This window comes from Rana temporaria, chromosome 3, assembly GCF_905171775.1.
Source record: "Rana temporaria chromosome 3, aRanTem1.1, whole genome shotgun sequence".
Classification (NCBI taxonomy): domain Eukaryota; kingdom Metazoa; phylum Chordata; class Amphibia; order Anura; family Ranidae; genus Rana; species Rana temporaria.
Window position 1 is genome coordinate 147,430,027 of NC_053491.1, and position 144,179 is coordinate 147,574,205.

Sequence of the window (144,179 nt, forward strand, 5' to 3'; positions counted from 1 at the left end):
CCTGAGTGTCAGAGGACAGGGGGGCTGGGGTCCTCTACAATAACACCTGCCTCCCTGGACTGTGTTCCCTTGGACCCCTCACCAGCTGCACTTGCGGCCTATCACCCCCCCGCTGCCTTCTGGACACTGCTCTGGGCAAGAGTTGCTCCAGCGTTGGGGACCCCCATTAGAGTCCCGCCAGATGTCCCCCCTTCCAAAAAGGGGAAGAAGAAGAACTCCGGGGCCACAGGGACCGGCTCTTCGCCCCAGGGGCCGCACCTCTCGCCCTCGCAGCCAGACCCCCTGCTGGTCGAACAGTTCCGGGCCCTGTTGACAAATTTGGAGATGGACCGGGGGGGGGGGTTCCAGTGGCGGAGGGGCCGACCCAGCCCTCACAAGATAATACGGCCACGATCCTTGCCGCGATCGAGCAGAGTAAGACCTCACTGCTGGTGCGCATCGATCATCTTGCGGAGGAGTGCAATCTCATCAGGAACGACCTTGACAAAATACGGGGGAGAATGACAGAGACTGAGACCAGAATATCTGCTACCGAAGATCTTACAGCCACCCATGACTCCTCCATTGCCGAGCTGCAGCGCACGGTGCAGTCCCTCATTGCAAAATCCGATGATGCTGAGAACCGACTCAGGCGCAACAATGTTAGAGTCCTGGGGTTGCCTGAGAGGGAGGAGGGGGAGCACCCAGCTGAATTTGCGGAGGAATTCTTCAAAAATCTCCTAGACCTCACGGATGTCCTTCCTACATACGTGGTTGAGAGGGCTCATCGGGTGCCCACCGGCCGCGCCATCCCGGGGAATCCCCCTAGGCCCTTCCTAGTCCGCTTCCTCAATTATCGGGACAGGGACAAGATTCTCTCCGAAGCCCGCAAAAATCCCGCTCTTAATTACGGCAATGCCTCCATTCATCTTTTCCCTGATTTCTCGGCCGATTTGCAGCGGAAAAGGAAGACCTTCAATGATGTTCGCAGATGACTCAGGGACAAGAACATAAAATATAGCATGCTGTACCCCAGCCGCCTGAGAGTCCAACACAATGGAGCGGTTCGATTCTTTGACAACCCAGCGGCTGCTGATGATTGGCTGACCACCTTGCATTCAGGACCCATCTGTCATGGTCTTACCTCTCTCCTGTCTCCTTCGTTTGACATGTGCTGGCGGCCATCTTGGTTTCTGGGACTCTTGTAGCCTCCCACCCTGCGGCTCCTCCTTCCCACTGGGAGGAGCTGGATGCCTGGCTCATATATATAGGAGGTCTGTGGCTTCAGTTCCTTGCTTGGTCCTCCTGTGTTCACATGCTTCTAAGACTGCTGCTGCTTCTGGTTCCGATCCTGGCTTCGTCTGACTTCCCTGCTGGTTCCTGATCCTGGCTTCGTCTGACTTCCCTGCTGGTTCCTGATCCTGGCTTCGTCCGACTACCCTTCTGGTTCCTGACCTCTGGCTTCGCAAGACTCTGTTTCACCATCCGTTTGGACTTTTGCTTTACAGCTTGATTTTCAATAAAGCCTTCTTATTTTCACTTATCTCTTGTTGTACGTCTGGTTCATGGTTCCGTAACATTAGGACCAAGCCATGAATTTTGACGGTACAGGGCCATCCTCGCTACCCACGCTGGTTGCCAGACTTGATTTGCAGGATTACCTGTTGGGTCAGTTCGCCGTGGCGTTGCAAACCCTGCTTGAACGCACGGCTCATTTCGCTCCCGTTGCCGATGGGTCGGTTGTCGCTCCTGGGCCCGCTCCTACTGCCGCTCCGGTTGTTGCGCCAGAGTCTACCCCGACACCTGTTGTTGCGCCTGCGGTGTTTCGGGGTATGACCGGTTCTGCCCCCCTTCCACAGCGATTTGGGGGAGAGCCAACTCAGTGCCGAGGTTTCCTTAACCAAGTGGGCATTTATTTCGAGTTGCTGCCACATGCCTTTCCCACTGAGAGATCAAAGGTGGGCTTCTTGATCTCGCTGCTCTCGGACAAGGCCTTGGCCTGGGCCAGCCCTTTATGGGAGAACAACAATCCGGTGGTTGCCGAGTTTTCCGGTTTTGTTGCTTCTCTTCGGAAGGTATTCGATGTGCCGGCTCGCGCCGCCTCTGCTGCGAAGCTCCTTATGTCCGTCAGACAGGGTTCACAATCCGTAGCCAAATACGCCATTGAGTTTCGTACCCTGGCAGCAGAGGTGGGCTGGAACAATGAGGCTCTGGTCGCTGCTTTCTCTCATGGTCTCTCGGATACCTTGAAGGATGAGGTTGCAGCTAAGGACCTACCAGTGGAGCTCGAGGCTCTTATTTCTTTCCTGATTTTGATTGACACCAGACTCAGGGAGAGACCTTCCTTTAAGGAGAGCCTGCGGAGGCCTCCTAACAGTTTGGCGCCTACGTTTGCTGTCCCACCCGTGCCTCCCTCTCCTCCCACGCCTCCTGGGGTTGACTTGTCTGGGGGTGAACCCATGCAGCTGGGGTTTGCTCGCCTGTCCGAGGGGGAGAGGGTACTCCGGAGACGCGAGGGCCGATGCACGTACTGTGGTCTCGGTGGGCATTTTCGGTTGGCATGTCCGAACCGTCCGGGAAACGCTCGCACCTGAGATCCTGTCGGGGGCAGATCTTGGGTGGAGTCTCCTCGTCCCCGGTTTCCCGTGTTGATAAACCACTGATCACTGTTGTCCTCTCCTGGGTCGGGGGCTCGGTGACGACCCAGGCGTTGGTGGACTCTGGTGCTGGTGGTTTTTTCATTGATAGTGAGTTCGCTGCCGCCAATTCCATTCCTCTGCAGGCTCGAGGTTCCCCGCTGACTCTAGAGGCGATAGACGGCAGACCCCTCCAGCCGTCACACGTGACTCATGAGACCCTTCCAGTGGGGATAGCCATTGGTGCCGTTCACAGAGAGTCGGTCTGCTTCCAGGTTATTTCGTCTCCACACTACTCGGTGGTCTTGGGGTACCCCTGGCTCCAGAAGCATAATCCGACTTTTGACTGGAGATCGTCCGAGATCCTCTCATGGTCACCACAGTGTGGGGCTAGTTGCATCCATGGGCCTGTCAAGTTGCTGTGTACTTCCTCGGACTCTCTGTTGCCTCCTGAATACGAGGAGTACCGGGATGTATTCGATAAGGTGCGCGCAGTTGCCCTACCTCCGCACCGCCCATACGATTGTGCCATAGAGTTACAACCTGGTGCCGTTCCTCCTCGCGGCAGGGTCTATCCACTGTCGGTTGCGGAGAATGAGGCCATGGAGGAGTACGTGATGGAGGCGCTGTCCCGTGGTCACATTCGCAAATCCTCGTCCCCGGCAGGGGCTGGATTTTTCTTTGTGAAAAAGAAGGGCGGTGAGTTGAGGCCTTGCATCGATTACAGGGGCCTTAATCGCATCACGATCAAGAACGCTTACCCGATACCCTTGATTTCCGAGCTGTTCGATCGCCTTAAGGGGGCCACGGTCTTTACCAAACTCGACTTGAGGGCGGCATATAACCTGGTAAGGATCAAGGCGGGCGATGAGTGGAAGACCGCGTTTAACACCAGGACCGGTCATTATGAATCCTTGGTTATGCCCTTTGGGTTGTGCAATGCGCCCGCAGTCTTTCAGGAATTCATCAACGATGTTTTCCGTGACCTGTTGCAGCAGTGTGTGGTGGTCTATTTGGATGACATCTTGGTATACTCTGAATCCATGGAGGCCCACATTCTGGATGTCAAGCGAGTGTTGCAACGGTTACGAGAGAACAAGCTGTTCGGTAAGCTTGAGAAATGGGAATTTCACCAATTCCAGGTAACCTTCTTAGGTTACATCATTTCCGCTGAGGGGTTCTCCATGGACCCTGAGAAGGTTTCGGCTGTCTTACAGTGGCCTCAGCCCAGTGGTCTTCGTTCCTTGCAGCGCTTTTTGGGCTTCGCCAATTATTATCGGAAGTTCATCAGGGACTTCTCCATGCTGGCCAAGCCTCTCACGGATCTGACCAGGAAGGGCAGTAATTCCCAGGTCTGGCCGCTCGAGGCCATCCGGGCTTTTGAGGCCCTAAAATCCGCCTTTGTGTCGGCCCCGATTCTGTCTCATCCCAACCCTGGGTTGCCCTTTGTCCTCGAGGTGGACGCATCTGAGACGGGAGTAGGCGCCCTTCTGTCTCAGCGTAGAACACCAGAGGGTCCGCTGCTTCCTTGTGGGTTTTACTCCCGGAAACTGTCACCCGCGGAGTGCAACTATCAGATTGGTGACAGGGAGTTATTGGCCATAGTGCAGGCTCTCAAAGAGTGGAGGCACTTGCTCGAGGGCTCCGTGGTTCCGGTTCTCATCCTGACGGACCACAAGAATCTGACCTACCTTTCTGAGGCCAAGAGATTGACACCACGTCAGGCCAGATGGGCTCTGTTCTTGTCACGTTTTAATTACGTGGTCTCCTACCTACCCGGTTCCAAGAACATCAGGGCGAATGCCTTATCACGGCAGTACTCCGAGCTGTCCAGGGAGGAATCTATACCGACTTCGGTCATACCTCCGAATCAGATCCTGGCCGCCATTCGCACCAGCCTGACCTCTCCCCTTGGTGAGCAGATTTTGGCGGCTCAATCTGGTGCTCCCTCTGGGAGACCCAACGGCAGATGTTTTGTGCCTGAGGAGTTGCGCACTCGGTTGTTGCGAACCTACCATAACTCCAAGACCGCGGGGCATCCTGGTAAGAATCAGCTGTCCTGGGCTGTTTCACGTCTGTTCTGGTGGCCTTCCCTACGTTCCGACATCGCCGCATATGTAGCGGCATGCTCCGTTTGTGCCCAGAGTAAGTCCCCTCGGCACCTTCCGTTGGGCCTGCTGCAACCCATAGCCACCGGGGAGCGCCCATGGTCACACCTGGGGATGGATTTCATTGTGGACCTCCCTGCATCCCGAGGCCATACGGTCATTCTCATGATTGTGGATCGGTTTTCTAAAATGTGCCACTGTGTTCCTCTCAAGAAGTTACCCTCTGCACAAGAGTTGGCCACGATTTTTGCCTGGGAGGTCTTCCGGTTGCACGGTTTGCCCAAGGAGATAGTGTCGGATCGGGGGAGTCAGTTTGTGTCCAGGTTCTGGCGCGCCTTTTGCTCCCAGTTGGGGATTCATCTCTCCTTCTCCTCGGCCTACCACCCTCAGTCCAATGGGGCCGCAGAACGATCCAATCAGGCCTTGGAGCAATTCCTTCGTTGCTATGTCTCCGATCACCAGGACAATTGGGTTGACCTCCTGCCTTGGGCTGAGTTTGCCAGGAACACGGCGGTGAACTCTTCCTCTGGGACGTCTCCCTTCATGGCCAATTATGGGTTCCAACCTGCCGTGTTACCGGAGGCATTCTCTCCCCAGGATATCCCGGCTGTGGAGGATCACCTTTCCGTCCTACGCGCCTCTTGGGTACAGATCCAGAAGTCCCTTGAGGTCTCTGCGCAGCGCCAGAAACTCCAGGCTGATCGCAGACGAGCGCCTGCTCCTTCCTACCAGGTCGGAGACCGTGTATGGTTGTCCACTCGCAACCTCAACCTTCGAGTGCCCACTCCCAAGCTGGCTCCTCGCTTTGTTGGTCCCTTCCGAGTGCTTCGCAGGGTAAACCCGGTAGCCTATGCCCTTGCGCTTCCTCCTGGCATGCGGATCTCCAACGTGTTTCATGTCTCCCTGTTGAAGCCACTGGTGTGCAATCGCTTCACTTCCTCGGTTCCTCGGCCTCGTCCGGTCCAAGTGGGCAATCATGAGGAGTATGAGGTGAGCAATATCCTGGACTCACGCCTGGTCCGTGGTCGGGTGCAGTTTTTGGTCCACTGGCGTGGTTACGGTCCAGAGGAGCGTTCCTGGGTTCCCTCCGCAGATGTCCATGCTCCTGCCTTGCTCCGAGCCTTCCACGCACGTTTCCCTCAGAAACTGTTTTTTGCACCGCGGAGGAGGGGCCCTTGAGGGGGAGGTACTGTCATGGTCTTACCTCTCTCCTGTCTCCTTCGTTTGACATGTGCTGGCGGCCATCTTGGTTTCTGGGACTCTTGTAGCCTCCTACCCTGCGGCTCCTCCTTCCCACTGGGAGGAGCTGGATGCCTGGCTCATATATATAGGAGGTCTGTGGCTTCAGTTCCTTGCTTGGTCCTCCTGTGTTCACATGCTTCTAAGACTGCTGCTGCTTCTGGTTCCGATCCTGGCTTCGTCTGACTTCCCTGCTGGTTCCTGATCCTGGCTTCGTCTGACTTCCCTGCTGGTTCCTGATCCTGGCTTCGTCCGACTACCCTTCTGGTTCCTGACCTCTGGCTTCGCAAGACTCTGTTTCACCATCCGTTTGGACTTTTGCTTTACAGCTTGATTTTCAATAAAGCCTTCTTATTTTCACTTATCTCTTGTTGTACGTCTGGTTCATGGTTCCGTAACACCATCCCCATGCCACATCGGATGCATGAACTTCCTACATCCTTGCCTGTTGTATCCTGTTGACGCTTCTTGTAAGTACCGGAGCACCCTCACCTTGACCGATACGTTGTTAAGAGACTAGCGTTGAACCCCCACAGTTTAGTTGGTTTGCACGCCACGGGAGGCCTGGTGTTTTCTACGTATCTAGCAGACTGCACACCAGACCCCGCGTGCCGAGAGGGGTATCACACCCGCTACCGTTGCCTACGGTCTTCGACCACCTGAGCTGTGAGCCGCTCCGGGGTACTTGGTGCAGCACGACGAATCATCACCGGCTTGCACCAGCCTACCCCCCAGGAGAACTCCCACTTGCTCTCACGAGACTCCCACACCAGTTCGAAGATACCCTCTCGTGGGCTGAACCTGTCGATTGGTTTAGAACTGCTGAAGTCTGTATTGTGGCCTAATTTTCAGGGTTAGCTATACAGGCTCTGTGTTTTTGTTTTGTTTTGGGGTAAAGACCGCTTCCTGACCTCCATGATGTTCTGGGGGGTAGGGGGGATTGGTAGGATAAGCACCTGGTGCTTGGGAAGTTATGGTTTTGTTACTTTGACAGTTTATATGTGTGTTTTGTGTTGCACGTACAATGGCTCGTCACGTGATCAGGATTCCTTTTCCATGGTCTCCTGGAATGTGCGTGGCCTCAACTCTAAGTTTAAGAGGGCGCTTCTTTTTCAATATGTCAAACAATACAATCCAGCTATCCTGGTCCTGCAGGAAACACACCTGGTGGGCAGTAAGCTCATGGCTCTAAAAAGACCCTGGGTACAGAAGGCCTTTCATGCCTCCTACTCCACATATGCGAGGGGAGTTTCCATCTTGATAAACAAGTCTCTCCCATGTGTCGTTGAGGCGGTCCACACGGACCCGCAGGGTAAGTTTGTAATTTTGGTGCTCACGCTCTGGCAACAGAGGTATGTTCTTGCTGGTATATATGTGCCACCACCCTTTAAGCCTGCGGTTCTGTATACTATACTGGAGAGGATCACCCCCTACTGTCCTGCAAAACTTTTACTACTGGGTGACTTTAATGCCATCCTGTCCCCTGATTTGGATAGACCCGCGCCACCTAAGTCCTTCACCGGGGAGTTGTCTAGCTGGGCATTATCTGCGGGTGTGACGGAGGTCTGGAGGTGGAAATTCCCTTCCACTAAATCCTTTTCATGTTTTTCTACCTCCTACAAAACCGCCTCCAGAATCGATTATGCTTTTGCTAACCCCTCCCTGCTGTCGGACGTTTTAGACGCCTCTTATCTGTCCAGCGGCCTCTCTGACCACAGCCCCCTGCGGATTACCCTGCGTACCACCTCATCCCGTAGTAGCTCTATGTGGCGGCTTTGTGCGCAGTGGATTTCTCAACCTGATATAGCGGAACAGGCCCCCTCTGCCCTACGTGCTTACTGGGACTCTAATGCAGGGTCATCCTCTCCTGAGATAGTCTGCGATGCCTTCAAGGCATTTACTAGGGGCCATTTCATCTAGGCCATCAAGTCGGTGAGGGTGCAGCAAACAGCTGCCTCGGTGGCTTTGGAGGATGGGGTGGAGTTGGCTTCCGCCCGCTTTGGATCGGATCCCTCCACCTCAAACTTCGATGCGCTGCAGGCATCTAAGCGTAGCCTTCACCTTCATGTAACAGAGGTTACTAGACTGGAATTGTTTCGTACGAAGCAAACATTTTTTGAACAGGGGGACAGAAATGGCAGACTGTTGGCGATGATGTCCCATCATGACACCCCGAGTACAGTGATTCCTGAGCTCACCTCTCCCACGGGTGAGGCCATCTCTTCTCCTGAGGCCATTTTGGGGGCGTTCCGTGATTTTTACCAATCCTTATACAGCACCACTTTGCCCACCGGTTTAGACCCGGAGGGGATGAAACTCCTCCTAGATCCAATAGCCCTTGGTTGGCTCTCCGACTCGGAGAGATCGCATCTAGTTGCCCCAATAACTGCTGAGGAGGTTCTTGCTGTGATTAATTCCATGTCCACTGGCAAGGCTCCTGGTCCTGATGGTCTTCCGGTTGATTTTTATATAGCACATGCAGGCATGTTGGCCCCCCGACTGGCCGCCTTGTTTTCTCACTGCCTGGAGCAGGGTTCTCTCCCGCCCTCCATGGCACACGCGCATGTTATTCTCATTCCCAAGTCAGGTAAAGATCCGAAGTTGTGTGCCTCCTATAGACCCATAGCGCTTCTTAATAACGACCTTAAGATTCTAACTAAGCTCCTCACTGCTAGACTCAGCACTTTACTTCCCTCCCTCATAGACTCGGATCAGACCGGTTTCATGGCCCACAAATCCACTGATATCAACTTGCGTAGACTGTTCACTAATCTTCATGCATAGCATGACACTCAGGGTACCAGAGTAGTTGCCTCTCTCGATATTGAGAAGGCATTCGACTCCATAGAGTGGCCTTTCCTGTGGGAGACTCTACGGCGGATGGGTTTCCCCCTGGTGTTTATAAGATGGTTGCAGACTATTTATCGTTCGCCGACAGCTGCCATTCGTTTAGGGGGTCGGCTATCTCCTGTGTTTAAGCTTGCTAGGGGTACTCGGCAGGGCTGTCCTCTCTCTCCGGCCCTTTTTGCCATCGCCATGAAGCCAGTGGCTGAGGCACTGCGTGTTTCGCCACACATTAAGGGGCTTCGTCTGGCCTGGCTGGAGGAGAGGGTGGCCCTGTACGCAGATGACCTCCTCCTGTTTCTAAATGATGCCGGCCCTTCTCTACAAGGGGCATTTCAGGTCTTGGAACGCTTTTCAGAGGTGACAGGACTTAGAGTTAATTTGTCGAAGTCACAATTGCTGGCTGTTGATGAAAACGCTAGGGGGGGGCTTCAGCTTCTCTTCAGCTACAGTGGGTGGACGAATTTACATACCTAGGGGTACGGGTCTCGAGGAATGTGGCTGATTTCCTTCCGCTGAACTTGACCCCCGTAGTCGACTCAGTCCGGACCAAGCTGAAAGTATGGGAGAACCTTCCTCTATCCTTGTTGGGGCGTATCAATCTGATAAAAATGAAAATCCTTCCCAAGTTTACATATCTGTTCCGTAACTCCCCTCAATGGATCCCCAAGTCGTTTTTTCCCCACCTAAATCAACTTTTCTCCTCTTTTTTATGGGGCCCACGCCCTCCCCGCTTCAAGTTAACCACTCTCATGCGACCTTGTTCGCAGGGGGGATTAGCATTCCCGGACTGCCACAAATATTTTCTTGCGGCTCAATTAGTCACTGCATTCTGGTGGCTTGTCCCAGATAAATCCAACCCGGCCTGGGCCACTGAGGCGGCGGTGTTGGGGTCTGCGGAGGCCTTATCTAACCTCCTATTGCGGGGTCCGAGGCCTGACCCCATCTATGTGCACCACCCTTAGAGCCTGGAGGGAGGGCCTAGCCTGCGAGGCTTATCCCTCGACGGCAGTATCCCCGAACGCCCCACTCTGGAACAACCCCACCATGAATCATTTTCTTAACATCCCAGACCCGGTGGTGTGGACCAAGTATCATATTAAACTTCTCTCAGATATCACCTCTGACCTCTCGATTTTCTCATTTGATCATTTAATGGCTAAAAACAATGCTCTTCCCTCACATGGATTCAGATATCTTCAGTTGTCCCATGCTTTCAAGGCCCAGTTTCCACCAGGCGGGAAGCAGTTGGTGCAGTCTGACTTGGAGCGGATTTTACGCTTCGACTGTACTAACAAACCCGCCTCTGTGTTGTATGCTCATCTCCTACGGGTCTCTTCCCCTGAGTTGTCCAAGCTCCGTCAGCAGTGGAGCGGGGATGTCCCGGAGTTAGACTCTGAGGACTGGGTGGATATATGGGACTTCCCGTTTAAAATACTGGTCTCCCTGAGAGATCGCCTCATTCAATACAAGATCGTCCACAGAGCATACCTCACTCCCGCCCAGAGGTCTTCCCTCTCCCCGGAGTGCTGGCGGTGTGACCATGCTCAAGGGGACTACATTCATATTTTCTGGTCCTGCCCGGTCATAACAGTCTTTTGGTCACAAATCATTCTGGAGGTGAATGAATTGTTAGGCATCTCTATTTATTCATCCCCAAGAATATGCCTGCTGGGGCTGGTGGAGGACCTGGTTCCCAGGGTGGCTGAGAGAACCCTGTTGGGTCTCTTGCTGTTCTATGCCAGGAAGTCCATCGTCCTGTGCTGGAAGCGTAGGGCCCCTCCCTCATTGGGTCTATGGAAAACACTGGTTAATAATGTGATTCCTTTATACAGGGATACTTATACACACAGAGGCTGTCCGAAAAAATACGACAGAGTCTGGTCTAAATGGTTGGCCGAGCCCTCCACTGCGGCAGCAGATTAGGTGGCTCCTATGATTTCTGGTGGCGATGCCTGAGGCCTTGCTGAGCTGTCCCCTGTTGGCATAACGACTTAGGTGGACCTGTCCACTATCATCCTGCCCCTGGAGCATGAGCTGGACTGCCTTATTGATGTTGGTTTTTTTGTGGTAGTCGCTAATTCGCTGACATGTCTTGGTTCTGTACTGCTACCTTTTGACCCCTGCGCGGGTCCCTGCTGGGATTTATGCCAGATGTTGGCTGTGCTATTGTACGTTTGGTATGTCTATGTGTTGTTGCAAATAAAATAAAAAAATATAAAAAAAAAAACAAAAAAAAAAAAACATTGTATAGAGTGAGATTTACTAAAGCTGGTGCACACAGAATCTGGTTCAGTTGTGCATAGAAACCAATCAGCTGCTAGTTTCCATTGTCAAAGCGTAAGGCTGGGTTCACACTTGTACGAAAAATGCTCCGACATTGGGAGCTCATGTCTCATGACGTGTGAAAATCAATGTTTTCCCAAGAGAGCCATCTTAACTGGTCCGACACAAGTCGGTCCAACTTTGAAAATGCTCCCTGTACTCCTTTGGTCCGACTTTGATCCTACTTCAGCCCATCGAATATCACTGGGATCAAAGTTGGATCAAAGTCGGATAGCAGTCTTAACTGATCTGACTTTGATGATCTTGAAGGGGAACCCCACGCCAAAATAAAAAAGAAATGGCATGGGTTTCCCCTCCAATACCATACCAGACCCTTCGGTCTGGCATGGATTTTAAGGGGAACCCCCATGTAAAAAAAACAGCATGGGGCCCCCCAAAATCCATACCAGACCCTTATCCGAGCATGCAGCCCAGCAGCTCAGGAAAGGGGGTGGGGAAAAGAGAGCGCCCCCCCTCCTGAACCATACCAGGTTGCATGCCCTCAACATGGGGGGTGGGTTCTTGAGGGCAGGGGGCCCTGTGCCCCATCCCAGAGCACCTTGCCCCATGTTGATGGGGACAAGGGCCTCTTCCCAACATCCATGGCTGTTGGTTGTCGGGGTTCCGCGGGCGGGGGGCTTATTGGAATGTGGAAGCCCCCTTTAATAAAGGGGGCACCCATATCCAACGGCCAGGGTTGTCATGAAGAGGCCCTTGTCCTCATCAACATGAGGACAAGGTGCTTTGAGGTGAGGGGCACAGAGCCCCCCTGCTCCAAAGAACTTTTTTTTTTATCTTTCATATTCTTTATTGATTTTCTTCAGCATTTAAAAACAACAGATGGTTACAATCGTATATTTTCGTATATTCTTTTTACCATTTCTGTTTCACATATTTCATACATATCTTAAATATTCAACCTTTTGTTTTACCCTTTTCCCTCCCTCCCCTCCCCCCTCCCTCCCTGCACTGACTATCTGCTTTATTGGGTTTTCTTTCACACGGGGTATCCCATTTCTTCCAACCAAAGGTTCCCTATTTTACCAATGACCTTACCCCAAAATAACTTACCCCCCCATGTTGAGGGCATGTGGCCTGGTATGTTTCAGGAGGGGGGCGCTTGCTCGTCTCCACCTCCTTTCCCGACCTTTCCCCCAGTGTGTAGCTGCATTGTCTTAAACGTTAAGCCTGCTTTCACACTGAAGCGGTAAAGTGCCTCTATTTTTAGCAGTCGTTTTTGCAGCGCTTTTCAGCTGCTAGCGGGGTGCTTTTAACCCCCGCTAGTGGACGGAAAGGGGTCGGAAATGTGCCCGCAAATCGTCGCTGCGGCGACGCTTTGCCGGCGGTTCAGCTGCGCTGCCCATTGATTTCAATGGGCAGGGGCACTTTAGGAGCTGGCAGGACTTTTCTTGATGCCCTGCCAGCGCTGCGCCTCAGTGTGAAAGCACAAAGGGCTTTCACACTGGGTTTGCAGCTGAGGCTTTTTTCAGGCGCTTTACAGGCGTAAAGGGGTCTTAATAAAATGTGCACAACAATACTTTAAAATGACAACCCCACATAACCCAAATCCCCTCCCATCACTATCACCAATTATTCCCAAATATTCAAAATATTGACATGAGATATGTGTTTGGTTGAAATTGGCAAGCATCAAGACAGTATGCGAGCACTTGAATATGTATTCCTTAACCTATGGCAAACCCTACTAGGCTGGCCATTGGGAGAGGTACCGAGACATACTAGAAAAATGATTTTGTTTACAGTGATCAACACAAAATTATCTTGGATAATAGTAAATGAAAAATTATCATCTATTTTTAATTATACTGGACAGTGCCTTGAAATATTCGAAAGCACTGAGATTTGTAACGCTTAATCATCAGAGACATGTGATATAAAGTGTGTAATATGGATTGAAAGTTAGTATCAAACTCATATTTTTTTTAGCTCATGTGCCTCTGCTTTTTCCTTCACCTCCCCAAGGGCCCAGAGCAGCCACCTTTCTCTTCCTTCTTCTAATGTAATTGTTCTGCTGATGACCTCAGGGCCATTCCACAGAACTTTGCAGAAAAAAAAAATCCCCATGCCCAGCATCTTAATATCAGTTTTATGTGAGTTTGTGGACTGCTCTTTACCAGTGGTCATCAACCCTGTCCTCAGGGCCCACTAACAGGCCAGGTTTTATGTATTACCTTGGGGAGATGCAGGCTAGAATACTGCAATCACTGAGCAGCAAATGATATAAACTGTGATGTATTTCAGTTATCTTGCAAACCTGGCCTGTTAGTCAGGGTGACCAGACATTCCCGGGGACGGTCCCCAGATTGAGGACACTGTCCCCGGACCAAGTCTGTCCCCGTATTGGATTTGAACAGGGGCTGGGGCAAGTTCAAAGACAGTCAGGGTAGAATTACATTTTTTTTTGATTATCTGTGCCCCTTTCTGATGATCATGTGCTGGTCGGAGCGGAGGGAATATTTCTTCAGTTTCAGGCGTATGCCAATTCAGCTCTGCTCGCATGTTCTTCTGCCTTAACCCAATCCTGGCCAGCAGCATGTCTGCTTATCTCAATGCCTTCCCTGGTGGTGTTATCTTCCTCCGCTCCCCACCCAGTAGTAGCTGGGGCCCGGAGAGTAAGACTTGACAGGCTGTGAGGTGGGCGGCTACAGGCAGAGAGTCGCTGATTGCCGCTATTACTAGTAAAAATAAATAAAAAATATGTCCATGGATTTCATTTTAAAATCTGGTCACTTTACTGTTAGTGGGAGGAGAAGTGACTGCTCCAAATAGAAATGCTTGGCTGATATATCTCCTGCTAGAGACCATGGGTGCTAGCGATGCTTATAGCAGAAAGCAAAGAAGAATGTTTGGACAGCCGCACTCCAGGAAAAAAATCCTCAATGTCCTTTATTGGTAAAAATAGAAAACACAATCCAAAAATAAGGACACACAGCTGACGTTTTGCACTGATCCTCAGTGCTTACTCATAGCTCAGTAAGCACTGAGGATCAGTGCGAAACGTCAGCTGTGTTTCCTTATTTCCGCTTCTTCTTTGTTTTTTACTGTTGGTGGGCCCTGAGGACCGGGTTGATGACCACTGCCCTATACCACAGTGTCAGTTACTTAAAGATCAATATTTTGCTTAGAAGGTCATATGCCAGCTGTCATTATTTTGCACAGAAGGCAATCCCTGCCCTCCACCAGTGGAGGAGTGTAGGGGTGCTGGTGGTGAGGGGTAAGGAGGAGGGTTGTGGTGATAAAGATAAGGAGGAAGATGGTTGGGGGCCTGTAGTAAAGAGAAGGACTTTTAGGCTGGCTTCAAATGGGGACATTTCCTCCCTCCCCAATAGAAGGGGAAAATTGGGGATCCTACTGCCGTTAACCTAGCGGGAGCCTAAAATTTGACACTTTGATGATATCCCGCAACAACCACTTTTCTGCATTTCATGATGGTGGCAGGATTTCCTATATTGGAGGCATAGCTGCATGAAGAAAACCTACAGCTGTAGGATGTGGTGTGCCCACCCTTTCACAACTCATATGAAAGAGCAGGCAGCAGCACATGGAGGGGGAATCCTATGGGCAGGGTAAAGGGCAGGCAACTGCAAATCATAGAACATACCGTATTTTTCGCTCCATAAGACACACCTGACTATAAGACGCTCCTAGGTTTTAGAGGAGGGAAACAAGAAAAAAAATATTCTGAACTAAATGGTGTAATAAAATATTTTCCAAGAGCCCATGAAATGCAGACTGACCATTGCCATGAACGCAGACTGACCATTGCCAAAAACGTAGACTGACCAAGGCCATGAATACAGACTGGCCATTGCCATAAATGCAGACTGACCATTGACCCCCTGTCCATAACTCCCATCTGCACACCCACCCATCCATAACCCACCTCTTCATTCCCACCCATGCACAACCCACCTCTGCACCCCCCACCCTTCTCCAACTTACTTCTACACACCCACACTCTTTGGCAACACACATCTGCACCCCCTGTCTACTGTGCCCTCTTTCTGAGACTCACCTCTGAACCCTCTTTCTGCGACTCACACCTGCGCTATCTCTTTCTGCGACTCACCTCTGCGCCCTCTTTCTGCGACTCACATCTGCACCCTCTTTCTGCGACTCACCAATTCGCCCTCTTTCTGTGACTCACCCCTGTGCCCTCTTTCTGCAACTCACCTCTTCACCCCATGTCTGTTAATCCCTTTTGCAATTCACCTATGCACGCCTCCCCCTTCAATGACTGCAGCTCACTTTATCGCACTTCTCCCCTTTTACAGCTCACCATTGCACGCCTGGCCACAACTCGCCTTTGCACCTTTTTCAACAGCTTATCTCTGCAACCCCCCAACAGCTAAGCTTTGCATCTCTTTGACTCAGCTCCCTCTGAATCTCGTCAGCTTTGCATAAGCCATAAGCCATCCGGACTTCTTAAGCTCAGCATGTAATGCCTCGCCCCCACCTCCTGCCCATGATCACACAGCTCCGGGAAACTGTCTCTTTGTTGTTTCGGTGCAGCAGCTGGGATATTCTGTGAAAGACAGCGGGACAGATGCGCTCAGGGCTGTCACTAGTAAGCACAGAACTGAGTCTTCTGTGTTTACTAGTAGCAGTAGACAGCGCGGTGAACACACCTGCGCTGAGCCTAGATGTCACAGAGCAGGGTAGGCGGAGCCTCCGTCAGTTGTTTAGAGTGTGGCCAACCACTGGCCCCTAATGGGGCCAACCCTCTCTCCCTGGCCAGGTCACACCGCTGTTTCATCACTACAGTAAGCCGCCTGCCTGGGTGTATGTAGCTGGGGATGGTTTGTGTGGAGGAGCCGGGACTTGGCAGAGGGGGGCTTTTTTTGTGCAGGGATGCCAGCCCCCGCAAAGTGCACTGGGCGGGGGCGGTGCCAGTGGCAGCAGAGGGCGGTGCCTGACGTATATTCACACCATAAGACGCACAGAAATTTTCCCCCATACTTCTGGGGGAAAAAAGTGCGTCTTATGGTGCGGAAAATACGGTAATTATATGGACATAGGCTGCCCACCCTATTAAAAAAAATATTGTGTCGTGATGTAAGCTGTGTGCCTTGTAGTTAGTAACAAGCAGATAATGATCTTATACCAAAGGTGGGTACACTTGGTCAAGTCACTTGTTCTGTTGATTGTAAAAAATATTAACTTGATATCTTCATAGAACAAAAAATATAACTGACATGTGGTAACAAACATGGGAGCTTAAGATGTTTCCTGCAACTAATCTCTAGCTACCAGCCTTTCTGTTTTGAGTTTACTGGACTACCAAGTACGGTATTTTTCTGTACTTGCGTAATTTTTGGGAGATGTGTGCCTGTATTGCAGAGATGTACTGAGAGTTTTTTTTTTTCAGACGTTTTTACTGTACCTACAGTTATTAACTTAATCATCAAAAATTTTAATTTGACCAGGGATTTCCAGTCTCTTGCCTTTTTCATCTATCATGAATAAGTCTTCATTATAAAATATTGACAAGAAAACAGCCATCATAAGTCTGCCTCACTTCACTGGTTTATTTTGTAACCTTTAAACTTATAGAAATAGGTGAAGTTAAATAAAAAAAGTTTCTTGTGTAAAACTGCAGTCCAAAATTTTTTGTTATTTGATGTTTAATAAGTTTGGTAGGTTTCTCTGACTTGTTTTATTACAAAAAGATCATTAAGGCCTAAAGTGAGAGATAGAGTTGATGTATTTTTCAATTTTATCATTTTTTTATTTAATTACAGATTTGCTTTTTTTAATTATTATTTTTTACATTTTTAATTTTTAAAAATAAACATTGTTTTCCTTGTAAGGTCATCTCTGTCCTGGTCAACCAAACACAGACAAGGACTGCAATGCAAATTGAATACTACCTTCAGAAAAATGAAAGTCCTAGGTCTAAGCACCATCTCCTCCTCCCTATGCAAAAAAGAAAAGGCCGGCCACCCTTACAGAATGCAGAGAGAAGAAAGACAGCAACAAGAGGAGAGGGGAAATAATATAAACCTAGTGCTGTTAGCTCCATACAGCCTCTCCCTGAAGCCTCTGCACTGAAGGGAGAGGCTAATCACTATTAGAAGAGATCAGCTGCCACACAGCTGCCTGGGGGTCAGGATCTGGTCTCCACTGACCAGATTCAGACCCCCATGAAGAAAAAAAAATAAAGTGTAAATAAATAAATCTTGTGAAGCACCCATAGACCATTGGATGTCCAGATGGGACAATTGGCTGGAGCTTGCACAGTATGTGCTGGAACACCTGGCTTGTCCTGCACTCAGTGTGTTGTCTGAGAGGGCTATCAGCACAACAGGGGGTTTACGCCTAGGAAACCCAGCGCAGTTTTGGGAGCACTGGCTTTGTGAATTCAGTGCTTGCCTCTCTGCGCTGCGTCGGCGTAACGTACAGGATATACACTACGGCGGCATAAATGTGCGCCGCTGTCTGTGAATCCGGGCCATACAGTGCATCCAGAAAGTATTCACAGTGCTTCACTTTTTCCACATATAATAAAGCCATGGAAAAACATAAAATTAAAAAGGGTTACACAAGTATATATTATGTAATGCCAGCATGTGGTGTCACTGACACTGTGAGAATAGTTCTATTCTTTTACACCACATACATCTTAAAAACATCTTCCAAGGATGTAGTTGAAAGGATTGGAGTTTTCACATACAGTGGTTGTTCTTAAAGTTGCATAAAACATACCATGCTAAACCCTATGTTTTAAATTTCTATCCCTTGCCTAGAAGTAGGAAATATATTTGCATTTTCTGCAATGCAAGGTTTACAGCTATTCATGGTTTGTCCATCTGGTGAACTAAAGTGGCAAATTTGGCCGGTTGCACAAACCTGTGTCTGCTATTACAGCCGGAAGTCATTAATTTATTAGCTGTATTACTACTGCAACTAAATGCCATCTTCCCGCTGTGCAGGCCAGAAGAGTCCTAGGTTGCTAAGATGCAAGTAGCTGCACAGCATTGTTGGTTGCAACCATGGATGCTGTTCAGGTAAACCTCCTGCATTCTAGTAATCAATTACACCAATGGTTGCTAGGATGCCAGCAGACACACAGTCATTGGTTGTTATTGTGTACCCAACAACTAATGATGCTGTCCAAGAAAAAATACCTGGGTTCCTCCCTAAAATCCATACCAGACCTTTTACTGGTATAGATTTTAAGGGGGAACACCATGCAAAAACAAAGAAGCCCAAAAAAAAAAAAAAATCCATACCAGATATTTCAGGAGACTAAAAGTTTCTCTAAATTGCCGCAGTACCAAGCCATGGACGATGTTCAATGACTTGATTCTCCGTTGCTGCGATGCTGCATCCACCTAGGTAAGTATAAAACTGCAATCTCCTTCTCCTTTTTTTTTTTTGTTGTTGTCGTGTTTCGTTGTGTGTTTAGTGTTGGGAAGGAGGGACAGAGACAGATACAGTATTAAGAATACTGGACTAGACTGAGTCAATAAATGCAGGACCAAATGGAGATGAAAACTTGGAGAGATAAATAAGTGTTTTTTTTTTTGTGATCTTGAATAAAATTTATGTAAATTCTGAAATGTAACCACTATGTTGAGGAATATCTGGAGGAATAAGTTAATTATGTTACTATGCTACTATGTTATGTTGATGATGTACAGAAATGTCTTGAGACTCACCTTCCTTTCTTGTTTTGTTGAAATAAAGAAAAAATATAAATTAAAAACTTCAATAACCCCGATTCCCATACTTCTCCTTTAATTAGATCTGCCAGCACAGTACAGACAGTAAAGACAGGGTTAATTATGGTAAACATCAATTCCTTAGACCCCTCTGCATAGCTTTGGAGTTTTCAAAAAAGTAAAATATAAGCATCAATTTTTTGTTATGTTAATGAGAACATGTAGCAAATATAAAATAGATGTTTAACCAATTTTAGTAGACATCTATATTAAAACATCCCTCAAGCATATTATTTAAAAGAATTATTCATTTTTATTATGTTAAGCCTTATTAAAAGAGCTGCACCCCACTGAACTATATTTAAAAAAAAAAATGATTGATACATGTCCCTTCTAGCAGTGTCTTGTTCCTTATTATTATTATTATTATTATTATTATTATTATACAGGATTTATATAGTGCCAGCAGTTTAAGCAGTGCTTTGCAAACGTGAGGGCAGACAGTTCAGTTACAATACAATTCAATACAGAAGGAATTTGAGGGCCCTGCTTGTAGTTTACAATCTAAAAAGGAGGATCAAGTGGTAAAAAAGGTAATAACTGTGGGGGATGAGTTGAGGGAGTGGGTGGAAATACAATTTTTAGATGAAGGTGGGAAATGCTTCTCTGAGAAGAGAATTGATTTTAAAGACTTCAGTGGGGTTTGCAAATTGTTTGGTTTGCAGCAGAACTCCCAAACAGGGGAAAAGTTCTAACCCGAAACGTCAAACCCCATTAAAGTCTATGGGCGCAGAACAGGACAGGATGCAAGTAATTGGTCATAAAAAGGGTTTGGGGGTCTGGATACTGCCTTGGGGGACAATGCAATTTTTTTTAGTAGCAGTGATTTTAATGATGCTTAAAGTGCAAACAATAAAAAATATTTTAAATATAGTGCCTGGGGATTCCCCTTAGTCTGCCTGTAAAGTGGCACACCTGTAGCATATAAAGGGAACATGCTGCAGAAAAAATTACATTTCTAAAGAAAAAACAAGTCAAATCACATTTAAAATGACTCGCGTATGCAATTGCCGGTAACCGGCTATTCAAAAAATAAACAAAGAATGACTGGATTGGCTCTCCTAGTCTTGTCAAATCGTTCGATTCTCATCTTTGAATGAAATCTTTTTGCAAAGGTTATAGCATTCTACTGTTAATTACCCACCACCCTACCTATGTTCTCTTTACTTTCATTGTTTACCCACTATATTTATGCCGTTGACTTGGTAAATGTTGCCTTTGTATGTATCCAGGGACTGACCTAAATAGGGGGGGGGACGCCTCCACGCGGGCACAGTTTAGCACCCTGTGGGGGTGTTTGGGGGGAGGTGCCCTCCTCACTCCTCCTATGATGTGCATATGCTTCTCTGATCACCTATGAACACTATGCTGTGCTATGTTCTAAATTTGACATTCCAAATTATCTGTTGCATTCCCTGCTTAGCTGTGTGTGCCGTGCACCGCCTACTCCATAAATCGGCGGGATCTTGTTCTATCCTGTATTATTGTTTAACTTGTTGTCTTGAAAAAAAAAGGAAAAATGTTATGTACCTATGAATCTGTACCATGTAAATCCTTCAATAAAAATCTATTGCTTAAAAAAAATAAATAAACAAAGAAATAAACAGAAAAAGGCGTGGGGTCCCCCCAAAATCCACACCAGATTCTTATCCTGTGTTGCCAACACCTGACATGCAGCCAGGCAGGTCAGAAAAAAGCAAGAGTAAGCGTCCCCCCCCTCCTGAACCATACCTGGCCACATGCCCTCAACATAGGTTGGGTGGGTGCTGTTGATGGGGACAAGGGCCTCATCCCCACAACCGTAAAAATTGGGTCTGGTATGGACTGGGGGGACCATACGCTGTTTTTACTCAGCTGTGTGCGGGGAAACCCATTGACAGCCGATGACTTATCGGTTGTTAAGGACACCGTAGCTGGCTTCCCAGCAACATTCCTTAACAACCAGCTTATACTGTGCCCAATCAGGGCACACAATGCACTGTGCAACACACAGTGCATTGCAGGGCGTTCAGCGGGGCGAATACCCGCCTAACACCCTGCAAATTCGGTTGTTCCCCGTACAGAGTGAATAGCCAATGTTTGGCCCGAACTGATGCTCGGGTCAAACCATTCACCCAAACCTATTTATGATCATGTTTACCAAATGTGCACACAAATCCAATCCAAAAACATGAATTGATCATTGCCTTTAAAATAGCCATAACTGATTTTTAGGATTCACCTCCCTTTGACTTTAATATGGTTCAGATTAAAGATTCCAGTTTCTGGGCACTCCATGCCTCCTACAGTTCTCCACCTTGGGCATAAGCCCATTGATGTAGTTGTCAGGACCTGTCAGTTTAATTGCCAAGGTCCTAAACCGTGTGTGTCGGCAATTTTTTCAGCAATGTTTGCCAGAAACAGATACGGTATTTAGGCAAGAGAACTTGTTGAAATCTAAACAAACATCTAGCCATTATAGTTTGATGCTGCTTTGCTGAGTAGTTAAAGAGGAAGTAAACTTCCATCTTTAAATTTTACCTATAGGTAAACCTATAATAAGGCTTACCTATAGGTAGTGTAAATATCTCTTAAACATGCACCGTTTAGGAAATATTTACTGTACATGCAGCCAGTGAAATCACTGGTGCATGCGCTCTGAAGGAATGGCCACCCATGCCGTTTCTTCAGAGCCATGTGCGGTGACCAGCTGTTCCGTGTGCATGTGCAGGATTGACGTCATTGTGACTTCGGCCAGTCACAGAGCCGGAGTCCGCAAACCCAGAAGCAAGACTGGTGAAGATGGAAACTGTCTCCAGCGATGACATCGCATCTCTGGAAGGTTTCATTTTGAGGTAAGTTTCACATATGCCTTTGTTTTGCAGGCAAGAAAAAAATGTTCAGTGGTTTACAACCGCTTTAATCACAACGTATCTGTTATTATTTTTACATATTTTACATATGCGTTACCAAAGCATTGCGAAAGTTTTTGGACAAATATGGAAAATATGAATACTTCTTTCAAGTTTTTATAGCTTTCTGTGACACTTGAGGATTTTTTGCTTCCCTTCTTGTACCTGTGATGGCAGGACATGAAATGATAGGTGTGGATGTCACTGGTATAAGAAGACGCAAACAGCAATAATAACCCCACCAAGATTATAGCACTTCCACATTTATTTAACAAAAGTTGACACAATGCACTGGAGAAACCTCTGTGACCAACAGCGCTTGCTAATATGTATCCAAATAAACTAAATACAAAGTGACCAGTGCTAATCAACAGTGAATATTATCTCTAAATAAATAATTCTATAAACCAAAATTGTAATTGTTGTAAAATACTCATAATTATCCACTTTGTCCTGTGTAAGTGTGTGATAAATCTATTAATGAGTGGAATAAAAAAATCCCTTTTTCCAATAATCCAATGTATAATAATTGGGATAATAGGTTAATTAAATGTTCCAGTCCATGTAATAGGTATTTCAATCTGTGTTCCCAAATAAATGATATCTTCACTGTAGCCTTGAATGCATGTAACCACCAATAGCCAAGGTGAACAAATAGGAGTATAGGGCCAAATTCTCAAAAAACCTGCCTAACTTAACTTTCAGCAGTTAAGTTACACAGGCGTTAAATTTCTAACGAAGTGCCCGATCCACAAAGCACTTACCTAGAAATTACACGCCGTGTAACCTAAGTGCCTCCGTCGCAAGGCGGTCGTCTGATCGAGGGGGCGATTCCTATTCAAATGAGGCGCGCTCCCGCACCGGACGTTCGGCGCATGCGTGTGACATCATTTTTCCCGACGTGCATCGCGCGAACGTACTTTACGCCGGGCTTTGTGGATCGCGGCGGAGCAATAAAGTTGCTTCGGGTAAAAAAAAAAATACGCGCCAGGAAAAAAAATTAGAAATTAAAAAAAAAAACGCGGCGATCGAAAAAAAGGTTTGTTTTTACAAGGTCTAAACAGTTTAGGCCTTGTAAAAGCATCCCTAATTTTACGCATGCAAAACGTAACTTACGCAGAAAACACAAAGCTAAAAAGCTTTGTGGATCTGCCTAAGTACTCATTTGCATACGCAAAGCAGTATTTCGACTCGAAATGCCCCCAGCGGCGGATGCGGTACTGCATCCTAAGATCCGACAGTGTAAGTCTATTACAGATGTCGGATCTTCTGACTATCTTTGGAAAAATCCTTCTGAGGATCGTTTCCAAAGATAGCCACAGGGATACGCAGGCTGAACAGCAGTTCCGCCTGCGTATCGCCTTTGAAGATTTGGCCCATAGATCCCTACTGGAGTTTGAGGAAATCTCTTTTAATATTGCTATATGTGGTCTTTTGGACAATGATTTTTAATGATTGCATGGATGTCATACTGTTTGAAATTTTTTAAATAAATATTTTTACGCTGTGAGGAGTCTTTATTTCCTTTCCCGGGTTTACCCTGCTTATTGAGAGTCTTTGCCAGCGCTATCCTTAGCTGTCGGGTGGAGCGGACTGGAGTCTTATTGCTGATGTCTTGGATTCGGTCACGGTGACTATACAAGCTGTATTTGACACGATGACCACACAAGCCTGGAGCGGATGGGATTTCTTTGTTGATGCCTGCATCCGGTCACGGTGACCACACAAGCCAGATTTGACTTCTCTTGTCATAAGACAAAGATATTCAGCGACACCTGGTGAGTAGGGATCGCTACTCCCATTTGTTTCTGCTATACCTTTGGAAAGGCACGTCTGATATTGTTCACCTTGGCTATCGGTAGTTACATTCATTCAAGGCTACAGCTGTAGTAGTGAATATATCAGCCAATTAGAAACACGTATTGAAATGCCTATTACATGGACTGGGACATTTTATTAACCTATATTCACAATTATTATGCATTGGATTGTTGGAAATTTTTTTTTTTTTTTCACATAATAGATTCATCACACAAACACTTACACAGGGACAAGTGGAAAATGTATTTTACAACCATTTAAATTTTGGTTAATAAAATTATTTATTTATATATAATATTCACTGTTGATTAGCACTGGTCACTTTATATTTATAATTTATTTGGATACATTTACGGTAGTGACTTCACTATAATTTGAAGTCACAGAGTTTAAGGCACGGGTGATACTGTATATGCGGTAGAGCATATAAATATAATTACTAAACAAAAGTGTTTTGTTTATGTCCCCATTGGGAGAGTTCACCTAACATCCTGTCCAGATAGCAAGTGGCTGGATAAGGACTGGAAAACTTTGACCTGTAGGCAAACTCAACCAATTAGTCCCTTTGTGGTATTGACAGATTATTTATAGCTAAAGAAAGTGTACCAGGCAAAGTGTGCCATGGATCCATCTAAAGATGTAGTTTATTGTGACAAATGTTTTCACATTTTCCAGCATCACTTTCCTTCTTGGCTCTCAGTATTCAGTCCCATGACATGTCACAGCTGCAAAGAAAATTGGAGTTGGTAGACTTTGCTCTGCTAGATGCTTTGATCACAGGTCCTAACAGGTAGTAAATAGTTATTTAATGTACAGCTCGTATCACTGACTGCAAGTTTCACTGTGGTTGATGTCTTAGTGGTAACGTGTTTCTACTCAGAGCCATCAGCCAGTGCTGGGACAAGGCCATTTGGTGCCCAGGGCGAAGATGGCAAACTGCGCCCCCCCCCCCCCCCCCCGTTTATAAGAAAGAATCAACGTCGTTTCAGAACAAGAATATACTTAAAACAATACAAATTAAATTATCATCCCACACACACAGTATTGCCCCTTTACATATCCCCCACACAGAATTTCCATTTAGTGATGCCCGGCATAGGATAATGATACTCTTATGCCTGCTAACAACCCGCCCAGGGCTGTCTTTAATATTGTTTGGACCCTGGGCAACCATTTTCCTGGGGCCCCCATGCAATATTGCTCTTCACCCCAACATCCCAAAAAATGTACACACACTGTGTAACCCCCTGTCCACGTCCACCTCTGTACCCCCCGTCCACTGCCACCTCTGTATCCCCCCTGTCCACCTCTGTACCCCATGTCCACGTCCACCTCTGTACCCCCCGTCCACTGCCACCTCTGTATCCCCCCTGTCCACCTCTGTACCCCATGTCCACGTCCACCTCTGTACCCCATGTCCACCTCTGTACCCCCCGTCCACTGCCACCTCTGTATCCCCCCTGTCCACGTCCAACTCTGTACCCCCGTCCAATGCCACCTCTGTATCCCCCCTGTCCTCGCCCACCTCTGTACCTCCCGTCCACTGCCACCTCTGTATCCCCCCCTGTCCATGTCCACCTCTGTACCCCCTGTCCACCTCTGTACCCCATGTCCACGGCCACCTCTGTATCCCCCCCTGTCCACCTCTGTACCCCATGTCCACGTCCACCTCTGTACCCCATGTCCACCTCTGTACCCCCCGTCCACTGCCACCTCTGTACCCCATGTCCACGGCTACCTCTGTATCCCCCCTGTCCACGCCCAGCTCTGTACCTCCCATCCACTGCCACCTCTGTATCCCACCCTGTACCCCCTGTCCACGTCTGTAACCCATGTCCACGGCCACCTCTGTATCCCCCCCTGTCCACCTCTGTACCCCATGTCCACGGCCACCTCTGTATCCCCCCCTGTCCACCTCTGTACCCCCTGTCCACCTCTGTACCCCATGTCCACGGCCACCTCTGTATCCCCCCCTGTCCACCTCTGTATACCCCCCTTCCATAGCAACCTCTGTATACCCCCCTTCCATAGCAACCTCTGTATACCCCCCTTCCATAGCAACCTCTGTATACCCCCCTTCCATAGCCACCTCTGTATACCCCCCTTCCATAGCCACCTCTGTATCCAACCCCACCCCCCAATGTCTGTCCACAGCCACCATTGTAATCCTCCCTTTAAAGAGTTCTCACCACTTTTCACAAATTCCTCCCCCTCCTTCTCATGTTCACCGTGACACTGCCTGCACCTTTCTGGAATGTGTATGCGGCGCGCTCTCAGATCTGTAGCATACAGCCAGAACACTTCACTCTGTGCTGTGCTATAGAAGTCTGAGGGGGGGTGACGGGACGGGGGAAGCACAGACGACCGCTCTGCCTCTGCCTCACTCCCTGTCACAGGTCAGCGTCAGCCACTCCGATCCTGCAGCTCCTGACAGAGGGAGAAGCAGGACGAGTCGGCTCTCACTACACAGCCCACAGCTGTTTTCCTCCCCTGTCAGTGTGGCCGCTTGTGTTAACCCGGCCGGGAGAGCAAACGGGGGAGGACGGACAGCACAGCTGTGTTCGTGACCGGGACAGCAGAGGCGCACTCGTCAGCTAGTCGGCACACAGTTTGTACAGTCCCACTGCCGCTGCCCGCGCTGTCTATGACACACAGAAGTGTACTTGTATGGCGGCCGCTTGTGTGTCAGAACTGCGCCCCCCCTCCTGTGCAAAATGGTTGCGCCCAGGGCACTCGACCCTCCCGCCCCTGCCTTGTACCGGCCCTGCCATCAGCCCAACATTTTGTATTAGTACTTGCACAGATAACAAATGCTCCCTGTTCCAGTCCTCCCTGCGATATTAGCTTCTGACTGTTAGTCTCAAGAGATTTGGAGTGGAATTTGTCACTATAACTTTGAGTGTTTCTATGACAGTTACTGTTACTCTCAATGTTAAAAGACTGTGTCAGTTGTATTCTATGGGGAACTATTTAAGGGCCGTGCCAATCATATTAAACTTGAAATGGGAAAAACCATTGAAATTCGCCTCTAAAAGTACATCTGTGCCAGAACATGGACATTAAAGTATTTAAACATTTTTTACAAGTTGTAATTAGGCTTTTCAACAAGCCCTCGTGGACCTCCCTATGTACTGTGAAAAAGTTTATTCTCAAAGATTACAAGAAAGACTCTGAAGTTTGGTTTCAGTCAGTTTTTTTAAAACGTATAGAACCTGCAGTGTGATTACATTAGAAGGCTGGTGGATTGCCACGTTTTTGTTGCTATTGACAATAATGGGAGAGAAGTTTTGATTGCATTGCCTCTGTTATAAACTTTATAGATTATTTTCTCCATGTTACCTAGCTTAGCTACAGAGGTGAACAAGGGCAATTTTTAAAGTGCTTTCACTGCTTGTCCAGACCATGTCTTGAATGTATATGTAGTCTGGGCATAGGTTCACATTAACTTGCAGAATATTTTAAACACCATTTTTTTTAGTAAGGGTTTGTAATTTTTAATAATTTACACTGCAAAAGATTTCCATATGTCTTCTTACTTACTCAATATTACATAAGTGCAGATTTTTTACATCCTAGTAGAAAGTGAAAGTTTGTCTTTTAATTTGAGAGTAGTTTTCCCCTTATAATGTTTTAACATAATGCAAACAGGAAAAATAATCTATATGCAAAAACCATTAACATAATATTAAGATAAGAGCGAGTCGGGTTTGCAGAGACACAAACTAGAACTACATTACCATTATCGCGGTTTGTTAAAATTTTTGTATGACAGTATGCTTACACTTGGGTTAATACTTGAACCTCAAGAAGTAAATGCAAATGCCATTCATAGCCTCCAATGTTTTTTTTGAGATTTGGGAATTTATGTGAAAATTATATACTTTTTTCTTTTTAAATTGATTTATACTGTATCTTAATTGTATAGCATTGGTTTATCAGTTAGCCTATTTTTTCTGTTTTCATCTTATTAAATTATAATGCAGGCTCACAGAAACAGATCACGTAAAACAGTGATTTGTTGCATGCTGTTATCACGATCTCACTGAGCTATTGCTATTGGAAAAGGCAGGGTAGGGCTGGATAATGATGGCTGGAGCTCACAGGAAGTGCCAATGACATCACAAATGATGCATGAGAACTTCGTCTTTAAACACAATGCAGAAACACTGAGTTTCATAGTGTTACAGAGAACTTTTTTAAGTGATGATCTCTTCAGCTCCCAGGCATAGTGCTGGGCCACAGTAGTTTCAGATTTATCCCAAGAGTCATTGAGGCTGGGTGCCAATTCAAAACAATTCTAGGACACACACATTTATACACGGCACTGTTCTCCAATTGCATCTCAAGTGGTTATTAAAGCCTAATATTTCCTAATATTTTGGCTGCTCATACATGTTTTCCTGTCGTGTGTAAAGAAAATCAAAGTGCAACACTACCAATTTAGCAAACAAAAGAATAGATGTACTATTATTATATTGTTTTTGGTTTCAAAATAACAACAATTTTTCTTGATATTTTCTGTTGCCAGTCTCCAATTTCACCACCCTGTTAAAGCATTTTAAATGTCCATCTCTGCCACTATTGACATCTCCCCATACAATTTTCCACTCAACAGCATTTGAAAGGGTATGACACTTCACTGCAGATTTTATATATATATATATATTATCATCATTATTGGCCACCCTGTCAAGGCAAAATAATTTTTCGGCATGAAAAAAATTACGTTTTTAAAAAATTTCATTTAAAATGATTGTGTGTGGGCTTCACATCATTTTTCGGGTTCTGAAAAACGTCAAAAAAAAAAATTCGAACATGCTGCATTTTTTAACGACGTTTTAAACTATGTTGTTTTTCGGGTTGTAAAAAATGATCGTGTGTGGGCTAAAACGACGTTAAAAACCTGCGCATGCTCAGAAGCAAGTTATGAGACGGGAGTGCTCGTTCTGGTAAAACTACCATTCGTAATAGAGTAAGCACATTCATCACGCTGTAACAGACAGAAAAGCGTAAATCGTCTTTTACTAACACAAAATCAGCTAAAGCAGCCCAAAGGGTGGCGTTGTCCGCATTGGAACTTCCCCTTTATAGTGCCGTTGTAGGTGTTGTATGTCACCGCGCTTTGCTAGAGCATTTTTTAAAAACGATTGTGTGTGGGCAACGTCGTTTTAATGATGAAGTTGGAAAAAAAAATACTTTTTTTCTAGATGCTAAAAAACGCTGTTTTTTACATGCCGAAATAAGTGTGAGTGTATGTGGCATCACAGTATCTAACACACTGCATTCCTCAAAATGTGTTTTGAACATTTCTAGACCAGTATTTGAAAAAAAGCGTTGGATATATGTAGGAACACCATGTGATCAACTCTTGCACAATTTCTAATATAAAAGTTGATATGGGCGAACAGTTCAAGCCAAACTTCACCTGTTCACACGTCCGGCAAACATCCAAATTTGTGGGTAGCTCGGCGGATGTTCACAATGTTCACATTCTAGGGCCCTAAATGGATGATTAGGTCATTTGCAAGGCTTCTCCAATTAGCACTGTCAGAGCCCTGATTGGACAAATTGATAATTACTTTCTCCAATCACAGCTCAGTACTCATAGTCTTACCCCACACTATAAAAGCCAACTTCTCATAGCCAGCTCTTATAGTGTGTTGCAGCGGAGATAGATAAAGCAGGGCTCATTTTTCTACTAGCAGTTAGTGTGTTCACTGTTCACTTATTGTGACTGAGTGCAGAGTGTTAGTTTATTGTTAGTATAGTGTGTGGGAAAAGTGTGTCAGTGTAGCGTGTAGTTTTGCAGTGTTTAACCGTTTTTTTTGGTTGCTGCGTGTTTTGTTTTTTTGTCCCCTGCCTGCTCCCTTTTTTAAAAATTGTCAGCCACCGTTTTTCTAACTGGGACACCGTGTTCTCCCTATTTTATTTTATTTTTTATACTTTATATATATTAATTGAATTATATAATTAAATTATAATATTTTTACATTTCTGTCAGCGTCAGTCCTCAATTGAAAGTGCACCAAACACCACTTTTCAGTCAATAAAATGCATCCAATTACACATTTCCCAGTATCTATTGTAGTTTCTGTGCCTACAGGCAAAAGTGGACGTGGGCCGTACTCAGGCAGGACACCTTTGTCTCTCCTTTTAGTGATGTTGCCCATGCTATCTAGCCACAGCATGTAGGGAAAGTGGTGGACTTGCTTACTAAACATCCTCCTCATCCTCTATGACCCTTCAAGCTGGCACTAGTGCACTAATTTTGTCTCCTTGTCTGCAGATACTCCTGCCATAGTCCCAGCATCATGCATGGAGGAGTCAGTTGAATAATTTGAACACAGCATCAGCCACTTGTTGTTTGAGGTTGGACAGACATTACGTGATTTAGATGTTGGTTCTGAGGTAGTGGAAGGGACTAACATGAGCCAACAGAGAGAGAGAAGAATACGGACAAAAAACAAATTGGCAATCATGTTCCCCAAGCCGCATCATATTACCAAGTTGGCTCCAGTGATGATGATGATGAAGGGGATGCTGATGATGAAGTGTTGGATAGGGTAGAGGAGGGAAGTGAAGGGGAGAAACAACCCCAATGAGGCAGGATGTTCTCCAGAGGCAGGCATCATAGAAGAGTAGAGAGCAGTCACCATATGCCATCCAATTGTGGAACTGTTATCTCCTGGCCCACTTCTCAGAGCTCAGCAGTGTGGGCCTTTTTCAGCACATGTGCAAAAACACCAGCCATTTGGGTACCACATGCTTGACAAGGTATTTAACCTCCTACCACTCAGTCCCTTGGCAAGAGCACACTGAAAGCCACACACAAGGGACCAAATTATTCTCCTTCTCACTCCTTCTCACTCCTCACCTCTCATGAGTAACCCTGCTATATCTCATGACCTCTCAGCAGCCTCCACCGAAAGGGATGATGGTATAGCAAAGGGCGTCACAGGTTCTTGCAACATGTCTGCCAGCAGCACACCACCAGCTGTAGTGTATATATAGTATAGTAGGCAAATTTCACCCACATTCCAGCTTGTAAAAATTGCTGGCTTTACAACTCCTGCCTTTCCATCTAGTGGATTCTGCACCCTTCTGTGAATTTGCAGAATGCACTGTACCACAAGGGCAGGTTCCCAGTTTCTTTTAACGTAAGGCCATTCCAGATCTGTACCATCACATGGAAGGCAATGTTTTAGCATCATTGGGCAAGGCAGTCAGCCGCAAGGTCCACCTTACTGCTGACTCGTGGTCCAGCAAGAATGGTCAGGGACAATATATTTCCTTCACAGCACACTGGGTAACTCTGCTTGCAACTAGGAAGGATGCAGGACAGGGCTTAGTGCTGGAGCTTGTTTTGCCGCCACGTCTCCATACAGCTGGTGGTGATGATGTGAGATCTGTCAGCTCCACCTCCACCTCCTCCTTCATGCTCTCCTATGAACCTCCAGTACCCCCTAAGTGTTCAAGGAGTCATTCATCGAGTCAAGCTAAAATATGTCATGCAGTGATTAAGCTGGTCAGTCTTGGGAACAACAGCCATACCAGAGGAGAGATAACTTCAGCTCTGCAGGGTCAGGCCCAGAGGTGGTTCATGCCATGGAAGCTTGAGCCAGGAATGCTGGTATGTGATATTGGCACTAACCTTCGGTCTGCCCTTCGACAGGGAAAGTTGACACTTTGCTATGCCTGGCACATGTCCTCAATTTGGTGATGCAGCATTTCTTAAACATGTACCTAGGTTTGCAAGATCTTCTAAAGCAGACCAGAAGAGTCTAGCCATTTTAGGTGGTCATACACAGCCAGTTTGGTTGGCTGAAAATTAGCGGGAATAAACTGCCCATAAACTGCCTGATTTGTAACATGTCTACCAGGTGGAACTCAAGTTTGGCAATTCTGCAGCTGCTGCAGATGCAGCAGAGGCCCATCAACAAGTACCAGTGTGAGTATGGCACAAGGACAGGCTCTGGACACCTCAGCTTTTGTTCCCCATGCTAATGGCTGCTGATACAGAATGCATGCACTGCAAAAATAGGGAATTTTGATTGTTCCTGTTTTGGCCCCTTAGACTTCAATGGGATTAGTCGTTCATGTCCGAACTTTTGTGATGCTTGAGAGTTCTGGAGTGAATTGAACAAGGGGTCGTTCGGCCCATCTCTTTTAAAAAGCACTTCAAACTCTACCAGATTGGTTTGCAGCAGATTGTAACACTTCAACACAGGTATGGGGTTATATAGGAGAATCATCAGAGAAGATTTTAGGTTTTCACTCATTTCTTTTGTGATGCAACATTATAATTACCCCATGGAAAAATGCAAACCACCACAGATCTACAGTACTGCTGATTTCACACTGTCTACAACTCACGTGACCTTATTTTGTGAAAATAATCAAACTTTCCTACTTTAAAAAAATAAATAAAACATCAGTTGTTTTATCTCTCTCCCCATCAAAGCTGATTCTCTGTGTGTTGTCAACCCTTACCTTAAGATTGCTGGCTGGAAAAGATGCATACTGTGTTGCCTACACCCAGGTTCCAAGTCAGCATATAAACACTGAGATCAGAATTAATCACCATAAATATATAATACTCACAGTCAGCATGATCCAAGATACCTGCTGGACTGAAGCAAATATTTTCTCTACCACCCCAATTGTATAGCTGGTGGAGGGAGGAAATTTTAAGAAGTGCACATATAATGATTGCACTTGGATTGTCTGAAAAATAAACAAGATAAACTGAATTACAAACATATATTAAGGAGTGTGGAATGGAATGTGTATATATATATATATATATATATATATATATATATATATATATATATATATATATATATATATATATATATATATATAAAGCTATGGTATAATTTAAGTATTATGAACAAGTAAAACATTAAAAGATTGCATTATTATGATAAATGTATAATGCATAATTAGCTGAATGCAAAGTTAATTTACACAACTTGATTAATAACACATTGCCTCATTGTATACATGAAGCATCTAAGGCAAAAAAAGCCATCCATTTCTGCTGAGAAAGTGTTAGCTGGTAGCTGTCACAAAATACAAGAAATCTAAGCTGGAAAACTGTAGTGACATATTGTATATGTGACACTTCTTCATTAATTAGGCAGTGCAAAGTTTAATGGAGATCTCACTGGTTGTTTGTGAATCACCATTTGCATTAAATATACAAACTCAAATTGAGATTCTATCAGAATTCCTAAGCAATTGGGCAATAAAATCACAAAGACCGAACATGTTAATATTAATGATGTATTCTCAGACTACACTATACTTTCATTTTTAAATTCCATAACCTCATTTTTTTGGTCATGAATCAAACTTTTTAATTACAGTTTAGAGAACTGGTAGCAAACACTACTAGTAACTGGGATTCTACAAAAAAAAAAGTTCTAGTATATTGACATCTTCTTTATCTACTACCATCATTTTACCATCATCATATCAAACATTTACCACTTATTTATTTTGGTAATCAAATTATATTTTTCTTTATTATCAACCTTTGTTATTAACAAGAGTTACAGAGAACTCCAAAAAATAGCTTTTGTATCCAAATACAAAATAGCAGCTATAAGAAAGAAAATGAATACTAGAAAATGGTCTATTTAGCTGAAGTATATCTTCTGTAATATCCTAGACTCTGATATTAAGCTAAAATGTCTTTACACAAGCCACATTGCCACTTAATAAAGTTGCTAAAAAATATTCACATATAATGCACATCATTTACTAACACTTAATTTAGAATACAATTAATAATAAACCCTAAGTTGATTATAAGGGAAGCAATGATGAGGAAGCTTGTATAAAATAGTTGACTATAAACATAAAATGGAATATTATTTCTTGATTTTTAATACAGCTATATAATCGCTTGCAGCTGAAGTTCACTGCAAATTACTGCTCTCGTATATATTTCTCAAACAAATAACTGTACAGGAAGAAGCAGCCAAATTACAGCACTTTCCTCAAAACACTCAATTAAAAAGTGAGTGCCACTGGATGTCACTATAATTAAATGGAACAGTCTGTAAATGGGTGATCAGTCCAATGCTACAGAAATGAAACACGTTAGCAGATAGAAAAAAAGGTTTGCAGTAAAGCAGATTCCTAAATTGATATTTGGAAAAAAACGATTTCTGCAAATGAAGCAAAATATTTACTTCTTTATTTTTTTCCCACAGTCAGGTGCAAATGTGAGAACTGAATTTCTGGTAATATTATTAAATGTACTAAAACACTAAAACAGGGTCTCTGCTTCTTAAAGCATTTAAATTGTGACCATTAGATGGTGCTCTAATGCTTACTGTGAAGGTATTTGAGGCTGGCTTCACATAACTTTTTGATGATTCCCCAGAACACTGTATATAACAACAGCTGAAACCATAAAAAATAGAAAGTGAACTTTCAGCAAGTAAAAAATATACTATTTATCATCTGTTTGATTGCTTTTCGCAACAGTCACTGAGGCAGTGCATCTTTGTGATGGTTTAATTGTAAAGTCAGACAGGTATGAAACGTGTTTGCATTGCTATATTAGTCAGTCAGATGATTTCATTGTTTTTGAAAAGTCTTCAGAATACTAATAAATGTGCTCTCTGAAAAGCGGATAGCACCTTAGCCAACATCCTTAGGTTTACCTATCAATAGTAAGTTATTTAATAGTACTTCCGGGTTTTCTCTAAATACGCCATGTGTGACACTGTAAAAACAAAGGTGAGTATAGTTTTCATTGCAGATAGACAATATAGGAGCTCACACTACAGTAAATTTCTTTACAGTCCTAGAGAGAAAACGTTACATTTTAATGGTTCTGGTGACACCTAGTTTCCTACTTTTGCAAAGAAAGTGGATGGCTCTTTATTGGAGGATATAAGGTTTGGATTCAGAAAACATTATGGGCCAGATTCTTAAAGATTTACGATGGCGTATCAGTAGATACGCCGTCGTAAGTCCGAATTTGCGCCGGCGTATATTTAAGCGTATTCTGGAAACCAGATACGCTTAAATTTAACCAAGATACGAGCGGCGTAAGTCTCCTATGCCGTCGTATCTTGGGTGCATATTTACGCTGGCCGTTAGGTGGCGCTTCCGTTGATTTCTGCGTCAAATATGCAAATGAGCTAGATACGCCGATTCACAAACGTACGTGCGCCCGTCGCATTTAGTTACAACCGTATACGTAAGACATATGCAGGTGTAAAGATAAAGCAGGTCTCTAGGTGGCGCAGCCCATGCAAAGTATGGACATCGGAACAAGCATATCTTTTTACGTCGTTTGCGTAAGTCGAACGCGAATAGGGCTGTGCATAAGTTACGTTCACGTCGTAGGCAGTGTTCGACGTATCTTAGGCATTCTATCCGACGCATGCGCACTGGGATACGTCCACGGACGGCGCATGCGCCGTTCGTTCAAAACGTCAATGACATCGGGTCACGATTCATTAGCATAAAACATGCCCACTTCTTCACAGTTTGAATTAGGCGCGCTTACGCCGGCACATTTACGCAATGCCGCCGTAACTTAGGACGCAAGTGCTTTGTGAATACAGCACTTGCCTCTCTAAGTTGCGGCGGCGTAGCGTAAATACGATACGCTACGCCCGCCCACACTTGCGCCGCCCTACGTGAATCTAGGCCTATATTTTTGGTGGATTTCCAAGGACTAGATTAAAACAAATAACAAAAAAAAAAATCAAGGAAGCAGTTCCATCCTCTACTGCTCAAAAGAGCTCTGAAACAGGTTATATACTAGGGGACCTATGGTAACAGTTACTGGTATTCAGCATAAGAGCCACAGTAAAAGAGTTCCTACTTTCATAAATAAAGAATTCAGTAACTGATGTGCACTTATTATACATTTTGCATCTTGTGTGGCATAAATATATTTCTACCATCTTCATCTAGACTACAAAAATAAAAAAACAGCCTTGCTTCCTCATATCCAGGGCCTTGTTTTGCGTCTACAATTTAAAAGCCATGTCCTGAGACTTGTAGGTATGAACACATAAATCAAGTATGTAAGTGTCAAATGGATGCTGAAGCCATGAAAACTATTGATTAACTATCTCAGTAACAAGTTGCAAGGGATTACATCAGAGCCTTTTGACAGAAGGTAAATACCAATTGTCTCTCCCATTCTTTCCATTCATCTTCTCCAGTGTGATAAAAGAGGTCATTTTCAGATTGTAGAGCATTCTTGTATGAGGCAGGGGTCATTGGTAAATTTTTGTTTTCTTTGTTCTACCCAGAATCATTTTAATTTTGGAGCATAATCGGAGTCTTTTTTTGCAAAAGACATCTGTGGTTTTATTTAAAGAATAAGTCCTGCATGTACTGCCTCGAGTGCTGTATCTTTTTCAGACTCTACCGGTAACAGTACCGAATAATATCCTGCGACAAATTAAGCGTGAGTTTGTGCAATTTTTGTGGGCAGGTTATCCACCAATGATCCATAGACTTTACAAGAAGGCATGGAGAAGTCTATGGATTCTACCTATTGAGATGTCTATACAGCAATTTGTATCCATTATGGATTTTACCAATATATTTCACATCCGTACTTCCATGTCTATCCTATAGGGTATCTGTTGACCCTGTCAATTAGTAGGGTGTCTTTGTCTGTTGAATGTTATTTTAATCATTTTATAATAAAGACATTATATTTTATAAATTATTGCCTCGTATTATGTCCACAAAGTCCGCTTTGTTTTGATAGAGTTGTCATAACTCATTGAATCCTTTCCTAGGATTTGAATATAGGATTTTTAGTTGATCAAAGAGACTGGATCTATTATTTCATACATAAATCTTCTATCTCTTTGAAACTACAGGAAGCAGGGTACACGCTTTTGACTAGATGTTATAGATCTCCAGAGAAGCTGCACCAAATGTTCTCTAATAGGGATGAGCTCGATGTTCAGGTCAAACATAAGTTCGACTCAAACATCCGGTGTTCGCCCATTCGCAGAACAGCAAACATAATGGGGCATTTACGGGAAATTTTAGCGCAGTGGAACGCCCCATAATGCACTACGAGATCACAGTGCATTGCTGTATGATGAGCCCCCCATGCCGCCATGGTTTTAAAAATTGTGTTGCATGGTTCCCCTTTATATCTATACCAGACCTGAAGAGCCTGGTATGGATTCTGGGGGGGACATTGACGCCATTTATTTTGTATTTTTGGTATTTTTATCTATATTGCCAGGGTCTGACAATACATTACATCCACAAGCAGTTTTAAATTATTTTTTTTGCTTTAGAAATTTAATTTTTATGTGGTACTGTTATAAACATGGGAGAGATGCGCTACCTTACGGGCATGCTAAGGACACCTCCCAGGCACGATATATAAAGAAAAATTTCATTTTTATTGTTTCACTTTAAGCATTATTAGAATCATTGTTCCTGAAAAAACTGAAGTTTTTAAAACTTTTTTTGCATTGATACATCTCCCCTGGGGCAGAACCCGGGTCCCCAAACACTTTTTATGGCAATAACTTGCATATAAGCCTTTAAAATGAGAATTTTGCAGTGTTTGCACACATTTTTTGCCTGTTTGCATGTTCTGCTGCGAACCGAACCGGGGGGTGTTCGGATCATCCCTATTCTCTAATACTGACCATATTTGTTGATGATGCAGAGAAGAAAAGGGAATACTTTTCCATATTTTCTCACTGCATTCCATACTTCTCTTAATACAAAAAAATAACTTTGCTCGCTTTGGAAACCACAGCTTGGCATTGCATGCTATTATTGAGCTTATGGTCCTTCTCCACTATGGATTCCCCCAGGTGTACTCCCCCTCGTATGTATGATGCATGCATATTCTTAGCCCCCAAGTGCATAACTTTACAGTTATCAACATTAAACCTCATTTGCCAGTTAGTTGCCTAATTATTGTATTGAGGTTGGCTTGTAAATTGAGGACATTAATCCACTGCATAGATTAGTGTCATCTGCAAAGACCGAAATTATACTTTTAATCCCAGACCCTATATGGTTCTAGCGCTGTGGAACCCCAATTTAGTCAATACAATCTTTCACTGAAAATTGCAAAACAGTTTGAAAGCAATACTTTACTTGGAGTGAACATCATATTGTATGCTAGATTGGAATATATTATCAACATTTTACCTACTTTCCAGAGAACTTCACTAGACAACTGTTTATAAGGGGCTTGAAGTGATTGTAAGGGTGGATTTTTTTATGTTATTAAAATAAAAAACATGTCATACTTACCTGCTCTGTGCATTCCCTGCCGGCATTCTGGGCTCCACCCCCAAGTCGAGTGCCCCCATAGCAAGCCACTCATGCAAACTCGCTCCAGAGCCCTGCTCTGTGTGTTCATAAGGCCCGCACACAGAGTAGGGCTCGGCCCTGCTCCCCACTACCTTGTCACTGCTGCTGTATCTGAGCCATTAAGAGCCTTGGCTCTTGTGGACATCACTGGCTCCAGACTGGGCTAAGGTATGTATTTAGGAGTGTTTACGGATGGCGCTGCAAACAAAAGGTTTTTTGCCTTTACAACCACTTTAAAGCATAAGAAGTTATTTTACCTAAGCTACTGAGAACCTTGTGGCTGACTTGAAGGCTTCCTACTCTTTGTGTTCTGATGCTGAATGTAAATCTGGCAAATTATATGTTTTTATCCTACTCTGTTTTCTCTGCCTAGGTCAAGGGCATTTTACAAACCAGGAAAAGACACTATTAAAAAAGTTTCAAAGGATTGCATTTCTACAGCTAAAGGTTTATACAGTCAAAAGTGTAAAACGTTGTCATTGCTCAGTGATTAATATGAAGTTAATAATAATAATTTAGAGTATTGGCGACATGATACATATACAACCCGAGATTACTTTTTTGTGTTAATTCTTTACATAAGAAATCAATATTTTACATACACAGAGAAATAAATCAATACTGAATTAGCCACAGTGACAGCCTTATAAAAAATATTAATATAACATAACATTGAGATCAGACTGTCACATCTAGGATATCTTAAAAACAGCTCAATTAGGAAACATCAGGTAATGAGGAAAATCCTAGAACTAAGCTTAAATATTAAAGGGTCACTTCTGGAAAACATAGGAGGGAGAAGGGAAGAGGAGTCAACTAGAGCAAACAAAAGAAAAATCAGTGGGAGGCAGAGAGTAAACAAGTACAAAAAACAAGAGGAGGTTTTGCTTCATTTGTGAGGCAAAGAACAACAGCTGGTGTCATGGTATAATGAATGCTTTGCAAAGGTGAACAGGTTTTTCTGTTACCTGGACACTATAGCCTTGCACTAGTGTTATTTGTCAGATTTCAGCCAGAAGTATTAAGAGGTAATATGTTGTGGTAGTTCTTCACATCTAGTGAGGACCTGACACAACAAAATGAATCTTAACGAGGAAGGAGAAAGGAAGGGTCCTGCCCCAGGGGACATGTATCAATGCAAAAAAAAGTTTTAAAAACTACCTTTTTTTCGGGAACAGTGAATTTAATAATGCTTAAAGTGAAACAATAAAAGTGAAATATTCCTTTAAATTTCGTACCTAGGGGGGTTGTAAAGTATGCATGTGAAATAGCGCATGTTTCCCGTACTTAGAACTGTATCTGCACAAAGTGTCATTTCTGAAGGAAAAAAGTAATTAAAAAATTTGTTGGCTCCCGGCAATTGAGAGAGATATCATTCATAAAAAAAAAAAGCATGGGGTCCCCCCAAATTCAATTACCAGGCCCTTCAGGTCTGGTATGGATATTAAGGGGAATCCCGTCATCAATTAAAAAAAAATATGTTGTGGGGTCCCCCCCAAATATCCATTCCAGATCCTTCAGGTCTGGTGTGGATTTTAAGGGGAACTCCACCCCAAAAAATCCACACTAGACCCCGTATCTGAGCACGGCTGCAGAAAAGAGGGGGGATGAGAGAGCGCTCCCCCCTCCTGAACCGTACCAGGCCACATGCCCTCAACATGGGGAGGATGTCCCCATGTTGATGGGGACAAGGGCCTCATCCCCACAACCCTTTCCCGGTGGTTGCGGGGGTCTGCGGGTGGGGGGCTTATCAGAATCTGGAAGACCCCTTTAACAAAGGGGACCCCCAGATCCTGGCCCCCCTATGTGAATTGGTAATGGGGTACATTGTACCCCTACCATTTCACAAAGGAAGTGTAAATAATTGTAAAAAAACACACACATACACCGTGGAAAAAAGTCATTTATTAAAAAAATATATAATAATCCAGTGGTAGTAATCCACTCTCGATCCCAGGGGCTCCAACGTTGTCAGTATCCAGCGACGGGTGATCTCCTCTCCGGTCCAGCGATGAGAAGATCATCCGGGATCCAGAGCGCAGCATCGCCGGCCGCCTGTCTCCACCAGAGACAGCCCGGCGAATGACACGGCTGGAGCTAGTGACATTTCTTATATAGGTGAGGCGGGGCCACCCGTCATGTGACCCCGCCCCCCTCTAATGCAAGGGGGAAGCCTGGGCTTCCCAAGTGACGTAGCAGAGTGTGCGTCAGAGGGGGATGGGGTCACGTGATGGGTGGCCCCACCTCACCTATATAATAAATGTCACTAGCTCCAGCCGTGTCATTCGCCGGGCTGTCTCTGGTTTTAATAAAGGACTTTTTTCCATGGTGTGTGTGTTTTTTTACAATTATTTACACTTCCTTCGTGAAATGGTAGGGGTACAATGTACCCCATTACCAATTCACATAGGGGGGGCAGGATCTGGGGGTCCCCTTTGTTAAAGGGGTCTTCCAGATTCTGATAAGCCCCCCACCCGCAGACACCCACAACCACCCGGCAAGGGTTGTGTGGATGAGGCCCTTGTCCCCATCAACATGGGGACATCCTCCCCATGTTGAGGGCATGTGGCCTGGTACAGTTCAGGAGGGGGGGGGCGCTCTCTGTCCCCCCCTCTTTTCTGCGGCCGGCCAGCTTACATGCTCCGATAAGGGGTCTGGTGTGGATTTTTGGGGCAACTCCACGCCATTTTTTCCGAAAGTAGCCGAACGTGGGTGCGCAGGCGCCGTATAGAGCCGCACCGACGTTCGGCTTCTTTCAGGCTACTCGTGACACGATGTATGGGACCGTCGGAAGCCTGTCGGAAGACTGTCAATGAAATAGGAACGCCTAGTCCCGAAGACCATACCCGGAAGCGGCAGAGAAGATCGCTCTCTAAAACGGTAAGTACTGCTTTGTTTTTAAAAAACTACCCGATTCCCCTTGACAAAATGAGCATGAATCTAATGTTAAAACATTTTTTTTTCGGGTGAACTCCCGCTTTAAGCATTATTAAATTCACTGCTCCCGAAAAAACTGCGGTTTTTAAAACTTTTTTTTGCATTGATACATGTCCCCTGGGGCAGGACTCAGGTCCCCAAACACTTTTTAGGACAATAACTTGCATATTAGCCTTTAAAATTAGCACTTTAGATTTCTCCCATGGACTTTAACAGGGTGTTCCGCGGCTTTTCGAATTTGCCGCGAACACCCCAAATTGTTCGTTGTTCGCCGAACAGGCGAACAGGCAATGTTCGAGTCGAACATGAGTTTGACTCGAATTCGAAGCTCACCCCTAATCCAGAGCATCCCAAACATGCTCAATGGGTGACATATCCAGTGAGTATGCTGGCCATCCAAGAACTGGGATGTTTTCAGCTTCCAGGAATTGTGTACAGATCCTTGCAACATGGGGCCGTGCATTATCATGCTGCAACATAAGGTGAGTTGTGGATGAATGGCACAATAATGGGCCTCGGGGTCTCGTCACGGTATATCTGTGCATTCAAAATTCCATCAATAAAATGCACCTGTGTTCGTTGTCCATAGCATATGCCTGCCTATATCATTATGCCCTGTACACACGATCGGTTCATCCGATGAAATCGGTCTGATGGATTTTTTCATCAGATGTCCGATGAAGCTGACTTTCATCAGTCATGCCTACACACCATTAGTTAAAAAAAACAATTGTTTCAGAACGCGGTGACATAAAACACAACGACGTGCTGAGAAAATGAAGTTCAATGCTTTCGAGCATGCGTCGACTTGATTCTGAGCATGCGTGTATTTTTACCGTACGTAGGTATCCCACAGACGATCGTTTTTTTCTATCGGTTAGTTAACCATCAGATAATTTTAAAACAAGTTCCTAGTTTTTTAACCGATGGATAAATAACCGATGGATAAATAACCGATGGGGACCACACACAATTGGTTAGTCTGATGAAAACGGTCCATCAGACCATTTTCATCAGACAAACCGATCGTGTGTACGCGGCATAACTCCACCTTCGCCATGGGTAACTTGATCCACAATGTTGACATCAGCAAACAGCTCACCCACACAATGCCATATACGCTGTTTTGCCATCTGCCATCTGTGGCATTGTGCTGTGTGATAAAGCTGCACATTTTAGAGTGGCCTGTGCAATAATCATGCTGTCTTATCATCATCTTGATATGCCACACCTGTGAGATAGATGGATTATCTTGGCAAAGCAGAAGTGCTCACTAACACAGATTTAGACAGATTTGTGAACAATATTTGAGAGAAATAGGTCATTTGTGTACATAAAAAAAAGTTGTAGATCTTTGCGTTCAGCTCATGATAAAAAGGGGCAAACACAAAAAGTGTTGCGTTTATAATTTTGCTCAGTGTATATTTGGATAGAGCTGTGTCTGCTTAGCCATGTATTTGCCATGTTATTACATGGTGTGCTTATTTATGTATTGATTATATAGATCCTTTTTTATGGTAAAAAGCGCAGGCTAAGTCACATGCTTTTCTTCTAGATTCACACACACACACACTGTATAATATATATATATATATATATACAGCATGATGCAGCATAGTAAAACTAAAAGCCCTTCAGGGAAATGCATGCATTTCAAACAGACATCCCAACTAAGGGAATGTTATCTATATTGTATCTAGGCCATGCTGCTTGATGCATATTTAAGTATATTTTAGGACAGACTGCACTTATGTATGTTTATGTGTTAAAAATATCTATTTAAAGCGAATAATAAATGCACTAAAATACATTTATTTTTGTGCATTTCTAATGCACCTGCACTATGAAATATCACTTTGTTTGTCCTCACTTATTTCATCATTAAATGAACAAAAAGAAGGCCAATATAAAAATGTACAAAAATATGCGCATAAACATATAAAAGAGTGAGAATCAACCTATGCACTTAGGTGCATCAAAAGTGGATGCCACTTTTTATGTACAAGTGCATAAGTTATCATTCACAACAGTTCATTGTTTATTGACTTAAACAAGTAAATACAATTATTGGGCTGACACTTAAGCTGGCCATACATGGATTGAAATTCAGCCAGTTCAGCAAGGATTGGCCAAATTGTGATCCATGTATGGCCAATGGGGTTGAACAGAAATTGATGATCACTTTCTTTTTAGCCATCCTGTTGGATACTGTATATATATATATATATATATATATATATATATATATATATATATATATATATACAGTATATAAAGTCTGCAGCGCTGATCAGTGTACAGGTACTCCTCACTTAATGACCAGGTTCCGTTCCAACAACCAGGTCGTTAAACAAATTGATTGCTAAACGAGAAGTCACAAGACATCAATATTTTAAGCATTCTTTAACTACTGTACTGTATTGTGAAAAGTAGGTCTAAACACAAAACTCCAGCTCAATAACATTGTTTTAATTTGCATAAGTACAGAATACAAATGAAAATTCTGTACTGTACTGTACAATACAATGATGTATAGCGCGTCATTCAGGTGGGAAGAGCTGGTCGTAAGTCCGAGCAGTCGTTAAACAGGTAAGTCGTTAAATGGGGAGTATCTGTATTCTGATGGAAGGGAAGTCTCCCTGGTTTTTCGAATACGATAGTACAGCAGGGAGGACATTGGTGTGGATGGGGGGAACCAGGTCAGTTTTTTTCGTTCAACCCGTTGGTTGATGGAAATAAACAGACTCATCTGTTGCCAGCTTTAGGAAGAACAGCTGATTAAACAAATAGCTTGAGTTCCTAAAGTGACATCACATTTTGTGTACATTGGCTAGGCAGTAGACTTAACAAATAGGCTGTACTGTATCTTCATCTCTACTTCCTCCACGCTAAAGCCACAGTCTAGAGATTACAATGTATTTTTTTACAGCTCAAGCAGAGCACTATCTATTCTGCTTTCTTTACAGAGTGATTAATAGTAGAAACACCAAACTAATCATAAGGTTATCTCTCAGACACCAGCAATAACTCAGTATTTTTGCTCCATGAATAAACCTGAAAGATTTAGAAGCAATAGGTTAGTAAAGGGATAGGGTGAGGCACAAATTAAGGAAGATTCAGCTGACTCAAGATACGTTAAACACGTTTATTTTTTTCAATTTATGGGGCTCCACATCAAATAGTAAATAGATTTTAGACCTGTTTAGAATGCCACAAGAACATTTAGATGTATTTTTATGAAGATAAATTGTATTAATTTGTTGTATAAGCCACTTTGGAACTTATAAACAATATTAGTCAGAAATATTCTTGTTCTCGCACCTTTTGAAATTTTCTTTTCTTATCTCATCTGCACTGCAAATATTATTGAAATATTTAAACAATATTTTATGAAGGATCGCACCCTGTCTAGTAAAGTGAACAAACTAGCACATCCTATGCTGAGTAAAATAGTTTAAGGCTATGCAATCTATGAAAACAAGCTATGTAATGTACATTGCTTAAAACGAATTGACAGCCATACACAGAACACATATTCTCAGGTCCAGCAATAGGTGTTGTGAGAAACATGCAGAGAATGTAACATTTTCTATATTCTGTGAATTTAATTCACTTGACTGACAGCACTCCACAAATATATTGAATGAGATGTCTGAAAAGAAATCATGATTTCCTTAGTGAGAAACTAAACTGGATATGTGTGACACTTTTGTACTAAACTTTCTACACACTGTAGACAGCCAAGCCACTACTAAAAATATGGTACATATTTTGTTATATTGAACGTTATGACGAGTAATTTAGCTAATTAATATGTCCTTGATGAAGATAATATTTGTTACTATTTCCATGAGATCTACATTTTTCATAATATAATCTATTATACTTAAATTTTTCTTTGTTGAAGAAAACTATTTGGGATAAATATTTGTTGTGCCTTTTAATGTTAAAATATTAAAACTATATTTCATAACTTAGTATTTTCGAATCGGTATTTCATGTCTCAAAACTTGTTTAATAATTTCTACTGCACATTTATATATGAGTGTGGTTAAGATTAAGAAATGTAATGTTTTTTAAATGTGCATATGAAAATTTAGAAAAATTGTTTGTCAGAGTATTTTATCTTGCCATTTTTGAGTTAACTAATTTTGTTCCAAAGCCCTTCAAATTTCATCCAGGCCTGGTACTTGAATGGCATTCCAGAAATAGAAACAGCTTTCTGTGGCTATAACATGCACAATACAATGTGTATAGTATTTTTCCCAAACCAAAAACACTTTCATAGTGTTTCACTTAGAATTTCAATTGCTCAAGTAAAAATGTCCTTCTACTTCTTTCAAATTTTCTTGTCTCTACAGTCCACAATAGACCATTGCTCATTCATAAGTTCAGTTAAAGTGCTACTAAACCCAGAACATGCATTCACTATATCTGGTCTCCCACAGAACATAGAAATGCAATTATTTTAGTAAATATAAACTGATAAATACCTTTTCAAATCAACGGTATATAGCAGCCTTGTGACTTCTATCAGTTCCTAGTAAAGCTTGTAAGAGGAGTTTTTATTCTCCCCTGATCCTCTGTCTGGACATGTCTGGACAGTTCTGATTGGCCCTGTGCTGATCACACGCACTCTCCCAAGAAAAAAAAAACTATCTAGCAATACACACAAAACTGAGCATGTGCAGCTGTCCCCTGGCTCTGTAAATATCAGGTTAATTTTTGGAGACAGTTGATGAAAAGGAGGATCAGAGAGACAGGATCAAACAGCCTTTATACACAATGCAAAGGATTAAACTCTTATGCAGCGTACACACGATCATTTTTTGCCATGAAAAAAATGAAGTTTTAAAAAAATGTAATTTAAAATTATCAAGAATGATTGCTGCGCTGCTAATATGGTAGACGTGTGTACATCATTACTGACATGATATAGTGAACAATAATACACATCACAAGAAAAGTGCTTATGTGCTAATAAATACAAAAGTGAAATAGTGCACAGAAAAATATAAAGTCCATATAGCTATGATTTGCTAGATGTTGATTAAACGTGACAAATCTTCATATAAGCACCGAGTTGTGTTGAAAAGAAAATCCACACTGAGTGAAAAGCAGCTGATTGAAGCACCTCCACCTTAGGTAAAATTTCCTGCTTACCGAACACCAATTAATAAATCGCATGTAGTACTGATAGGTAACCTCCGTTCCCCAGCTAGGTTCTTCCACACCAGATGAAAACAATTGGTAGTCCTTAGCCAGAACGCACTCATGCGTTACACCCAGAGGTAAAAACAAGAAGGGCAAACATAGGGTAGTACTGCTAACACAGCGATTTATTGAAAAAATAAAATTTATGCACTCACATATCCAAAATAGTAAGTTGGCGTGTGTTTAAAATGTAAAGCCGGCCGGCTTGTATAATCCGCTCGTTCCTTCCGGATAGTCGCGGGCAAACAATGATGACGTCAGCACGCCGTTCCTCCCTACGCCGTTTCGTCAGTAGAATGACATCTTCCAGGGGCACGAGCGGCGTGCTGACTCGCCACTATTTATGTGCATTCAATGTCGATCGGACCGCCCAGACTTGACTTCCGGGGATCGTGGACACAGATCCGCCATTTTTGATGAGGGATCCTATACCTAATAGTATATATCCCAACTACAATTGGGTGATGATGCTGGCAATAATTCCCAAAGCTGAATTAGATCAAACTATGTGGCAGCTAATCACTTATGGCTAAAATATACAAAGAAGTAAAATGTCATACGGTCATTCACATTAATCAGATTAATCAGACATAAATTATGTGCCGCAGACATTTCAACATTAAAAAATACCTAAATTAAAGGTATAACTTAATATGAGGACACATTCAACTTGAACTTGATACAGGTGCACGCACTTATTAAGGTGCAGATCCCATATCTATTGTTGGTTGACAGTGTGACATCATGAATATAAAATATAAAATCAAATCATGAATCGAATCATGACTATCTATATATAAAATAAAAAGTCGAATCTGAGGAGGACCCATATTAATGAATCCACCTATGGTCCGATTATACACCCTTCAAAATTGTCCGATCATATATGGCAGAAAAACGATCGGAACTATGAAGGAAATTTTCCAAAATTTTAAAATTAGTTAAAAAAATTCGCAAATTAACAATATATCAAAATAGAGCCGTACTGGCACACATATGGTGTACTGCTAGGAACAGAAAAATGGTAAATTAGAAAAAGAAAAAGAAAAAAAAGTTAAAAAGAAAATACTACAAAAGGAGATGTATCCATAGGGAAGTCCTGATACCCCGGATGTCAAGTCAGGTTCACAGCATATATTTCAAAAGATGATATTATGCATTCCTATTCCGAAATGGTCTAACTATTGTCAATAAAAGCGTTGACATCAACGTCTATATTTAATCCATATGGGGTATATGTGCGGACACGGTGTATCCAGGCCATTTCTAGCCTAGAAAGTTCTCTTACTAGAGAACCACCTCTCCAATGGGCATCATATTTATCTATGCCCAGGAATAACGTTCCCTCAGGATTCCTATTGTGACACAAATCGTAATGATGCGATACTGAGTGATTTGGGAACCCTGATCGTATATTGGTTACATGTTCTCCCAATCTAACCTGCATGGACCTCTTGGTTCGGCCTATATACTGCAGCCCACAAGGGCACTGCAGCAAATAGACCACACCCGTTGAGCTGCAGGTGATGAATGGTTCGATGGTGTGCTCTCTCAACGTGCTAGTTGACACAAACTTCAGAGTTTTTTTAGATGCAACTTTATTTAATGTGCAGATTTGACATCTGCGACATTGATGGTATCCAGAGATACCCCTCTGAAAAAAAGAGACCTTTTTCGTGGGTGGATCAACAACATTAGGTGATATTTTGTCCCTTAGTGAGGGGACACCTCTGAATACAATCTGGGGGTTAGCAGGGAGAAAAGTGCTAATTAACCTGTCACTACCCAGCAAATGCCAATGCTTTTTAATAATCTTCTTGATAAGGTAATGCTGGGTAGAATAACTGGTAACAAATGGTATAATGGGGCCCTCCCTGCGTGACCTAATAGAGGAATCTAAAAGTTTAGAGCGGTCAATATCAGCAACCTCTTTCCTTACAGTATCTAAGTCACTAGGTTCATAACCCTTCTCAACTAGTCTAATTTTAAGGACTTCAGATTGAGTTTGGTAATCTTCAAGAGACGTGCAGTTCCTCCTCATTCTGATGAATTGGCTCTTGGGTACAGAATTGAGCCAGTTTTTATGGTGGCAACTCCCCACCGGAATGAAGGAGTTCCTGTCAGTCTTCTTGAAGTATGTTTTTGTTTGAAAACTACCTTCCTTCTTATTGATGGTAAGGTCAAGAAAGTTGATTGTTTCTTTATCCATCTCATGAACGAGATGGATCCCCCTATTGTTGTTATTTAGGGAACCTATAAACTCATCGAGTTGGGGCCCAGTGCCATTCCATAGGAGGAGGATGTCGTCGATATACCTCGCCCACAACAGAATGTGTGGGTTCCGGTCCTTGTAGACGACATCCTCCTCCCATTTAGCCATGAATAAGTTGGCAAGACTCGGCGCATATTTTGCGCCCATGGCGACACCTCTAATTTGCTGGTAGTAATTTTGATTGAACCAGAAATAATTGTGTCCGGCAGCGTATTCCAAAAGTTCAATCAAATAATCTCTCTGTACTTGAGGTACATCAGAGAGAGCATCTAGATAGTATTTGACAGCTGATATACCCAACTTATGTGGAATAATGGTATATAATGAACTTACATCAGCCGTCACCAGCCAGGTATCATCACTAGGCTGAATCTGAGACAGCATATTGATAACCTGCTTGGTGTCTTTCAAATATGATGGCATCTGTTGGACCAAGGGTTGTAGGAAATGGTCAATATACTTGCCCACCCTGGACGTAACCGAGTCTATGCCACTGACTATCGGGCGTCCAGGGGGGCAAGTAAGACTTTTATGGATCTTTGGCAAACAGTAGAGAATTGGAGTTCTAGGTGCCCTAGGAATAAGAAATTCCCGTTCTTTCTCACTTAGTATACCTAGATCAAAGCCTTTCTTAATTAACACCTCCAATTCATTTTGGTATAGATTCACTGGGTTACCCCTAAGGAGTGAATAGGTATTTCGATCATCAACCAATTTCATGGTGCCTTCGATATAGTTCGAACGGTCCATGACAACAATGCCTCCTCCCTTGTCCGCTGGGCGGATGACCAATTGGCTATTATTACATAGGGAGTCAAGACCCTTAATTAGTTCTTGGTCCATTTTATGATTGGTTACCTTGATGGTTTCCAAATCCCTGAGTACCACATCCCTAAAGACCCTAAGGGATGGTGCCAGCGTCCCTGGAGGGTTCCATGTGGATGCATTAGCCAACCCTGAATGGATAGAGGAATGTTGAGTTATAACTCTATCTTGATTAGGGAGGCCAGCGAAATATCGCTTGATGTTAATTTTCCGTATATAACGATGAACGTCCATATACGTGGAAAATTTATTCATTTTTTTCGGGGGGGCAAATTTGAGTCCTCTGTCCAACAATGACAGTTCCGGTTGTGTCAAAGTGTGGGAACTCAAATTATAAATGCCCAAATCCCCTACATCCTTTGTTTCTTTGGGTCTTGTTCGCCTCCCCCCTCTGCACCCTCTTTGTTTTCTACTGGTCTTTTCACACCGTGATTGACCCTGGGAAAACCCCATTGATCGTTGGTACGAGTGCCTAGTTGGTCTAAAGGGAAATCTCTTGAGGGGCCTAGCCTATAAAGTTCCTGAATCTGGTTAGCCCTTTCATAGTCTAATTGACTGGTATTGCGTGGTCCATCTCTATCTCTTAATGGATAAAATTGGTTTCTCACATCTGTGTCACTGTCATCATCATAGTCGTCTCCACCTCTACCTGTATGGTGACGAATACCATGGTGACTTGTAGGTCCCTGATTGGGGCCATAATAATGGCCTTCAGCACCATTTCTTGCATTGCCTCTTTCTCTCCTTGGGGAGTCACTATAATGGTGATGTTGGCCCTGGTAATAAGTACTTCCATTACGTTCTGTGTTACCCACATATTTACCATGAGATGGTTTGACCCAACCCGAGTTGTGTTCTTGATGGTAATTATTGGGAATTATTCGTCACCATACAGGTAGAGGTGGAGACGACTATGATGATGACAGTGACACAGATGTGAGAAACCAATTTTATCCATTAAGAGATAGAGATGGACCACGCAATACCAGTCAATTAGACTATGAAAGGGCTAACCAGATTCAGGAACTTTATAGGCTAGGCCCCTCAAGAGATTTCCCTTTAGACCAACTAGGCACTCGTACCAACGATCAATGGGGTTTTCCCAGGGTCAATCACGGTGTGAAAAGACCAGTAGAAAACAAAGAGGGTGCAGAGGGGGGAGGCGAACAAGACCCAAAGAAACAAAGGATGTAGGGGATTTGGGCATTTATAATTTGAGTTCCCACACTTTGACACAACCGGAACTGTCATTGTTGGACAGAGGACTCAAATTTGCCCCCCCGAAAAAAATGAATAAATTTTCCACGTATATGGACGTTCATCGTTATATACGGAAAATTAACATCAAGCGATATTTCGCTGGCCTCCCTAATCAAGATAGAGTTATAACTCAACATTCCTCTATCCATTCAGGGTTGGCTAATGCATCCACATGGAACCCTCCAGGGACGCTGGCACCATCCCTTAGGGTCTTTAGGGATGTGGTACTCAGGGATTTGGAAACCATCAAGGTAACCAATCATAAAATGGACCAAGAACTAATTAAGGGTCTTGACTCCCTATGTAATAATAGCCAATTGGTCATCCGCCCAGCGGACAAGGGAGGAGGCATTGTTGTCATGGACCGTTCGAACTATATCGAAGGCACCATGAAATTGGTTGATGATCGAAATACCTATTCACTCCTTAGGGGTAACCCAGTGAATCTATACCAAAATGAATTGGAGGTGTTAATTAAGAAAGGCTTTGATCTAGGTATACTAAGTGAGAAAGAACGGGAATTTCTTATTCCTAGGGCACCTAGAACTCCAATTCTCTACTGTTTGCCAAAGATCCATAAAAGTCTTACTTGCCCCCCTGGACGCCCGATAGTCAGTGGCATAGACTCGGTTACGTCCAGGGTGGGCAAGTATATTGACCATTTCCTACAACCCTTGGTCCAACAGATGCCATCATATTTGAAAGACACCAAGCAGGTTATCAATATGCTGTCTCAGATTCAGCCTAGTGATGATACCTGGCTGGTGACGGCTGATGTAAGTTCATTATATACCATTATTCCACATAAGTTGGGTATATCAGCTGTCAAATACTATCTAGATGCTCTCTCTGATGTACCTCAAGTACAGAGAGATTATTTGATTGAACTTTTGGAATACGCTGCCGGACACAATTATTTCTGGTTCAATCAAAATTACTACCAGCAAATTAGAGGTGTCGCCATGGGCGCAAAATATGCGCCGAGTCTTGCCAACTTATTCATGGCTAAATGGGAGGAGGATGTCGTCTACAAGGACCGGAACCCACACATTCTGTTGTGGGCGAGGTATATCGACGACATCCTCCTCCTATGGAATGGCACTGGGCCCCAACTCGATGAGTTTATAGGTTCCCTAAATAACAACAATAGGGGGATCCATCTCGTTCATGAGATGGATAAAGAAACAATCAACTTTCTTGACCTTACCATCAATAAGAAGGAAGGTAGTTTTCAAACAAAAACATACTTCAAGAAGACTGACAGGAACTCCTTCATTCCGGTGGGGAGTTGCCACCATAAAAACTGGCTCAATTCTGTACCCAAGAGCCAATTCATCAGAATGAGGAGGAACTGCACGTCTCTTGAAGATTACCAAACTCAATCTGAAGTCCTTAAAATTAGACTAGTTGAGAAGGGTTATGAACCTAGTGACTTAGATACTGTAAGGAAAGAGGTTGCTGATATTGACCGCTCTAAACTTTTAGATTCCTCTATTAGGTCACGCAGGGAGGGCCCCATTATACCATTTGTTACCAGTTATTCTACCCAGCATTACCTTATCAAGAAGATTATTAAAAAGCATTGGCATTTGCTGGGTAGTGACAGGTTAATTAGCACTTTTCTCCCTGCTAACCCCCAGATTGTATTCAGAGGTGTCCCCTCACTAAGGGACAAAATATCACCTAATGTTGTTGATCCACCCACGAAAAAGGTCTCTTTTTTTCAGAGGGGTATCTCTGGATACCATCAATGTCGCAGATGTCAAATCTGCACATTAAATAAAGTTGCATCTAAAAAAACTCTGAAGTTTGTGTCAACTAGCACGTTGAGAGAGCACACCATCGAACCATTCATCACCTGCAGCTCAACGGGTGTGGTCTATTTGCTGCAGTGCCCTTGTGGGCTGCAGTATATAGGCCGAACCAAGAGGTCCATGCAGGTTAGATTGGGAGAACATGTAACCAATATACGATCAGGGTTCCCAAATCACTCAGTATCGCATCATTACGATTTGTGTCACAATAGGAATCCTGAGGGAACGTTATTCCTGGGCATAGATAAATATGATGCCCATTGGAGAGGTGGTTCTCTAGTAAGAGAACTTTCTAGGCTAGAAATGGCCTGGATACACCGTGTCCGCACATATACCCCATATGGATTAAATATAGACGTTGATGTCAACGCTTTTATTGACAATAGTTAGACCATTTCGGAATAGGAATGCATAATATCATCTTTTGAAATATATGCTGTGAACCTGACTTGACATCCGGGGTATCAGGACTTCCCTATGGATACATCTCCTTTTGTAGTATTTTCTTTTTAACTTTTTTTTCTTTTTCTTTTTCTAATTTACCATTTTTCTGTTCCTAGCAGTACACCATATGTGTGCCAGTACGGCTCTATTTTGATATATTGTTAATTTGCGAATTTTTTTAACTAATTTTAAAATTTTGGAAAATTTCCTTCATAGTTCCGATCGTTTTTCTGCCATATATGATCGGACAATTTTGAAGGGTGTATAATCGGACCATAGGTGGATTCATTAATATGGGTCCTCCTCAGATTCGACTTTTTATTTTATATATAGATAGTCATGATTCGATTCATGATTTGATTTTATATTTTATATTCATGATGTCACACTGTCAACCAACAATAGATATGGGATCTGCACCTTAATAAGTGCGTGCACCTGTATCAAGTTCAAGTTGAATGTGTCCTCATATTAAGTTATACCTTTAATTTAGGTATTTTTTAATGTTGAAATGTCTGCGGCACATAATTTATGTCTGATTAATCTGATTAATGTGAATGACCGTATGACATTTTACTTCTTTGTATATTTTAGCCATAAGTGATTAGCTGCCACATAGTTTGATCTAATTCAGCTTTGGGAATTATTGCCAGCATCATCACCCAATTGTAGTTGGGATATATACTATTAGGTATAGGATCCCTCATCAAAAATGGCGGATCTGTGTCCACGATCCCCGGAAGTCAAGTCTGGGCGGTCCGATCGACATTGAATGCACATAAATAGTGGCGAGTCAGCACGCCGCTCGTGCCCCTGGAAGATGTCATTCTACTGACGAAACGGCGTAGGGAGGAACGGCGTGCTGACGTCATCATTGTTTGCCCGCGACTATCCGGAAGGAACGAGCGGATTATACAAGCCGGCCGGCTTTACATTTTAAACACACGCCAACTTACTATTTTGGATATGTGAGTGCATAAATTTTATTTTTTCAATAAATCGCTGTGTTAGCAGTACTACCCTATGTTTGCCCTTCTTGTTTTTACCTCTGGGTGTAACGCATGAGTGCGTTCTGGCTAAGGACTACCAATTGTTTTCATCTGGTGTGGAAGAACCTAGCTGGGGAACGGAGGTTACCTATCAGTACTACATGCGATTTATTAATTGGTGTTCGGTAAGCAGGAAATTTTACCTAAGGTGGAGGTGCTTCAATCAGCTGCTTTTCACTCAGTGTGGATTTTCTTTTCAACACAACTCGGTGCTTATATGAAGATTTGTCACGTTTAATCAACATCTAGCAAATCATAGCTATATGGACTTTATATTTTTCTGTGCACTATTTCACTTTTGTATTTATTAGCACATAAGCACTTTTCTTGTGATGTGTATTATTGTTCACTATATCATGTCAGTAATGATGTACACACGTCTACCATATTAGCAGCGCAGCAATCATTCTTTTTAATTTGTATCATTTGTTCATCTAACATTTTTTGCTGCAGCAGCTATACACTAATAGATTTTGACATCACGTCATTATTTATTATATCTATAGACCTGCGCTGAATTTTCACATACATTGCAAATTTAAAATTATCGTGTGTGGGTTTCACATCATTTTTACGGGTTCTGAAAAATGACACATTTTTTTTCTCGAACATGCTGCATTTTCTAAAGACGTTTTAAACTATGACGTTTTTCGGATTGTAAAAAATGATCGTGTGTGGGCTAAAACGACGTTAAAAACCTGCGCATGCTCAGAAGCAAGTTATGAGACGGGAACGCTCGTTCTGGTAAAACTACCATTTGTAATGGAGTAAGCACATTCATCACGCTGTAACAGACAGAAAAGCGTGAATCGTCTTTTACTAACAGGAAATCAGCTAAAGCAGCCCCAAGGGTGGCGTCACCCGCATGGAACTTCCCCTTTATAGTGGCGTTGTACGTGTTGTACGTCACCGCGCTTTGCTAGAGCATTTTTTTAAAACAATGGTGTGTGGGCCGAAAAATGATCCTGTGTACGCAGCATTAGGTTCTACGGTGAGTATAAGAAACATTTTTTACAACCCGACAAACGACATCATTTATAACATTGTGAAAAAATAGAGCATGTTCGAAAAAAAAATTGGACGTTTTTCAGAACCCGAAAAATGGTCTGAAGCCCACACACGATCATTTTGAATGAAATTTTTAAAAAACTTTGTTTTTTACAACCCGAAAAATGATCGTGTGTACGCGGCATTACACACTGTTCAAAATGTTACTGTTATAGAGTTTGGTAACACTTTAAATGAAAATTGAAAAGGATAAGTTAAACTCATTCTCAACAACCTCTGCAAAGTTGCAGGCTAGTATATATAGTTAAAAAGATACTAAATACATGTTTTTGGTAATAAAAATCCCAAAGAGCGTATATTGATTGTTTTGCGCAAAAGTAATAGTGTCTACGAAATAGGGGATAGATTTATAGCATTTTTATTATTTATCTATTTTTTCAAGTAATGGCGGCGATCTGTGATTTTTATCGGGATTGCGACATTATGGCGGACACATTGGAATCTTTTGACACATTTTTGGGACCATTGGCATTTAAACCGCGATCAGTGCTATAAAAATGCACTGATTACTGTAAAAATGTCATTGACAGGGAAAGGGTTAACACTAGGGGCGATCAAGGGGTTAATTGTGTTCCCTAGTGTGTTTCTAACTGTGGGTGGAGGGGACTGAACTAGAGGAAATGACAGATTGTGGAACTCACGATCTGTCTCTCCTCACAGAACAGAACAGGGATTTGTGTGTTTACACACACATGTCCCTGTTCTGCCTCTCATGCCCACAATCGCTCATGGCCAGAGGTCATTGCGACTGCCAATCACGAGCATCGGCACCCCCCGCGGTGCAGCGGGCACCTGCTATCCCGCTCAAAGACACGGTTAGTGGGAACTTGCCCACCTGCAGCAGTATAGTGATGGCAGCTGGGCAGCAAGTGGTTAATAAAATAGTTGTTATATTTACCTGCTCTGTGCAAGGACAGGACACAGAGCAAAGATTTACCTTCTCGTTTTCAGTCTTCTGCTGGCATTGTCTGTTCTTTCTCTTCTCTAAATGCCCCCTTATCAAGCTGTGTGCTAAGGGGCATGATCCCAAGCCACGACCATTGACCACGCCCCCTCACCACTCTCCCCTCACAAAATTTGACTGACAGTAGCAGGAGCCAATGGCTCTTGGTGCTATCAGTGTAGCTTATGAGAAGAGGAAGAGAGAGCATTGCCGCTGCACATAGACACATCACTGGATCAAGAGAGAACTCAGTGAGTACTTTGAAAGTGAGTGTTTAAGAAGGGAGGAGGAAGGAAGAATTAGTGGGGTGTATTTAACCTAAATGCAGGGCATGCATTAAGGTAAATAAACATTTTAACATATTTACTTTATGACCTCTGTTAGATCCCTTTCACACTTCAGCATTTTTCTGATACTTTTAGGTTAAACATAGCACCTGTAAAGCACCTGAAAAACGCCTCCCCTGCAACCCCAGTGTGAGAGCCCGAGTGCGTTTACACTGGAGCGGTGCGCTTGCAGGACGTTAAAAAAAGTCCTGCAAGCAGCATCTTTTGGGCAGTGCAAGAGCGATGTATCTCCACCGCCCCTGTCATTGGAATGGCATCCACTGTGCACCGCTGCTTCAGCAGCATCACTTTATGGGCACTTTTAAAGCTTTATTCGGCTGCTAGCGGGGTTTAACATCGCCCTACTAGCGACTGAAAAGTGCTGCTATAACAACAGTGAAAGTGCCGCTAAAATTAGCGGCGTCTTACCGCTAAAATTAGCGGCGCCTTACTGCTAATGCCCCCCCAGTGTGAAAGTAGCCTAAGAGTGTTGGCCTTAGAAATCCCTAGAAATGTAAAACGATGCTCCAATCATTCACTCAGCATTTACTCAAAATTGAAATGTCAGTTGTAAAGTAAATATATCTTTGGAAGCATTTTGTTATATCTGTTCATGAAGTCAAAAAATATTTGTTGATCTTTCCAAAAATCATAGTGAGCTGATACCTTCCTGTGATTCTCTCTGAACTTCTCCCCTAGTAACCCCAATAGCCCCAGTATTAAGTTTGTGTGCACGTTCCGTGTTTTCATCAAACTCCTTCAAGTCATTAGGCTTCATGCCAACAATTAACTTGTAGGTTGATTGATTTCTGCTTAGCCTGGCACCCATGCATGCATGTGAGAATTTACTTAAAGCGGTAGTAAACTGTGGCACGTAAGAAAAAAAAAGACAATGGCATAATGTGCAAGTATGCATCGCAAACTAGCACATTATGAAATACTACCTTGAAATTAAGCCCTCCAGTGATGTGCTGTCACCGCTGGCAGGGCTTCCATCTTCTCCCGGTCTTCTTTCTGGGTTCACAGGCTCTGGCTGTATGGGGCCACGATGATGTCACTCCCACGCAGGAGCCCTCGGCTCCAGCATGGAGCTCTGAAGGTCCAACACGGTATGCCCTCCCTTCGGAATACATGCGTTGGTGACGCTACTTAATGCATCCAGTGTGAATATCTCCTTAGCACTGCAAGTTTAGGAGATATATTTTCTGTACCTACAGGTGAGCTTTGTTATAGGCAAGTTCAAAAGATGATTTTTCTACGACTTTAAGTATTTTAACACTTGGGCATTGTAGTCCTTCTTTTTTACTGTTCTTTGTCAAGTGCTCACATGAATGAATTGAACATGGGTGTTTATACCATGGACAAACAGTAATTTAGGCCCAGATTCACAAAAGAGATACGACGGCGTATCTCCTGATACGCCGTCGTATCTCTGTTTTAGGGTCTTCCTAACTATGCGACTAATTCATAGAATCAGTTACGCATAGTTAGCCCTAAGATCCGACAGGTGTAATTGTTTTACACTGTCGGATCTTAGGATGCAATACCTCGGCCGCCGCTGGGGGGAGTTTTCGTCGTAAACCAGCGTCGGGTATGCAAATTAGTAGTTACGGCGATCCACAACGGTTTTTCGCGTTCGCTACGTCGCTGCTAGTCTAGTTTCCCGTTGCAAAGTTAGTAGTCGTTTTTGCTGCCCTAACTTTACACAGCCCACGTATGTGCTGTATAAAGTATGGCCATCGTTCCCGCGTCGAAATGTGAATTTTTTTTGTTCTTGCGCAAGACGTCTGGGAATACGAAAGTACGCTATGCACGTCGCCGTTCGAAAAAATTACGTCACTTCGCGCAAAGCACGGCGGGAATTTCAAAACGGAGCATGCGCAGTAGGTCCGGCGCGGGAGCGCGCCTAATTTAAATGGCACACGCCCCTTTGAATTACGCGGGCTTACGCCGGAGGCCGCCGGCGTGAGTTTTCATGCAAGTGCTTTGTGAATCAGGCACTTGCGATGAAAACTTGCGGCGGTGTAACGTATCTACGATACGTTACGCCGCAGCGATTCTACGTGAATCTGGGCCTTAGTGCCTATTATGCGGATTATTGATTTAAAAAGGGTAAAGTCAGCCATCTGCTTTGCCCTTCCTTACGTAATACCCTGTTTGGTTAAGCCAAACTTAAAATAACTACATCATTTTACAAACTTTTTAATTTCCCCTGTACTGATTTTAGCTTATCTTTGTAGAACAATTTCAGAAGCATTTAGAGATGTTAAATAGTTAGGAATATAACATTTTAAAATCCTAAAATGTAAGGTACAGGCTTTGGTGACTGATTGTCATGTCTGTAAAAACTCAGACAGTGAAAGTAAAGACCTCATTTAAAAAGTTAGACTCTAAACTCAGTTCATGATTTGCAATTATACCTGACAAGAGCTGAAGTAATGGTTTTGTATATAGACTCTCTGAGACTATTTAAATATTATTTAATCATTGTTCTGTGGGAGCTGAGGTAATAAGCCTTCATATGTGGGCTCAGTAGATCTAGAAGAAAATAGAAATTAGGGACCACAGTTTACTTTGTTTTTGATGAGTAGGGAAATATGATTCTGGACATCAGAGTATTAAAATGATTGAATCAAGTCAGCTGAATTTCAGAAATTGTTACATAAACATTCCCACTGAGTCTTCTATGCCCCCTTTAAGCTGATATTTGATCAGCTATTCAGATCACTATGACATGGAGATTACAAGAGTTTTCATGGCATACACCTCACGTTCTCCTCATTACGCTAATAAGGCGCTTGCATAAAAGCGTTCTTTAATTTGATTCTCTCCCTTGGGTGTGCTATTAATACGTATGAGATGAAATCCAAGCATTTATACATTTTCTTAGAAGTTAAACATAACCTTTGCACTAGCTGGAAGGAAGATCATGGTCCCTAATATAATCATTACATTTCAAATGCGACTAAAGTGCATAGCATTTTTAAGATAGGTGATTATATATATATATATAGACTGACAGACTGAAAGACCAGTCTATTTTTTTTTCCATCCTACCAGCATTAAAAAAAAAAAGCGATAATCTTCCCGAAGATGTAAGACAACATTTTCAACTTGTTCTTTTTTTTTATTTGGCTTTTTTTTTTATATACTGAGGACCTGTGGATCTGTATTCTTTCTACTAAAGTGTACAAAAGCAAGTATGGCTGAAGCAAGTATGGCTGTCTAATCAAGAATTGTGGCATAGCATCAACATTCGATACAGTTCCGCACACACAGCTCATGTGTAAGGTAAGGTCTACAGGATTGGATATATCAGTTTGTAAATGGATAGAAAACTGGCTGAAAGCCAGAATTCAGAGAGTCGTGGTTAATGATTCTTACTCTGAATGGTCCAATGTTATCAGTGGTGTACCCCAAGGTTCAGTGCTGGGACCCTTACTTTTCAATATATTTATAAATGATATTGGGTCTGAGATCAAAAGTAACATTTCTGTCTTTGCAGATGACACCAAGCTATGCAGTGGAATAACGTCCTTACAGGATGTCTCCAATTTACAAGCCGACCTCAATGCTCTGTCTGATTGGGCGACTAAGTGGCAGATGAGGTTTAATGTAGATAAATGTAAAGTTATGCACTTGGGGGCTAAGAATATGCATGCATCATACATACTAGGGGGAGTACAACTGGGGGGGTCTGTAGTGGAGAAAGATCTGGGGGTTTTAGTTGATCATAAGCTCAATAATGGCATGCAATGCCAAGCTGCGGTTTCCAAAGCGAGCAAAGTCCTTTCTTGTATTAAGAGAGGTATGGACTCCAGAGACAGAGATATAATTTTGCCCCTGTACAAATCATTAGTAAGACCTCATCTGGAATATGCAGTTCAGTTTTGGGCACCAGTTCTCAAAAAGGATATAGGAGAACTGGAGAAAGTGCAGAGAAGAGCAACCAAACTGATAAGAGGCATGGAGGAGCTCAGCTATGAGGAAAGATTAGAGGAACTCGATTTATTCACTCTTGAGAAGAGGAGAATAAGGGGGGATATGATCAACATGTACAAATATATAAGAGGTCCATACAGTGAACTTGGTGTTGAGTTATTCACTTTACGGTCATCACTGAGGACAAGGGGGCACTCTTTACGTCTAGAGGAAAAGAGATTTCACCTCCAAATACGGAAAGGTTTTTTCACAGTAAGAGCTGTGAAAATGTGGAACAGACTCCCTCCAGAGGTGGTTCTGGCCAGATCAGTAGATTGCTTTAAGAAAGGTCTGGATTCTTTCCTAAATGTACAGAATATAACTAAGATTTGTAGGTAAAGTTGATCCAGGGTAAATCCGATTGCCTCTCGGGGGATCAGGAAGGAATTTTTTCCCATGCTGTAGCAAATTGGATCATGCTCCGCTGGGGTTTTTTGCCTTCCTCTGGATCAACTGTGGGTATGAAGTTGGGTGTATAGGATTTTACTGTGTTTTTTTATTTTGTTTTTTGTGGTTGAACTGGATGGACTTGTGTCTTTTTTCAACCTGACTAACTATGTAACTATGTAACTATGTAACATCAGCACAATGTCATGGAAGCATGAATGTCATGGAAGCATGAATCAGACGTACAAAACAGATAAATGAATAAGAGGATCTTTATTGGAAACCAAACAGCAAGGTCAAAGTCCACGCTGACGATCGTAACCGCCAGAAGAGTCGTCCAACAGTGCCAGGGTCGATAGCCAGGGAAGAACGTCAGCCAAGCCGGAGTCTGTAGCCAGAGACGGGGTGAAACGAAGCCGGGGATCAGGAACCAGAAGGAACGTCCGTAGCCGGGTCGGTAACCAGGAACAAGCAGCACGATCACAGAAGGAGTAACAGACGAGAGGCCCAAGCGAGGAAATGCTGCAGCTGCCATCATATATATATATGCAGAGCAGCCAGCTCCTCCCAGTGGGAAGGAGGAGCCGCAGAGTGAGGCAGGTTACAAGAACCCCATAAAGCAAGATGGCCGCCAGCACATGTCAGTGAAGAGAAGCCTGCAAAGAGGTAAGACCATGACACACTGGAATTATTTTGAACAGTGTGTAATGCCGCGTACACACGATCATTTTTCGGGTTGTAAAAAACGAAGTACCGTATTTATCGGCATATACCGCACACTTTTTTGCCCTGAAAAAAATCGTGGGTGCGCGATATACGCCGATACCCGCACTGTGTTTGAACCACTGTGCCGGCATATACCGAGCGCAGTACACTCGGGTATAGTCGTGCAGGCTCGGCTCCTCTCGCAGTCACGTCCTGTGCGTCCTGTAGGTCCTTTACGCGAGAGGAGCCGAGCCTGCCTGACTATACCCGAGTGTACTGTGCTCGGTATATGTCGGCGCAGTGGTTAAAACACAGTGTGGGAAGCGGGGATCGAGCGGGGAGGACACCACGATGGCCGAAGAAGGACGCCGGAACGCACGAGGCCGCCGATGGATGCGATGGACGGTTGGCAGGACACGATGGACGATGGGCAAGACGCGATGGACAACGGGCAAGACACCGACAAGGGGCATCCAAACTGTAAGTATTTTTTTTTTTTAAGGAATTTTCCTTCAAGTTCAGGGGTGCGCACTATACGCCGGGGCGCGTTATAGCACGATAAATACGGTATTTTTAAAAATGTAATTTAAAATGATTGTGTGTGGGCTTCAGAGCATTTTTAGGGTTCTGAAAAACGTCCCAATTTTTTTTCGAACATGCTCTATTTTTTCACGACGTTATAAACGATGACGTTTTTCGGGTTGTAAAAAATGATCACGTGTGGGCTTTAACGACGTGAAAAATCCGCGCATGCTCAGAAGGAAGTTATGAGACGGGAGCGCTCGTTCTGGTAAAACTACCGTTCGTAATGGAGTAAGCACATTCATCACGCGAATCGTCTTTTACTAACACAAAATCAGCTAAAGCAGCCCAAAGGGTGGCATCATTTGAATGGAACTTCCCCTTTATAGTTCCGTCGTATGTGTTGTACGTCACAGCGCTTTGCTAGAACATTTTTTTTTAATGATCGTGTGTAGGCAAGGACTTTTTAATGATGAACTTGAAAAAAACGTTGTTTTTTCTAGAGGCTGAAAACGTTTTTTTTTTACAACCCGAAAAATGATCGTGTGTACGCGGCATAAGAATGGTAACAATCATCATCATAAACCATAGTAATTAGAGATGCACCAAAATTTCAGCCGCTGAAAATTATCACCTTAAAATAGAGTTATTGACATTTTGCCGATAAAGAAAAGGGTGTTGATAATGGCGCCGAAAACTATGGGATTGTACTGCAATTTTGTTGGGATTTTGTTGTGATTTTACTGTGATTTTTCAGCAATGTTTACCACAATTTTACCATGCTTAACTACTTGCCTACTGCCCACCACCAGGACAATGAGGCTTTCGTTCTGGGTAGACATTATATGACATCTTCTCCTTCCCAGGCCACTAGGGGGCACGATGTCTGCCGGGCACCCGCGATTTCCCAGTAACTGAGCAGGACAATGGATCTGTGTGTGTAAACGTCCTGTCAGAGAGAGGAGACCGATGGTGTGTCCCTTGTATATAGGGACACTGATCGGTCACCTCCCCCAGTCAGTCCCCTCTCCACACAGTTAGAATCACTCTCTAGGGGACACATTTAACCCCTTGATCGTCCCCTAGTGTTAACCCCTTCCCTGCCAGTCACATTTACACAGTAGTCAATGCATTTTTATAGCACTATTTGCTGTATAAATGTGAATGGACAAAAAATGTGTCAAAAGTGTCTGATATATCCGCCACAATATCGCAGTCACGAAAAAAATTGCAGATCGCCGTCATTACTAGTAAAAAAAAAATAATAAAAATGCTATAAATTTCCTATTTTGTAGACGCTATAACTTTTGCGCAAACCAATCAATATACGCTTATTGCGATTTTTTTTATGTAGAAGAATACATATCGGCCTAAACTGAGGTAAAAAAAGTTTTTGGATATTTATTACAAGTTTATAGCGCAAAAAATAAAAACCGCAGATGTGATCAAATACCACCAAAAGAAAGCTCTGTGGGGAAAAAAAGGACATCAATTTTGTTTGGGAGCCACGTCATTTAACCACTTAAGGACCGCCTCCTGCACATATACGTCGGCAGAATGGCGCACGGCTGGGCACAAGCACGTACAGGTACGTCCTCTTTAAGTGCCAACCCATGGGACCCGGTCCGAAGCTCCGTGACCGCGGGACCAGCGGACCCGATCGCTGCTGGAGTCCCGCGATCGGTCCCCGGAGCTGAAGAATGGGAGAGCCGTGTGTAAACACACCTTCCCCATTCTTCATTGTGGCGCCGTCATTGATCGTGTGTTCCCTTTTATAGGGAAACACAATCAATGATGTCACACCTACAGCCACACACCCTACAGTTAGAAACACAAATGAGGTCACACTTAACCCCTTTAGCGCCCCCTTGTGGTTAACTCCCAAACTGCAATTGTCATTTTCACAGTAAACAATGCATTTTTAATGCATTTTTTGCTGTGAAAATTACAATGGTCCCAAAAAGTGTCAAAATTGTCCAAAGTGTCCGCCATAATGTCGCAGTCACGAAAAAAATCGCTGATCGCTGCCATTAGTAGTAAAAAAAATAAAATAATAAAAATGCAATAAAACTATCCCCTATTTTGTAAACGCTATACATTTTGTGCAAACCAATCGATAAACGCTTATTGCAATTTTTTTACCAAAAATAGGTAGAAGAATACGTATCGGCCTAAACTGAGGAAAAAAAAGTTTTTTTATATTTTTGGGGGATATTTATTATAGCAAAAAGGAAAAAATATTTCATTTTTTTCAAAATTGTCGCTCTATTTTTGTTTATAGCGCAAAAAATAAAAACCGCAGAGGTGATCAAATACCACCAAAATAAAGCTCTATTTGTGGGGAAAAAAAAGACACCAATTTTGTTTGGGAGCCACGTCGCATGACCGCGCAATTGTCAGTTGAAACGACGCAGTGCTGAATCGCAAAAACTGGCCAGGTCCTTTAGCTTCCTAAAGGTCCGGGTCTTAAGTGGTTAAAGTGTGACAGCGCTGAAAATGAAAAATTGGTCTGGGCAGGAAGGGGGTGAAAATGTCCTGTATTGAAGTAGCTAAAGCGGGAGTTCACCCGGAATTTTTTTTTAACAGTAGATTGGGCCTAATTACAGGAAGCAGAATTGGGTGTTTTGATTAAAATCAATGCAGTACTTACCTTTTTTGAGATAGATGTTCTCCCGCCGCTTCCGGGTATGGTCTTCGGGACTGGGCACATACAGCGCGTCACCAGTTGCCGAACATCGGTGCGGCGCTACACGGCGCCTGCGCACTGACGTTCGGCTACTTTCGGAAACTGGTGACGAGCTGTATGCGACGGTCGGAAGGCTGTCAATCAAATAGGAATGCCCAGTCCCGCAGGGCATACCCGGAAGCGGCGGGAGAACATCTATCTCAAAAAAGGTAAGTACTGCATTGATTTTAATCAAAACACCCGATTCTGCTTCCCGTAATTAGGCCCAATCTACTGTTAAAAAATGATTTTTTGGGTGAACCTCCACTTTTAGGTGTGTTTTTCATAGGTCATGTCTCATGTTACTAAAACAAACACATCAAAAACAGAACACGGATGCGTTATTGATGCGTTCTTTTTGTGTTTTCAATGTATTTCAACGGAGAGGTGACTTTTTGGGGAGTTTTTTTTAACTGACCAAAAATGTAGCAAGCAAGATTTTGTAACAGAAGCGTAACAGACCAGTGTAAAGACAGACATAGAATTTAAAGGGATGATTTTTCTTGAGCTTTTCTTGCGCTAAAGGTGCAGACAATAGCCGACAATAAATTCATATTTATTGTAATTCATGATATTCATTTAAAAGTTGAATATGATACAATTATTTAAAAAAAAGATATATATTTAAAAAACTGTCATTTTTAGTTTTGGTTTCGGCCAAGTGCATCCTGAATTTACAGCACCAAATTTTTATTTTGATGCACCCTTTATAGTAATATTTTCTTTTCTCCCCTTTTACCTCTTCAACTTGTTTTATCTACAAATTCTATCTTCCTCCAAAAGCAGTGGTCAAATATTAACCACTTCAGCCACGGAGGATTTGGCTGCTCAATGACCGGGCCATTTTTTGCATTTCGGCACTGCGTCACTTTAACTGACAATTGTGCGGTCGTGCGACGTGGCTCCCAAACGAAATTCCTTTTTTCCCCACAAATAGACCTTTCTTTTGGTGGCATTTTATCACCTCTGTGGTTTTTATTTTTTGTGTTATAAACAAAAATAGAGCGACAATTTTGAAAAAAAAAGCAATATTTTTTACTTTTTGCTTTAATAAATATCCCCAAAAAATATATAAAAAAAAACAAATTAGGCCGATATGTGTTCTTCTACATATTTTTGGTAAAATTGTAATAAGCGTATATTGATTGGTTTGCGCAAAAGTTATATTGTCTACAAAATAGGGGATAGTTTTATGGCATTTTTATTATTATTATTTTTTTACTAGTTATGGTGGCGATCAGAAATTTTTATCGTGACTGCGATATTATGGCGGACACATCGGACACTTTTGATGCTGTTTTGGGACCATTGTCATTTATACAGCGATCAGTGTTATAAAAAATGCACTGATTACTGTGTAAATGACACTGGCATGGAAGGGGTTAACCACTAGGGGGTGAGGAAGGGGGTTAAAGTGGAGGTTCACCCAAAAAATCATTTTTTAACATTAGATTGAGGCTAATTTTACTAAGCAGAATCGAGTGTTTTTTTTTTTAAATGAATGCAGTACTTACCGTTTTAGAGATCGATGTTCTCCCGCCGCTTCTGGGTATGGGCCTGCGGGACTGGGCGTTCCTATTTGATTGACAGCCTTCCGACCGTCGCATACAGCGCGTCACAAGTTCCCGAAAGTAGCCGAACGTCGGTGCGCAGGCGCCATATAGAGCCGCACCGACGTTCGGCTTCTTTCGGCAACTGGTGACGCGCTGTATGCGACCGTCTGAAGGCTGTCAATCAAATAGGAATGCCCAGTCCCGAAGATCATACCCAGAAGCCACGGAGAACATCGATCTCTAAAACGGTAAGTACTGCATTCATTTAAAAAAAAAAACAATTCTGCTTAGTAAAATTAGCCTCAATCTAATGTTAAAAAATTTCTTTGGGTTGAACTCCCGCTTTAAGTGTGTTCTAGGGAGTGATTCTAACTGTGTGGGGGCTGGGCTTACTGTGACACAACACTGATTACTGCTCCTGATTACAGGGAGCAGAAGATCAGTGTCCTGTCACAAGGCAGAACAGGGAAATGCCTTGTTTACACGGACATCAAGTCCACGGGTCCCGCGGGCACGGTTACGCCCGCCGCACACATTTTTAAAGGGGACTAACAGGAAAGTCCATTTGCCTATCACTGCCATTTTGCCGACGTATATCGGCGTGCAGCGGTCGGCAAATGGTTAACAAAAAAAAAAAGATATTGTTACTGTATATGCTCTCACCTTTAAAGGAGTTGTAAAGGAAAATCTGTTTTTGCCTAAAATTAATGTCTCCAAGGTAGACAGACAGAATAGTGTAATGATTCTGTTAAAAAATGAGTAAATACCTATTAAATTCCTTCATCTATATCACCTCCGGCATTCTAGTTTCTGTTCTCTCATTCACTTCCTGGTTTGCATCGTTCGTTCATGTAAGAACTACATTTCCCAGTATGAATTGCGGCACGCCCAGTAATTCACACCTCCTTGAAGTCTCTAACACGTAGAGAGCATCCTGCCGCACGGATGTAGTTCCCAGGAGGGGATGAGTACGTTACTGACCACCGCAGTAAAGCCTCCCTTCATGGTGGTCAGTAACAATCAGACAAGCAGGAAGTGAACAGAACAGAGAAGAAATAGAGCAACTTCTGAGCAAAAACGACCAATGAGGAAGTGAAAAGAGGAATGTCTGCAGGTAAAGGATGCTTATTATGGAAAAAAAAATCCTTTACAACCCCTTTAAATATATAGAGGGCAGAAAAATTCATATAGTTAATTTTTTGTACAAATAAAAATGATTTTAATACCTAAACAATTTTTGCAACAACATCAGCACTGAATGGGCTTATCTCTGACCTTGCTGCCATTCATTGTCAGTCTGCTAGGAGGTTTAGTCTATATAACATATCCAAAAGAATTTTGTGATGAATATCAAAAAGAGTTTTATGATCATTTAAAAAAAAGTTTTCAATGGATACATTATCTGTGAATTTGCAGAGCAAGATAATAGGGCAAAATGCATCATCATAATATTAGGATTATATCTGCAAACAGAAAAGTCATCATTATCTTGACATACAAATGCTACTGATTTAACATCTGGAGGCTTGTATAGTGCCTTAAATGACTTTATATTTTCTCACAGATGAAACAATAGTGTAATTTAGACATTTCCGATTCAGTTTTTATGTATGCTTTCACAGTTATCTCAGACATCATTTAAAGAGGAAGTTTGCTGAAAAACATTTCTGCTGTTGTGCAACAACTTTTGTAAAAGTTTTAAAATGGTCTTTTTTTCATGTCAGAAGTCATTTTGGGAAAGGGACAGTATATATGTTTATAAAACTATTATATGCCATGTAATTGGGAGACTGATGAAACTCCCATGTTTATTTTATCTCTTGTTGCTCAATCTTCATGTGCCTATTGAAATGACTTCTTCTATAGACCTTTATGGACATCAAACACTAATGCCGCGTACATACGACCGTTATTCATGTCATAGAAAAAAAATCTGCCGGCGTAAGCGCGCCAAATTCAAATTCTGAAGAGGTGGGCGTGTTTTATGTAAATAAAACATGACCCCACGTATTTGCCGTTTTTTTACGAACTGCGCATGCGCCCTTTGTGAAAGAATCCCAGTGTGCATGCTCCAAATTTCGCCGCAAATCATCAATGCTTTAGACGTGAACGTATCTTACGTACAGCCCTATTCGCGAACGACTTACGCAAACGACGTAAAAATAAAAAAATTTGACGCGGGAACGACGTCCATACTTAACATTGCGTACGCCTCATATAGCAGGGGCAACCTTACGCCGGAAAAAGCCTAACGTAAACGACGTAATGCGCCGGGCGTACGTACGTTTGTGAATCGGTGTATCTACCTAATTAGCATATTCCTCACGGAAATCGACGGAAGCGCCACCTAGCGGCCAGCGTAAAATTGCAACTAAGATACGGCAGCTTAAGAGACTTACGCCGGTCGGATCTTAGTCAAATCTATGCGTAACCGATTCTAAGAATCAGGCGCATAGATACGACGCCGCAACTCAGAGATACGACGGCGTATCTGGAGATACGCCGTCGTATCTCGTACCTGAATCTAGCCCAAAGTTTTTCTCGACGTGATTCCTCTCAAGCCTGACTGGCATACACACGATCGTGATAAAAAATGCTCGAGCAAAGCACGGTGACGTACAACACGTACGACGGCACTATAAAGAGGAAGTTCCATTAGAATGGCGCCACCCTCGGGGCTGATTATGCAAATTTCCCTTCTCATAACTTGCTTCTGGGCATGCACGTTTTTTCCCCCGTTGTTAAAGCCTACACACAAGCGTTTTTCACGACGAGAAAAACGACGGTGTGAAAAACGACGGAGTGTCTGTACACTCGGGGCGGCAAGAGATTCTTGCCAAGAATCTTGTCAGGAAAAACAACCGTTTTTTCAGGACGAGATTCTGGCCCGTGTGTACGGTTTTGGTAGAGCTTGATGTTTTAGCTGAAAAGCACACATACGATTTTCTATCTCCCCAACACAGAAAAAAAACATTACAGTAGAAAGTTAGATTTGGCAGTTTCTGAAAATCATCTTTTGAAATGTTGAAATATCTTTGATTGTTGTTGCATACTGTATGGTGTCTTTTGTATACAGTATGTGAGAATCTGCCATGGAGAATCTTGGACTATAATGTGAAATTTAAAGTTCAGATATAGAGGATAGGTTAACTACTTGCCGACCGTGCACCGTCATTATACGGCTGCAGGTCGGCTCTCCTGGGGGAGAGCCCATAGCTATACGGCGGCTCTTTGAGCGGCCACCAGGGGCGCGTGCGCGCTGCAGGAGGCGCGCGCGCCCCCTGCTCGCCCCCGCTCGCCCCCGACTCCCATGCGTGTGCCCTGCGGGCTCGATCGCCGCCGGGCACCCGCGATTGCTCGTTACAGAGCGGGGACCGGGAGCTGTGTGTGTAAACACACAGCTCTCGGTCCTGTCAGGGGGGGAAATGCTGATATTCTGTTCATACAATGTATGAACAGAGGATCAGTGTTTCCCCTAGTGAGGCCACCCCCCCCACAGTTAGAACACACCCAGGGACATACTTAACCCCTTCCCCGCCCCCTAGTGTTAACCCCTTTACTGCCAGTGGCATTTTTATAGTAATCCAATGCATTTTTATAGTACTGATCGCTATAAAAATGCCAATGGTCCCAAAAATGTGTCAAACGTGTCCGAAGTGTCCGTCATAATGTCGCAGTACCGAAAAAAAATCGCTGATCGCCGCCATTACTAGTAAAACAAATATATTAATAAAAATGCCATAAAAATACCCCCTATTTTGTAAACGCTCTATTTTTTGCGCAAACCAATCAATAAACGCTTATTGCGATTTTTTTTTACGAAAAATATGTAGAAGAATACGTATCGGCCTAAACTGAGGAAAAAAAAAGTTTTTTTATATATTTTTGGGGGATATTTATTACAGCAAAAAGTAAAAAATATTATTTTTTTTCAAAATTGTCGCTCTATTTTTGTTTATAGCGCAAAAAATAAAAACCGCAGAGGTGATCAAATACCACCAAAAGAAAGCTCTATATGTGGGAAAAAAAGGACGCCAATTTTGTTTGGGAGCCACGTCGCACGACCGCGCAATTGTCAGTTAAAGCGGCACAGTCCCGAATCGCAAAAAGTGCTCTGGTCTTTGGGCAGCAATATGGTCCGGGGGTTAAGTGGTTAAATACCAGTAGCATTTGTATGTCAGCTTGTATTTTTCAAAAGTCAAATGCAGCTAAAAAACACTTTGTAACGTTGCAAATCTGCACAAATACATTTCTGGCATGTCACAATATACATTAACCACTTCCATACAGGGCACCTACGCACCTTCCTGCCCAAGCCAATTTTCAGCTTTCAGCACTGTCGCACTTTGAATGGCAATTGCGCGGTCGTGCTACACTGTACCCAAACAAAATTGGCGTCCTTTTTTTCCCACAAATAGAGCTTTCTTTTGGTGGTATTTGATCACCTCTGCGATTTTTTTTTTTGCGCAACAACTAAAAAAAGACTGAAAATTTTGAAAAAAAATTAAATTTTTATTTTTTTCTGTTAATTTTATTGTAAATAAGTAAGATTTCTCTTTCAATTACGGGCACTGATATGGCGGCACTGATGGGCACCGATGAGGTAGTACTGACGGGCACAGATGAGGTGGCACTGATTGGCGGCGCTGGTATGCGGCACTGATGGGCACACATAGGCGGCACTGATGGGCACACATAGGCGGCACTGATGGGCACACATAGGCGGCACTGATGGGCACACATGGGCGGCACTGATGGGCACACATGGGCGGCACTCATGGGCACACATGGGCGGCACTGATGGGCACACATGGGCGGCACTGGGCACTCGTAGGTGGCACAGATGGGCACTCATGGGCGGCACTGATGGATAATTATGGGTGGCACAGATGGGCACTGATAGGTGGGCACTGGGCATGGATGGGCACTGTGGGGTGGCACTGATGGACACTGTGGGGTGGCACTGATGGACACTGTGGTGTGGCACTGATGGACACTGTGGGGCGGCACTGATTCACACATGTTGCCAATCAGTGCCCATTTGTGGGCACTGATTGGCATCTTTTTTTATTGCTTTTTTTTTTCAGACTTTTTTTTTTTTTTTTTCAAGACTTTTTTTTTTTTTTTTTAAGACTTTTTTTTTTTTTGCCAGCTTCCCTGGTGGTCCAGGGTGGGCTTCCCTGGTGGTCCATGTGGCGATCCGAGGGGGGGCTGCGCTGATAAACAATCAGCGCGAACCCCCCCTGTCAGGAGAGCCGCCGATCTGCTCTCCTCTACTCGCGTCTGTCAGACGCGAGTGAGGAAGAGCCGTCGGCGGCTCTTCCTGTTTACATCGTGATCAGCCGTGGTTGGACACGGCTGATCACGTGGTAAAGAGTCTCCGTGAGAGACTCTTTACCGAGATCGGTTGTTGCGGGGTGTCAGACTGACACCCCGCAACAACGATCGCCGCGATGCGCGCCCCCGGGGGCGCGCAGCGGCTGAGAATCCTGAGGACGTCATATGACGTCCGGTCAGGATTCTACAACCACTTTGCCGACGTCAATTTGTCATTGGCGGGCGGCAAGTGGTTAACAGTATTATTTTTCAGAAAAGCTTTACCTTTTATCATTAAAAAACAGGCTTCAGGCCTATTTTGTTTTTGGTGGGAGGGCGGTCGGTCAGTCAGTCGGTGCACTTACCTCAACCACGTCGGCTTCCCCCTCGGCTCTCCTCCACAGGTATCACAAGCTGGCGTCTCCTTCCCCTAAGAGGTCACGAGCTGGCTTCCGTCTCCTCCCTCCTCCTCGGCGGCCAATCAGAACGCTTCTCCTTTCAGTCACATGTTTCCTGATTGGCGGAGAGGCGATTCCGTGTTAGTAAGGCGAATATTCATCTGCTGTTCTAACACACCTGGGTGGGCTCTAAACGCAATGCTCTGCTTCCGGAGCCCACCCTATTTTGAAGCCTATTAGAGCCTCTGGTTCTGATCAAGTGCTCAAAAAAACTAAAATCATTAAAAAGATAATCTACTCCTGACAAACTTGGAGACCACACATTTGTGCTTTATGTTAATACATTTTGGACTTAAACAGATTAGAAGATTTAAATAAAACAAAGTTTATAAATGAGGAAGTCTTAAGCCCCGTACACACGACCAGTTTCCTCGGCAGAATTCAGCTTCCGACCGAGTTTCTGGCTGAATTCTGCCGAGAAACCCGGCCGTGTGTACACTTTCGGCCGAGGAAGCCGACGAGGACCTCGGCGAGGAAATAGAGAACATGTTCTCTATTTCCTCGTTGTTCTATGGGAGCTCTCGGCCCGCCGAGGTCCTCGGCGGCTCCAGGACTGAACTGGCCGAGGAACTCGATGTGTTTGGCACGTCGCGTTCCTCGGCCGTGTGTACGGGGCCTTTGTCACATTGAAAAAAAAATGTCATGCAAAGCTGTTTAAAAATGTTTTTCATGGCATTTAGAAAAAGGATCTTGTCAGTACTTATGATTTACCATAAGTAATATACCATGATAATCCGTGTATAGAAGAGAGCAAAAATATAATGTAATCCACTTACTGCAGCCTGACTGATGCTTAGAAAACAAAAAATATATATTTAAAGCAACTTCAACTTCAATTTGCATAATCCAGGTATACAAAACACACATAATTTATTCAGCTATATCTCATATCCCCAAGGAAGCAGCATTCATTTTCTATTAAAGTAGATTATTTTGAAGTATGAATAGCTTTACAAGAGCATTAGAGCTTTGAGACAGAATTATTTCCTAATATTATCAACTAGTTGTTTTATATAGTGTGTTTCATGTTTTGAGTGGAAATCCTCAATTACAAATAATAGAAAGGATCAGTACAGTACTTAAAGGTTTAGTAAGTTACAAAATGTCTGCAACACAGAGTTAGCAGATATAGGTTATGAGACATAGGATTGATTTCTAATTCAGATGCGAAGGCTACAAACAGAAATAGAGACCCAACCTGCTGAGTTTATGAAACATTTGGACATTGCCTTGATTTTGAGGATTCTTGAATGTTGTTTCAAGTATATGTGCGCTACCTAAATACAAAAATAAGTGTAACAAAGAATGAAGTGAAGCAGCTACACAGAAATTTGACACAACTGTGACAAATGTGGATGGTAATGTAGTGCTACATGTGAGCCAAAAAGCAATGGCTGTATACACCTAATGGGGTGTGACCAGGGCTCAAGTCCTGCGGGAACGCGTGGGAACGGAGTTCCTGCACTTTTTTCACAGCAGGAACTCAGTTCCCTTTGCAGGACTACAGCAGCCAAGAGCAGCCGAGCCGCCCGAGCCAATCCTTCACTAAGCGGCGATGCCCAGCTCGAGTCACTGTCAGGGGCAGGCGAACCTTAGTAATCCTTTATGTTACTGGCCGTTTCCTGTATATGGATTCATCAGGTAGTGTGCAGGTATTCCGGCACTTCCTTGGTGCCGCAATGTCTCCTGGGAGCTTTTGTCATTGTTCCCAGGAGACATTGCGTAGGTCTGCGGTGAGTTATCTCGGGATTTAGAAAGAACTTGCTACCCGATGAATCCATATACAGGAAGCGGCCAGTAACATAAAGGATTACTAAGGTACAGTGTATCGAAAATAAAAAAAACATGTGGTTTAGTAATTATGCATATGAGCGTATCATTTTTTTTTTTTTGGTGGGGGAGTGGATCTTGGGTGGGAGTTCCCACACTTTTTTCCCCGGGACTTGACCCCTGGGTGTGACCATATATTGTGACACAAAGGATGTAATGGCAAAAATTGCACCACAACAAAATGTGAAATTCAAATCATTAAAGTGAACAATATCAACAAAAATGTAATGTAGTGCCCATAAACAATAAAACGATGAAGATGTCATGAGATGGTGAGGAACTTCACAACAGAAATCTTCAAATATGAGGTGGAATACATATGCGCTTACCGCAACCGTTGGACCCAAATGTTGTACGACAGTGGATCGATCGAGCTTGGAATGTCCCACAGAGATGTCACCGGAAGTCCAGAAGGAAATGGAGTCTACCTCCTAGGCAGTCAGATGTCGTCAATCCAGGAAAGGGCAGGAGACCAGGGGCCAGATCCACGTACCTCAGCGCATCTTTCCGTCCAGGGTAGCGTATCTCTGATACACTACGCGGCCGTAACTTACAGCGTATTTCCCGTATCCTGAAAGAATTTGCGCCATAAGTTACGGCGGCGTAGTGTAACTTTGCCGGCGTAAGGGTGCGCCATTCAAATGGATGAGATGGGGGCGTGTTTTATGTTAATACATCTTGACCCAACGTAAATGACGTTTTTTTTAAACGGCGCATGCGCCATCAGTGGGGGTATCCCAGTGCTCATGCTCCAAATTAACCCGCAACAAGCCAATGCTTTAGACATGAACGTAATTCTACGCAAAGCCATATTCGCGAACGACTTACGCAAACGGCGAAAATTTTCAAAATTCGACGCGGGAACGACGTCCATACTTAACATTGAGTACGCCTCATATAGCAGGGGTAACTTTACGCCGAAAAAAGCCTTACGGAAACAACGTAAAAAAATGCGCCGGCCGGACGTACGTTTGTGGATTCGCGTATTTGCATACTCAACGCAGAAATCGACGGAAGCACCACCTAGCGGCCAGCGTAAATATACACATTAGATCCGACGGCGTACTAAGACGTACGCCAGACGGATCTAGCCCAGCTTCAGGCGTATCTTGTTTTGTGGATACAAAACAAAGATACGCCGGAGCAACCTAGCAGTTAGGCGGCGTATCAATAGATACGCCAGCGTAACTGCTTCGTGGATCTGGCCCCAGATGTTCTTGCGATGTCAGCACCCCAGACAATTTTTCAATTGGCTCTTGGGTACTGCCGCCATCATTCATGCGCAAAGCGTGCTGCGCTGTCGGAATAGCCCAGCGGTGGTGGAAGGAGGAGGGTGGCCCAACTTCTCAGCCCGCAGCGAGGTCTCCTGCAAGTGCGGTTGGGTATCTGTCAAAAACAGGTACCCACTTCCCCCTGAAAGATGCCAAAAGTGGCAGAGGAAACAAGCGGAGCTTCCCCTTTTGGGTGGAGCTCCTCTTTAAGTTCCCAAAGTCGCTCTCAATATGTTTTATCCTCCAGTCCTTTCACCATTTTTGTTACCTGTCTCTGGACTCACCTGATTCTCTTTTCTTTGTAGAAACGTTTTCACATTTCACATTGCATCTATGGCACAGGAAGTGAAAGGAATTCTCCTTGTGGCACACAAACAAAAGCAAAAAATTTAATGAAAGAGGATTTATCCCTTCCCTACATTATGAACAAAAAAACTTTTGACTATAAAAACATTTTAAGTATTTTATTGTCGTTGCTGATTCTGTTGGAAATCAAGTGAGCTACAACTGCTTAACCACTGCTAGAATGCCCACCACATACATACTGTGGCAGGGAGCCCCGGCTGTGCAAAATCACATACCTATACATGATTTTGTGCACGTGATCTGTCGGGACCTGACAATCGTTCGGAGGAAAGTTCTGTTCTGTCAGGGAGTAAAAGAGAGATCTTGTGCTTCTGTTAAGCAGAAACATGGATCTCTTTTTTCATCCAATGCATCCACTCCCCCCACAGTTAGAAAGCATTACTCATGAGCACACTTAACCCCTTGATTGTCCCTGATGTTAACCCCTTCCCTGTCAGTGTCATTTATATAGTGACAGTCAGGGGTCAAGTCCTGGGAGAAAAAGTGTGGGAACTCACCCAAGATCCCCACTTCAAAAATAAAAACATGTGTGTATGTGTATATATATATATATATATATATATATATATATAAATATATATATATATATATATATATATATATATATATATATATATATATATAATATGTGCTCCTTTTTTAACAAAAAAGTGCATCATTTATTGTAGTGCTAATTTACGAAGACACCTCCAAAATTCACATGCAATAAACAAATAAATATACCACAAATGTCACAGCAAAATAATTGAACCTGTATGTTATACCAGGGCTTGACAAATTTGCTTATAATATAGTAGACAACTGAAAAAGTTAGGAGCCAGTTTCTTAAATCAGCTGCCCAGCAACCAGAACTGCATGTCCAGGGTATCAGGCAATAAGAATTGCTCATGTCTGATGCCAAGCAAAAAAAGACTGAATATTAACCACTTAAGCCCCGGACCAAAATGCTGCCTAAAGACCCAAGGGGTTTTTACAGTTCGGGACTGCGTCGCTTTAACAGACAATTGCGCGGTCATGCGACGTTGCTCCCAAACAAAATTGGCGTCTTTTTTTCCCCACAAATAGAGCTTTCTTTTGGTGGTATTTGATCACCTCTGCGGTTTTTATTTTTTGCGCTATTAACAAAAATAGAGCGACAATTTTGAAAAAAATGCAATATTTTTTACTTTTTGCTGTAATAAATATCCCCCAAAAACATATATACATTTTTTTTTCCTCAGTTTAGGCCGATACGTATTCTTCTACCTATTTTTGGTAAAAAAAAATCGCAATAATCGTTTATCGGTTGGTTTGCGCAAAATTTATAGCGTTTACAAAATAGGGGATAGTTTTTTTGCATTTTTATATATTTTTTTTTTTTACTACTAATGGCGGCGATCAGCGATTTTTTTCGTGACTGCGACATTATGGCGGACACTTCGGACAATTTTGACACATTTTTGGGACAATTGTCATTTTCACAGCAAAAAATGCTTTTAAATTGCATTGTTTATTGTGAAAATGACAGTTGCAGTTTGGGAGTTAAACACAGGGGGCGCTGTAGGAGTTAGGGACCACTGTGTATGTGTTTACTAGTGTAGGGGTGTGTGGCTGTAGGAATGACGTCATTGATCGTGTCTCCCCTATAAAGGGGATGACGCGATCGATGCGCCGACACAGTGAAGCACGGGGAAGCCGTGTTTACACACGGCTCTCCCCGTTCTTCAGCTCCGGGGAGCGATCGCGACGGAGCGGCTATAAACAAATAGCCGCGCCGTCGTCCCGGATCGCTCCCCGAGCGGACCCGACCTCCGCATGTACCGGGGGGGGTCCCGATCGGACCCCCCACCCACGTCTAGCAGAGGACGTACAGGTATGTGATTGTGCCTGTCCGTGCCATTCTGCCAACGTAAATGTACATGAGGAGGTCGGGAAGTGATTAAAAAAATTATTATTTTTTTGTTTGTTATAAGATTTTGCAAATAAGTTATTTTTCCCTTCACTTATGTATGCTGATAGGCAACACTAATGGGCACTGATGAGGTGGTACTGATAAGCAGCACTGAGGTGGCACTGATGGGAAGCACTGAGGTGGCACAGATGGGCACTAACAGGCAGCACTGAGGTGGCAATAATGGACACTTACAGGTGGCACTGAGGTGGCAATGATGGACACTGACAGGTGGCACTTATAGGCAACACTGATATGACACTGATGGGCACTAGCAGGGGGAACTGTTGGGGACTGACAGGTGGCATTGACAGGAAGCACTGACAGGGGGCACTAATATGCACTGATAGGCAACACTGAGATGGCACTGATAGGCAGCACTGAGATTGCACTGATGGGCACTGACATGTGGCATTGATAGGCAACACTGAGATGGCACTGACAGGTGGCATTGATAGGCAGCACTGACAGGTGGAACTAATGGGCACTGATAAGTGGCACTGATAGGCAGCACTGATGGGCACTGACAGGTGGCACTGATGGGCAGCACTGGGGTGGCAATGATAGGCACTGCCAGGTGACACAGACAGGCAGCACTGAGGTGGCACTGACAGGCAGCATTAAAATGGCACTGTTAGGCAGCACTGAGGTGGCACTGACAGGTGGCACTGAGGGGCACTGACAGGTGACACTGAGGGGCACTGACAGGTGGCATTGATGGACAAAACTAAGATGGCACTGATGGGCACTGACATGTGGCACTGATAGGCAGCACTGACAGGTGTCCCTGATGGACACTGACAGGTGGCACTGATAGGCATTTCTAAATAAAAGACCAACAACATATGCTGAAAGAAGGACGCCCTACCAATCTAACATGGATAATGCATTTGTATGTGCAACATTCTTTTTTGGTGAAGCACATTAAAGGGGTTGTAAAGGAAAAACATTTTTTCCCTAAATAGCTTCCTTTACCTCAGTGCAGTCCTCCTTCACTTACCTCATCCATCAATTTTGCTTTTAAATGTCCATATTTCTTCTGAGAAATCCTCACTTCCTGTTCTTCTGTAACTACACACAGTAATGCGAGGCTTTCTTCCTGGTGTGGAAAAAGCCTCTTGAGGGGGGAGGGGGCAAGCAGGAGGGTCAGGACGCTCTCTACTTTGCAGTCAGAGAAACGAGCTGTGTGTTAGTGGGGGTCCTGAAACTCCTGCTCGCCCCCTCAAGAGGCCAGGGAGAAAGCCTTGCATTACTGTGGGTAGTTACAGACAGAAGAACAGGAAGTGAGGATTTCTCAGAAGAAATAAGGACATTTAAAAGCAAAATTGAAGGATGAGGTAAGTGAAGGAGGACTGCACTAAGGTAAAGGAAGCTATTTAGGGGAAAAAAATCCTTTACAACCCCTTTAAAGTGGAGTTCCACCCATAAATATAACATATACATCAGTAGTTTTAAAAAAAATTCATTAGTCCTTTAAGAACAATTTTTTTTTTTTTTAGATGCCTTCAAAGTGTTGTTGCTAGGCAGAATAGTTAATCTTCCCACTTCCTGCACCTAGGTGCTTAATGCTTCCTAATCTACACCGCACAGACTCCTGGGAATGTAGTGGGTGTAACTTTCCAGGAGTCTGTGCACTCCCCAGTCTCGAAGAATCATGTGACTTGGACAGTACAGGTGCTGAAACCTGATCTGAAACCTATGTGCATGTGCGAGATCTGCAAGGCAGGAAGTCATACAGTCTGGCTTCATGATGCCCACACTTAAGATGGCCCCAGTCAATTTCTATTTTATAAAGTGTCTAAATGCTGTAACAACCCAACAAAACGGACCTTAGTTTACAGACTAACTTTACTAGAATATATTAAGCTTGTGTATTACAGAGGTATTTATATATAAAAAGTGAAATTGTGGCCGGAACTCCGCTTTAAGACACTAAAGAGGTTTATGCTTCCTTGCTTTTATCACAAAGTGACTTTAAAGAACACAAAGCAAAATACTGCACTTGTAATTTGCACTTACAATAGACAACGCTGACATTCAAATCGCACATAGTTAATAGTTTATAATGAACATGCTTTTTTTATTTGGAAAAAATATGTTAATACGACCAACAAACATTCCTTGCAGCTAACCACACAGGAAGGGAAAATTAAATATGCATTTGGATTTTTACTGAATAAATGTCAACTTACTCATAGCAAACAAGCATTACATGCTGCCAATGAAAAAACATATCTTGTGGAATACACCGTGCAGAAATAGGAAGAGATAGCCCAGCGGCTGCACACCTCGCCTGGCCCGAGTGGTTTGCAGGTAAAAGCAGCCTCAGCTGAAACATGTTGGAGACATGGCCTGAATGAATCGAGCTGAGGCTGCTTTTACCTGCTCACCACTCAGGTCGGGAGAGATGTGTGGCTATCTCTTTCTAATTCTGCAATGTGCTTTGGGTTTAGATGGACCTCTATTTAGCCTGCACCCTTGCTGGTCAGTGGCATCCAACTCCTCGGACTATGATAGCCTGAGGGGGATTCTTAAGCATTTATTGTCAAATGCAAGGGTCCCTATCGATCAGCGGGACCCCATGGGATAATACAAAGGGCCATGCTTCCATTGCATTGCATTGGATTGGCATTGCATTGGAAGGTTGTTACTGTGTTTCCCCGAAAATAAGACCTACCCCGAAAATAAGACCTAGCGTTATTTTCCAGGAGGGATGCAATATAAGCTCTACCCTGAAAATAAGCCCTAGTTTAAAATGTTTGTAACATCCTATAATCCACTCTATTACAGTACTATATAATGTACAATGTGTGTGTTTCTGTAATATAATTGCGGGGAAGAGAGCTCTGGCGGGTCACAGAAGCACTGAACGAAGGTATTTGGCACAATTATATTACAGAAACACACACATTATACATTATATACTACTGTAATAGAGTGGATTATAGGATTTTACAAGCATTTTAACTTTGTTTACACTGGGGATTGCTGTCAGGCAGGGAGAGAGAGGGGGAGAAAAGACGGCACATTACATGGTAAGACCTACCCCGAAAATAAGCCCTACTGTGTCTTTTGTTGCCAAAATTAATATAAGACCCGGGCCTATTTTCGGGGAAACACGGTATTGGCTGTTGCAGCAGGACTCTTCCTTAGCAACAGGCCTTAATTGGTTTAAAAAATGGCGGCAATTGTCCCATGCTTTTGGACTCTGTTTAAGCCTGCTGCTGCCAGCTGTATCTTCCCCGGCTCCCTGGACTGGATCAGACAATGTGACTGTATTGATTATTGATATTTTGGTTTCAGCCAGGATGGCTAGATATTTTCTTTGATATGTCATTTATGAATCATTTAAGTTTACCCTTTGAATAACACCATGGCCAATAAAATATCCAATAAAGATTTAAGAGTTAAATCATTTGGTGTGTTCTGTTATCTTTTCTAAGTTATGCTTTATAGGGCTCCTTTGTGCTATCCCATGTACCCTTTAATGCAGTGGTTCTCAACCTTCTAGTGCTGTGACCCCTTGATAAAATTTCCCAAGCTGTGGGGACCCCTAACAGTAAAATTATTTTCCTATCGTGGGTTGTCGGCACCCAAGGCAAGACAAGTAATTTGTGCCCTAACCCACGGGCATTTAGCGCTCACTGAGTCCCTTCCACTCATACGGTATTTAATTCTTATTATGTTACATTTTAGGATGTACCACGTTTTCCTTTCTTTCCCTTTTATCTCTTTATCCTAATTCTTTTTCCCCCATCACTCTCTCTTGCCGTCTTTCTTGTTGTTTAATGGCAACTATAATCACAGGTAGTGTTACTCACTGTGTCTCCGACTTTGTGATGTCTTGCAGCAGTGACACCTATGCCGAAATCAGGAGATGGGGTCCCCTCCAGCCCCTCCCACTTCATTCTTTACCAGTCAGCTGACCTCTAGTCTCTGCCCCACAGCCATGCCATGAACTGAGTGGGTGGCTGTGAAGAGGCTGAGTGGGCAGCCACAGGCTCCAGGGACAGCCCTGCTGGGCAGCTGCAAAAAGACTAGGAGAGCGGTGCGGGCTTTAGGAACAGCCCAGGATTCGGTGACCCCTGGCAAATCATCATTTGACCCCCGAGGGGGTCCCGACCCCCAGGTTGAGAACCACTGCTTTAATGGATCCTGTTTCCATCCAGTCACTTGTTATGCTTTATATGGCTCCTTTGTGCTATCCCATGTACCCTTTAATGGATCCTGTTTCCATCCAGTCACTTGTTATGCTTTATATGGCTCCTTTGTGCTATCCCATGTACCCTTTAATGGATCCTGTTTCCATCCAGTCACTTGTTATGCTTTATATGGCTCCTTTGTGCTATCCCATGTACCCTTTAATGGATCCTGTTTCCATCCAGTCACTTAAGTGTGGACTTCTGGCCTATAAAGTGCAAATCTTAATGCTTATTAAAAAAGAATAGTTCAGGAACGCTTACAGTATATAGTACATACAGTATAACAGCTCCTAAAGCCAGTAAAAGAAATGCTCACTAAAGTTTACTTTGTGCCCGAATGTAGATATTTTTGTATTTTTATGACAGATCTTTAGATAAATCTATTTTTATATGTATCATAAAATAATTTTTTTTTTTTGAAGAAAAGCTTCTGATCATGTAGAAATGTTCAAAGCTTTGAAAGAGATCCCTTTTGTCTTATTAAAGCAGAACTACTGTACACTGCATATGAGTACCATAAACAAAAAAAAAAGCTATGTGATTCATTTTGTATATTCAAAGCAAACTCACTGATTCATCATTGTCACCATGCTTTATTTTGAAGATATCACTTTGAAAAAAAAAACCCTAGCATTTCTGGCTGTGGGCATCTTGAATAAGGGCAGATGATTCGTGTAGCATTTGCTTCCAGGAATCCATCTGTCTTTAGCTCAGGCATACATGCAGGAGGTTGTGCTTAGCTGAAAAGACAACAAAACCTCTTGCCCTCTTTCCGTGAAGATTCTTGGGATATATGACATTATTTGCCCTGGCCTCGAAACTAGGAAGTAACTGAAAAAAACGCAAAAAAAACATTATTAAAACAAGTAATCACTATATACTTTCCTATCTATTTACTAATGTTAGCAGCATAATGATTACATATAATCACTGCTGATTGAGAGAGTGACATTTCACTTTAAGTGGGCTCACCTGTGAGTCTGTGGCTCCAAACAATGCTGGTAAAATGTTCAATGCATTTAGAAGAGATATCTTTCCAATTATTATGAGGCCCTTGGGAAGCAGGAGCTAATAGTGGAAATTAGACCTTTGATATGCAATGACAATGATCTCTAGCAGACTCATTTAACAAGTCTACAGTTTAAGTCACCTGCATTCTGAATATGTAATGTAGCATTACATTTGCAGAACATTTTTTTCTTCCCTCTCAGGATGTTAAAGATGGCAGTTAAGGCCCCCTACATATAGAAACTTGCCCACTACTGGAGGATCTGTGCTCTTACATGGTGCGTGCTCGAGGAGCCTTTCAAAGTGATACTAAAGTCAATTTTTTTTAAATTTAAAAATAATAAAAATGTTATACTTACCTCCTCTTCTGCTATCCAGTGATGCAGTAATCCATTACCATTGTCTTTGGTTTTGGAAGGAGAAATCAACTGTGCCTAGCACTTGGAAGTATAGAGGAGTGGGCTGGATTAAATAATATGTATTGGTATGAACGGTTGCATGTTAATAAGTGCTGAGCAGATGGCCTAGTGGCACAAAACTATCAAATAATTGATAAAAGCTATGGTTCCCACAATGAAAAGTGCTCAAAGAATAGAGAAGATGGACCTTTCAGTCATCCTCCTGTCCTTCATTCATAGGGCACATTTTATTGCAGGAACTGATAGTACGGCTTCTACCAATGGAACATGGAGGTATATTTTACAAAAGACAGGCATAGTTGGCACTTTTCACAAGTGTCAGTCACAATGTTAACCCCAAGGAAAATAAGTTTCCTCCTTGTATAATAGAAAATGGGACTTTAAAGGCTCAGAGAGTGTGCAAATATACTTGTTTTAGAGGGCCAAATGTATTTGTTATCAAAAAGAGTATACACATTAAAAGTTAAACAAATAGCCCAAAGTAGGGCAGATAAAAATGGAGGTACGCGTTACCACACAGTGTTTTCTTAATCATAATCATTTTCTTGACATCTACATATAAAGGCATGCATCAACCATCAAAACGTGTCGGATTGGTTGATGCATGCCTTTATATGTAGATGTCAAGAAAGTTATTTTAGTATAAACAAGGGAAATTTTTGGGCGGGATTTTGAAGGGTGTCAGAAAAGAAAAAGCAATTGCAACATACCACAATAAGTATAAAATAACAAAGTTTTTATTGCTACATTCAGGACATAGTTAAAAAGATTTTGGATATAGGTTATGTGCACATGTACATAGAAACATCTAGAATTCCAAACAGATGACAAGATTTAGTCACTCAGCAGCAGCGTTGGAGTGATTGTCCCGACATGTTTCGCCACTCTGTGTGCCGTGTGGCACACGGTGTAAGTAACTAGATTTGACTTTTTTGTCTTCTCTGGTTCAAGTGAGTTTAATACTCTGATCATTATTTATTATGTTTATTCAGATATCCCATTTCATCTGCCCCTGAGGAGTGTTTTCTATACACGAAACGCCGCGTCGGGCTTACAAAGATGTAGCTATATGCGCTAATGGGACTTTATCTTGATCAACTAAATCTGTGATCCATTTATAGTTTATAATTTATGTTATAATTTTTGTTGTGTGCTGCCCAGTCCCTATGTGTCCCCATTTGATTTGAATTGAATAACCCATTGTTATGTGATAATATTTGTATTATGGATGTAATTTTGGTCATGTTATGTGTCACTGTACACGCGGCCTGTTTTTACTGTGTAGATATTTTATCTATTTAATACATGTATACTACTCTCAATGGTTCTTTTCATTCTTTATCCCCATTAGCCCAGTGTTTCATTCAAAGTCCCAATCTCCTTTTGCTTTACATGTTTCGCCACTCTGGGCTCATCAGGGGATATTTTTAAAAAACAATTAGATGTAACACTGCATAGAACAAAAAAACAAAACCAGAATTAAAAACATTACATTAACTTTAAATGCAGGAGAAATGATAACAAATAATAATAATAATGATACGATGCTATCGACTATCATGCCCATCATCAGATGATTGGGCATGATAGTGCGATTGATGATGAGCATGATAGTCGACAGCATACTATATCGGTGGTGCCATCTTTTCGCCATTGTAACCTACCCATATTGCTACTTTCCAAAGACAGTTATTTTGTTTAAATAACACTGTGTGGTAACTTTTAATGCGTATACTCTTTTTGATAACAAATACATTTTGCCCTTTTTAAAAAAATTGTATATTTGTACACTTTCTGAGCCTTTAAAGTCCAGTTTTCTATAATATAAGGGGGAAACTTGTTTTTCCATGAATTTATGGGATGTGGCCATACTAAGCAGATATGTTTAACCTCTATACCTCTATATTAACCCCAAGCAATATAGCTGCTGGGGAATTCAGGGAGCAGAGAACTGAAGATTTCAACCTAACACAGCCACCAGCACACTTTTAATGGGACCGCAGGCGCCAGGCCAAACCTGCAAACATGCATAACTTATCAAGAAAAAACCCTCACATAATATTTGGAACAAAATAGGCCACAGCCTGGTTTATTGGTTTAAATCAGGATTATTTATAACACCAAAAACTTTATTTACTCAAATAACTTTATAAATTTTATAAACCCAAATCATCCAGAATTCACCAAAACTCAACCAAGCCACTAAGACTCGGTCTGACCATCAACTGTTTTAAACATATTCTCACATATCCCCTTTGATTACTTGGCATAAACCAGCCATGACAGGGGGGGGGGGGGTTGGAAGGGAAGCTCTTTGTGACAACTCCTCTCTGGCCACTGGCAAAAATTCCTGTTAAGGTGCCCCTTAAAAAGAGTCCCAACAAACCTTCCAGAAGTTCCTTAACTGGCCAATCCCCAGTAAACCCCTTAAAGCGGTTGCAAACTGCATAAACTTTTTTTTTTTTCCCCCAAACCTGCAATGCAAAAGGCATAATAGGCTAGTATGCACCGCATACTAGCCTATTATGAAATACTTACCTCGGAACGAGGTGTGTACCACTTACCTGGTCCACGCCGAGCAGGATGTCATCTTGCTCCGGCGTGTCTTCCGGGTATCGCCGCTCCAGCGCTGTGATTGGCTGGAGCGGCGATGACGTCACTCCCGCGCGTGCGCGCGGGAGATTTAAAATCGGCAGGGTCCGGCGATGCCGGTGCTTCAGCCGTGGATTCCCCCCTGCGCATGCGCCGCCCGCATTGCGGGGGTAATATCTCCTAAACCGTGCAGGTTTAGGAGATATTCCCCTTACCTACAGGTAAGCCTTGTTGTAGGCTTACCTGTAGGTAAAAGTCCAAATAGTGGGTTTACAACCACTTTAACCTTCTGGAAGCTTCTCTATCATGTGACCTTATCTAACCTATTAGCATAAGCTCCATTTAAAACCCCATTAATAATAGCAAATAAGCTGATGCCGTGGCCCCATGAGGTAAGGGGGGGCCTAAATAGGCTACCCCCTTTTACCCCACCAGTCTTTGTAAGTGCTATCCCTAGTGATGTTTAAAAAAATCCTTAAACTTCAGTATTAAAAAGCTGATTATATAGTAGATATGTGATGTGCAAATACATATACCTACCGTAGATGTACATATATAGAAACAGGACAACAAATATACAGAAATGAATGTGATCTAACACATCCTTTCTAAAAAGTATAAAAAAAAAATATTTCTTCCCAATGATATTCTTTTTAGTACTCTGCTTATCCCGCAGAGCCAAATGAACTTGCAAAAGTGAGAACAGTAAAATTGCAAACAGAAAATGAATATTGTTGCTTACAAAAATATTTTAGAACTGTTTTATACACTGTTAAAGTAGTCCACGTTATAGCTCTATACTTGATTTGGTCTCTGTAATTACTCTTAAATGTGTACTAGATTTGTTTCTATTTTTCTGCACTAAAATAGCTGAAAAATATTTAGCTCTAAGTGAAATGTCTTTGTGTTTCCATGATGGGCCTGTTAATGTAACCTTTGCCATGTAATGCATACACTAAGAGTAAAGGGGCATTACCTTGCCTGATCTGTGAATAATCTAACGATTTTTCATTAACCAACAGCTTATCTGAAGGTAGCTAAATTTTATGGTCCATTAGCAGGCTCACAGGGTGCAAACGACTAGCAAAATCCTGCAGCCTTTGATAAATTACCTTATTTTTCCCCAAAGAATTTTCATACTAGTACTGGTCTGTTCAAACAAGTTCATACACCTTGACAGGTTTTAATTTGCATTGCATCATGAAATTGTGTGGAAGAAAAGATATTTCACTGGAGGTTTTATGGGTGCATGAGTACTAATTTGTTCTTCTGTTGTAAGAGCTGGCTCATAGAAGTGTTACTGAATTAATGGACTTTCATATAGCTGTGCTTTATAAGCATCATTTTGGTTTTCTTTAGCTTTTTTTTTGTTTTCTTCTCTGAAAGTAAGTTGCTATGCAAACTTGATTATACCGTACCTTGACGTGACACATATTGATTGCAGAGCATGCAGTAAATTGCAAGCAAAAATGTTAACATTTTGATCTGTATGGATTGATACAGAATTGGGTTAATTGATTGCCTTTTCTCACAAGTACTGGGGAATCAAATGCCAGCTTGTTATATGAATTGATGCACAACAAAATTATCACTTTTTTCACCCTTTAGCCTTGATAAATTACAGCAGTGGTGTTCGGAGACCTGATTTTCCTGAAGGAATAAAGCCATATGCTAGTTAAGTCCTAAGATGAATAGATGTTATCTTCAAAAGTACTTTGGGGATCATTTACTGGAAATATAGTAAATGAAGCCCAGTCATTTTGTTACTTAGATTGACCTCATTTTGAATAATCTTGATTTACTGTAGTGACAGTGAATATAACCTTTACAGTATATTGCACTGCTTTTTAAACCAACTTCAGAAAAGGTAGAATTCTATTTATAGTACTAGTGAAGAAAGTCATTTATTTGGCTGAAATACCAAGTGTAAATCATGTGTGACTGTGACTTTTACATTCCTCCTCCAGGTTAACCATTTCCATTCTATACATTTAGAATTTCTCTAGTACTAGAGCAAAGGATGATTAGCAGTTTAAGTATACAGGTTTGCTGAAAGGGTACATAAATAATTTCATACTGTGAAATATGAATTATTTCTCCAAAAAGTTTTCTGCAATTTTGATTTCATTTTTTTCTTTTTCATTACAATGTTTCTTCCAGGTAAGATCTTGCAGCTTGGTAACCATGTTACTAGGATGAAAAGATTTAGGGAAAACTAAAGGTGATTCATCAAAGGCTGCAGGATTTGCTGGTCATTTGCACACCGTGAGCCTGCTAATGGATCTATTACTTTATGAAATAAATACTGAATAAATAAACCTATTATATTGTAGTCTGGCTGCTGGTCCTTTAATATAAACAAGACCAAGGATAAATCCCCCAAAAAATCTAAGCTTTACCGGCCAACCCGCTGACAACCGAATCAACCTATCTAACAGTATACGTTAAAACAGGGGTTTAGTCTGCACACATTTGCAAAAACATGCGTAAGCCACAGAGCCTCGTCACAGCACCCTGGTATCTGTGGTCCTAGCTCTAGTTTATGAGAGAATCCACAATGGAAGTACATGCATTCTGATGGATAGGTGGAGGTCAGATGGACTGAAGGGAGCCCACCCCTTCTGAAAGATGGAGGAGCACACTGAACACCCAGCAAATCGCACCATGGCTGCAAAGGTGTCAGTGCACTGCCTGACCAATATAGCAGTAATACCACAACAAAAACGGTGTCAACTACCCCCACCTATAGATGGCCTTTGCAGCAAGTAGCATAGGAAGGTTACATATGATATAAACAAGACCAAGGTTAATCCAAGTTAAAATCTAAAGCCTCGTACACACGATGAGGAACTCGACGGGCGAAACACATCGTTTTCCTTGTCGAATTCCTTGTTAGGCTTGTCGAGGAACTCGACAAGCTTGCTTTGCGTACACACTGTCAAGACAAAATTTCCTTGTTCTCAAACGCGGTGACATACAACACATACAACAGCAGGGGAAGTTCGATTCCACTGGCTAAACTCTTGGGGCTGGTTTTGCTAATCTCATGTGTTTGCGTGTTAAGTAAAAGTTTGTTAAGAGACGATTTACACTTTTCAGTCTGTTACAGCTTGAAAAATGTGTTATCTCCATTACAAATGCTACTTTTACTCCTGTCTCATACTTTATTCTGAGCAAGCACGGGTTTCTTAGCATACACACGCTCGAGTTTCTCGTCGGAAAGACCAGGAACTCGACAAGCCAATTTGAGACTCCCGTCGAGGAAATAGAGAACTTGCTCTCTTTTTGGCTCGTCGAGTTCTCGACAATTTCCTCGACGAAAATGTACACACGACCGGTTTCCTCTGCAAAAAAATATCTCCCAGCAAGTTTCTTGCTGTTTTTTGCCGAGAAACTTGGTCGTGTGTACGAGGCTTTACAGTATGCGTTAAAACAGGGGTTTAGTCTGCACACATTTGCAAATACATGCGTAAGCCACCGAGCCTCGTCATGGCACCCTGGTGGTCTGCTGGTCCTTTAAGCAATGTAGCAGGATAACTTTTTTATGTGCTGGTAATAGAAAGTGCAGGGAGGCGGAAATGGAAACCTGATTGGCTGAAACAGCCTCGGGTCTTTATCTCCAGGAAGTGTGCTCAATATAGGTGACCATTTTTTCGGAGACCAAAAGAGGAATACAATAAATTTACTGGGGAAGAATGTTTAACGGAAATTTATTACTTAGACTTAACTCTGGTCGAGTCACCACAACATAGAAATGTGACAATACGCTCATACAGGAAACCATTTTTTTTTTTTTTAACTCCATATTTCACACTTCCAGCTGCCATTCAAAACATGTCATCAGGGCTATTTCTAGGGGCCAATTGATCAGATTGAGAAGTGATTGTTCCAACATTGTGGATTATGATACAGAGGCACAATTAATGGAACAAATTCTTCACAGACGGGGTTAAAACCAGTATTGAGTAAAAAAGGCCTGGCTATCTGACAGAAAGAATGCTACTAAACTTGTTGTTATTAGATAGGGAGTCTAGAAAAAAAAGATCATGACTTTGATTCTACGGTGGTAGTTTTTTCAACTTGGTACAACTAACAATATCATAAAATAAACATATTATTTCAAAGTACCTACCCATTCTTAATGGCGATCTGGTTTACAAAACACCGGGAGCCAAATTTGTTGCTTGAAGAGCTAAAACAATAGGAAACACAATTTCTCCTAGTTTGTTTGTATCTGAGAAATCGAAATGTACTTGGCCACACACCACAGGTTTTTGTACTGTAATGCTGCCCGTTGTGCCAGCTGTCATCACACAGGGGATCCACACATCATCAGATTGTGTTCCAACAATAACATCTATGAGATTAAACAGCTACTGAATTGGCAAACAAAATATTTGATTTATGTTTTAACTTGTACTGGATGTAATATACAATATGTTGGCCCCACAACCAGATGCCTTTGTGACAGGTTACAAGGCCACATTTCAAATATTAACACCAATAAAGATACTAATGTTGTGAGACATTTTAGATTTCTACATACAGTCCAATCTACAATCTGTCAGTATTCAAATGATAGAAAAAGTTGATTTTCCAAGAGGTGGAGACTGATTTTCCCTCTTGTGCAAAAGGGAGGTATAGTGGATCTTCCAACTAGTATCCCAAAAGGACTTAATCATGAAAGGGACATAACCCTTTTTTTTTCTCATTTAGTTAATCCAGTTCTTCTTCTTTCTACCCCCTTTTGACTCCCCTCCCCACTTTCCCACACCCCTCTCCTTCTCCCCTCTTTGACTCTAGGCTCACTGCCCTATGATTAAGCTCCAGTAGGCAAAACAAAACATGTTAGGGGGCATGGCTTTGGCAGAGATTCATAGGCTGAGTCTGTTTTCAAGTCTACATTAGATTGGCTGGATGGGAGTGTGGCACTTCTTTGATTTTGTACATGCATCGCTTTGGATGAGCACCTTTTGCAGCCTGCACCATTCTCCCCGGTGACTGTGGGTGTTCTCTGGCTTGAGTGGTGTTCACATTGTAGCACCAAGGTGAAATAAGGTCCCTTCCTATGTGTTTCCCCAGAAACTATAAGCCAACCATGTGACTCCAGCCCTCCCATGATATATACACTCAATTCCAAAACCAAGACTGATAGGGAGGTTGCCCAGCACCCCATATTATCTATGTATGTGCTTTGACTAAGTGCACTGTCTTTGTGCTGTAACTAAGCGCTCTATGTTCTAAAGTTCAGTAGATTTCACTTATTTACAGAGACTAATTACATTTTTTACCACAAATGTTGTTGTCTTTATTGTAATTTAAAAAGGCAATCTACCACAGAAGATGCATAGGGTATACTGAAATAACAAATGTTCTATTTTCAGCTAAGCAAGATTAATAACTTTGAAATCGAAATTCAGCACCAGCCAGAACAAAAAATTGAATGATATACACAGCTTTGCTTTTTAAAATTTCAACGTTTTTTATGGCACTTCTAGCAAGTGTTTCAGTTCACTGATTAAACAAAACACTGGGAATATACTAACAGAGCATAGAAAATAAGTGAATTGTGGTGGTTGTGGGGGTCTGCAGGCGGGGAGGCTTATCGGAATCTAGAAGCCCCCTTTAATAAGGGGGACCCCCAGATCCTGCCCCCTGTGTGAATCGGTATCAGGTACATTGTACCCCTACATATTCACCAAAACAAGTGTAAAGTGTCAGTGTCCTGAGATGTAAATTCATCTTCAATCACAGTGCCGACGGACCGGAAAAAAAGATTTAAACGAAAAGATCGATGGGAGGCATTTCGCCGACTGCAGCCTTTTTGTGATGACGGCTCTTATATAACCATGGGCTTGGCCACCCGGTTATGTAACCGGGTGGCCCCGCCCCCTTCTGCTATCATGTGACATTACATAAGGTCAGAGGAGGTGGGGTCACCTGTTTACATCACCGGGTGGCCATGCCTTCGCCTATATAACAGCTGTCAAAGCAAAAACATGGCAGTCACGGGGACACCTCCCATGGAGGCAGAGTTTTTCAGTTTTTTCTCAGGACTCTCGGAAATGTGATTGAAGATTAGACATTGCGGGACACTTTTTTTAAATAAAGGAATTATCTAAAACTGTCTCCTGTCATTTTTACTTTTTTGACACTTTGTTTGGTGAATGAGTAGGGGTACAATGTACCCAATGCCCATTCACATAGGGGGGTCAGGATCTGGGGGCCCACTTGTTAAAGGGGGCTTTCAGATTCCAATAGGTCTCCCATCCGCATACCCCCACAACCACCGGGCAAGGGTTGTGGGGATGAGGATCTTGTCCCCATCAACATGGGGAAAGTTTTTTTGGGGAACCATAAAAATCATAGGTCGCTCATGCACTGTGATCTCACAGTGCATTATGGGGTGTTCTGCAGCACTCAAATTTGCCGCAAACATCCCATAATGTTCTAAATTTGGCAAACACCCAATGTTCGAGTCAAACTTATGTTCAACTCGAACATCGGGCTCATCCCTACTGATGGGTACCTGGCCCTCTTCTCTGCAATACTGCACTCCAGACATGCTAAAAAAAACAGCTAGGTTGTAGTGGCATGGGTCCTGATTGGCTATTCTAAGTTGTCAACCAAAAGCTGGTGGGTGGGACCATGCTGCTATACCCAAGCTGTTATCTGTAGAGTGGCTGGCTTGCAAAAGCTGAGAGAAAAGAATCAAGTATCCCCAACTCCAGGAAAGTCAAAACAATACATCATGTGTATCGAAAAAGCTTCTAAAATGTAATATTTTATTAAATTGTCAAAAGCAACTGAAAAATGTATATGGAACTCATGGAAGAGAGAATACAAAATGCAGGCTATCTCTCTCCGGTCAACCTTTCCAAATAGGTGCTTCTTTGTTCACGATTTGTGATATTTTTTTGTTCTCATGGGAGCGTGGCGACCGTGCTGTTAAATGGCCACTCAGTGATGGTGCTCCGGTCCATTTCTTTGAATCTGTGAACATATCTGAATCTACGCTCCTCACTAGCAATCACTGCTTCAATCACCACAGTGCACAATACAGCATGCCATGAAGAAGAAGTAACAATGTTTGGTCACAGAAAGTCTCAGCATTTTTCCAGCAGTGCACAGAGGGCTCCAACAGCATGGGGGCAGCGGCTGCTCCACACAAACCACTGGTAGCTCCCTTGTGGGACCTTCTATCCAGTCTAATGGAAGAGGGCAATCATAGAACCGCAGCAACTTCCACTCCTCTTCTTCAGGAACATCCACCTCCCTACTTGAAGACCAGCAAAGTTCTAACCCAGGATAGAATCCACTGAGGACACAGAAGCTGAGCCAACCATGGAGGTGATCACACAATGCATGCAAAATCCTACTCAGAACGTAACAGAACCCATTTATTCTTTCCCAAAAAGAAATCAGCCTGTCTCTGACACTACTTTAAAGGATGTGCTCTTGCCCCTCGGAGCCTCACTACATTCTGACATACTGACATGTGTACAGCAGTTCAAGGTAGAAGTGCAGAATGTAGGGTATAGAGTGGATAACGTGGAACATAAAATTGGTGAGTTTGCCTCTTCTTTCAATACCTTATAATACCAAAGATGATGACTTGTCCTGGCTCAAAGCCAAAGTGACTGATCTGAATATAGATCCCACTGTAACTATCCTTAAATTTGTGGCATGCTGAATTCAATCCAACCTGCTTATTTACAAAAGTACTGTAAATACAAGACCTTATATTATCTATATTTCTATTTCAGAATCAAAGCTCCCCATCAAGGGGGTGCAACGCATTCCTAAACCACTTCACCTGTCCGCAAATGTCTCTTGTGATTCTATCACATAAAAGAGAAAGTATTTGCAGCTTCTGGAAAACCTGCTCAGCTCTCAGAACAATACTCACTATTACAGGTCTTCCCTTACCATTTGCAGCATACCTTGCAACAATGAAAAAAACTCCTTACCATTACTAATGCCTTACGAAAACCATAATGTCTTTCACCATTGGGGAAACCCATCTAGGCTTGTATTACCCACAATGGCACTACCTCTTCAGTATCCACAGTGGGTGGGGGACTTCAACTTATTAGTGATCTGGGGATTCTCCCTGAACCCCCCCCCCCCTTCTCCTCTCCATCTGCAAATATGCCCTCCTCTATGATAACTTCTGACTGGCACATACAAATGCCATAGTAAAAAATCTCTTCAGGGAGGCTCATAACTATTCTGATTTCCCCCTTGTCTGCGAGCTACCTATTGTAAGTACCAATTAATTGCTGCTGGCAATGATCACGTCCCATATAGCCATGTGTGTGTGCATAAAAATCAAACAAATGTGCCAGGCTATCTTTATATTATACTGCTATTGCAGCAGTGATTTAATAACGTGTCAATAGTGCAATATGATACTTTAAAGAATAACTTACTCACATACATCAAATCTATAACACTGCTTAAATAATAATGAGATAATAAAGTGATATATTCCTGTAGTGTGTAAATGAATTCCCTTTAAAATCTCACAAGTCAAACTGACAAACTGACAATGTTTGATGGAGATAGACAAAAGCAAGTTCATTGGAGTGAGTACAGAATAAATATAAGTGACAAAAAGTAAAAATAAAGTGCTATAGTGCAACAAACTGTGATGCACTGACCATATATCCCATGGATCAGTGCAACATAAATATTATAATGTCGTTAACAAACATAAATCAGTAAATCTATTGATTGAAGTGATCAAAACGTGTTGAGGCGTCCACACTCTGGTGCTCCCCCCCCCCGCTCACCTCTAAGCGTGTGACCTCACATTTACCGTAAACATATTTTAAGGAAACTGACCGCAAATGATATATCCCCACCAATAGCTTCCATTTCTAGATTGTAAGCTCTAACGAGCAGGGCCCTCTGATCCCCCCTGTATTGAATTGTATTGTGACTGTACTGTCTTCCCTGATGTAAAGCGCTGCGCAAACTGTTGGCGCTATATAAATCCTGTATAATAATAATAATAATAATAATAATTATAGACCTAGAGGGCAATTTATGTGGATTAAAAAGAATTGTACAAGAAGAGATGACTATGAAACACAAACAGAGACATTAAGTAAAATGTTCAGGGACAAAGGGTATAGGACCGATTTTTTGAAAACAGAAAGACGTAAAATTAGGAATACAGATAAAGAGAGTCTACTAAAAGATAGAGATCAGAGTGTAGAAATGAACAGTAATATGGGTACCTGCATCATTCTTGACTACAATCTACAAAATAAGGATGTGAAAAAAAATATTAGCAGATATTGGGAGGTTCCAAAGCAAGATGAACGCCTTAAAGGTAGTCCCTAACCTAAGGGATAGGTTGGTGCATAATGTCATCGAATCGCCCCAGCTAAGTCACTGATGTTTAGGGATTTCATGGGTTTTCATGGGTGTGGTAGGTGTTATAGCTGTGTGAGGATCCCAAAATGTTTTAAAAGACTAAAATCCTTCATTAACCCTCATGCCGTGTACACACGACCATTTTTAATGTTCTAAAAAAAAAAATGTCTACGTGATCCTTGTCAAGCCTGTCTTGCATACACACGATCGTGAAAACAAAATGCTTGACAAAAGCGCGGTGACGTACAACACGTACAACGGCACTATAAAGGGGAAGTTCCATTCGTATGGCGCCACCCTTGGGGCTGCTTTTGCTGATTTTGTTAGTAAAAGTTTGGTGAGACGATTTGTGCTTTTCAGTCTTCGTGTTTTTCAGTCTCCATTACAAACGCTAGTTTTACCAGAACGAGAGCTCCCGTCTCATAACTTGCTTCTGAGCATGCACGTTTTTTCACGTCTTAAAGCCTACACACGACCGTTTTTCACAACGTGAAAAACGACATCGTGAAAAACGACAACGATAAAAACGACACAAAAAATCACAGCATGTTCTAAATTTTTAATGCCCATTTTTCACATCATGAAAAATTCTCTGGAGCCTACACACGATCGTTTTTAACCACTTAAGACCCAGACCAAAATGCAGCTAAAGGACCTTGCCCCTTTTTGCGATTTGGCACTGCGTCGATTTAACTGACAATTGCGCAGTCGTGCGACGTGGCTCCCAAACAAAATTGGCGTCCTTTTTTTCTCACAAATAGAGCTTTCTTTTGGTGGTATTGTATCACCTCTGCGTTTTTATTTTTTTGCGCTATAGACAAAAATAGAGCGTAAATTTTGAAAAAAAATCTATATTTTGTACTTTTTGCTATAATAAATATCCCCCAAAAATATATAAAAAAAATTTTTTTTTTACTCTTCTACCTATTTTTGGTAAAAAATCGCAATAAGCGTTTATCTGTTGGTTTGCGCAAAATTTATAGCGTTTACAAAATAGGGGATAGTTTTATTGCATTTTTATTAATTATTATTTTTTTACCACTAATGGTGGCGATCAGCATTTTTTTCATGACTGCGACATTATGGCGGACACTTCGGACAATTTTGACACATTTTTGGGACCATTGTCATTTTCACAGCAAAAAATGCATTTAAAATGCATTGTTTATTGTGAAAATGACAGTTGCAGTTTGGGAGTTAACCACAAGGGGGCGCTGATGGGGTTATGTGTTCCCTGAAGTGTGTTTACAACTGTAGGGGGGTGTGGCTGTAGGTGTGATGTCATCCCCCTATAAAAGGGATGACACGATCGATGCAGCCGCCACAGTGAAGAACGGGGAAGCCGTGTTTACACACGGCTCTCCCCGTTCTTCAGCTCCGGAGACCGATCGCGGGACTCCAGCAGTGATCGGGTCCGCGGGTCCCGCGGCCCCGGTCACGGAGCTTCGGACCGGGTCGCGGGAGCATGCCGCGAGCGCGTGCCCGCGACCCACGGCTGGGTACTAGTACAGGACGTACCTGTACCTACATGTGCCCAGCCGTGCCATTCTGCCGACGTATATGTGCAGGAGGCGGTTCTTAAGTGGTTAATGACCATTTAAAAAATGTTATTTTTCACGTCATGAAAAATGGACGTGTGTACGCGGCATCATACTAATTGTTTTCACGACATTAGGGATTTTATCTTATATTTACTATAGGGGTGGTTTACGCAATTAAATGCCCATGTAACCTATTATACGTAGGCAGAACCAAGAGAGCGTCAGAGGTAAGAATGTAAGAACACGTGAAAATATCCATAATGGATTTAATAAACACTATTTATCAATCCACTTCAAGGATAAACACAATAAAAATCTGGAAGGGGTGCAGTTTTGAGGCCTTCAAATGCCACTGGAGGGGTTCTAGTTATGTAAGAGAGATCAGTAAGAGGGAGTCATGGTGGATACACCAATTAGGTTCCCTGGTGCCTGGGGTACTGAATAAAGAGTTCGACTTAAAATGTTTTCTGTGGGTGGTCACATTTGAAGGTTAGGTCCCATAGATCCACAAAAACTTAATCAAGCAAGTTAAGTCATTACAACAAAATAGTTGTGGGGTATATAGAGATGTAGCTTTCTTGGGGTAACCCCCCCCCTTTCCTTTGTTACTTTCTCATTTTTTTTTCTCTTTCCTTCATCCATTTAACACCTGAAAGGATATGATGGTATCCCTTTAATTTACCTCTATGGTTTTGCACATACAACTGTTGTTACTAAATTTGGTTAAATCCAAATATATTTCCTACTAATTATATATGTTTTATTTTTTATTTCAATATATCATTTTTGTATTTATTTAACTCTGGTCCTAGTATGTATAAATATGTGCAACTACTTATGAATTTATGTTTGCTACTAGAAAATACTTTTATCTGGTTAGCATATGTGTTTAACCATGTGTCATATTTAGGATTTTTAATTAATTGGTATTTGATTAGTATATGCTACCATTCATAATCTTTTAAGATGTATTTGTTTAGTAAATGGTGGTTTTAGAGCTTGGATGAGCAGGTCCGCTCTACAGCATCGTCCTGAGATCTATTGTTAGGCCTCGTACACACGACCGAGAAACTCGTCGGGCGAGACACATCGTTTTCCTTGACGAGTTCCTTGTTAGGCTTGTCGAGGAACACGACAAGCTTTCTTTGCGTACACATGGTCAAGACAAAATCTCCTCGTTCTCAAACGCGGTGACGTACAAAACATACAATGGCAGGGGAAGTTCGATTCCACTGGCACAACCCTTGGGGCTGCTTTTGCTAATCCTATGTTACTGCTTGTTAAGAAAAAGCTTGGTAAGAGACGATTTGCACTTTTCAGTCTGTTACAGCGTGAAAAATGTGTTATCTTCATTACAAATGCTACTTTTACTCCCGTCTCATACTTTATTCTGAGCATGCGCAGGTTTCTTAGCATAAACACGCTCGAGTTTCTTGTTGAAAACCAGCTCGACGAGGAACACGACGAGGAAATTGAGACTCCCGTCGAGGAAAAAGACAACTTGTTCTCTTTTTTCCTCGTCGAGTTCCTCGACAGGTTCCTCGATGAAAAACGTACACACGACTGTTTTCCTCGGCAAAAAAGCTCTCCCACCAAGTTTCTTGATGGATTCTGTCAAGTTTCTCGGTCGTGTGTACGAGGCTTTATAGTATTGCAGCATATTTCCTTTTGATATATATATTGCATTTGTGGGACCATGGCAAGATGCAGAAGGTATTAGATTCATGTTGCTGGTTGGTGGTCTGTATGTTATCTAGCTCTGGGTATCGGTGCAGCTATTTAATCACACTAAGCCAATGGACAACAGAATATCCTTAGGCTACAAAAAAATGGCCAATGGCCGATTATTTAACAGACAGATTAACTGTCCAATCCTCTGAGGAAGATATGTCATATCTCTGTATCGACACGTGTTGGGGAGGGGACAGGACAGTGTAGGAGACAGCTGGTCTGCCTCACAGTGTAGGAACCTATGACCTCAACACGTTGTCAGCATTCTAGGCTTTGAATAGAGCTGTGCACTGATGCACCAGAGAAATGTGAGTACCTTGAATTGGGGTTTTATCTGTACAAATAAATTTGTGATTTAAAAACGATATCACACCATCGAGCCTTCTTTCCTATTGTTTGTATATGAGGAAACAGCGTTATTGAGCATCCCAGGATCCCACAGTTATCATAGAATCCAGAGGTGATTCATATGCATGTTTTGACTGAGCTTAATAGCCACTCATCTCTGAGGTCACACGCTCAGAGGTGAGCAGCTATTACCTAATGGGGACACCTCAACATATTTTGATCAGTTTGTTGCACTATAACTATAGCACTTTATTTTTTACTTTTTTTCACTTTTATTTATTCAATACTCACTAATGAAATTGCTTTTGTCTATCTACATCATGCCAGGTTGACTTGTGAGATTTTAAAGGGAATTAATTTACACAATACAGGAATATATCACTTTATTATCTCATTATTATTTAAGCAGTGTTATGAATTTGATGTATGTGATTTTTCATGCAAGTAAGTTATATATTATTGACACTTTATTTAATCACTGCTGCAATAGCAGTATACTATGTAGATAGCACAGCACATTTGTTTAATTTTGATAGTATAAGGTTGTATGGCAACTGAAATATACATATGTAAATACATAAAATTGTGTGTGAACATATGAATATGCTAAAACTATAGTCCATAAAAGTCAGATTATGTTGTATGATCAGCAACTGGAGGTGCTCATGTAAATAAGAAGGGCTTCACCTTTTTATCATCTACGCATAATTCATATTCATGTAGTAATATGTTTTTTGTTGACAAGTTGCTTCTCCAATATGTATCGTCGTCTTCATCCAAGGGAATGGTCCCGGACAGATGCACTGCTCACTTGCTTTATATTGAAAATTGACTTTACACATCACATAGGTATGTTCTATCCCCAATATTTTGTGGTCAGACCATGCTCCAATAGCCATGACTGTGATCTTGAAGAATATTTGTACTACTGTACACTTATGACAATGTAATTCTAAGATTCTGAAAGTACCCACCAATATTTTCCTGCTCTCTTAGCATCTCCTGGAGTACTTTACAATTCACACCCCCTTCCGTCTCCGATGCCTTTTTCGCATGGAATGCCCATAAGGCATATGTGAAAGGTATGATTTTGCAAATCAGTGCACAGGATAAGAAACACAAAAAACAGTGACTTAGTGCTCTACTTTCAGATATACGTGAGATAGAATCCAAAAATAAAATTATCCTTAACCCTATTAAGGCCTCTATCTTATTTAAACTTAGACAAGACTTGAGAGGCTTGTTATGCGATCAATATGATAAGTACTCCTGCAAGCTTAAGCTACATGCTAGTACCAAGGTTGGAAAATACCTAGAGAATAGACTTAAAATGCAGAGCATCAAAACAAAAATCGCTCACCTTATCCCCTCCCTTTATAAGCATAATAGCTCTTAACCCCCAAGATATTGCAGAATCATTCGCAGAATAATATAGCTCCCTATAAAACTTGAAAGAGAGCGCTCAGGCCCCTCAACCATCTGAAAATGATTTCTAGCCAAATTGAATCTTCCCATGTTCTTGAATGAATAACATCTTCAGCTAAATGCTCCCTTCATGCTTTCAGAGATTGCTAAAATCATAGATTCATTACTGAACAGTAAGCCTCCAGGCCCAGGTGGCTTTTCAAATAAACTTTTAAAAACTGTTTAAAAATGTACTAACTACCCACTTCTTGGACCTCTATACACTTGCTGCCTCTACAACTATTACTTCTACAGCTACCTTCCCCCAGAGATGTTGAAGGAATTACAAAACCAAGGAAAGACCTGAAATCACTGAACCCAAAACTTTCAGTCCGGTCTTGGTTATGTAATGGTATTTCTGTACTTAATGACATACTTAATGACCACACACCCAAAAGCATAGAGGAGCTTAGTGAGTAATATGGTCTACCAGCTACTGAATGCTATGCATATTTAAGGATCTTACACTTTCTCTTTGCGTCTCTTCCTCCTAAGACACACATCAATAACAATTCAATAACAATTCAATAACAATACTATATATTTCCATCACCAATACATAAAGGCATTTATCTTTTCTATAACTTCAAATCCAGTTGATATTTGTTAAAACTCAGCCTTTCCTAAAATGAAAGATTGCCTCTACTTTCACTGCCCCCCAATGGCGAATAGCTCTTAAACCTATCTATAGGCTATGTAGTGTGTTAACCGTTGGGAGCTGGCACAAACGATTACACTAGTACCTAACTCCATTTATACTGGTTCAGTTCTCTCCCTCATTTTTTAAATTTAGAGAATGATACCTTCCCAGTTAACTGCCATAAAGTTGTTTCCATATCATATTGGGGCAAGACTCACCATAACTAGACATTGGAAACAACACCTGCCACCTAATCTGTTCAAAACCATTGCTTTAATTAAGATCCATTACTTGTATGAAAATATATTAACTCTGAGGGTTGGATAATATGGTTTTGAAAATATGAGGAAATCCTGGTCTAACTGGACTGGTGAAGGACCTCAGCAGACTGGACTGGTGATTGACTGTGATAGCGTTTTATCATTTTATTCAGTCTCTGTAACATTGCCAAGTGTTTTTCAGGTCCAGTTTCGTTTCTTTTTCCTACCCAGTTTCTGTTGCTATTATTGTTATATTTCACATTCATCTGCTGCATTTAGCAGCTACCCTTTGTATCTCTTATTATATATACATCCAAATAAAAACCTACTAAAACAAAAAATGTACTCTTGTCAAAACTGAAAATTAAGCCAAAAGACATTCTGAACGAATAGGCATACCAGCTCAGGGGCTGGGATTTCATTCAGGCATTGTGGAAGTGCACCAGGCCACATAAGTTCCTTTTGCTGATAACCTTGTAATCCGAGGACCTCAGTTTTTATCTGTATGTGACTGGAAAAAGATGTTCAAACCCAGGGTCTTTGCTCATCCAAGTGTCACTACTAATACATTTCAAACTGCCACCAATTAAATTCAAACTGACCTTGCACAACTTAATCTGATTGGTCATTCAGGAGGTAGCAATATTGGTAATGGGAGGCAGGTGACTGAACTCAAATTTTTCTACAGCGAGACAACAACCCCAAAAATACATCCAACGTCATTACGAGTCCTGAAAGTGATGGTTTGGCCCATACAGAGCCTAATATCAACATCATCGAGACTGTCTGGAATTACATGAAGAGAAAGAAGGATTTGAGGCAGCCTGCATCTACAGAAGATTGGTGGTTAGCAAGATGTTTGGAACAACCTATCTGCTGAGGTTCTTCAAAAACAGTGTGTAAGTGTACCTAAATGAACTGATTAATGTATGAACTGATGTTGGTTTGAAGCCAAAGGGTAGTCACACCAAATATTGATTTGATTTAGATTTTTCTTCTATTCGGTGGATACACGAATTGTGTACTTTAACCCCACATGGGCATAACATTGAGTTTGATCTCAACTGTTTTATATCTAATTTTTAGTCTTTTATCTCTCTCCCTTTTTATCAGTATTTTATTATTCTATTTTAATGGTTTTAGGTCTAATATACTTTTTATCCTTATTTTAATGCGGTTACACATCCTTGGTCTACCCGGAAGGCTGGTTATGGGGTTCAGTCCTTTTTCCTTTATCAGTATGGTTGGTTACCCCGCATCCATTTATTGTGGATTTTCCTGATTGAATTCATAGTATCAGTTCCCCCTCCACCATTGGGAAGTTGCTTCATTTTTATTAATTTTAGGATTTCTATTAATATTAGGATTTCTTTAAAATTATTTGGGTCTGTTGTTCCAGCATATCCTTTCTTTGCCATTAGTTACAAGTCACATCTCTTTCCTCCCGGTACGTACTCCCAGCCAACCAGCAGGGGGTAGTGTTTCACTTGTCATTAGTGATTATTACCTTGAGTACTCCTTTTCTACCACTGGAGGGAGTATTCCGTTTACAAGTCGAATTTATTTAAAATTATTGTTTGTGTAAAAAGATTTTTTGCATTGAATTTTAATATATACCAATAGCGCTATTAATATTTTAAAGAAATGCTTCCGATTGTTTATAATATGTTGCCGCCACGGCACTATTTAAGTCACCTTCGTACCAGCCGCCCTCCATCCTATGATTAAGTGACGTTTGGCTGTCACGATGCGCGTGAGGACGTGGAGAGCTGCTGGTGACGTCATCCGCTCGCGGCCGCAGAGCGGAGACACAAGGATACTACATGCTGTTTACTCTCAGCTGTTTGTGAGTGTTATTTTTGCTTTTTACTGATTAAATCATAAAGATTTTATGCTATGGAGGCTTCCCTTCCTTTATTTTTCATTGGAGAGACATCGTTCTAACCCGTATGAAGCCGTGGTATATGGGAGTGAATCAGCAGGCTGGCTGTGGGATCATATAGACACAGGCTTTATTTAAAGCCCTCCTAAGGTAAGGAGCTGGAACACACTATCTGCCAGACACTGTGGGAAGTCTTGACGGTGTTATTTACAAGCACTTATGCATGATCAACATCAAGCACTGAAGGATTGATTGGAGCACTGTTTTCACTTTAGAACTATTTTAGATTGGAATTTATTTGGACTTTATATTTATCATCTTTGCACGGTTTGTGCACTGGACACATTGGAACACTGCACTGTGATTCCCATTGATTATTTGGAATCATTATTCAATTTTCTTTACACTTTTTAATTTGGGCATGCCCACTTGAGCATTCTGTTGATTTTTAATATTATAATATAATATGTTTTAGGAATTTTTTCTACAGATTTTTGCATTTATGGAACATTTGTTCAGTATCACACTTATTTTTGCACTATGCACCTTTAAATTGGATGAAGCACTGTTTGGACTTTCACGTATTCGATTGCATTATTAATTAATATTATCATCATTTATGGTTATTTTACATCTTCATTGTGCTGAGGTTGGCACAGTTGGTTACCTTATTAGGGATTCATTATTCACCACTCTGAATACCTTCCACATTAATTCTTAGTGTTGGGTGGTATTCCTTGACGTCATTTTGAGTGGAACATTTACACACCCCCAGCAGGTGGCGGCTTGACTCATTAGCCATTTGGATTCATAGATTTGCTGTGTGGATTACTTTTTTTACTATCAGGATTTTTTATATTAATGATTTTGGTAAGCGCCACTACATCCAGCCATGTTTCACATATATATATATATATATATATTTTAAAAACATTCTTACGTTACAAAACATTTTCAACAATTGATAAACAATTAAAATGCATATATATATATATATATATATATATATATATATATATATATATATATATATATATATATATATTTTTTTTTTAAAACATTCTTAGGTTACAAAAAAATTTCACACCTGCCTTAAACGTTTGCACAATACTGTACCCTGATACCCTGATAGGTCTCCCATTTTATCTTCATTTCTTTTGTTCTTAGGTTTCACTAATTCTATGTTTCTTGTATATTGCTTTCTCCCACAATTTGCATTTTTTAGTTCCCTGCCTACTAACCCAGCTTTGGCTCATCACACTTTTCTCTGACCTCTTCCCCTCACACCTCTTCTTTTTTTTTTTTACTTTTCTGACACAGACAAACTCCTCCCTATAGCATGTTCATTGCTGTCAGTCTAGTCCACAATTGAAGTCCTTACACCAACAAAGCTACAGCCACATTGACCACACATGCCTCTATAGATTGGAAAGCCTTTTAGAAATTAATGTGTCCCTGTGCAAGAACCAACTCGTTGTGGTTTGTAATATGTAATGCATATTAACAGGTATTCTTGGTGTCCCTATTGTCTCCCCACTTTTTACACCACCCTAGACAGGCCTCTCAATTTACCACATTTTCTATTTCCAAGGTCATTTTCTGATCAGTTTATACTATTTTGTCTTTATGGCATTTAGGATTTAGAAACAGTTCATTAAATGCAGGACAGGGACAAAATACGAAAAGCTGTGTTCCAGGACCTCCTTGCAATTGACTAACTGTCATAGTGTAATTACTGAATATTTTCCACAGTAAATAATGGATTGTATTGAAAATCTGAAATGCATTTGTCTTCTCTTGAAAAATCTATAATGTGTCCTTACGCTCAGAAGTATACTTCATGAAGAGGTTACAACAAACATGGAGGATTATATATTGACGCGTTTAAACAAGAACTGTTTGTGTTAACATATAGCAATAAATCAGATTCAAATCCAACATGAAAAATCCAAGCTGGAGAACAGGAAAGGATAAAGATGTTTTTTTTGTTTGTTTTTTTAAGATACTGGGGTGGATTTACTAAAGACAAATAGACATTTGTAGATTTTTTAAGCGCAGTTGACCTCTGCAAGTGTAGTGGCTCCAGAGCTTATTACATGAGGTGAAATAAAAAACAGCATTTTGCTTCAACACAATTGGATGATGGAAGTCAGCAGAGCTCCCCCTCATTTACTAAGCTCTGGAGCAACTGCACTTTCAAAGTGCAAAGTCTATTTGTCTTTAGTAAATCCACCACACTGATAACTTAGGCCAACAATTCTAAATGGAATATAAACCCAATATCCCCACTGTGTTTGTCTTGCATAAATCTTAAATTTTTACTTTTTTGTCAAGCACATCTTAAATGTTTTGGGTGCTCTACTGTGTGAAATTCAATTATTTGTGAATTCTGAGAAGGCCCCTCATCTACTCCCAATATGCTCTGATTGTTATGATTTGTTATAACTTTAAAATACTAAAGCTTGCAAGGAGGTCTGGGGGTCCCCAATGTCTCTAAGTACTATACAGTGGTGCAGATCTCCCCATTGACAATTGACAATGCTTCACGTGGCTAGTGATGTCCCTCTTTGGGTTTCACTTGAATTGCCCAACTGCGATTCATCCTCACTACAAGCTCTGCTCTGGCTCTCTCATAAATTGCATAAATTAGTGCTGTTGCATGGCCTGCAGATATGGGATTCAGTTTGCTATTTTGGTAATGTCCTCCTTTTTACCACTACTTCCTATCACTCACAATCCTATTTCCCCCCCAGGCCTTGAGGAGCCTCAGGCATTCTCTTGGTTTCTCACTCACGGCTATATACGGGTAAAAAAACGTTCATTCCTCTCGTTCCTTTCTATCGTGGGACGCCATCCGAGAAACACACGATGCACCGGTCAGGGAACACTACCGCTTCCTTCAATTAAAACACTGGATTGTTGGCCCTATGCCACACGTCCACTGCCAATTTCAAAAGACTTTCTTTGAACGTCAGCATGCCCCTGGGCCCCAGCCTCATTTCGGCTATTAATGCATCTTTGAATGGATACCTGACATCAGCATCCCTCTCCTACATGGCCCAATGAGAAAGGGACCTCCAGTCCCCCATAGACCTAGAAGATGAGAGTAAGGCCTGGAAAAGCAGCATATAAGGTCCTATTCCAATGGTACTGGGTCCCGGGCCCATTCAGCTTATGTGATAGTTGTTTCCGCAACTGTGCTTACTTCAGACCCTTTTCCATCTAACAGTTTATAGGGATGCTAAGTTAGCCCTATTACATTGTCCAATACCTGGTCTATATGCTCCACAGCAGAAGCTGGCCATATATCTCTTTATTGCAGCTAAACAGACTATAGCTCAAGCATAGAAGACCCAACGCGTAGCTTTCCAGGGGGGTGAAGACACCTATGATCTCTATGCTTCAGGAACAAATGTCCAGTATTGTGAATGACTCACACCCCGAATTTCTGAAAGTTTGGGAACCATGGATCTCTTATGAGTTCCCCTCACGCCAACGTCCTGTTTGGGTCTTGTCTGATTTCTACCTGTGGGGCTCGAGAGTCCGAGTTTTCCATTCCCTCTTCCCCCCTCCCCTTCTCTCCTATCTATGACCCTCTCTTTCTGCTTTTCTGCTCTCCTCGCCTTCTCTCTAGTTCCTCACTATTCCTGTTCATGCCAACGCCTCATATGGGGGGTGGGGGGGGGGGGTTGTAGGAGAAGAGTCTCTCCTCCGGTGACGACATGTAGATTTTGGGGACATTTTCTGCAATGTTCATTATTTGGTACCATCCCCTCTTTATACTTTGGTTAAGTATAATTATGATCATTTTTGTTCATTGGTAATATTTACTAATTTTATAGCCCCTGCACAAGCTTGCTTATGAATGTCTTGTTTATTTTCAAAAACTCAATAAACATATCAAAACAGAAAATACTAAAGCTTGGAACACCAGTATCTAAGTATTCGTATGACATAACTGGGTAGGAACCAAGGTGTCATTATTTTATAGCAATGTTAAACCCAAAAACAAACATTGTTTTATTGCAACTTATCAATTTCCTGTCATCATAGGCTTTCTTTCTTATATTTTTCATCTGGTGATCTGGCCAGTAAGACTAGTTTTTCAAAAGGACAACTTTCTTCCAGATGTATCAGTTTACAGGGATGAGCCAAACCCCACACTGACAATGCTCACAATGATCTGGCAATGGGTTAGCGGGGAAAGTTCAGATCTCAGACTCTTGTGAAATGCTACTTTAAAGGGTCACTAAAGGAATTTTTTTTTTTTGCTGAAATGACTGTTTACAGCAGGGGTCTCAAACTCAAATTACCTGAGGGCCACAAGACAAGTTTCCATATCCCATGGGGGGCCGCATGCAAACTTTCAAACTTCAAAAACAGTACTGGTGTCAGCGAACGCATTATTAACCCTGACCACTACACTGCACACTGACCACTACACTACAAACTGACCACTCACCATCAGGGTACAGCACATCAGGGCACAGGGCACAGCACACATGAGTGCACAGCGCACATCAGGGTACAAAGCCCAGCACATCAGGGTACAAAGCCCAGCACATCAGGGTACAAAGCCCAGCACATCAGGGTACAAAGCCCAGCACATCAGAGCACAGCACATAGGGGTACAGCACAACAGGCCACATCAGGGTGCACGGCACATCAGGGCAGGGCATATCAGGACAGGGCACATGGCACAGTGCAGGACATGGCACATCAGGGCACAGCACATCAGGACAGGGCACATCAGGGTACAGGGCACATGAAACAGCACATCAGGGTACATGGGGCACATCAGGGTACATGGGGCACATGGCACATCAGGGTACATGGGCCACATCAGGGTACATGGGGCACAATCACAGCACATCAGGGCACATGGGGCACATACAAGCACACCAGGGGCACACGGGGCACATGAGAGCACATCAGGGCACAATCAGGGAACATGGGGCACACCAGGGAACATGGGGCACATGAGAGAACATCAGGGCACATCACATCAGGACAGGGCACATCAGGGTACAGGACATGGCACATCAGGGCACAGCACATCAGGACAGGGCACATGGCACATCAGGGTACAGGGCACATGAAACAGCACATCAGGGTAAAAAGCCCAGCACATCAGGGTACCCCATGTACCCTGATGTGCTGGGCTTTGTACCCTGATGTGCTGTTTCATGTGCCCTGTACCCTGATGTGCCATGTGCCCTGATGTGTTGGGCTTTGTACCCTGATGTGCTGTTTCATGTGTCCTGTACCCTGATGTGCCATGTGCCCTGTCCTGATGTGCTGTGCCCTGATGTGCCATGTCCTGTACCCTGATGTGCCATGTGCCCTGTCCTGATGTGCTGTGCCCCATGTGCCCTGATGTGCTCTCATGTGCCCCATGTTCCCTGGTGTGCCCCATGTTCCCTGATTGTGCCCTGATGTGCTCTCATGTGCCCCATGGCACATCAGGGTACATGGGCCACATCAGGGCACAATCAGAGCACACCATGGGGCATATCAGGGCACATGGGGCACATACGAGCACACCAGGGCACATTCAGGGCACATGGGGCACATCAGGGCACAATCAGGGAACATGGGGCACATGAGAGCACATCAGGGCACAGTACATCAGGACAGGGCACATGGCACATCAGGGTACAGAGCACAGGGTACCCTGATGTACAGAGCCCAGCACATCAGGGTACATGAGGCACATGAGGGTACATGGGGCACATGAGGGCACATGGCACATTGGGGCACATCAGGCCACATCAGGGCACAATCAAAGCACATGGGGCATATCAGGGCACATGGGGCATATCAGGGCACATGGGGCACATATGAGCACACCAGGGCACAATCAGGGCACATGGGGCACATCAGGGCACAATCAGGGAACATGGGGCACATGAGAGCACATCAGGGCACAGTACATCAGGACAGAGCCCAGCACATCAGGGTACATGAGGCACATGAGGGTACATGGGGCACATGAGGGCACATGGCACATTGGGGCACATCAGGGCACAATCAGGGCACACGAGGACACACCAGGGCACAATCAGGGCACATGGGAGCACATCAGGGCACATGGGAGCACATCAGGGCACATCAGGGCACATTAGGGGACAATCAGGGCACATGAGAGCACATCAGGGCACAGGTCAGCATTTACTTGTTGTTTTCTTCAAAGGCAGAGTAGCGCAGGAAGCGTCTGTCATAAGTTCACTTATCTCTCATGTCACGCTGCTACTCCCCGGCACCCCCCCCTCTCTTCTCGTCCATCTCAGATAATGTCACAAGCAAATGGGGATGGACGAGAAGAGAGGAGGGGCCGCCGGGGAGTAGCAGTGTGACATGAGAGACAAGTGAACTTATGACAGACGCTTCCTGCGCTACTCTTCATGCACCTCGATCTACACTTCCGCGGCACCCGCGGGCCATTTAAAACCGGTCCGCGGGCCGCAAATGGCCCGCGGGCCGGTACTTTGAGACCCCTGCTTTACAGGGTATAGAGACATAAAAGTTTACTGATTCCTTTTAAAAATGATTAAAAATAGATTAAATTCAGTCATATAATGTGCCTCTAGTTTCACTTTCGGTTTTAAACTGGTTTCATGTTTCTGTGAAGTAAAGAGACCCACAGAACAAAAACAAACAAATCCAGGGCAGTGTTTTGTTTTTAAAATTAATCTGATTGGTTCTGTTAAGTTTTAGACACACAGTAATGACAGCTTAGACCACCGTGAAAAGCTCCCAGCACTGTGGTTATAAGGAGCCAGACAACCAGGAAGTGTGGAGATCACAGCAGAATTACAGCAACTTCAAAGCAAAAACGAATAAGGATATGAAACCAGTACTGCAGTAAGGTAAAGGAAGCTATTTAGTTAAAAAAAAAATCCTTTAGTGACCCTTTAAGGCAAATTAAGCAACCAGTCCAGGTCCAAATGAGTTGAGAACATAGCAGTTTATTGACTTTGTACAGGGCTAACTTTGTTTTGGATCTTTTTTTTATTTGTTTTATAAATAAATTAAGCAAATACAAGTACATTCATATGCCTGACAAAAGACCATTATTTATATTATTTGGATCTATCTTCCCTTTCTTTGTCTTTCCATCTTTCCTTTGTCCTTTACATAGGACCTCATTATTATTGTTTAATCCAATTATCCATCAACATCAACGCAAAACACCACATATCACTAGCACAACACACCACAAAAAAAAAAAAAAACAATCTCCTCCCGTCTCTATGGGGTGGTATGTTTTCTTTCATAAGTATTGTATCACACATTTGAGGACCGAGACTCTTTGCTTCCTTACATTCTCTTCTCTCCTTATTTGTTCTTCCATATGTTGTATTTCGTTCATTTCACAAACCCATTGCACTATTGTAGGACTTTTTGTTTTTCGCCATCTTCAGGCTATTATTGTTCTGGCAGTTGTTATCATATGGGGAAGAATATCAGTTTTTATAGATTTTATTAATCCTGGTATTATAGATAATATCAAAACATTTACATTTGGTTGTATCTCGATACCTGACATCTTCTGATATATTTCAAATATCCTGTACCGGAAATCCATTACCATATGACACCCATACCAGATATGTGTCGTTGTTCCCCTATCCTTAAGACATCTCCAACAAATCTCTGTATTATTTTTATTTATTTTATTTAGCGCCATACAGGGCTAACATTGTGAATATTTGATTTCTTTCTGATAGATTTGCTGTAGCACCAGTGAACAGTTGTTTTCATCAAATACTATTCTGCCTTCACACGCCTATTTTCATTAATATTAAGTGTGAATTGTGATCTTTTGGTTGAGATATTTGAAGTTTCTCCCTGCAATAATAATATATTTCACAGACCCTTGTTTTTGAGTAACCACCACCTTGGCTTACATTTTTATTTATTTTTAGGTAGATTCAGGTAGGGGCGCGCAAATATAGGTCGGCGTAGCCTAGTGTGTTTACACTATGCCGCCTTAAGTAAGAGAGGCAAGTACATGATTCACAAAGTACTTGCCTCCTTACTTAGGGCTGCGTAGTGTAAATGCGGCGGGCGTAAGGGTGCCTATTTCAAATGGGTTGGGGGGGCGTGTTTAACCCTCCTGGCGGTATTCCCGAGCGTGACTCAGGGTGGATTTTTTGGGCCAAAATCGGTAACCCCGAGTCACACTCGGGGTAGCTATGCAGAGCCTGCAGCGCTCGCTGGCTTACCTTGTTCCTGGATCCAACGATGCCACTGCGCTGTGTGAGCGAGCGGGACCTCGCTCGATTCACACAGTGTCCTCCTGTGCCGCCGATCTCCGTTCCCTGCGACGTTACGACGCACGGTAGCGGAGATCGGCGCCAAATTCAAAAAGGTAAACAAACACTATACATACAGTATACTGTAATCTTATAGATTACAGTACTGTATGTAAAAAATACACACACCCCTTGTCCCTAGTGGTCTGCCCAGTGCCCTACATGTTCTTTTATATAATAAAAACTGTTCTTTCTCCCTGCAAACTGTATATTGTCCATAGCAACCAAAAGTGTCCCTTAATGTCAAAAATGGTTTTAGATCAGCTAGAAAACAGCGATAATAAATTATAATCACTTGCAGAATTGTGCGATAGCGATTTGTGGGGAAATTCGTCATAAAAAAAATAAATAATGACAGCAACAATTTTGCAACTGAGCAAATTTCAGTGATTTTGAGTTGATTACATTATTGAATAATTTTTATTAGAATTATATTATTATTTGTTATAATTATTTATAATTATTTATTATATTATAATTTATAATTTTGTTTTTAAAAAAATGTCATACCCAGGATGCCTATTAGACTCTGGTTTGGTCAGATTTAAGTGAGTTATTCCTAAGAATTACAGGCCTACAGTATAATACGCCAAATTTCCTTGCAAATAATGGTACCGCTTTCAGCATCTTTTTTCTGAAATAATCATACCGCCAGGGAGGTTAATGGTAATGAGGCTTGACCTCACGTTTTTGATTTTTTTTTGTCACTGCGCATGCGCCGGGCGACTACATTTTCCAGTGTGCATTGCGGTTACGTACGCCGCACGGGCCTATTGATTTCGTCGTGGACATAAACTACGTAAATCCTGATTCGCGGACGACTTACGCAAACGACGTTAAAATTTCGAATCTTGCGGCGGAAACGGCGGCCATACTTTAACATTGTTATTCCACCTAATAGGTGGAATAACTTTAGGCCTCCTAAGGCCTTACGGAAACGGCGTAAATCGACTGTGGCGGCCAGGCGTACGTTTGTGAATCGGCGTACAAACTCATTTACATAATCTACGCCGACCGCAATGGAAGCGCCACCTAGCGGCCATCCGAAAAATTGCAATCTAAGATAGGACTGCGCAAGCCGTCCTATCTTAGATATGTTTAAGCGTATCTCTGTTTAAGCATACGCTTAAACATACGTCGGCGTAGATTCTGAGTTAGGCTGGCTTATCTACTGATAAGTCGGCCTAACGCTTACTGAATCTACCTATTTGTGTTTTTGTGTCTGTGATTCACAGCAAATCTATTGTGTATTCCAATGTTTGTGACATTCATTTGCCCACAATAGACAGAAAAAAACCAAGGCAGAGAGGCATTAAACTTTTTTTGTAATACTGCAAATGTAATACCTGTAGATTTTTTTTTTCTCAAAACATGGATATGACAGAAATTGCTGCAAAATTATTTGAACATACAGGAACACTGAAGAACTCACTGTAAACTAAACACTGTTTAGCATCAAATGGTTCAGACTTCTACAGTGTTCCTTTATGTTCCCTTGATTAAGTATTTGTCACCAGAGTTGAAGAATGATTGTCTGGAGTAGCACTCCAAGTTTCCTAGGGTTACAGTGGTCTTGTAGTCTGTCGCACAATCTCCTCATCGCACAAACCATATGTTGTAAGCAGCATTTTTCTCTAGTAATTACATATTTCCTTCTTGCGCTCTTTCTTCCCACCTCATGACTCCCCAATAAACTAATGCAGCCATCACATATGAGGATTCGTAAACTGTAAGTTTAATAAAGCTTTAAAGTGATATTTATATTGATACAATTTTATTTGGGCTATTCAATGTTTAAATCTAGTTTCTAATAAACATGATGATTTTAGTTAATGTAAGGGTGGGTGGTTCCAAGGCTGAGAAGATGGTAAATGTAATTTCAACATGAGTAATTATAGTATTGAAAACTGTAGCTTTCATTGATGCATGGAGGCATAGACACATGCTTATCATTAATATTATTATTATTATTATTATACAGGATTTATATAGCGCCAATAGTTTGTGCTTTACAACATAAGAGCAGACAGTACAGTTGCAATATAATTCAATACAGGAAGAATCAGAGTGCCCTGCTCGTTAGAGCTTACAATCTAGAAGGGAGGGTTAAGTGAAACAAAAGGAAATAACTGTGGGGGGTGAGCTGATGGAGAAAATAGACATACAGTTGTTAGGTGTGGGTAGGTTAGACTTCACTGAAGAGGAGGGTTTTCAGGATTTGTCTCAAAGCTAAAAGAGTAGGAGATAATTGGACAGATTGGGGTAATGAGTTCCATAGGATTGTAGAGGCTTTGGAAAAGTCCTGGAGGCGAGCATGCGAGGAGTTGACGGTGGCGCTAGAGAGCAGGAGGTCTTGAGAGGAACAGGGAAAGCCATTAGGTTGGTAGTTTGAGACTAGGCTAGGAATGTAGCTGGGGCTAAGTTGTGGATAGCTTTGTAAGTAGTTGGCAGTATTTTGAATTTAATGGGTGAGCGGAAGCCAGTGGAGAGATTGACAGCTATGTGTAGCAGATATTGAGTGGTTGATAAGGTGGATGAGTCTGGCAGAAGCATTCATGATGGATTGAAGGGGGGATAGACTATGTAGAGGTAAGCCAGTGAGAAGGGATTTGCAGTGGTTGAGCTGAGAGATGACCAGGGATTGAATTAAGAGCTTTGTTGTTGGCGTATTTTGGAGATGTTGCGGAGGTTGAGGTGGCAATATTTGTACAGTGATTGGACGTGGGGTTTAAAGGAGAGTTCAGAGTCCAGGACTAAACATAGGACCTTGGCATGCGGGGGGTGGGCTTATAGTTGTGCCATCGATTTTGACAGAGATCAAGGGAGGGGGCACATGGGGGAGGAAAGATTATAAGTTTGGTTTTGGATAGGTTGAGTTTGAGGAAGTGCTGTGAAATTCAGACTGATATATCTGTTAGTAAATTAGTGATATGCGAGGAGACTGAGAGAGTGAGCTAAGGGGTTAAGAAATAGATTTGGGTGTCATCAGCATAGAGATGGTATTGGTATCAGCTGACCCAAGGAGGTGTTTAACCACTTGACAACTGGGCACTTAAACACCCTTAATAACCAGACCAATTTTCAGCTTTCGGTGCTCTCACATTTTGAATGACAATAACTCAGTCATACAACACTGTAACCAAATGAAATTTTTGTCCTTTTTTTCCCACAAATAGAGCTTTCTTTTGGTGGTATTTGATCACCTCTGCGGTTTTTATTTTTTCTGCTATAAATGAAAAAAGAAAGAAAATTTTGTAAAAAAAATGAATTTTTCTTCATTTCTATTATAACATTTTGCAAAAAAGTATTTTTTTTCATAAATTTGGCCTAAAATGTATACTGCTACATATCGTTGGTAAAAAAAAAAAAAAAAAATTGGGTTATTATTTAGTCTGGGTGAAAGTTATAGGGTCTACAAGCTATGGTACCAATTACTGAAAATTGATCAATTTGATCACATCTGATGTACTGACAGCCTCTCTCATTTCTTGAGACCCTAACATGCCAGAAAAGTACAAATACCCCCCAAATGACCCCTTTTTGGAAAGAAGACATTCCAAGGTATTTAGAAAGAGGCATGGTGAGTTTTTAGAAGTTGTAATTTTTTCCCACAATTCTTTGCAAAATCAAGATTTTTTTTTTTTTTCACAAAATGTTCATATTCGCCGGTTATTTCTCACACACAGCATATGCATAACACTAATTACACCCCAAAACACATTCTGCTATTCCTCCCGAGTATGCCGAAACCAAATGTGTGAGACTTTTACACAGCGTGGCCACATACAGAGGCCCGACATGCAGGGAGCACCATCAGGCGTTCTGGAACACCCAGACCAATTCTGACATTCCTCTCCTACATGGAAATATCATCATTTATTTGCTAGAAAATTACATAGAACCCCAAAACATTATATATGATTTTTTAGCAAAAACCCTAGAGAATACAATGGCGGTCGTTGCAACCTTTTATCGCGCATGTTATTTTCGCAGCAATTGTTCGAATGCGTTTTTTTGGAAATAAAACGGTTTTGTGCTTTTAAAAAAAAAAAAAACATTAAAGTTAGCCCAATGTTTTTGCATAATATGAAAGATGAAGTTACGCCGAGTCAATAGATACCCAACATGTCACCCTTCAATATTGCACACGCTTGTGGAATGGCGCCAAACTTCGCTACTTAAAAATCCCCATAGGCGACGCTTTAAATATTTTTACTGGTTACATCTTTTTAGTTGGAGAAGAGCTCTAGGGCCAAAAGTATTGCTCTTGCTCCAACGTTCGCAGCGATACCTCACATGTGTGGTTTGAACACCGTTTTCATATGTGGGCGGGACTTACGTGTGCGGTCGCTTCTGTATACGAGCACGCAGGAACAGGGGCGCTTTAAAAAAAAAAAAATATTTTTATTGTTCATTTCACTTTATTTATTTTAGTTTGATATGTTTTTCCCCAAAAATAAATGTTTTGATCACTTTTATTCCTATTACAAGGAATGTAAACATCCCTTGTAATAGGAATATAGCATGACAGGTCCTCTTTACAGTGAGATGTGGGGTCAATAAGACCCCACATCTCACCTCTAGGCTGGGAAGCCTGAAAAAAAAATAAAAAAAAATAAAACGATCCTGGTTTCGATCGTAGCGGTGAGTCAGAAGAGGCACAGGAGGGAGAAGGGAGGGGAGACGTCCCCTTTCGCCTCCCGTAAGAACAATCAAGAGGCGGAACAGCCGACATGATTGTTCTTATGGTGTAGGGAATCGCCGGCTGAAAAAAATGATATCTGAATGATGCCTGTAGCTGCAGGCATCATTCAGATATCCCTGCACAAAGTCAAGGATGTCATGACGGCCGGCGGGCGGGAAGTGGTTAAAACGCATTTTTTTCCCAGAGTATTTTCTGGGTACTGCAGAGTATTAGCCGGGGTATTGCAGAGTATTGGTGTTGGGGTATTGCAGAGTATTGGTGTTGGGGAATTGCAGAGTATTGGTGCGGGGGTATTGCAGAGTATTGGTGCGGGGTTATTGCAGAGTATTGGTGCGGGGGTATTGCAGAGTATTGGTGCGGGGGTATTGCAGAGTATTGGTGCGGGGGTATTGCAGAGTATTGGTGCGGGGGTATTGCAGAGTAATTGCGCAGAGTAATTGTGCAGGGGTATTGCAGAGTATTGCCGGGGAGTAATGCAGAGTATTGCCGGGGAGTAATGCAGAGTATTGCCGGGGAGTAATGCAGAGTATTGCCGGGGAGTAATGCAGAGTATTGCGCAGGGGAGTAATGCAGAGTATTGCGCAGGGGAGTAATGCAGAGTATTGAGCAGGGGGGGTATGCAGAGTATTGCGCAGGGGGTGGTATGCAGAGTATTGCGCAGGGGGTGGTATGCAGAGTATTGCGCAGGGGGTGGTATGCAGAGTATTGCGCAGGGGGGTATGCAGAGTATTGCCCAGGGGGGTATGCAGAGTATTTCGCAGGGGGGTATGCAGAGTATTGCGCAGGGGGGTATGCAGAGTATTGCGAAGGGGGGTATGCAGAGTATTGCGCAGGGGAGGTATGCAGAGTATTTCGCAGGGGGGTATGCAGAGTATTTAGCAGGGGGGTATGCAGAGTATTGCGCAGGGGGGTATGCAGAGTATTGCGCAGGGGGGTATGCAGAGTATTGCGCAGGGGGGGTATGCAGAGTATTTCGCAGGGGGGGTATGCAGAGTATTTCGCAGGGGGGGGTATGCAGAGTATTTCGCAGGGGGTATGCAGAGTATTTCGCAGGGGGGTATGCAGAGTATTGCGCAGGGGGGTATGCAGAGTATTGCGAAGGGGGGTATGCAGAGTATTGCGCAGGGGAGGTATGCAGAGTATTTCGCAGGGGGGTATGCAGAGTATTGCGCAGGGGGGTATGCAGAGTATTGCGCAGGGGGGTATGCAGAGTATTTCGCAGGGGGGGTATGCAGAGTATTTCGCAGGGGGGGGGTATGCAGAGTATTTCGCAGGGGGGGGGGTATGCAGAGTATTTCGCAGGGGGGGTATGCAGAGTATTTCGCAGGGGGATATGCAGAGTATTGCGCAGGGGGATATGCAGAGTATTGCGCAGGGGGGTATGCAGAGTATTGCGCAGGGGGTATGCAGAGTATTGCGCAGGGGGGTATGCAGAGTATTGCGCAGGGGGGTATGCAGAGTATTGCCGGGGGTATGCAGAGTATTGCGCAGGGGGGGTATTGCAGAGTATTGTAGGGGGGGTATTGCAGAGTATTGCAGAGTGTATTGCACAGTATTGCAGGGGGTTTCAGGGATGGCTGAGCAGGGATGGATGGATCTGTGACTGCAATAGTCACAGATCCATCCACAGCGCTGCTGACACCCGCGCTCCCCCCTCTCACACTGTACCGCTCGGTACAGAGAGAGGAGGGAGGAACCGGCGTCATCAAAAGACGCCGGTTTGTTTACATGTGATCGCTCCGTCATTGGACGGAACGATCACATGGTAAACGGCCGCTATCAGCGGCCATTTACCGCGATTCGTGATCGGCCGGGTCCTCTGGACCCGGCGGTCACGGATGTTCCCGTGTGCGCGCCCCAGGGGACGCGCGGGAGAGAGACTCTGGGAGGACGTACATTGACGCCCTCCTAGAGTTAACCACCCGCCCTGTAGACGTATATTGTCTATGGGGCGGTTACCAAGTGGTTAATATGTTTAGATTAACTGGAATAATAAATGAACAGATATGAACATTGCTATGCATGCACTTGAACTAAAAATGAACACTAGGGGCCTGATACAGATACCTGAGCGTATCTATCCGGCCAGCGTAATGTATCTTAGATACGTTACGCCGCTGTAACTTTGGGCGCAAGTTCTGTATTCAGAAAGAACTTGCACCCTTATTTATGGCGGCGTAACGTATGTGTTGCGGCATAAGGCCGCGTAATTCAAATGGGGATGTAGGGGGCGTGTTTTATTTAAATTTCCCTTGACCCCGCGTTTTTTACGTTTTTTTTTGCGCCGTCCGTAAAATATCCCAGTGTGCATTGCGCCAAAGTACGTCGCAAGGACGTATTGGAATCAACGTGAACATAAATGACGTAAAGTCGTATTCGCGAACGACTTACGCAAACAACGTAAAAATTTCAAAACTCGGCGCGGGAACGATGGCCATACTTAACATTAGCTACGCCTCATATAGCAGGGGTAACTATACGCCGAAAAAAGCCGAAAGTAAATGACGTAAAAAAATGCGTTTCTGAATCGCCGTATCTACCTAATTAGCATATTCCTTGCGTAAACATACGGAAGCGCCACCTAGCGGCCAGCCTGAAATTGCAGCCTAAGATACGACGGTGTAAGACACTTATCTTAGGGATATCTATGCGTAACTGATTCTCTGAATCAGGCGCATAGATATGACCTCTCGAACTCAGAGATACGACGGCGTATCTCTTTTCTGAATCTGGCCCTAGGTTTTTATAACAGTTTGAGCTTGAGGGGCACATCATGAAGTAGTCTGAGGTTTAAAATATTAAATACTGTGCTACCTTTCTAAGGTATTAAGATATTAATTTCATTTTGACCTATTCAGTGGTGTCTGTTCAGTGCTGAAATGTGGAGTCTGTGTAAGATATTTACCATCATGTATCAGTGAATTGTGGGTTATAAATATCATCCAGCTGGCAAAATGAAGCAAGCTGATAGACACGGGTGTTAACTATGAAACCTAAATTTGAGGACTGCCTTACCTTGCAATCCTTACCTTGCAAGTGCCAATTGGTACAGTCTGTGTACCGAATATTTCAATATACATGAATATTGGCTTTTAACAATGAGCAGCTTTCTTCCCTTTTTTTCTTCAAGGATTAGAGTAGCTATCTTGTGGGCTGTTCCTTGACACCGCCAAAGCAGGACATGTAAGGTTGTCAATCAGGGGTTAAATATCATGCTTAGTGTAGGAATATTCCAAAAAATCTTTTATTTTTTTTTTGGCAGCCCATGCAGTGATTTCTGGAGACATTATAGAAGCACAACCATAGACACTGTTACGTATGTATGAAGCTTTGACGAGTTTCTAAGCATGACACTGACATGTTACAGCTGTGCCAGTAACACAATCATCCATACATCTAGTGGTCTAATGCACAAGAAGAATCCGGACAAGTGAAATCCCCCAGAAAGTTGGTGCTTTAAGACGGCAGTGTACTGCAATGACATAAGAGGGGGTGCCATGCTTGGAACAGACACATATTCGCACCTTTGTTTTTAATTGGATGAGTGTTTTTCTTCTGAAATGTTGTGCTGTTCTGCTGTAAAATAAATTCACACTATAAGTTTTTAAAGTAAGATGCACAAATGGAAAATTCTAGTTTGAATCATTTATCACTACAATATTGAAAATAACCTGTTCCAGTAGCCCTGAAGACAGAAAGCTGGTGTGAAGCTTAGAAGTGACCTCTGTAGGAATGAAAGGCAATCAAGCCTGTTCATTCCAGCAAAAGAAGCCTAGGGGTTAAGCCCTTGTAGTTCCCAAAAGCCTTATTGCTGCATTTACAGATTATGTTAAGAAAACATCTCTTTCATCAAAAATGAATAGTTCATCTGTGCCTTGAGTATATGACGGGCAGTGGAGTCAATGGCCCCGCATGCAATACAACTGTTAAATCATTTACAAATTGAAAAGGAAAAGTGCTTGTCTTTTGACATTTTAAACCTTGCCATTGTTACATTTTACTATTTATGTTTTAATAATGTGTCTATATCTTGCATGTCCTTGTTCCTAGATTGCAATAAAATAATCATTTTACTATCAATTTCAGTACAGAATGTTTTCAGAGAAGGATTCTTAAGGGTAATGTCCTGTAATGCCTTACATACAGTAGGATTTGTGCATATTAAGTTTTAAAGGTCACCATACTACTTTAGTTGATCTTAATGAATGCAGAATTCGTGTGGGGTTCTTTTTAGGATGGTACTAAACAGTTGTCCTTTACCAGCTCAATTGTGGAATTTAGTCGGACCTCTCATTCGTATGGTGAACAAATGTTTATTGACACATACACTTGCATGGACCAGTTCTCCAGAAGAGAACATGCCAAGAGTTACTCTTTTCCAAGGCAAAAAAGGAGAAAGAAAGGCGCACCAGCCTCGTGTACTACCGTTTGGCAAATTTTAATGAAAAATTAAAATAATGAAAACTACTCACAAACAAAGAATGATAAAAGGCTTGTCAAACGACAATTGAAATACCCCTCAAACCACACTCCAGAATGTAGGGGGGGGGTGGCGAGGTGCGTTGCTGCTTGGCTGACGCGTTTCGAGGTGACAGCGACCTCTTCCTCAGAGCCCAGCAGTGTATGACCGTCCACTTACACTGATTAAATAGGAACACATGTAGGCCCAGGCACCGCCTACCACCGACCACAGAAACACTCCCAGGGGCCGTCCAGACTCCACCCCCAAACAAGCAAAGAAAAAATGAAAATATAAAAACAACAATAAAAATAAAAATACAAATAAAAATGAAAAATAAAAATAAAAATAAAAATAAATGTAAAAATAAAGATAAAAATAAAAATAAAAGTGAAAATAGAAATAAAATTAAAATGATGGTGGTAACTGTGAGTATTGATAATGAAGCCAAGGGAGAATGTGCACAGCAAATAGTAGTACTGATAGTAGTATTGATGCTAAAGAAAAAATGTATAAAGTAAAATGAAAATCAAAATCAAATACATACAGAAAGTGTATATATATAAATATAAATATAGGGACATATAAACAAATATATGGTAGTACTTGCTGATAAGATGCACAGGGTGGGGGAGGTGTACTGTAGATCCGACGATGAGGACTACAACTGCACCTACTGTACATCATATACCTCAGTAAAGTGATCGCTGATGACAGAGGGGAAAGAGATGTACATGAAGGGGAAAACATGGAGTGCACATGGGGAAGGGGAGAGAGGGAGAAAGAAATGATGGGCACAGACAAGCATAAAGCAAAGACTACTTACATGGATGGCTTACACAGAGAAGAGGAATCTAAAGACCCAATGGACGAACATCTCTCCTGCTAGGGAGTCGTCACCGCTACCGAGGGGGCAAAGCAGGGGGCGATTCAATCGCCATGTGCTGCTTAAGATGGAGCGCAAACAGATCCGTCTGCGCTCCACAGGCTGGCGCGCCGTCTTGCCGCGTCATCAGCCATCGCCTGCTTCTCTGACAGATCGTCAGAGGAAATGCTAGAGACACCAGGGCTCAAAATCCGCCATGTTTGCGGGGCCCGAGTGTCAAATGAGGAAAGTGGAAATGCAAGAGTGAAAGGGAAAAGAAAAAAGTAATAACTAAATGAGAATTGAGAAGGGGGAGGAGAACAAATAGACCTGGACGGACCCCAGCAAAGCAAACCCGGTGGCTAGGGTCCGTCCAGGTCTATTTGTTCTCCTCCCCCTTCTCAATTCTCATTTAGTTATTACTTTTTTCTTTTCCCTTTCACTCTTGCATTTCCACTTTCCTCATTTGACACTCGGGCCCCGCAAACATGGCGGATTTTGAGCCCTGGTGTCTCTAGCATTTCCTCTGACGATCTGTCAGAGAAGCAGGCGATGGCTGATGACGCGGCAAGACGGCGCGCCAGCCTGTGGAGCGCAGACGGATCTGTTTGCGCTCCATCTTAAGCAGCACATGGCGATTGAATCGCCCCCTGCTTGGCCCCCTCGGTAGCGGTGACGACTCCCTAGCAGGAGAGATGTTCGTCCATTGGGTCTTTAGATTCCTCTTCTCTGTGTAAGCCATCCATGTAAGTAGTCTTTGCTTTATGCTTGTCTGTGCCCATCATTTCTTTCTCCCTCTCTCCCCTTCCCCATGTGCACTCCATGTTTTCCCCTTCATGTACATCTCTTTCCCCTCTGTCATCAGCGATCACTTTACTGAGGTATATGATGTACAGTAGGTGCAGTTGTAGTCCTCATCGTCGGATCTACAGTACACCTCCCCCACCCTGTGCATCTTATCAGCAAGTACTACCATATATTTGTTTATATGTCCCTATATTTATATTTATATTTATATTTATATTTATATTTATATATATACACTTTCTGTATGTATTTGATTTTGATTTTCATTTTACTTTATACATTTTTTCTTTAGCATCAATACTACTATCAGTACTACTATTTGCTGTGCACATTCTCCCTTGGCTTCATTATCAATACTCACAGTTACCACCATCATTTTAATTTTATTTCTATTTTCACATTTATTTTTATTTTTATCTTTATTTTTACATTTATTTTTATTTTTATTTTTATTTTTCATTTTTATTTGTATTTTTATTTTTATTGTTGTTTTTATATTTTCATTTTTTCTTTGCTTGTTTGGGGGTGGAGTCTGGACGGCCCCTGGGAGTGTTTCTGTGGTCGGTGGTAGGCGGTGCCTGGGCCTACATGTGTTCCTATTTAATCAGTGTAAGTGGACGGTCATACACTGCTGGGCTCTGAGGAAGAGGTCGCTGTCACCTCGAAACGCGTCAGCCAAGCAGCAACGCACCTCGCCACCCCCCCTACATTCTGGAGTGTGGTTTGAGGGGTATTTCAATTATCGTTTGACAAGCCTTTTATCATTCTTTGTTTGTGAGTAGTTTTCATTATTTTAATTTTTCATTAAAATTTGCCAAACGGTAGTACACGAGGCTGGTGCGCCTTTCTTTCTCCTTTTTTGTCTTCTATCAGGATTCCCCCATCCATGAAGGGCAGCAAGGCCTCTGTTACTACGGGTTTTTTTGACATCTAAAGAGAATTGTATGTAGACATTTGATCAATCATCAAGGATCCCACTTGTGCGCAGGAGTTTGTGTTTTTTGTCAGTACTCTTTTCCAAGGGTATGTTTACTGTGTATAAGGTCCATATATGGTTGGTCAACATTGTTTTCAGATATTTGCAGTTTTGTCAGCGTGACTGATTTGGGATATATTGCCAAGCATGGTATGTTACACTATAAATAAACAACAAACAAGGTACAGATAACATTCAACATATGTTTCCAGGTGGTTATGTCATAAAACATTCCAAGCTTCCTGTTTTAGCCATCTGCAAGGGTTCTTGACATAGGAGTGAACCTAGCCCTACGTTATATTTCATTTTGTATTCAGACTAACTTCTTTATTATACTCCTCCCTTTTATTTGCTTAACCACTTACCCCCCGGACCATATTGCTGCCCAAAGACCAGAGTACTTTTTGCGATTCGGGACTGCGTCGCTTTAACAGACAATTGCGCGGTCGTGCGACGTGGCTCCCAAACAAAATTGGCGTCCTTTTTTTCCCACAAATAGAGCTTTCTTTTGGTGGTATTTGATCACCTCTGCGTTTTTTATTTTTTGCGCTATAAACAAAAATAGAACGACAATTTTAAAAAAAATGAATATTTTTTACTTTTTGCTGTAATAAATATCCCCCAAAAATATATAAAAAAACATTTTTTTTTCCTCAGTTTAGGCCGATACGTATTCTTCTACATATTTTTCGTAAAAAAAAATCGCAATAAGCGTTTATTGATTGGTTTGCGCAAAAGTTATAGCGTTTACAAAATAGGGGGTATTTTTATGGCATTTTTATTAATATTTTTTTTTACTAGTAATGGCGGCGATCAGCGTTTTTTTTTTCGGTATTGCGACATTATGGCGGACACTTCGGACATTTTTGACACATTTTTGGGACCATTGGCATTTTTATAGCGATCAGTGCTATAAAAATGCATTAGATTACTATAAAAATGCCACTGGCAGTGAAGGGGTTAACACTAGGGGGCGGGGAAGGGGTTAAGTATGCCTGGGTGTGTTCTTACTGTGGGGGGGGGGTGGCCTCACTAGGGGAAACACTGATCTTCTGTTCATACATTGTATGAACAGAAAATCATCATTTCCCCCGCTGACAGGACCGACAGCTGTGTGTTTACACACACAGCTCCCGTTCCCTGCTCTGTACCGAGCGATCGCGTGTGCCCGGCGGCGATCGCGCCCGCCGGGCACACGCACGGGAGTCGGGGGCCCCTAGTGGCGGCTAAAAGGCAGGACGTCATATTACGTGCTCTCGCCTAGGAGAGCCACCTTGTGGACGTATTATGACGGTGCGGCGACGGCAAGTGGTTAAAAAAACATCTAATACTTATTCTTACAACCATCATTCCTTCTTTTCAGGATGGTATTAGTTGTCTTTTAACCAGCTCAATGCAGGTAGCCAGGAAAGGCTCCCATAACTGAAAATGCTTCTCTAGTTGCACATGACAATTTGGTGAAATGCAACTAAAGCAGTTTGTGTATCATTTCCTGGTGGCCCTTTTAGGCCATTCTTCAGAAGGTTTCCCCAGCTGCAATCATTGATATTCATGCTTGAAGTACAGTGCCGGGAGAAAAGAACACATAAAAGGAATTGGATTGGCTGTTGCTGCCAAGGGATTGTACCTACCCCAAGCAATGGGGCAGAAGAATTTCTATTGCTGGTGGTGGAAAGGAAACCTGCCCCTGGAAACAGGGAAAAGAGACTTGGATTGATTAATGAGTGGCTAGGACTGTAGCTTAGCCCACTAGACTAGACATGTGCAATTTGTTTCAGATTAAAATGTAAATCCAGACAAATTTTGGGTTATTATTATTATTATTATTATACAGGATTTATATAGCGCCAACAGTTTACGCAGCGCTTTACAACATCAGGGAAGACATTATAATTACAATACAATTTAATACAGGAATGATCAGAGGGCCCTGGTTAGTCAGAGATTCTAGTGTATCAGAATCTCCGAATTAAATAGTAATGAATTTAGTGAAATGTATTTAATTTAATTTCGCTTATTCGTTTTCTTAAAATTCTCAGAACAATTTGAATCGGTCAAAAAATTATCGACCGATTCATATTCTGTGTGAAGAATAGCTGATTGTTAAGGAGTGGGCCGGGAAGCTGCCTGCATCCTTAACACCCGATGACTCATCAGCTGTCAGCAGGCTTCCCTGCTGAGAGCTGAAATATAAACAAAAGAATACCGGCAATAGAAAATTCAGAAAAAAACAGTGTGGGGTCCCCCCAATCCATACCAGGTACCTTGTTAACATGCAGACTAGATTATTTGGAATACCCCAAAGTACCCCCCCATGTTGAGGACATGTGGCCTGGTATGGTTCGGGGGGGGGGCGCTCGCTCATCCCCTCCCTTTCTTGGCCTGCCGGACTGTATGCTGGGATAAGGGTTTGGTATGGATTTTGGGGGGACCACACATCGTTTTTTTGCATTAAAATCTATACCAGATCCAAAGGGCCTGGAAAGGATTAGGGAATCCCATGCTGTTTTTTTCTGAATTTTCTATTGCCAGCATTCAGCTCTCAGCGAGGAAACCCGCTGACAGCTGATAAGTCATTGGTTGTTAAAGAAGTGGCCGCTGGCTTCCTCCTTAACAAACAGCTATTCTTGACAGAATTTGAATCTGTCGATCATTTTTCGCCCGATCGGAGTTCGAATCATTCCGAAAATTTGGAATTCATTTGAAAATAATACAAATAATTAAATTAAACGAAACAAAATGAAACTAAACAAAAACAAAATTAATAACATAAAGAATAAATCTGAACATGTCTGCACCAGACTTCCAGGTGGTTTTACAAGTGGCCAGGAGATCAAAGGAAAGGGCCTAAAACTGCAATACACATGCTGCTAGATGCTGTTGCTGTGAGGTGTGCCATTGTGTTGTGCTTTCCAGAGACTGACCCACTATTGGTTACAGAGCTTAGAGCAGTGGTTCTCAACTCCTATCCTCAGGACCCACTAACATGCCAGATTTTTAGTATTACCCTGGGGTGGTACAGACTAGAATATGGCAATCACTGAGCAGCAAATTATATAACCTGTGATGTATTTCAGTTATCAAACCTGGCCAGTTAGTGGGTCCTGAGAGCAGGAGCTGAGAACCACTGGTTCTCAAGATTAGAGTAACTCTTTGCTGTCTCTCTAAAGGACACACCAGGAGCTTTGTCAGTGGTGAGGTTTACCAGCTGTTGTTATTGTTGCTACCTTAAAAGGAGTCCTGCTAAAAGGAGATTGTGCTGTGTCTATAATATTTGGGACTACACAAATACTCTTGCCAGAGAGAGTCAGTGCTCCTAGGAGTAATTAAAGAGCCCCAACACTTGCAGACATGTTAGGTCACTGAACAGTGAACAGACAAGTTATTTTCTGCTGTAGGTAGGCTGTATTGCTGTCAGTACTGCTTTACAGTTTCTGGGTTGATGCTTTTGTGACAATTCTGTTAGTCTTTCTCCTACGCTGGCCTTCTGTGTGTTCATTTGCATATTCGTCACGTGTAAAAAACGAAACGCCACCTAGCGGCCGGCCTGGAATTGCAGCCTAAGATCCGACGGTGTAAGTCACTTACACCTGTCGGATCTTAGGGAGATCTATGTGGAACCTGATTCTTTGAATCAGCTGCATAGATCCGACCGACGGAACTCAGAGATACGACGGCGTATCAGGAGATACACCGTCGTATCACTATCTGAATCCAGGCTTTTGTAACCATACTGCCAAGCTTGCAAGAAGGTGTAAATAGTTCACCTAGGTCCTACCTTTTTATGTATCCCCAAGATTACAGGATTCTGTAAACATAGCAAAAAATGTTCAGCAGTATGAATATTGCAAATATAAAAAATAATGTTTTTCTACTTGCAAGGCTTGAGCTTACATTTTGATCAAAATTACTGGCTTTTTCTTTTTTCTAGTTTTTTTAGCTGTCTGGTAGGAACTCTTAAGTAATCATACAGTAATTGGCATACAACCACGCACACTGTGCAAAAATCAGAGGCAGCAGGATTCAAGCAGGAGGAAACCTGTGGTCTTCTCTAATATCTAATTCATTTTAGTAAAGACAACAGCATATTGTACATCCCTGTATGATCATCTAATATATCAAATGGTGCACGCCATTAAGTCACACTTATAAAATAAGTGGGAATCTTTGATTTGCCGCTGAGAAAGAGATTTGCAATGAGGGTTTTAATTAAAGATGGCAAAAGAATAATTTATCTTAGATATAAATCAGTCAAAGCTACTCTGGACAACCCATTAGCTATTCATTTGAATGTTTAATAATGTGACATCTGAGATCCTGAAATTATAACAATGGCCAGGTTGATTCATCTATTCCAACCCCAGCTGGTGGCACAAAGTTGATAATTAGAATTATTCCTGAAAGACTAAAAGAGTGTTCCACATTAATCTGAAGTTACAATCAAAATTAGAAATATTAATGACACACATGAATGGATGAGTTTTTTTTAAAGAGTTAAGCTTTTGAAGATTACTTTTTTAATCAAATGCCTTTAATACTAAATTATACTGAGAAAAAGTATAACTACAGTACTGTATATCATAGTATAAAACTTTGCAATCAATAATGATCTAAACACAATAAGAAATCTATGGCTTTAAATGGAGGAACACATTAATGGATACTTTTTACTCTGAACCCAAAATATACTAAAGCTAGAACATATTTATAAACCAAAAAGCAGTGCACAAAGAAAACGTGGAAAAATAACTGTATTTAAAGCGGAACTTCACTCTTTCAATTAACATTGACTATTTGTAATCCTTATGCTGCTAGGATTAGTAAATATATATGAAAGTATTTAGTGTTTACATGTTTTTTTTCCATTAATTCAATTACATTATTTTTATTCAATCATCTGCACTTACTCAAGATGGCCATGGTTAGAAATGATAGGGGGGTGTTTTTTAAAGTGATTTCTCAGCAAAATAACGCATGGAGACAAAGATGGATGGGTGAGTTTGCTTTAAATATAAAAAAAATGTAAAAAGCATTTTTGGTTTGTGGTGCTCAGATACAGTGTAGTTCGGCTTTAATGATTCTTAACTGCTTAATACCTGGTCAAAATAAATAAACGGACAAGCGGGAGATTCACCGTTCTGAGTGGACATACCCGTACGTTACTCAGAATGGGAGGCCGCACAGCGGTGCGATCTTGTGATGGCTGTGATCTTTGGACACAGACCATCACAGATCAGGACATGGGTGCTGTGATTGGCCCTCCTGATCCCATGATGGCTGTGTCCAGTCACAGCATGCACACAGTGTAAACAGAGACACGTGTTTGTGTCGGCTCTCCCAGCTCAGCTCAGTGAGAGCTTATTCCGGGGGGAGGGGGGGTGAATTGCATCCTCTGTGACAGCTCTCTGTGTATTTGATGATTTTAGTGTTCAGTTACACAGAGATCACACATACTGTAGCCATCCTCACACAGTACACGCAGCACTTTCTGTCTCTGTCCAAGTGTCCCATGAACATCTGTGCCAGTGTCCCATCAACATTAGTACCAGTGTATCAGTGTCCCATCAACATCTGTACCAGTGCACCAAAACATCTGTAATAGTGTTCCATTGCAACATCAACATTTGTCAGTGTCCACCAGTGGACGATCACCATCTGTCATAGTGTACAAGTGAAAAAAAAACATCTGTCTGTCTTATAGTGTCCCACCAATAAATAAATAAAAATATTAAAGGGCCCCCAACTTGGTCCTGATTGCACCACGCATGTGAGGTATCACCATGAACGTCAGAGTGAGACCAATAATTATAGCACTAGACCTTCTGTGTAACTCTAAACTGGTAACCAATATAGGCAAACATCCCTGTTCTGAGAGGAGAGGAGATGCAGATCGTGAGTTCCTACAAGCTGGGAACCACAGTCTGTCATCTCCTATAGTGAGTCTCCTCCCCCCACAGTTAGAACACACATTAGGGAACACAGGTAACCCCTTGATCGCTCCCTAGTGTTAAAGGAACACTAAAGGTTCGTTTTTTATTAGATCAATTGATTGCTGTAAGCAAGAGCATTTAAATATCGCTTACCTCGTTTTTCCTTTTGACCTCCAAAATACAGTAATCCAGGTTTGAAAATGCCATTTCCTGTCACTCCTCTTCTTGCTTTCCACCAGCATCTGAGCTGTTTTGCATGGTGGAAAGCAGAATGTGCTCACCCCCTCCCTATGACTACAGCCCTGCGTGAAGATGCTCTCTTATCCCTCACAGGCATGGAGGCTAAGCCTAATGGGAACTGTAGTTCCCATTAGGCCGTGATGTAGCAAGAAAGTATGCGCACCGCAAACCAGGAAGTCAGTGAGAATAATGATTCAGGAGTGACGGAGGTGAACAAAACAGCTCGATTTCAACAGGTATCAAACTAGTTATAATGCATAACATTACTTTTTACTTTATCAGCTACTGTCAGACTTTAATTTAAAGTGGAAGTAAACCCTCCTATCGTTTTCAACCAAGGAAGCTGCCATCTTGGCCTCTGTTTAATTTGCAACTGCCATGATGCTGCACATGTGATCAGTTATGACACCAGCCATTGGATGGTTTGACAGTTTGGATGAGAGCACAAGCAAATGTGACAGCTAGCATTTCCGGCATGCCGGGAATGCTAACTGTCTTTTCAAACTATCAAATCGATGGGTTTACTTCCGCTTTAAGAGGAAAATATTTTTGTCTTTACAACCCCTTTAACCCTTCCCTGCCAGTGACATTTACACAGTAATCAGTGCATTTTATAGCACTAATCGCTGTATAAATGCCAATAGTCCCAACAATTTGTCAGAAGTGTCCAATATGTCCGCCATAATGTTGTAGTCCCGATAAAAAAATTACAGATCGCCGCCATTACTAGTAAAATAATAATAATAATGCCATAAATCTATCCCCTATTTTGTAGTTGCTTTTGCGCAAACCAATCAATATACGCTTTTTGGAATTTTTATTACAAAAAATATGTAGAAGAATACATATCGGCCTAAACTGAGTAAAAAATTTGCTTTGTTTAAAAAAAATTGGGGCTATTTATTACAGCAAAAAGTACAAAATATTGTGTTTTTTTTTTTTCAAAATTGTTGCTCTTTTTTTGTTTATAGTGCAAAAAATAAAAACCGCAGAGCTGATCAAATACCACCAAATAAAAGCTCTATTTGTGGGGAAAAAAAGGACATCAATTTTGTTTGATTACAGCATCGTGCAGCCACGCAACTGTCAGTTAAAACAACGCAGTCCCGAATCGCAAAAAATGCTCTGGTCATTGAGCAGCCAATTCTTCCAGGACTGAAGTGGTTAAAAAAAACAGGAAGGTCTTCCCACAAAATGTATTGACAAAAAAGCTACAAAACAGGGAATCTGCATTTATGAGAAATAAGAAAGTGTTGGCCATAAAGTGGAGGGACAAGAAAGATGTTCACATCCTCTCTACCATCCACAATGGTACCGTGGAGGAGATTCAGAGAAGACACGGCCCTGTTGTAAAGCCTAAATGTGTCCACAACTATAATCTGTTTATGGGGGGGGGGGTGGATTTGGATAATCGGATGCTACAACCATATTTTTGAACCTGGAAGTCCCGTTACGGGTATAAAAAAGTTGCATTTCATCTCCTTCATATGGCCATGCTTGATTTGTTTGTCTGCTACCAAAAATCAACCGAAAACTAACCCATCACCTACCTAAAATATATTGAAGACATAGTGGTTTATTTACGAAAGACAAATCTACTTTGCACTACAAGTGCACTGTAAGTATACTTGAAAGTGCACATGTAAGTGCAGTCGCTGTAGATGGCTGTAGATTTAAGGGGAAGATCTGAAATGAGGGTAAGCTCTGCTGAACAGGGTCTGGTGTCCAGAGGCTTCAAAGAGATTTGGGTGGGAGAAGTGTCTACCCCTGTCCCCTGGCCCTAAGCTTGATGGTTCTTCCTGCTGCCTGGACCAATACTTTGGATGTGCTGACCATTATGCTGCCTGTAATCACCAAGGACTTTATGGACCATGTTTCTTCCTGCTGCCTGGACCAATACTTTGGCTGTGTTGACCATATCTCTGCCTGCTGCCTCTACGGACTATGGACAGTATTCCTACCTGGACCAATGCTTTGGTTGTGCTGGCAGTATCTCTGCTTGTACTAACTACAGGCAGTTTTCCTGCTTACTGCCTGGACGGTTGCTTTTGCTGTCGCTGACCACATCCCTGCCTGCTGCTTGGACTGATGCACTCCTCTGTGGACCACTGCACTATTAAAACCACAAGTAATCTTTTTTTTTTTGGTATGTATGTGCTCAGTGTTAGAAATAAAAAGGGCCTTCAAAAATGTGATCGGTAGTCAGAAAACAATATGTGTAATTTATGCTCCTAGAATGCCTTGAGGTGCTACTTGGATGTTGGACCTCTGTATATGGCCAGGCTGTGTAAAAGTCTCACTCATGTGGTATCGCTATACTCAGGAGGAGTAGCAGAATGTATTTTGGAGTGTAATTTTTGCTATGCGCATGCTGTGTGTTAGAAATATCTTAAAAATTGACAACTTTGTGTAAAAAAAATATGTTTTAATTTTCTTTCCACGTTTCATTCTTATTTTTTTCACACATATTCCAAAAACTTCTACAAAAAATTAACCGTTCAAAAGACTCATTATTAGATTATTCATTGGGGTCAATTTGTAAACAATTCCATAGTCCTGGTGCTCCAGGGCCTTCAAAAGTGTAATAGGTGGTTAAGGAATGAGATGTGTAATTTATGCTCGTAGAACACCTAAAGGTGCTACTTAAATGTCGGCCTCTGTATGTGGCCAGTCTGTGTAAAAGTCTCACACATCTGGTGTCACCACACTCAGGATGAGTAGCAGAATGTATTTTTGGGGTGCCATGTTTGCTCTGTACATGCTATGTGTTAGAAATATCTTTGACTTCTCTCTCAACATAGCCCTAAACAGATAACTCCCCAACAGTCGCTTGAGTTGGAGGGCCCAATAACAGCCTTGGAATTGAATATGGCTATAAAAACAGATGAAATCAGTCAAATGTCCGGGCCCGGATGGCCTATCCCTGCAGTACTATAAATCTTTTATTGACCCTTTGTCTCCCAGACTCCTAGACATTTTCAATTCCCTTTCGGACCCTCATGTCAGGCCAGATGGGAAACTAGCTACGCACATTGCTGTGACCTCTAAGGAGGGCAAGGATCCCTCTTTGGTGGTTAATTACAGGCCTATTTTCCTTCTGAATGTGGACATCAAAATCTACTTGAAGATCTTAGCTAACATGTTGCTCCCTCTGGTGCCTGGCCTTATCTCACTGGACCAGGTTGGCTTTGTCCCGGGCCGGAAGGACAGGGACAACACCATCCGCACACTAAATGTACACCACTGGATCACATCCTTTAAACTTTAGGGTTTTTTCTTCTGGCTCAAAACTGAGAAGGCGTTCGACAGAGTGGCCTGGGACTACATGCGTGAGGTTCTCTTGGCTATCGGCCTGGGAGCCACCATGGTGTCTCATATTATAGCCTTATATTCTGGTCCCTCTGCAGCAGTGAATGTCAATAGCCACCTGTCAAATGCCTTCCCCATCAGCAACGGTACACACCAGGGTTGTCCACTCTCACCCCTGATTTACATTTTGTCCCTGGAACCCTTTCTTAATAGGCTGAGAAACAATCCAGACATACAGGGGATTGTCGTGAAGGGGAGAAAATTTAAGGTTGTGACGTTTGCAGATGACATTCTGCTCTCGTTAAAATCTCCTCGTATTTCCCCACCCAGTCTCCTCAAGGATATTGAATTCTTTGGGACCTTATCGAATCTCAAATTTAACCACACAAAATCACAGGCATTGAATGTCTCCCTTCCTCCTCAGGAAGTTACTCACTGCCAAGAGTCATTCCCATTCCGTTGGGAAAAGATTTCACTGACTTATCTGGGTATTCAAATTCCCACCCGCCTGTCGGACTTGTACCTGAGAAATTTCCAGCCCGCCTTGCTTGGGGTTCACAAGCACCTTAAAGATTGGAGGGGTCTGAACATCTCTTGGTTTGGTCGATCGGCCTTAATTACAATTATCATTTTGCCCCGTTTGCTGTATCTAATGCAATCTATCCCTACTGCTTTACCGTCTGTTTTTTTCATACTGGAAAGCCTGCTCCGATTTTCTGTGGAAGGACTCTCCCCCTCGCATTAAATATGCCCGTCTTACATTACCTAAAACCAGAGGGGGCATCGGCTTACCGGACCTCCAAAAGTACCATAGTGCTTGTCACCTTACAAGGATAGCAGACTGGAACCTCCATGCCTTCAAAAAGGCTTGGATTTTCCTTGAAACAGCCTTCTCGCCTGGTCCCTTGCATCTTACCCCGTGGCTGCCTCCAAAACATTGGCCTCAAACCCTCCTGTCTCACCCGCTCATCCCCCCATCTCTCCTGATCTTTAGAATGGCCTCTCTTCATGGGAGCTCGCCACCCACCCAAGCCCTCTGACTACCTTAAGAGGGAATCCTGATTTCCCTCCGGGTATCTCCGATGCCTTTTTGAGTCAGGAATGGCCCTATAAGGATATTATGGCCCTTCAGTTCTACTCAAACGAGAAGCCCCTATCTTATGAACAATTGAAATCCATCTCCAAGACGTCCTCCCTATCTTTTTGGACCTTTAGACAAATTAGGCATTTCCTCGTGACTCACGCCCAACAGTCACTCTGGACACTCCCTTTCAATCCCTGTGTTACCGCTAAACCCTGGAAAGACATTTGATTTCGCTCCTCTATTTCTTTCTTTCAGAGGTCCCAGCTCAGGATCCCACCCCGTCGCAAACCTCCTGGAACAGAGACCTACAAGTGTCACTAAATGTAGCCATTCAAAAAAATGGCTATAAGGTGGCCACCAAATGGTACAGAACCCCATCACGTATGCACAAATTTTCTCCGAACATTCCAAAAACGTGTTGGAGATGTGGGATGGATGTGGGCACTATGCTCCATGTGTGGTGGGACTGTGCGACTCTCCAGCCCTTTTGGAGGTAGGTCCATAGTCTCATTGCACACATCACCACCTACACCCTGGAATTTACCTCGCTGCCCAAAAGAGCTTACATTATGTCCTTGGCCATGCATATGGTTAATGCTGCCAGAGTATGTATCCCCAGACATTGGCGTTCTATTCATGCCTCGACAGTTAGGAAATGGTTTGCTAAGATCTCCAATATTAAAGAAATGGAGGAACTGATTCACATCTCACAGGACAGAATCCACAAATTTTCAACAACGTGGGCCTGCTTGACCTATTTTTTTAACCACCGACAGATACTGTCAGCTTGTCTCCTACGGTTGTCGTGACATCCCTTTTGCCGTTGGTGGGGGGGGGGGGTGCGGATCCACTCTTGTTCATCTCTCACTTATCCCTTCTTTGTTTTCCCCTGCCTCTTCCCCCCCTCTCCAGTTTGTTCTCCTTCTCCCCCCCTTTCTTTTTTTTCCTTCCCTCTCTCTTCCCTTCTCTCTTCCTCACCTCCCTTCCTTCTTTTCTCTTTCTGTCTTTCCTTCCGTCCTTCCCTCTCTCTAATTAAGGGGCCTTTCTCCGGCCTTTGGTTTCATGCTATGGAATGATACATTGCATTTTAGACTCTGACCAGGATCGATCAAGCATGCCTTCACCCCCCCCTCGGGGTGTCCGGGGGGGACAGGGGGAGGGCAGAATAGGAAATGTGATCCTCCGCCCTGTTTTGCTACTTTTGAACCATATATTTCGGTTGAGGTCTTATATTTTATGGCTAAAATCTGTCGTTTCCTGATTTTGGTACCTTCCATGTTTTCTTTTTGTATAACATCTGGTGTCTATTTCTTTGTCATGTATGTTTTTCTGTTCTATACTGAATAAACATTTTATGGAAAAAAAATAAATAAATATCTTTGACAACTTTGTAAAAACAAAATGTTTTCATTATCTTTCCACGTTTCCCAAAAACGTATGAAATAAGATTAACTGTTCAAAATATGCATATTACCTCATAGAATATACATTGGGGTGTTTGCTTTCCAAAACTGGGTAATTTATGGGCATTTCCATTGTCCTGGTGCTTCAGGGCCTTCAAATTTGTGATAGGTCATCATTAAATTATATGTGTGATTTATGCTTCTAGGACGCCTGATGGTGCTCCCTGCATATTGGGTCTCTGTATGTGGCCAGGTTGCATAAAAGTCTCACACATGTGATATTGCCATACTCAGGAGGAGTAGCAGAATGTATTTTGGGGTGTAGTTGCAAGTATGCATGTGCTGTGTGTGAGAAATAACCTCTTAATATGACAAGTTTGTATAAACTTCAAAAAACTCACCCTGCCTCTTACTAAGTACCTTAGACAGTCTACTTTCCAAAAAGGGATAATTTGGGGGGTATTTGTACTTTCCTGACTTTTTATTGTCTCTAAAAACGAAATAGGCCATCAGTACATTAATTGTGACCAGGTGTTTTCAGTCATTGGCCCCATAGCTTGTAGAACTGTAGATGTGGGTTATTTTTAACCAAAGATATGTAGCAGTATACATTTTGGCCCACATTTAAAAAGAAAAATTACTTATTTGCAAAATTTAGAAACTAAAAAATGTTTTTTTTTCAAAATGTTTCGCTCTTTTCTCTCTTATATCGCAAAAAATAAAAAACCCAAGAAATGTTAATTTTCCCAGCAACGTTATTTGTTTTTTTGTGAACCTTAAAAACCTCAATACCTGGCCTTCTCTCAACTTTTGACCTATCTGCAAAACATACAGCATATTTTGAATTCTTTAAAGAATTCATTAGAATTTCATGCCAGAGCCTTCAAGAAATGTGGGAAAAGCACCATACCTCCATACCACATCATTAGAGAGAATACAGCATTCAAACAAATTCTCCTAGAATTTCTACCCACTGTTAAGAAATCCCTGTTCACGTTACAACATACTAACTAAGGGTACTCGAATCCCATATGCACTGTTTGAGGCCTTGTCAGATACAGAAGAGCTAGATCCATTCTTTTTAAACTTAAACATAAAGGAGTACTAGGACTATCATGGGTGGTATAGTATAATCAAAGATCAAAAGCTTTCCCATCCCACCAATGTTATATATCTATAGGGGAGTCTGGAAGTCTGTAGCATTGCAGCTGTTTTCATTAATAATTTACAATGGATTACCAGGAGAAAGAAAGTAGTTCTCCAGAAAACTCTGCCTTTAAATAAAATATTTTAGTATTACCAATATTAAAAACAAGAATTTCTTGCAAGTTTTAAAGCGGAGTTCCGGCCACAGTTTTTTTTTTTTTTTACAGGCATCCCATCATAATGCATTAATAAAGAAAAAAACCTAATTTGGTGTGCATCAAGCGTAAGGTGATAATACGGATGCACCGGTATTAAATGTGCCACCGCCCCGCTACTCTGTTACCAGGGACACACTCAGCTATACAATATACTGCAACACTAAGGACTTTAACGCCTTTGCCTATTATCCTTTCCATACCCATGGACTAAGGTCAGTTAGGTAGGCGGTTATTTAGACAGATTTACCCATCTGTTTTTTTTATGTCCGATTAATACACTGTATGCACTAGCTGGGTGTGTGAACATATACCTGGATCAGATTCATTGTTCGTTGCTTACCAGCAATCAACTGCCATACCACCGCATGCAATTTAGTTCTGCTTTTTCTTTATGATTATACTCTCCTATCTGGTTGAAACAATTTCCTTGTGAATTACAATCAGTGATAGGCCAAAAAAAGACCGTTCGTTGATTACCACCAACGCGGGATACCCCTTAATGAAATATCTATGCTCCTGAGGAAGCGCTAATTCCATAAGCGCGCAACATGTCGAGCAAATCCTCCTAGTCCTCTGGACAACCATCTGGTCACTTGTGATATAACGTTTTTTATAATTATGCTTTTTATTTTAAGCTTTTTATGTTAGAACTATACAATGTATGTGAACCGTGTGTGGTAAACCAGTTGTCAATTGAACTTCACTTTGTGATTTTTTATTTATAACGGTTTCTATGATATCTCTATATCTATAATAATTTTTTCTAGTTTTCTACAACTTTTGTATCGTGTGCCTTCAAAGCCCAACTCACTAGTCCTTAGTTCAATTCTATAATGCATTAATAACCCAAATAAAGTATATATATGTTTGCTAGTGTATATGATTTTTTTTTATATACTCACAAATTAAAAAATACTCTTCTGGCCATTGACATGATGATTGTGGGGCAACCTCTTCCTGTATTAGCGATGTAGAAGTGCATGCTGGGTAACCAGCATGCACCTCTTGATCTCACGCATGCATGATGCTGCGGAGGCCGGACCACCGATTGTTTACCCAGTTGCCATAACAACGGGCGGCGATGGAGGAGGGTCCCGCCCCATTGTTATGGCAACCTAGATAGATCCGCCTAAAATCGCACCATTTCACCATAACGTAATTTTTTACACCCTTCTGTCCACTGACTCCTGGAAAATGATGACTCACATTTCCCAGGAGCACAGGCGAGGAAAGAAGTGATGCAGAGCGCAGCGGATCCAGAAGTGGCAGATTAGGAGCCACCACATAGCAACAGGGCATTTCTGGTGAGTAAAAGATTTTTTTTTTTTAATCCAAATGTTTGTTAATACTAGTAAAGGACTGTGATAATGTAAAAATGTTTTTCAGGGTGGAACTCCACTTTAACTATCTCTGAATACTGTCATTCTAACAATCAGTACACTTCAGAGTGTATACCTGACATATATTAATGACTAATTTATCAAATTTTTTTACGTCCCCCCCTTCATATGTATTAAAATGGAAGTAAGGTTAAAATGTCCCTCTCTCGGCTGAGAACTGAAAGCAAACACAAAAGGAAATGTACTCCTATTATATGTTGCCCAGACAATCACTGGATACTCCCCAGGTTTTGTGGATCTCTATCCTTTAGGAATTTCAAACATACCTAGTGGGAATACCCCAGGGTTGTGCATTTATGTCTCAAGGGTAAAAGGTTACACATATTATTTTGAGCCATATCATCAGGGAAAATTCCTACAAGACACTTAAAAAAAAAGTTGCACCAAAACCCAATTTCACTGGATGTTACGCTTTCTTTCACCCTGAATGATGTCTAATATGTTTCTTGATCACTTTGTCATGTTATGCTTGGCTGGGACTTGACACCCGGTCTTCTATTGCTTTTTATGCTGTGATCCATGATTTCACATGTATGTCTTTACTGTTCTGACATTGTAATGCTGATTTGATTTACAATAAACATCTCTGTTAAAAAAAAACTATTTCACCTAAACACAATGTAATGTATATAATGTCATGGAATTTTGATCCTGTGGCTAGATAACATTCTTATGCTTGACTTTGATCATTGCCTCTACAGTTGCAGTGGTACACTTTCTAGTTCTGCCAACAAGTTTTGCTTGCATGTATCCCATTCCCTTCTAAGTTATCTTACTTTCTCTATGCCTTATCTTTACCCCTCATCCCTTATTACCTTTGCTTGCTCTTCCAGTTAGGTTCCTATCTTGGCCTACTCCTTGCTGCACAGTGGGTTATGCTCCCATTAGCTTAGCTTTACTGAAAACATCCACTTAGTATAAAGTAAAAAAACAATGGATTTTAGCCAGTTGTGTCAGACTGGCATGTATCTATCCAAATCAAGCCAGTTGGTCAAAGAAGGCATGAATATCCCCTGATCATCAAATATTAAATGCACTTAGATATTCTTTTGTATTATACTGTATGATCTGGCAAACAAACTGTACATTCTATTAGTTTGTTACTGCTATGGTTATTGAAAAAATAAAAAAATGATTGAATCTGAAAGAACCCTGAAAAAATGAATTACTTGGTACCAAAAAAACTGAATCAGCTATGAAAATATTTTGGTTGGAAGGAAAGATACTGTCACTATTAATTTTTCGCTGTTCACTTTGTCTACTGAATTTGTCAATAGCCTAAAGGACTGTTCCGGAAGCAGTAACAGACACAGCTGAGGTCGTCTGCAGCTCTTGAAGTTCACAGTAAGGAACACTTCCTCAGTGGATACAAAAGTCTACCAATACAAAAAATGTTGGGCTGGTTGACATATTCCTTTGTACATGTATTTATTTGTGCATGTGTATGTGTGGAGATAGAGTTTCAGTCCCTAAAAAAAGAATTCAGTATTAATACTGATGGTCTTAACAAAGTCTAGAAGTTGAATGTTACAAGCAACTGTGACCTTTTTAAACATTTTGTTGCTTTCAGTTGGTTCACTTTTCAGTTCTCAGATGGCTGAGCTAGTTTTTCCATTTTTCATATGCACCAGTCAGGTAAATAATCTTAACACTGTGCAAAAGTTCCAGGTAGGTGTGAAAAAATGCTGCAAATTATGAATGCTTTCAGAAATAGAAGTGTTAATGGCTATTTTTATCAATTAACAAAATGAAAAGTAAATCAACAGAAGATAAATCCAAATCAAATCAATATTTGGTGTGACCACCCTTTGCCTTCAAAACAGCATCAATTCTTCATTTGTTCGAGGTACACTTTTAAACAGTGAAGGAACGCGGCAGGCATGTTGTTCCAAACATCTTGGAGAACTAACCACAGATCTTCTGTGGATGTAGACGGCCTCAAATCCTTTTGTCTCTTCATGTAATTCCAGACAGACTCAATTATGTTGAGATCAGGACTCTGCGGGGGCCACACCATTATTTCCAGTACTCCTTTTTCTTCTTTATGCTGAATATAGCTCTTAATTACATTGGCTGTACGTTCAGGGTTGTTATCCTACTGCATAATAAATTTGGGGCCAATCGCACACCTTCCTGATGGTATGGCTTGATAGATAAGTACCTGCCTGTAGTTCTCAGCATTGAGGACACCATTGATCCTGACCAAATCTCCAACTCCATTTGCAGAAATGCAGCCCCAAACTTTCAAGGAACCCCCACCATGCTTCACTGTTGTCTGCAGACACTCATTGTTGTACCGCTCTCCAGCCCTTCGGCGAACAAACTGCCTCTTGTCACATATTTAAAATTTTGACTCACCAGTCCAGAGCACCTGCTGCCATTTTTCTGCCCTAAGTTCCTATGTTTTTGTTTCCATGTTTTTTTCCACATCCAATGCATGTGGGCTTATTTTTAGTCTGTGCAGGCTATCAGTAATTCAATTTGATATTAAGCATTTGATTTTTTGATTTTCTCAAAGCAGCGCCCTGTTCCCTTGCGGCTCCTTTAAGCCCATTTGCATTTTATGTGTATTTAACCGGGGTGGGTAACCCCGTAAGTAGGCTGAGAAAGAGGAAGTTGACTCACAACGTGTCCTGTGCATGCTCCAGGTGGTGATGGCACACAGGGGACTGGCAATGTCAGGATCTCGGAATGAGCGCAGTTTATCTAAAGTGTACATCAGGCTCTGTCAACTCTACTGCATTTCCAGCTGTACCTATGCCCCTGGCCAGGGCATTTAAATGGCTCTATGGTTGCTCTGTTTTTCATCTTTAATATAGTTCCTTACATGCATCTCCTTCAGTGAGGTTTTAAACTGGTGAGTGGGAAACTATATTTTTTTTATAAAGCAAAGAAAATATTACCATGCTTGCAAGCTTTGCTGCTGAAAGGATGCCAGAGTGGATGTTATGTTGCCAAGCCAGTTACTTTGTTTCCTTTTACAAAGCTTCCTTTAAGATAGACTCTGTCTATAAGCCTACACATGTATGTTGCATCTGGCAAATGTCAAGCAATGAGGTGTTCCATTTGCACCAATTGTAGAATATCTCAACTGGTGAGAGTGTGTGCCTTACACACAAGGAACAAATTCTTTCCCAATAGTCATCATCATTCTGTCACCCCATACTGTACCCCTACTTATCACCCCAGACGATGCTAGTTGTAGCGAAACGCGTCGGGACTCTACTGCTGCCATGCACTATACTACATTGATGTCCTTTTATGCCTACATAACTGTAAGTGTTTTTAACCAGTATTAAACTTCCCCGTTTTTGCGGAGTTACGCTATGTGCCTTTTATTTTCCTCCACATACTCTGGGCAAGCTCTTCCACTTCCATGAGCCATCTCCCAGCTGAGGTTACCCTTTCCACCTGCCATTAAGTGAAAACTTCATCGTTGTTTGCTGGTCGTACGTTTTGGTGTGGTCCGGTTTATCCTCATATTCAACTTATTTACAAGCTTTATTGATCCTTTGGGCATAAGCTCATTTGGGTCCATCACATCCGGTAAGCCTCCAATGGTGGCGGGCGTTATCACTAATATTCCAGTTCATTCAGAATCACCGTGGGTGTCGTGTCACTGTCATTTGATTGACCATCTCACCTTTTATTATCACGTTTACTTTCACGGACTCACATTTTCACATTTATTGAGATTGAAATATATGTCTACAGTGTTTTCAACACACTGATCAACATTTTCAACCTAAGACTATTTGCACTAATTTCTGGACCTATACATTTTTGTTTACACTTATATGTGTTCTATATAGACATCATTGTCTATTCATTATTTATTTTTCAGCGCTGCATTTTTTGTTTTCTGTACCCCTACTTATCAGCCACATTACACAAACCAAAAAATAAATAAAGAATTCTGATATACTTTGGAGAAGAAATATGAGGATTGACTATTAATCCATACTTCAGTGTTCTGGTTCATATTTAAATACCATTTTCAATAAACCAACTGGTCTACAGCAGTCAGGTTGCAACTTCATTTACAGCTCATAGAACTAAAAAGAGATCATTAGGGAGCACTGCAGTATTCTTGGGCTAACTGATCAATAATCACTGATAGTAATGCAGCTTTTGTGGTCAGCATTACAAAGCTCAGGTGGCTTCTGATTCTTCTCTGTACATGCCTCTACATAATGACACAACACTGTAGAGAATAAACCTGTTTTGTAACGCTTCAAGATATACTGTACAGCCATAAACACTTGAAATTATTTTATGAGCAATAAATCAATTATTCATTATGCAAACAAAATGTGCTTCACTGTTAACAACCAAATAAATGTTATAGCTAATAATTATAAGCATAAAACTATTATTTAATTTCAAGATGAATGGTGCTGTGTCACAGAATATAGACTGATGTTGCTTCTTATCGTATATGGATCTCCCCAAAAAAATCTGCTAAGGGTAAACATTTTATTTTTTGATTTGCGTTTTAAACTTGAGCATGATGTCTTGAAAATCTCTTGTATAGTAAATCATAAAGTGATATGCATAGTCACATGGCCTAAAAACAGCTATTTACAGTGGGTTTATCAAATTATCATCAGATGCAAATCCCTGTACGTTACAAATCTGCACCAGCAAATGATAGCTGTTATACCTTACTTTTTTTGATTCATGTCACTTCCATTTAAGCTGAGCAATAAAGGATCAGTTCGTTTTTGTGTAGCAGACTGTGGAATAATTCCAGACACAGTTATTCACAATGTCTGATCCAAGATAACTAGTCTGTAATACTGTATAGTCCTGTTTTTAAAGTGCTAACATAAACAACTCCATAGAATGATATTTGTTTCCATAACCATCTGAAATAGACAAAGCTTTGCAAAAAAAAAAAAAAAAAATCTGAAACTTTTATCACTTTTAAAAACACTTATTGCTCTCATGAACATGGAGCATACATCCCAACATCAGAAGTTGAGAAAGGAGAAAACTTGCAGTACATGGAAAAGTATATGCAGCAAAATTGCACTGGATAGTGGAAATTGCTCAAAGGAACATGGTTAATTATAGACATACGCCTAAACATACTTCTCACTTATGATGCAGGGATTTAAGTTTTCCTGAAATCTTGCACCTTTAACCCCCCTGGCGATATTCCAGAGTCTGACTCGGGGTAAGATTTCTGTACCAAAAGCAGTATCCCCGAGCCAGACTCGGGATCGCTTTGCAGCAGCCACAGACAATGTTACTTACCTTGGGCTAGATTCAGTAAGAAGTTACGTCGGCGTATCTGTTGATACGCCGCGTAACTTCTAGGATGCGCCTGCGTATCTTTAGTCTGTATTCAGAAAGCAAGATACGGCGGAATTTTGCTAAGATACGAGCGACGTAAGTCTCTTACGCCGTCGTATCTTAGGGTGCATATTTACGCTGGCCGCTAGGTGGCGCTTCCGTTGATTTCAGTGTAGAATATGCAAATGAGCTAGATACGCCGATTCAGAAATGTACGTGCACCCGGCGGATTTTTTTACGTCGTTTACGTAAGGCTTTTTCCGGCGTAAGGTTACTCCTGCTATATGAGGAGTATCCAATGTTAAGTATGGACGTCGGGACAGTGTCGAATTTTGCGTCGTTTACGTCGTTTCCGTAAGTCGTTCGCGAATAGGGCTTTGCGTAAATTATGTTCACGTCGAAAGCATTGACTATTTGCGACGTGATTAGGAGCATGCGCACTCGGATATGTTCACGGACGGCGCATGCGCCGCTCGTTAGAGACGTCATTTACGTGGGGTCATGTTTTATTTACATAAAACCCGCCCACCTCTTCACAATTTGAATTTGGAGATACGCTACGCCCGCACAAACTTACGGCGGGCTATCTGAATCTAGCCCCTTGTCCCTGGATCCTGCGATGCCTCCCCACTGTGTGAGTGAGCAGGTCCTCGCTCGATTTACACAGTGTCCCTGTGTGCCACCGACCTCCGTTCCCTGCGACGTTACGACGCACGGGGGGCGGAGAACGGTGCCAAATTCAAAAAAGTAAATAAACACATTACATACAGTATACTGTAATCTTATAGATTACAGTACTGTATGTAAAAAATACACACCCCCTTTGTCCCTCGTGGTCTGCCCAGTGTTCTGCATGTACTTTTATATAATAAGAACTGTTCTTTCTGCCTGCAAACTGTAGATTGTCCATAGCAACCAAAAGTGTCCCTTTATGTCAAAAGTGGTTTTAGAGCAGCTAGAAAACAGCGATAATAAATTATAATCACTTGCAGAATTGAGCGATAGCGATTTGTGGGGAAATTCATCATAAAAAAATAAAAGTAATGACAGTGACAATTCTGCAACTGAGCAAATTTCAGTGATTTTGAGTTGATTACATTATTGAATAATTTTTATTATAATTATATTATTATTTGTTATAATTATTTATAGTTATTTATTATATTATAATTTATGATTTTGTGTTTGTATAATTATTTATTATATTATAATTCATGATTTTGTTTTTCAAACTTTTTCATACCCGGGATGCCTACTAGACTCTTGTTTGGACAGATTTAAGTGAGTTATTCATAAGGATTACAGGCCTACAATGTAAAAAAATTAAAACACAAAGTGTAGCGCTAAATATATGTGAAAAGGAGATTGGATATAATGACAATTGTCCAATCATATATGACCGTATATGTGAATGTGATGATAA